This window comes from Periophthalmus magnuspinnatus, chromosome 16, assembly GCF_009829125.3.
Source record: "Periophthalmus magnuspinnatus isolate fPerMag1 chromosome 16, fPerMag1.2.pri, whole genome shotgun sequence".
NCBI lineage: Eukaryota > Metazoa > Chordata > Actinopteri > Gobiiformes > Gobiidae > Periophthalmus > Periophthalmus magnuspinnatus.
In genome coordinates this window covers 32664193-32786741 of record NC_047141.1, presented here as the reverse complement: position 1 = coordinate 32786741, position 122549 = coordinate 32664193, and the positions used below count along the sequence as shown (strand labels likewise).

The 122549-nt window shown below is 41.7% G+C and overlaps 3 protein-coding genes across 5 annotated transcripts; 1 reads left to right on the top strand and 2 right to left on the bottom strand.

Moving 5' to 3' along the window:
- Positions 1–53462: 53462 nt before the first annotated feature.
- dedd1 (death effector domain-containing 1) lies at positions 53463–67185 on the bottom strand. 2 transcript variants are annotated; one of them, XM_033980476.2, is made up of 6 exons: positions 67089–67185; positions 66625–66791; positions 64874–65382; positions 63939–64067; positions 62709–62846; positions 53463–55038 (listed from the first exon to the last, which is right to left on the bottom strand). In XM_033980476.2, exons 3-6 carry the CDS (start codon positions 65346–65348, stop codon positions 54626–54628), a joined length of 1155 nt encoding a protein of 384 aa, XP_033836367.1. In that variant the 5' UTR covers positions 65349–65382; positions 66625–66791; positions 67089–67185; the 3' UTR covers positions 53463–54625. The 2 variants fall into 2 exon arrangements, with proteins under 2 accessions (XP_033836367.1, XP_055083677.1); XM_055227702.1 differs by having other exon boundaries at positions 66625–66785; positions 67089–67114.
- A 1274-nt stretch (positions 67186–68459) lies between these two features.
- Positions 68460–78115, top strand: rabac1 (Rab acceptor 1 (prenylated)). The gene is made up of 6 exons (XM_033980477.2): positions 68460–68514; positions 69971–70103; positions 72102–72314; positions 73476–73573; positions 74628–74729; positions 75908–78115. Exons 2-6 carry the CDS (start codon positions 69982–69984, stop codon positions 75994–75996), a joined length of 624 nt encoding a protein of 207 aa, XP_033836368.1. The 5' UTR covers positions 68460–68514; positions 69971–69981; the 3' UTR covers positions 75997–78115.
- Positions 78116–80831: 2716 nt separating this feature from the next.
- atp1a3b (ATPase Na+/K+ transporting subunit alpha 3b) lies at positions 80832–121827 on the bottom strand. 2 transcript variants are annotated; one of them, XM_033980348.2, is made up of 23 exons: positions 121595–121827; positions 121426–121509; positions 105000–105074; positions 103908–103967; positions 102987–103190; positions 102059–102172; positions 100946–101080; positions 100009–100126; positions 98643–98911; positions 97350–97548; positions 96494–96738; positions 95383–95575; positions 94101–94276; positions 93717–93853; positions 93331–93481; positions 92184–92352; positions 90708–90862; positions 88883–89006; positions 87295–87440; positions 85926–86056; positions 85520–85621; positions 83193–83284; positions 80832–83101 (listed from the first exon to the last, which is right to left on the bottom strand). In XM_033980348.2, exons 2-23 carry the CDS (start codon positions 121429–121431, stop codon positions 83073–83075), a joined length of 3030 nt encoding a protein of 1009 aa, XP_033836239.1. In that variant the 5' UTR covers positions 121432–121509; positions 121595–121827; the 3' UTR covers positions 80832–83072. The 2 variants fall into 2 exon arrangements, with proteins under 2 accessions (XP_033836239.1, XP_033836238.1); XM_033980347.2 differs by having other exon boundaries at positions 105000–105113; positions 121595–121824.
- Between the last annotated feature and the right edge of the window lie 722 nt (positions 121828–122549).

Sequence of the window (122549 nt, the reverse complement as noted above, 5' to 3'; positions counted from 1 at the left end):
AGTCCAGGGTCTATCGCCTCAACACCAGCCCGATATGGAGGCCCACGAGGCGGGTGAGGGCGAGGCCACGAGGGGGTCAAGTGTGGAGCCTCAGAATGTGAAGAGGGAAAGAAGAGGGAAAGAAGAGGGGAAGAAGAGAGAAAGAAGAGAGAAAGAAGAGGGGAAGAAGAGGGAAAGAAGAGGGGAAGAAGAGGGAGAGAACAGGGAAAGAAGAGGGGAAGAAGAGTGAAAGAAGAGAGAAAGAAGAGAGAAAGAAGAGGGGAAGAAGAGTGAAAGAAGAGGGAAAGAACAGGGAAAGAAGAGAGAAAGAAGAGGGGAAGAAGAGAGAAAGAAGAGAGGAAGAAGAGGGGAAGAAGAGGGAAAGAAGAGAGAAAGAAGAGGGAAAGAAGAGTGAAAGAAGAGGGGAAGAAGAGAGGAAGAAGAGGGAAAGAAGAGGGGAAGAAGAGGGAAAGAAGAGCGAAAGAAGAGGGAAAGAAGAGTGAAAGAAGAGGGAAAGAAGAGAGAAAGAAGAGGGGAAGAAGAGGGAAAGAAGAGGGAAAGAAGAGGGAGAGAACAGGGAAAGAAGAGGGAGAGAACAGGGAAAGAAGAGGGAAAGAAGAGAGGAAGAAGAGGGGAAGAAGAGGGAAAGAAGAGGGGAAGAAGAGGGAAAGAAGAGGGAAAGAAGAGAGAAAGAAGAGAGAAAGAAGAGTGAAAGAAGAGGGGAAGAAGAGTGAAAGAAGAGAGAAAGAAGAGAGAAAGAAGAGAGAAAGAAGAGGGGAAGAAGAGTGCAATGGAAAGGTGCAACAAACAACAACAAACAACAAACATGTGAGCAGGAGAGGAGAGGAGGAGGAGGAGGAGTGGAGGGAGGGAAAAGAAGCAGGGTGAGTGCAGTTTGGTGGCAGTGAAAGAGAGAGAGGGAGAGAGAGGAAGAGAGAGAGAGGAAGAGAGAAAGAGGGAGAGAGAGTGAGGAGAAGAGAGAGAGGAAAAGAGGGAGCGAGAGGAAGAGAGACAGAGGAAGAGAGACAGAGAGAGGAAGAGAGAGAGGAAGAGAGAAGAGGGAGAGAGAGTGAGGAGAAGTGAGAGAGGAAAAGAGGGAGCGAGAGGAAGAGAGAGAGAAAGAGAGAGAGAAAGAGGGAGAGAGAGTGAGGAGAAGAGAGAGGAAAAGAGGGAGCGAGAGGAAGAGAGAGAGAGACAGGAAGAGAGAGGAAGGAACAGGAAAAGAGAGAGACAGAGAGAGAAACAGAGAGAGGAGAAAAGAAATAGGAAGAGAAAGAGAGAGGAGAGGCAGAGAGAGAGGAAGAGAGAGAGGAAGAGAGAGAGTCAGACGAAGAGAGAGAGGAAGAGAGAGAGAAAAGAAAAAATGGGAAAGAGATGGAAAACTAGGAGATGGTAAAGTTGAGAGATCCGAGAACGACATGAGCCTTTATGAGAGAGAGGAAGAGAGAGAGAAAAATGTAAAGAGAGGACGAGGAGACGCAGTGAAGCTGAGAGAAGTGAGAACGACATGAACCTGTGAGTGTGATCTGTGTGTCTGAGAGAGAGAGGAAGAGAGAGAGAAACAGAGAGGGGAAGAGAGAGAGGGGAAGAGAAAGACAGCTGACATTTAGGGCCCGGGGCAGTAAGCCTCACATGCGCCCCCTGTGGATGATTCAGCTCATTTTGAATAATTCTAAACGACGACGTTAAACCACGAGTCCCTGACCCGAGACTGACCCGACGTTTGGAGACAAGATGGACGCCACAATAAAAAACCTCTGCACAAGTTTAGAGTTTTATATTTGTTTTTACTCAAATCAAAAGTAAAAACGTTAAATTATGATCAGAAAATTAATATTAAAACCACTGAGAGGAAGAGAAAGAGGGAAAGAGAGAGGGAGGGGGAGAGAGAAGGAGAGGGAGAGACAGAGGGGGGGACCAGAGGGAGAAGGAGAGAAAGAGAGGGAGGGAAAGAAAGGGAGAGATAGAGGGATGGAAAGAGAGAGGGAGGGAGAGAGAGAGAGGGAGGGAGAGAGAGAGAGGGAGGGAGAGAGAGGACCACAGGGAGAGAGAGATGACCAGAGGTAGAGAGAGGGAGGGAGAGGACCAAAAGGTGAGAAGGATAGAGAGAGTGAAGGAGAAGACCAGAGGGAGAGTGGAGAGGGGACTGGACAATCAGCCCCCCCCCCTCCTCACACACATTGAGCCTAACCCCCCAGGCCTCATCTACGCCCCCCCTCTTCCCTCCTCCCCCTCTCCCTCTCTCTCTCCCCCCCCCTCTCTCCCCCTCTCTCTCTCTCTCTCTCTCTCTCTCTCTGGGCCCCAGACGGTAATCCAGCCGAGCGCTCCTCATCCTTTCATGTATCGATTTCCTCTCCTGCTCCGCGGTTACATGTCGCACCCACGTCATTGGCTACTACTGCCCCCCCCCCCCCCACACCACCACCACCACCACCACCACCGCCCCCACACCACCCCCGACCCCACACCTCCCCCCACACCTCCCCCGTCTCATATGAACCCACACCAACACCAGCGAGTCCTGCACTGCAAAACAAAGAGAAGGAGGAGATGTGTTCAACTGAGCATGTGCTCATTGTGGCTCATTTTGGCTCATTTTGGCTCATTTTGGCTCATTTTGGCTCATTTTGGCTCATTTTGGCTCGTTACTTAAAAAAATTGCTTAGAAAAATGTTTCAGGTACATAATTTTTTTTTAATTTTATATAAAAATGTTTTGGATGTATTCAACAATTGCAAAAAAAAAAAAAAGGAAAAAAAAAATGTATATATATATATGTATATATGTTTGAATACATATGTTAAAAAAATATGTATTAAAAAGTGCAAAAAAAAAATTCAAATGTATACAAAAATTGCAAAAAAAATAAAAAATTATTATTATTATTAATTCAATTTGGGTAAAGCAGCTGAAATGGGCTTCCTCCGCAGAGTGGCCGGGCGCACCCTTAGGGATAGGGTGAGGAGCTCGGTCACACGGGAGGAGCTCGGAGTAGAGCCGCTGCTCCTACACGTTGAGAGGAACCAGCTGAGGTGGCTCAGGCATCTGCTCAGGATGCCTCCTGGACGCCTCCCTAGGGAGGTGTTCTGGGCATGTCCCACCGGGAGGAGGCCCCTGGGAAGACCCAGGACACACTGGAGGGACTATGTCTCTCTGGCCTGGGAACGCCTTGGGGTCCCACCGGAGGAGCTGGAGGACGTGTCCGGGGTGAGGGAAGTCTGGGAGTCCCTGCTTAGTCTGCTGCCCCCGCGACCCGGCCCCGGATAAGAGGAAGAAAATGGATGGATGGATGAAATTCAATTTGTAAAATATGCATATTTATAAAGTCAATGTATTTGTAAAAAACTACATATATATATTAATTACACAAAATAAAATAGTAATAAAAACTTTGTAACCCAGTGTAAGATATTTGCTTGAATTAAAACTGAATTACACAAGTAAAAATACAAAAACATGTTTGAATCTAACTCTGTGAAACTGATCCAAATGAGACTGAACTGGGACGACTGGAGTGGGACGACTGCAGAGGGACGACTGCAGAGGGACGACTGCAGAGGGACGACTGCAGGGGGACGACTGCAGAGGGACGACTGCAGAGGGACGACTGCAGGGGGACGACTGCAGGGGGACGACTGCAGGGGGACGACTGGAGCGGGACGACTGCAGAGGGACGACTGCAGGGGGACGACTGCAGGGGGACGACTGCAGGGGGACGACTGGAGCGGGACGACTGCAGAGGGACGACTGCAGAGGGACGACTGCAGCGGGACGACTGGAGTGTTGTTTTTTTTACAGTGTGTGGACGGAGTGGGAGGGGCCAAGGCCGAGTCGCCCCAGAGACAGAAAAAACGTATAGATAAAGCAATGCAGTATTTCAGCAAAGCAACCAGCATTTTACAGGCTCTGAAACAAACAGAGAGGACGGAGAGGAGGAGGGAGGGGACGGGGGACAGGGGGGGACAGGGGGGAGGAGGGGACAGGGGGGAGGGGGGGTCCTGAGTCTCCCTGGGGGGTTGCAAAGGATATTGTTGAAATTATCCGAGTGCGACACGCTCAAGTCCGCACCAAAGATTTATTTGAGATTTGTCTTTGACAGAGAAATGTACGAGCGCTGGACGATATCGACTCTAATGTAACAGAGGCATTAGAGCGCCCTCGCCAAGGCCCGCCTCTAACGGCCGCGTCCACATACACGCCGCTGTATTTTCATTATAGAATATCCCTAAAATGTGAAGGACGTGTGGAAAGACGCAGCCGTAAATTAAACGTTTTGTGACAGCGGCGTCGAAATTATGATTCACTTTTGGCAAATAGTAAATGGACATATTTTTATAAAGTACTTTTCCACCTTCAAGACTCAGAGCTTTTTACAACGAGGAAACACTCACACATTCACACACACACACACACCAGTGCACACAGACACTGAGGGGGGTTTAGTGTCTTGCCCAAGGACACAACAACAGCCTTTTAGAAGCTGGAGTCATACCGTCAACTTGTGTCAGTGAATGTGAACGCTCTCAGGCCCAGTGATTCTATGGGACTTAAAAAAAAATTCAGATGTAATAAGAAATTGCTAAAATAAATGAATAAAAAATAATGTTTTGGTTTTTGTTTTGGTTTTTTTGTTTTGGTTTTTTTGTTTTGTTTTTTTTTTATTTTTTTTTTTATTTAAAGTGATGTATTTAAAAATTGCAACAACAAAAAAAGTTTCAGATATCTTAAAAAAAATTGATTAAAAATGTTTCAAATGTAATAAAAAAGTGCTTAAAAAAAAAAAAAAAAAAAAAGGTTTCATGTGTATTTAAAAAATTGCTACAAAAAAAAAGTTTCAGATATCTTAAAAATTGATTAAAAATGTTTCAAATGTAATAAGAAATTGCTAAAAAAAAAAATAAAAATAAAAAAAGGTTTCATGTGTATTCAATAAATCGCTTTAAAACATTTCAGATGTAATTTAAAAAAAAAATGCTAAAAAATGTTTAATCAGATGTATTCAAAATTAAAAATCATTTCAGATGTCTTCGAAAATGGCTAAAAATGTGTAAAATATGCATATTTTACAAAACTAACAAGATCATATTTAAAGAAATGTTTAACTCAGAATGTTACAGATTAAAAAAACACCTAGACATCGAACTGAGCATAAGGCCTGGGACTCAAACCAACAACCTTTTCACAGTAAGGCGAGCGTGCCAACCTCTGAGCCACCGAGGGGAAGCGTGACTTTTGACTCAGTGATCCTGTGGTTTTGTGGCGTTTGCTTAACATATTCATCTGTAGTAAAGTGTCTGTGCTGAACGTTTAAAATATAAGAACCAGGAAATTAAAACAGCAAAATTCAGGAAAAGTTCATTTCTGTCCTGAGAATGTGACTTTTTGAGTCTGGACAGCTGCACAAAATGAGTTTTTAGTTTCGATATTAGTTTTGGTTTCGATTAGTGTTTGATTTTCGATACTTTTGACGAGTTTAATGCTCCAAATATTCATAAATAAATAAAATAGAAGTGATGTAACGTCCTTTATGTCAGACTGACTCACACGGACCAGCGTCAGTGTGAAGAATGAACCAGCCAATGGAAGGAGTGCAGGGGTCAAGGGGAGGACAGGAGCGTGTGTGTGTGTGTGTGTGTGTGCGTGTGTGGGGGGGTGTGTGTGTGGGGGGTGTGTGCGTGTGTGTGTGTGATCATTGCAGGACGGGGCCAAGGGCGATGTGTGAGGATCATAAGTGAACACATGAGCTCACACAGGGACATGTCCACACTCCAGGAGCTGAGTCTGCAGATCAGAGACAAAACAACCAACACCGACCTGAGCTGTGAGGGACCTGAGCTGTGAGGGACCTGAGCTGTGAGGGACCTGAGCTGTGAGGGACAGACCTGGAGCTGTGAGGGACGGACCTGAGCTGTGAGGGACCTGAGCTGTGAGGGACCTGAGCTGTGAGGGACCTGAGCTGTGAGGGACCTGAGCTGTGAGGGACCTGAGCTGTGAGGGACATGAGCTGTGAGGGACCTGAGCTGTGAGGGACCTGAGCTGTGAGGGACCTGAGCTGTGAGGGACCTGAGCTGTGAGGGACCTGAGCTGTGAGGGACGGACCTGGTATCTTTGGGTCTCATTGCACAAAAATAATAACAAAAACGCTGCATTTCTACACATGCTGCTATGGAAATGCTAATGCTAAAGCTAATGCTAAAGCTAATGCTAATAATAATAATACATCAGATTTATACAGCACTTTTTGGAAGCTCAAAGTTGCTTCACAGTCCATTCTTCATTCCACACTTGTGATAATAAGTTTCTGTTGTAGCCACAGCTGCCCTGGGACAGACAGACAGAAGTGAGGCTGCCAATCTGCACCATTGACCTCTGACCCCACAACACACACACACACACACACACACATTCATATGAGGCAATGTGGGTCTTGCCTAAGGACACAACAACAGTTTTTGTGACTGGCGCCCCCCTGTGGCTCCTGGTATGACAGCGTTCTCCACTGACCACGCCCCTGACCGCGCCCCTGACCACGCCCCTGACCACGTGACGAGCTCAGGCTTTGACAAACGGAGCAGCTGATCGGGTTTTGGGGAAATAATTCAACATAATCCATAATAATAATAAAATATATAACATTATTTAAATATTTTCTTCATAAACGACACGTCCAATGTTCTGAAGTTTAGATTTGGCCTCTGAAAAAACAATGTGCCTGCCACCCGCTCGTCTCCATGGAGATGCTATTTCTTTGCATAGAAAATTCCACAGTATGGCATTAAACATTAACATAACCTTTTGCAATTTACTCAACACGAGCTTCGTTACAACACTGAAAAAGAGGTGTTCTTACAACAAGCGGGCTCTCCTCTCCACAGATCTGACTTATAACTTGGCCTAGTGGAGATACAGGCGCAGACGCAGTTCTGTTTAATGCCGTAGTGTGGAACATTCTTAGCAAAGCGGTGATATCTCCATGGAGACGAGCAGGTAGCAGGTTTCACGCGGTGTTAAACATGTCTGTCCACAAAAAGGTGAGGTTTCCGGGACGAGTTACAGGTCTGATCTGTGGAGAGGCGAGTCCACGCGCCGTAAGAATGCGTGAGTTTAAAGGTGCGCCGTGTAACTTTTCGGGTGGAGACTGCGTGCGACCTGCTTGTCTCCGTGGAGATGTTATCGGTGTGCCCGTACATTTCAGAGTACGGCGTTAAACGGAACTATCGACAAGAAGGTGACGTTTGTGAGGCAAGTTACAGGTCTGGTCTGTGGAGAGGCGAATCTTCTTTTTTTTTTATATAGCAGATTTAAATACAACTTAAGCTGCTCAAAAAGCTTCACACAAACGTAAAAAAAAACAAAAAAAAGATTGGAATTTTGTGCAGAAAAACGGAGTTGCTGCTTTGGAATCCTTAAGCATCCCCTGAGCCGCAGAGACAGCGCCCTCTGTCTGAATAACTCGACATATACAAAGATAAAATGGCAGATCTATTGCAGTATTACAGGCCTGACACAAGTGTGATTCAATAAACAGCATTGGTCGACACGAAGCCTCCGCCACCGCCGCCGCCGCACAGATCAGACTGATGAGACGCCGCTCCAGAGACCGCCACCATTTCAACCGCCCGCTCCCAACATTTATTTCACTTTACCTTTTGTTTTATGAGATCTCTCCTCCCCGATGCCAACCCCACGGGCAAAAGAGGAGGCGCCGCCGCACGCGCTCAAACACACGCTCAAACACACGCTCACACACACTCACACACACTGAAACACACTCACACTGAACGCAGGCCGAGGGGGAGCCATTTCCAGACACATTCATACGTTTAAATAGAGTTAAAGTGCACTGCGGAACTTTTTTGTGGAGAGTTTGTCACCTCCTCGTCTCTTAAATGTGTTAAATGTGTCGAGCTCTGAGTGGGTGTCGTTTCCAGGCCTAGATACAAGTCAGATCTGTGGAGAGGGGAGTGTTTGGTTTAAGGAGGAAAAATCACAAAGTTTTATTTTTTCTTTTGACTCAGTTTTCCGTTTTCTAATGTTACAAAAAAACTGACCACAGAAGCATTTATATTTATTTATTTACAAAAAGAGATGATGTGTGTCAAGCTTCAGTCCATGGCACATGTTTGTTTATTTATTTATTTATTTTTATTTATGGTTTTATTTATGTTTTTATGGTAAGGTGTTTATATATTTATTAGTTTATTTATTCATTTATTTCCTTGTTTTTTTATGTATTTAACTTTAATTTTATAATTTAATTTAATGTATTTATTCATATACTTATTTTTGTGTGTATTTTTAATTTTTTATTGTTTTTATGTATTTTATTTTATTTAACACTTTTTATGTAATTTATTTATTTTAGTTTATTTATTTATTTGCTTGTTTATTTTTTATTACATCATCTGCTCGTCTCTTTGGTGTTAAATCAGTCCGTCTCCGAGTGGGTGTTGCTACCAGGCCTAGTTACGAGTCAGATCTGTGGAGAGGGCAGTCCGCTCTCAAAGAATGTGAGCTTTTAAAGACGCGCTGTGGGACTTTTCTGGTTCTGCTCGTCTCCATGGAGATGTTATTGCTTTTCTTATGTTTCACAGTTGATGTATCTTCACTACCAGGGATAGTTACAGGTCAGATCTGTGGAGAGGCGAGTCCACGCACTGTCAGAACACATGATTTTAAAGTTGCACTGTGTAATTTTTCTGGTGGAGTGTGTGTAACCTGCTTGTTTCCATGGAGATGTTATTGCTTTGCCTATATGTTTCACAGTATGGCGTTAAGTACATCTATCTCTACACAAGTGTCGCTTCTGGGTCAAGTTACACGTCTGATCTGTGGAGAGGCGAATCCACACACTGTAAGAATGATTTTAAAAGTGCACTGTGGGACTTTTCGGCGACCGGCTTGTCTCCACGGCGACGGTATTTCTTTGTACGGCATCAAACGTAATCTTTTAGCATTTATTCAACTACACGAGCTTCATTACCGCGCAGAAAAACCCGCATTTTTGCAATAAGCGGGCTCTCCTCTCCACAGATCTGACCCATAACTCGGCTGAACGGCGCCACCTGCTCGTCTCAGATGTTTAACGCCGCCGTACGTCTCCACGGAGAAGCACAGGCGGCAGATCGAAGCGTATCTCTGAGCAGTAAACGCAGAGTCTTGACGCCGTGCCACATCTCCATGGAGACGAGCGGCCTCCAGAAAGGTTCCGCAGTGGCCCTTTAAGCGCGTCTACATGTGCGTATGCATTATCTGACGGCGAACCGCGGGCCCGGCGTATCAGCAGAACAAACACAGAGCCATCAGCCGCAGGCAAACAGCCGCGGCCCAGGACATGCATTTTAAAGAGAGCGGCTCATTGGATAAACAGCTCGCACCGTAGATTATGTTTTATCTCAGATTCTGCGACAAAAGCCCGAAGAGTAAACAGCAGCGATATGTTAAAGGCAAAAGAGCCCGTGGTTTTACACAAATAACACCAGCTCATATCACGGATCGGCTCTGTGCACACGACACACTCAAGTTTTTTAGGGACGTGGGACAAATATTGAGGAAAATAAAGATCTGGCTGGAATTCTGGGATCACGGAAGTGGAAGGAGAATAAATCACAAACTTTTTCTTTTTTAATGGGTCTTACTCAGTCCATCATATTCTAAATTTACATAAAAACTGACCATAGAGACATTAATGTATTTATTTATTTACAAAAGACATGATCAAGCTCTCAGTCCCCGTACATGTTTGTTTATTTATTTGTTTATGCATTTTTTAAATTGTTTTTATGTATTTTTATTTTTTATCTTTTTATTTATTAGTTTACTTATTTAATTTGCTTGTTTATTGATGTATTTTATTTTAATGCTGTAATGTAATTTAATATATTTATTTATTTAGGTGTTTATTTACGTATGCATGTATTTATTTTTATTGTTTTATGTCATTTATTTATTTGCTTGCTTATTCATTTATTTTATTTAAATTTTATGCCATTTATTTATTTAGTTGATTTATTTTTTTTATTGAAATGTTTATGTAATTTAATGTGTTTATTTATATACGTATAAACTTATGTATGTGTCTATTTATGCATGCATGTATTTATTTTTTATTGTTGTTGTATTGTTTTATTGTTTTGATGTTATTTATTTATTTTTTTGCTGTAGTTTCTGTGACGGTGAAAACTCCAGCTCCAGTTTTGTGACGAAACAGAAGCAACCAGCAGTTTATCAGAGCTTATTTTTATTATAGTGAGTCTTAATTAAGCGATGATTTTCAAAACGATGATGACAAACCACAGACATTTTTAGTTATTTATTTATTATTTATATTATATTTATTATATTATTATTATATTTATTATTTATTTCTTTTATTTATTATTTATATTATATTCATTATTTATTTCTTTTATTTATTATTTATTTATTTTTATTTATTATTTATTTATTTTATTTATTATTTATATTATATGTATTATTTATTTATTTATTTTATTTATTATTTATATTATATTTATTATTTATTTATTTATTTATTTATTTTATTTATTATTTATTTATATTTATTTATTTATTTTTATTATTATTATTATTTTTTGTACGTTTTTGGATCACGGTGATCAGTTTAAATCGGGTTAAAGAGGAGGTACGATGATAAATCAAGAGTTTGTGCTTCTTCTCATGTTATAACTCTGCTCCCTCATCAAACTCACGCCTCAAGAGGTTTTTCTGAGTCAAGTTTGTTTATTTTCAAACTAAGAAAATGAAACACACACAGATCCAAACGTGCGACGGGTAAAACTCCCACTTTAAATGTCCCATAATGCACTGCTCTCTGATCTGCTCTGATGTTTCCTCGTCACACACAGACCTGGAGTTGTGTTTTGTTTCATTCTCACATGTTTAACACACAAACCTGCAGATTTATAACTGAAAACACTCCGTTCCACCTTGTGATGTCATCATGTGGTGATACAGGAAGTGCTCCACTGTGTTTTTAAACTCCACACACCTTCATTTATAGAATCATTTGGATCATTTCCGTCCTGGAGTTGTCTCTTATCTCGACTGAACTAAAGGTAAAAGGAGGAGTTCGCTTGAAAAAACTACCACTTGATGACATCACGAGGTGGAACAGAGCGTTTTGAGGTTTGGAGATGCAGATAATCAAATGTCTGAATGAAAAACACAACTCCAGGTCTGTTTTTGAGGCGGAAACAGCGTAAGAACACGACTTAACGCTCACGAGAGTCAGTTTTGTGTGACCCAGGAGCTTTAAATCATCATATTTGTCTTGCGTTGTCGAGTAAAACTGTATTTTTCTTCAAACATTTCATTACAATACAATTTTAAAGTCAAAACATGCTGCTCTTCGCACTGTCATTACCAGAACATTCCGTGGGACATAATGAAGCTCCGTCTCCACCTGCACCGTCACATCAGGGCGGCGCAGGAACACGGGACTTTTTACCTAACGCAGACAATAGTGCCTCTTTCGTGCTCGCCATTTGAAAGCACTTATCTTAAGTGGATCTACAGTGAGAGAAAATTGTAATTGCAACGCGGCGACGCTACATACGGTCCATATTGTGCGGCGCGTCGATCGCACGCCGAGACAGAAAAGTAACAAATGACTTTAGCCAAAGGTTAGTGCAATTTGGTCAAGTGCGGGAGCTATAAAAAGACAACGCGATCCGCCGAGCGTCTGAACGTGAGCCGCGACACTTAAGCTCGGGAAAGGTCAAGTATACGGCGACCCGCAGACGCACGGACGACACGGCGGCGCTAAAAGGCCTCGTTTAGCCGCGTGTGTGTGCGGGGACGTCGCGACATTTTAAAGTAATTAGTTCAAAGTTGAGAGTTGTGCGTTAGAACATCCACTGTTTATATAAATAGATGTAGCTAACGTGCTAGCCGCCGCGTACTGAAGTCTGGCTCCAATTCACTTTACATTGAAAAATTCACCTTTCTCTGAAGCCGCTGCAGTGAAACTCATCGTTCTGGTTCTTAAAATGTTCGTATTCGTACTGTTTTTATATAAATACAGAAGACAAATGGAAATATCATCGGGAAAAACATTAAATAACTCGATGAAATATATTTTTTTTTACATTTTATATTCAAATCCTCCAAGCAGCCAGTCTTTATATTGTCAAAAAACATGAATTATTGTCTTTACTCCATGATTCCGTATGTCTTACTTCATATATCTGATGATTTGATGTTTTCTGTTTGGATATAAAATGTAGAAAGTGGTAAAATAAAATAAAAATCATTAAAAAACTGTGTGAGCGGGTGTATCCAGATTGACTGAGTGTGTGTGAGTTTTAGCCACAGTTTTAGCACAAGTGTTTAGTCTGGTCAATCTGTTTACACCCCAAAACTTGATATTGCATAAAAAATAAATAAATAAATAAATAAAACTACTTTTGAGAGGTGTAATTTAGTCTCAAACTGCTTCTACAATGTGCTCAGAGAAGAAAAAAAACATTAAATTAGCAAAACTGAGGAGCTGTATGTGAAGAAAACATGGCACAAATTCAGCAGCGTCTTTGTCTGTCTTTTATTTATTGTGGTTGCAGGTTGGCGGTTCGATTCCGTGTGGAGTTTTGCTTGTTTTTACCCTTGGGCAAGACACTTAACCCAGTGTATGAATGCGACTGTGATAGGGACCCCACAATAAACAATAATATCGTTTATCCTGATAAAAAAAGAGTTGACAATAATCTCTTCGTATCAGTTTGTATCGGGGGGGCCCCATGTGCAACTTCTTGACCCGGGGCCCCTAAATTTGAGTTGACGGCCCTGCTCATCTAGAATATTCTCCGTTAGATCGTAGCTGTTTTCACTGATGACAAAGAACGAGACTCTAATACTTCTTTAAAAGTCAAAATTATAAGATTAAAATGATAATTATTAATATTCAGAACATTTTAAACTGTCAGCAACTTTAATAATTACCGTGATATAAACTTTCATCGCAAAAGTAAGTGTGTAAAGAGCTTTGAGTGTCTCCAAGATCTGCGTCTGTGTCTGCGTCTGCGTCACGTCCGGTCGAGAGTTTCACTTAAAATGAGAGTAACACAGATATTTATCCAAACCAGCGGGTGATATTTGAAAAGTTAAGTCATTGAAATTAAAGGGACAATACGCAGTTTCACCTGTGCCGATCTGCGCCGGAGGAAACACTTGGGTCGGCCGTTTACAGGTTCGAGAATGTGCTGATGTCATACGCTCAGATGGGCGGGGCAAGAGCTAGTTTTTCTGTATTACTGTATTTTCCGGGGTATACGTCGCTCTGGAGTATAAGTCGCACCAGCCAAAAAATGCAAAATAATGAAGAAAAAAACATTTATAAGTCGCATTTATGGAGAAATTTATTTGGCAAAATCCGAGACTAAGAACAGACATTTTATCTTTAAAGTCAAGTTCTAATAATAATAATAAAATAGAGACCAACAGGCTGAATATCAGTACATCACGCTAATGCTAATGCTAACGCTAACGTAACACATTTATATTTATTCAGCTCCATGAAGCACAGACAGAACTGAACACGTGTCTGGTTTGTTCACGTAAGATATTAACAGTTAATCAGATAAATAAAGAATAAAAACAAGTGAAGATTTGAATAATTTCACATATAAGTCGCGTCTGAGTATAAGTCGCACCCCCGGACAAACTATGAAAAAAGTGACACTTATCGTCCGGAAAATACGCTCAAATATTCTCTGGAGGTTTTGAAACGTCTCTGTTGTCCGTATAGAACTTATTTACCGTCAAAATCCAAATGATGACGGCGACGCCCACGGCAACGTCTGGAATAAAGTGAATCGTCTCAGTTTGGGGAAATAGTTCTGCAGCACTCGACAAATAAAAACAAACAGTAAAACAATCAAAGACGTAAAGAAACATCAGATACAGAGCAAATATCGAGTCAAACGTGTTTATAAAGCTCATTTAAAATCAAACACCGCTGCCCAAAGTGATGTACAAGATAAAACAGAACAGCAAAACATTAAAAATACAATAAAACACAACAAATACAACACAGTGCGAGGGCGATCGGAGGTTTAACATGATCAGATTAAACGTTTTATTCTCTCAAAATGTGTTTTATTTTGCCTGAATTTATATATATTTATTCAGCTACACGTGTCAGATCTGAGTATAAGTCGCACCCTCGGACAAACTATGAAAAAAGTGACACTTATCGTCCAGAAAATACAGTAATTAAACTGCACTTTGCCACGAAATAAACAAAATTCACTAATGTTGAACGTGATCATTTGTTTTCTGACCAAAAAACCCAACGTGTTTTTTTTTAATCTGCCCCATTTGTATTAAACATTATTGACGTCTTCTGAAACCCAACGAGCCGTTTTCCCGCACGTTAACTCCACGACGCCGCCATTTCCGTTGTTCGAGACTCTTTTCCCTCTTTCGAGCAAAACCAACTTGTCAAAACTCACTTCATTCCAACTCATTAAAATCAAACATCGCTCTCGTTTGCGGCGAGGAGACGATTGAAACGTTTATCCGGCGTATGGACATTTTAGCTCAGACCTGAACCAAACTTCCCTCGCGGACACGAGCGGCGGACACGGAGCGAAGAGCCGAGCAGGATTCAGCCAATTAGACCTGGCACCTTCACAGAAACACCAGTGGGCATGTACGCTCCTCGAGAAAGACCTAACACGGCCGAATAACACGCCGGCTCTGCTCCGTAGGCTCCGCACAAGACAAAACACTCCATTCTATCTCTGACATTTCCAATATCTGTCTATCCCTCATAAAGCGCGCTACGGTCATAAAGGAAGCCATTCTTCACAGATGAACACGTAACGGCGGACAAGCTCCACATCAGGGCGCACACGGGGCCTATCTCTCACTGTTTAAGGCAGAAGAAGAACGCGACAGGGGCCAACGCCGCAAATATTATCTGCAATATGTTCGGCTAAGAAGTGCGTTTTCTGTAATAGAGGTAAAACAATAATAATGGGAGATAAGATGGAGATGCCGGCGAGCGATAAGGAGACGGCGGAGGCGACGGAGGCGACGGGGCAAAGCGCACGGGAAAAAACATCTGCGTTCTGCATCAGCGAATATGGCGGCTTGATTTTTGAGCAGCTCTGGGTGAATTTGAAGTTTGTATTTTGGTGGTTTCTTTGTTATTTCTCGCAGATTATGTCAAAAATGGGTTAAAAAAATGACCGTTTGTGAGTCGACTTAAAAGGGCAATACGTAACTTTTCTGGTAAAGCGTGTCGTCAAGGAAAAAGCAGAACGGTGGCTCAGTCGGTAGAGGTTTTGCGCACTGATTTGAAGGTTTGATCGTATCGTAGTGAATCTATTTTTAATCTATTCTTAACAATTAATGCCACAGTTCTAATTATTTTGCATGAGATTGAAGAAAATTTACAAAAAAATAAATAATAAAATGATGAAATGAAGGAAAAAGTGACTCGAAAGACACACTGATCCACCTTTTTCTGTTCTGATACTGATTTCGATACCACGGCTGAGTGAAAACAACGTTTATTTACTTAAAACAAAAATAAAATAAGACAAAACTGATCCAAATGTGTCACGTTAATGTTAATTATCTCAAGTAACGACAGAACTACTTTGTATAAATAAAAACGCAAACATTCTGAGACTTTCTGGGGCAAACACGACCTGGAAATCGTCTTAAAAGTAATAAAATCAGTTTATGTCCAACCGATATTTGATCCAGCAGATTTTTTTTCAGTTTCATCCCTGATTTATTTACAGAAAACGAACTTTAACGGCTGGAAAAGCAATAAAAAAGACAAATGTTTAAAACTGTGAAACATCTGAGGCAAAATGGTTTGAGAGGAGGAGTTAAAGAAGCAAACCCAAAGCAAACAAACAGAACAAAGAGAACAGTAGAGCTTGACAGGACGCTAATCGGTGTGAAATCACTCATTAGGGGCTTGAAAGACTCGGCTAAGTAGTAAGTTAAACATCTTCACTCTCCAACGTTTTGTCCAGATACGGATTTTACTTTTAGTTTTTTATCACGGATCAGACCTGGACGACTGAGGGACAGATGTCTGAGGCAAAACAATAGATATAGACCAACAGAAATGTTACACAGTGTCTCTTTAGTGAGTCAAAAGCTCCTACCCAGTGACTCATCGTTTGGTTTGAAATGGGAGGTTTACACACGAAGGAAATACAACTAAAAACATATAAAAAACATGTCTAAACTCGTCAAAACCACATGTATTGATATAAATATACTGTGATACTGTCCTGTCCATGTCCACAGTCCATGTCCACGTCCACGTTTGTATGTCCTGACCCTCCGTCCCGTGTCCCTCCTCTTGAAACGTGGTTATTTTTGGAGTCTCACACGTTGTTTTGTTTTGTGTGTGTCTGGAGATGGATCTTTCATCACCTGCGCGGCTCCCAGCTCCTCCACAGCCCCCGAGTGTCTCCGCTGCGACGTTTTTATGGCTCCGACGGACGCCATTTTGGAAGAGTTTGTACTGTCCGAAAAGCCGAGGCGCCGCTGAGAACGCGACATCGGTCACTCGCTTCTCGCCGCAAAAGATCATTGATAATCTGGATTATTTTGGTCCCGGTGTCTTTTAGGTAAAGGTAAAGAGTCGATCCAGTTGAGTTTTAGCAAGAAAAGTGAAAATAAACCATGAAGTGCTTTAAATTTTCCTGTTTATGTAAATTACGTTATCAATATAAAACCAATCAATATTTCATCATGTTGGACGATTGGGGAAATATACAAAATCTACTTTTTTTTTTGCTTTCTCCCACGTTATAAAGCTTTAAGACGTCATCCGTGCATGTTTGAGTAATTTAGCGATCTCTCCCGTGCGCTATCCGAACCCTCTTTGCGTTTAGCTGTAAGATTCTGTACGAGGCTCCGCCCACAAGCCGCAGTAGTTTCATAAGTGCGACGCAGGTGATTGTGTTGTGATGGTGCTCTGAAGGGGGAGGGGCTTAGCACAGAGAGCAAAGAGAGGATATAGCATTTTCAAAACAATAAAAGGAAATATAGTGATTTAAAGATGTTATGTGTGACAGTTAAAGCCCCATTGCGGTAAAATTCCCGCTCTGTCGCTGTTGTTTGGTTTTGGCGCCAAAAATTGTGAATAATCGTAAAATTGTCGAAATGTTTTCAGTCTTAAAGGTTCTACGTTACGCAAAAACTGACTCCTGAAGCTTTAATCCATGTTAGAACGTTGTTAGCGCATCAAAAACAGACCTGGAGTTGTGTTTTCTTTCATTTCATTCTACATCTCCAAAGCTCAAAATGCGACGTTCCACCTTGTGATGTCATCAAGTGGTAGTTTTACAAGTGAACAGCTCCTTTTACCTTTAGTTCAGTCGAGATAAGAGACAACTCCAGAGCGGAAATGATCCAAATGATTCTATAAATGAAGGTGTGTGGAGTTTAAAAACGAAACACAGCGGGGCACTTCCTGTATCACCACATGATGACATCACAAGGTGGAACAGTGTGTTTTTTTTCAGTTTGAGAGAAGAACTCAGCCTAAATCTGCAGAGTTTGTGTGTTAAACATGTGAGAAAGAAACAAAACACAACTCCAGGTCTGTGTGTGACGAGGAAACAACATTAGAACAGATCAAAAATTAGCGTAAAATGGGCCGTTTAAACAGTGTAATATGGGCCATTTAAACAGTGTAATATGGGCCATTTAAACAGTGTAATATGGGCCATTTAAACAGTGTAAATGGGCCGTTTAAACAGAGTAATATGGGCCCTTTAAACAGTGTAATATGGGCCATTTAAACAGTATAATATGGGCCTTTAAACAGTGTAATATGGGCCCTTTAAACAGTGTAATATGGGCCTTTAAACAGTGTAATATGGGCCGTTTAAACAGTGTAATATGGGCCTTTAAACAGTATAATATGGGCCTTTAAACAGTGTAATATGGGCCCTTTAAACAGTGTAATATGGGCCGTTTAAATAGAGTAAAATGGGCCTTTAAACAGTGTAATATGGGCCGTTTAAATAGAGTAAAATGGGCCTTTAAACAGTGTAATATGGGCCATTTAAACAGTATAATATGGGCCTTTAAACAGTGTAAAATGGGCCATTTAAACAGTGTAATATGGGCCATTTAAACAGTATAATATGGGCCTTTAAACAGTGTAATATGGGCCCTTTAAACAGTGTAATATGGGCCTTTAAACAGTGTAATATGGGCCATTTAAACAGTGTAAATGGGCCGTTTAAACAGAGTAATATGGGCCCTTTAAACAGTGTAATATGGGCCTTTAAACAGTGTAATATGGGCCTTTAAACAGTGTAATATGGGCCTTTAAACAGTGTAATATGGGCCTTTAAACAGTGTAATATGGGCCCTTTAAACAGTGTAATATGGGCCCTTTAAACAGTGTAATATGGGCCTTTAAACAGTGTAATATGGGCCTTTAAACAGTGTAATATGGGCCCTTTAAACAGTGTAATATGGGCCTTTAAACAGTGTAATATGGGCCTTTAAACAGTGTAATATGGGCCTTTAAACAGTGTAATATGGGCCCTTTAAACAGTGTAATATGGGCCCTTTAAACAGTGTAATATGGGCCTTTAAACAGTGTAATATGGGCCTTTAAACAGTGTAATATGGGCCTTTAAACAGTGTAATATGGGCCCTTTAAACAGTGTAATATGGGCCTTTAAACAGTGTAATATGGGCCCTTTAAACAGTGTAATATGGGCCCTTTAAACAGTGTAATATGGGCCTTTAAACAGTGTAATATGGGCCCTTTAAACAGTGTAATATGGGCCCTTTAAACAGTGTAATATGGGCCTTTAAACAGTGTAAAATGGGCCATTTAAATAGTGTAATATGGGCCTTTAAACAGTGTAATATGGGCCTTTAAACAGTGTAATATGGGCCGTTTAAATAGTGTAAATGGGCCCTTTAAGTAGTCTAATATGAGCCATTTAAAAACTCTTAAAAAAGTCATTATCCCGTGTGATCCCTGCACATCAATATCAGATCTTCATGTTAATCTTGACCTTTGACCCCCGTTAATTCACTCCCGGGCGAGACCTCGGTGTATTTACCAGTTGCTCTGGATCTCTCTCCTGCCTCGGCCCGCGCTGCAAGTCTGAGCTGGCGACCGCGCTGGAGATTTAGAGCCGGGATCAATACGAAATTTAAAAATCAATGCACTTAGCGCCGGGAAATCGATGCGCCTAATCGAGATGCCAATCGGCCCAGTCAAAACAATTAAGAGGGAAGAAAAATGTTTAACAACCTCCCGCGTGTTGCTTACATACACGCGGGGGGGAAAGGAGACAGAGGAGGGGTATCGGAATGGGATGGAGTGATAGATGGAGGAGCCGGGGCTGATGGGAGGAGGGGAGAGAGGGAGAGGAGAGGTGCGAGCGACAGAAATGAAGATGGAGAGATGGTGAGAAAGGCTAAACGATGACAAACATGGAGGACATCTGAGTGAGGAAGTGGCCCGCTTTTGTGTGAATAATCCAGATGTAGCGGGGCCGGTGGGAGCGCGGCGGCGTGCGTTTCTATCTGACGAACGGCGCCGCGTTAATGGCAACGTGTCGTGAAGGTTTTTAGGAGTTATTGATAAAGGGAGACGGCGTTTTCGCGACGTTACGAGCGCGATAGTGTGAGCGAGGAGGTTTTTAACGGAGGATTTGAGGTTCGGGAAGTACCTGCTGCACGGCGCGTTTTGTCAGTGCGACTGTTATTTAGAAGAATGGGTTTTCAAGTGTGCGCGTGCTGAATGTCGCTCCCCGCTCTTCGCCCTCGTTGTTTGGCTCGTTGCCGCAGACGGCGGCTCAGTTGGTAGAGCGTTTGTCCACTGATCTGAAGGTCGACGGTTCAAATACGTCTCGAAATCTCTCGACGTAAACGTGATCATTTGAGCGGTTCAGATCCACGGACGCGCAGGTTGTCGGTGCGATTCCAGCTGCCACACGTGAACGCTGTTGTTGTTTCCTTGGGCAAGACACTTCTTCATCTATTCTTAACAATTAACACAACAGTTAAAATTGTTTTGCAGGATGTTAAATAAAAAAAACTAAACAAAATATGAAACTTAAACGTTCTGATTAACAGGAGATTACAGCGTTCACCATGTAAAGTACAAAGCAGTACGTGAATGTTCCACAGTAGGGCATTAAACTTATACATCTCCACGGAGACAAGAGTAGGAGTAAGAGCGTCATTAGGCCAGGTTAGAGGTCAGATCTGTGCAGAGGCGAGCTTGATTTTAAGTAAATTTACGTTCATTTAAAGGAATACAAAACACCCGTAACAGAATAAATGCAAGATAGTTTAACAGTTTAATGCCAGACTGTGGAATATTTCAGGTAAAATGATGATATATCTGTTGGCTGATGTAAAACATGTCGATATTTGGAGTTTTTAGCGTGTCAGGTATCGACGTTAAATCTCCAGCACGGAACGATTATTTTGTTTTGGTCGATTTGCAGCGTAAAAATACACAGCAAGTTTTATTTCAACACTTTAATACAAATAAATAACGGCACAAAACGCGACTGCACGGCTCTGTTTTGGGTTTTAGGTGAAGAAAAAGACTTGGGTGAGTTTGTAGTAAATTTAAAACACAGAATATGGAGGAAATAATCAAAAATCGTTGTTGTAATCAGCCCAAAAACATCAGGAAAACACTGTATTAGCATTGAATAAACTAAAAAAATAATAAATAAATATATAAATTAGACGTGAATAAACCTATATCGTTGATTTCTACAAACAATACCGTCTTTTTACTCCAAGCAGTTGGTCGAAAAGTTACACAGTGCCTCTTTAATGACAGCAAAGGAATTCAGCGGTCCAATTTAGTTTAGCAAATCCCCCAAACTCTGCCTCCGAGCAAAGAACAAACGACTTTTGGTGGTCTATTTTGTGCTGGGAAGTTCTAAATGAGGCTACGCTGGGTGGACGCAAACCGGGACAGAAACGGCGTCTTTGTCAACAGTCTACAGCTGTTTACTTCATCAAAGCGAACCCCCAATCCGCCGCTCCCCGCTCAGAGACCGATACAGTAACCAATCCATCCAACCACAGTGAGCCGACATCAAAACAGGACGCCGACCGCCTCCCAAATCAAGCGCATCAAACGGGACAAGAACCGTCATGGCCGACATCCAACAAGAACAAAAAGGCGCCGTTGTTGCCGCGTGTGTGTGCTACGGTAACGGGGCGGGGGGCTAATTTAGGGTCAATCAATAGATCTCCCCTCTCTCTATCTTCTGCCCGCTCACTACGCTAAAATCAATGGGAAAGCCAATAGTTCCCCGCCCCACAGTGGATTAGTGAACACGCAGCTAATCAGCCAGCGACTGAAACTGACATGGCGGCTATTAACCTATTGATACGGCAGACACATGTTGAACACACACGCGGAGAGAGCGGCATTGCAATACAGCGAGCGGGACGGAGCGGCGGGACGGAGGAGAGGGGGCAGGACCCGGGGGCAAAGGGCAGGAGCGAGGGGCAAATACAGGGAAACGATGTCCAGTCGAGGTACAAGTCTGTCAGGATAATTACTACATCGAGTAATTATCAAAATGTGACGGATGGAGCGACGTGTTTGGGGGTCGGTATTTATCGTTCGGAATTTTTCTGAGAATTTTTGGGAATTTTTTGGGAATATGATGAGATAAGGTTGAGTTAATACAGGGAATATTGGTTTAACTCCGAGAAAAAATATTTAAATGGATGATATTTCTCTATTTTCTGATGTTTCCTCGTGACAAACAGACCTGGAGTTGTGTTTTTGTTTCATTCTCACATGTTTAACGCACAAACAAACCTGCACATTGAGGCTGAGTTCTTCTCTCAGACTGAAAAACACTCTGTTCCACCTCGTGATGTCATCGTGTGGCGATACAGGAAGTGCTCCGCTGTGTTTTTAAACTCCACACACCTTCATTTCTAGAATCATTTGGATCATTTCAGCCCCGGAATTTCCACTAATCTTGACTAAACTAAAGGTAAAAGGAGGAGTTAACTTGAAAAAAACTGCCACTTGATGACATCACAAGGTGGAACGTCGCATTTTGAGCTTTGGAGATGAAACAGACGAATAATAAATGAAACAAAACACAAGTCCAGGTCTGTTTTTTGAGGAGGAAACAACTTTGTAATACGACTTAAAGCTTGTAAGAGTCAGTGTTGTGTGATATAGGAGCTTTAAGTTACAGGTCAGATCTGTGGAGAGGCAAGCCAGTTCATTCCAAGTAATAAAAACATCTGTGTTGTGAAGTTTTAAAATGAGGAAACAGCGTCTTTGTAAACCGTTGAGTTATTTACTTCATCAAAGCCGAGCCCCAAACCTCAGCTCAGATCTGTTTTATCACAAATATTACAGCTTCAAATGGAGTAAAGTGTAAAAAAGTCTGTTCTAAAGCTGCATTATGGGACAAAAATAAAATAAATAAAAAACATGTGAATAAGCAGCGACGTGCTAAAGGGTTTGTTGAATCTTCAGGTCGGACTTTCAATCTCCAGATTTTATTAGAAGATTTTAAATAATTTTCATTCACAAAAGTAGAAACAAAATGAAAACTGTGTCTTTCAAAATAAAATCCTGACACTGATGTATTATAACATTTCCTTGGTGATTTTTTAAATACACTTTGCAAATGCTAAAGCTAATGCTAATTTTGAGGCATAAAAATGTAAAAATAAACCCACAAACTGAAAAAAGTCTACATAAAAAACTATCAAATAGTTTGTACATTCATCGATTTTAATTTTAGTAGATTATTTAATTTATATTTCACGCTTTTCACAAAAGTTAGCATTAGCTTTGAGACACAACAAGCTAGCATGAAGAGAGCACGCTTCAATCTGATTGGATAAATCTACCAGGACTAAACCGGGACTAAACCGGGTCTAAACCAGGTCTAAACCGGGTCTAAACCGGGACTAAACCGGGAATAACCAGGACTAAACCAGGACTAAACCAGTTTGAATCGTCTTCATTTTAAGTGTACATATTCAAACTCATTTCTTCGTTTTTGTATAAATCCTCGTTTCACTTTAACCTTTTACATCCAGCGCCGCTTTAATTACACCAAACACAACATTTCCACAATTAGTCCTTTATCCGTCGTCCGTCTCTCTTTTCTCCGCTCGCCATCACATCCCACGCCGCTCTCTCCGCCTGATTCCTGGCTGTCGGGGTCAAAGGTCACACTCCAAATGAGTCTGTGTGGACACCAAATTCACTCTAATTCGGCCCCCTTCGGTCCGCGCCGGCCGGCCTCTTCCATTAGAGCGCGGCGGCGTGAGGACCCCCCTCGCGCTCGCCGCTCCCCGGATCTCTCCTCCCCTCGGCTAAAAGCGCCCACTTGTCACCGTAATTAATAAGTAGCCGCTTTTACGAACTGCCTTTAAATATAATGTCCGCTGCCGATCAGATCTTCCGTAAATGATTGAAAACGCGACTGTCAGAAAGCACATTACCGACGACAAATGGCGCGACTTAAAAGAAAACCATTTCGGAGTTTTTTGGCGTTGCCGTGCCGACACACCTCAGCCCGCAGTCTCCTCAGGAAGATAAAATAATATGTACCTGGCTCTTAAGAGGAGCACTACACAAGGATCATTTTTCACAAATAACAGGCTGACTAGCTTTCATCCCTTACTTTTGAAAGGGCCCCTGTTTTTTCCAGATTGCTTCTCCTTCCTCTGCTCGCTCCCTCCTCGTCTTCACCTCCTCCCCCCGCGCCTCCTCTGTCATGTTTTACTTTTCATATGTTGGTTTTGTTCTTCCTCATTTTCCCCAAGTGTAAAACTATGAAGAGGATGAGTGAGGGTTCTAAGGACGCCTGGTGTTTTCACATTTTTTTGCGGAGAGAAGAGATTTTTTTTCCTGACTTTAGCGTCTATAAACATTCAGTGTTTCCCATTAACAGGAAACTGAAGCAGAGTCTGGGAACAAACTGAACAATTATCTGTGGAATCACTCAGGAAAATAGAATCTGTCAAGTGGACAAAACGTAACAGGTGTGAAATCACTCATTAGGGGCTTGAATGACTCAAACTATTTTATTTTGGTGCTTACATAAAAAAAAAAAAAAGTCTTCTTTATTATTTACATTAAAATAAATAATAATAATAATAATAAAAATAATAATAATAATACATAAATACATAAATAAATAAATAATATAATAATAAAAATAAATAAATAAAAATAAATAATATTAAAAAATAATTAATTACAACCAAAATAGGATTGGACTGAAGCAGCATTTTTATTTTATCCTGATAACAAAATACTTTTAAAATACATTTACTTTATTCAATATCACTCATATAAACCTACATCAATGTAAATGTATGAAGTAATTCGTGTTTTAAAGTTTTTTTTTTTAAATTTAGACAGTTTTAATTAATTTAAATTCATCACTGATCAATCCAAAGTCTTTTTCCTCAAACAGACACATCTTTGTCACATTAGTTCTTATTTTACTAGATTCAAATCAAACCAGAACTCTTAAATCATAACGATTATTTCTTAATTTAAAGGACTGTCCTCGTTCACAACATAAAACAGAATCATCAAAATGTTTAAAGTAACTACACTGTCTTTAAATTTTAATATATCAGATTTTATAAACAGTTTCATTCGTCGGATCACGGAATCCTGCTTTATTAATTATTTTTATCGCCCTTTTCTGTCGTTTAATTATAGGACATACGTTTGTTTTACAGCGTTTCCCCAAATTTCCGAGCGGTCAGATAAACACGGACGCACGAGTGACTAAGTTTGACGCTTACAGTCGCAAAAAAGACCCGCAGAACTGTAAATAAAGGATGTTTTTGTGCGTCGGTGTCGTTAGCGCCTCCTTCAGACGGATATAAGTTAGTGTCCGGGAGTAATCCGAGCAGAACCGAAGAATAACCAGCGTGTAGGAGCGAAGACGTTTGGCTGCTCGTCCAAGCCGCGGCTTGGACGAGCAGCTAAACGTCTTCGCTCCTACAACGATTTATCGATTTGACGGATTTTATTTTCCCGTACACTGAACAATTGGTTACACAGATGATGTTTACGCCTCGGTAGTGCCTTCGTAAATTCGTAGAAGTAACTACAGACACACCGACGTATCATTTGTCCGATATTCGTGCTGTTTAACGTATGAGCAGGGGCGTCGCCAGGTATTTCCGCTTAGGGGCGCTACGGCGGGGGCTAACTTCTCCGATGTGCGCGCAAACGAACTTTACATGTTCATTTAGCGCCTATTATGAAGGTTTTTGCTCCGGTACATTTACGTTTTGCATCGTAAAAGCGGTATCTGTGTCAGGAAGTGCGCTGATAGCATGCTAGTTGTTTACCGTGATGGCAAAAACTCTGCTCCGGTCGATTAGGAAGTTGTGCAAAGCGCTTATAAACTCATCACGGTGAATAATTAGGAGACTCAACTGCAAACTGTTTAAAATAGTTGTGTTTTTTTATGTTTTTAGACAGTAAAAATTCCGTAGAGCGTCTTTAATTTGTAATGTTTGTTTTTTTAATCAGAAGAAATAATATTTATACTCCCTACACTTTATAAAATGGCCTATATTACGCTGTTTTCTATGCTCTAATGTTGTTTTTTTCATCACAAACAGACCTGGAGTTGTGTTTTGTTTCGCTCACACATGTTAAAACACCCCGTTCCACCTCGTGATGTCATCATGTGGCGATACAGGAAGTGCTCCGCTGTGTTTTTAAACTCCACGCACCTTCATTTCTAGAATTATTTGGATCATTTCAGCGCTGGAATTGCCAATTTCGACTGAACTAAAGGTAAAAAACTACCACTCGATGACATCACAAGGTGGAACGTCGCATTTTGAGCTTTGGAGACGTTACGGACTGATAATAAAGTGACTCAAACATGTGTGAACGAAACAAAACACAACTCCAGTGTGTGTTTTTGACGTGATAACAGCTTCATAACAGGGTTTAAACTTCTGGAGAGCTGCGTTTGTGTAAGACAGAACCTTTAAACCTTAAATTATTCAAACACGTTTCACTTTGGCTCCATATTTTCAGTAAAAAACCCTCAGTCGGCAGCAGACGATGCAAAACAGACTCCGTTTCTCACCATTACTGTACGGCAGAGTGACAGTGTGACAGCAGCACAGCATAACAAACAGCCTGAAAATCGTATTCGGAGTTTTACAAGTCGTTTGGACGCATAACTTAACCCCGTGCATGTTTTTTCTGAATGACTTATCGTCCGTGGATACTGTAGTGTGACAGGCAGACGCGGCCGGCGAGCGCCCGTGCCTCGCCCTATCTACTCGGACTTGCTTCCTGACACCCTTTCACCAATCCTTTTTTCACACATTTAACACAAAGAGAATGGAAGTGAGAGCCGTACCCAAGAGCATTTTTTTTTTTTCGTATTTCCCCCCTGAGTTTTCGTCCAAAAGGCCTATCTTTACGGCGGGCGCAGCGTGAGCCGAGACAAGATTCTACATTTAGCCGTATTCCACACTGGTCCCCCCGGTTATAATGGAGACGGAGGGACGGTATTGAAAGGTGGAGAGACGGCGAGGAGGCGGGGAGAGAGGGAGGAGGGGTGTATGAGGTATTGTGGAGACGTCCGCGGCGAGTCCGGATGCATTGGTTCCGTATAACGTTCCTATTTCGCTCGGACAAACGGAGAGCGGCTATTCGCAATCCCGATTTCTTGCCTCGGACCCAATATCTGCACCATACAAATGGGAGGATACGGTGGGAATCTGGAATATACGGCTCTTTCTTCTTATCCCGTTCAGACATATTGATGTTTTTGAGCCTCTGCCGAAATGAAGTCTTTCAGGGCCACGACGGCTGACAGATTAAGAAAACATATCCTATTTGGAAGGCGACATAAGGGAAACTCTTGTTATCTGAATAATATGAGCGGGAGCCGAGGTGGCGACACATAAAGATACCGCCACGACCGCGACTGCGAGCGCGGCGGCTGGTCCTGGTGGTGGCGCGATGGAATTACAAGCCGAAAGAAAGTGACACAAAAGTCCACAAAGGAAGTGTGAGAGTTTTGTCAACAAGCACATAATGGTATTTGGTTTAGCGTTAGCGAGTCTCACGCGGGAAGGAGCTGGAGCGCGGAGACGGATTTTAGCGGAAAAAAAAAGTTGGTCAGAAATGAAAAACTACGGCGGTATCTGTGAACGCAGCGGTAAACGGGAAGTATGGCGCTGTTTTATGATCACAAACAGACCTGGAGTTGTGTTTTGTTTCGTTCTCACATGTTTAACGCACAAACCCTGCGCAGGAAACACACACACATACACACTGTTCCACCTTGTGATGTCATCGTGTGGTGATACAGGAAGTGCTCCACTGTGTTTTTAAACTCCACACGCCTTCATTTATAGAATCATTTGGATCATTTCCGCTCTGGAGTTGCCTCTTATCTTGACTGAACTAAAGGTAAAAGGAGGAGGAGTTAACGTGAAAAAACTACCACTTGATGACATCACAAGGTGGAACAGAGCGTTTTGAGGGTTGGAGATGTCGACAGAATGAAACAAAACACAACTCCAGGTCTGTTTTTGATGCGCTAAACGACTTTACAACATGAATTAAAGCTCATAAAAGTAAATTTCACGTAAAAAAATGACCTTTAAAATGCTTCTCGTTTTGTGAAAAGAGATCAGTCACATGGTCCAATCAGAGTACTTTTTATGAATACTTTGCGTACTTTTACATGTAGATGATTTAAATTAAAATATAAAACAAAAAAAGCACAACCCAGGATTAAAAACGGCTTTAGGAGGAGTAAAAATCTCACCATAAGAGCAACGTTTTTTTGATTTTTCTCACTGTTTGTGTTCAGTTTAAAGCCTAAAACTCTGATCAAATACCACCATGTACTTTGATTTGAGTAAAGTAACTGTATTTTGAAAAAGTAACAGTACCAGATTACACTTAAATGAGTATTCCGAGTGTGTATTTAAAGTACATGTGTTCAGTTACTTCCCAAACCTGCTGATGTTTTTGAAATACTTTGATTAAACTCAGATATTCGAGTAAACTTTTTAAATCGTTTTTCAGAGTTGTATTTGTGACGGTGGGTTTTTGGCGTGAAGGTTTTCGTTGAGTTTATGCGGATAAATTTCATCGTTTCGTCGTCGTTATTTGACGTTTGCGACCACGATTGCGATCTGGACTCTGCGGGAAAAACAGACTTGAAATTGAAAGCGATGAAATTATTTTAAAATTAAATTCAAATCAGTGAAGTTTATGTTTTAAATCAGATTTTTATTCCAGATGTTTGACAGAAAATCCACGTTTTTCTGTCGCGTTGGCGTCGGTCGGCGTGCATTCTACTGGTTTGACCTTTTGACCTCTGCAGGGGACGCCATTTTGGTTTGGGAATTTAAGAATATTCGCTTTAAGTTACTGTTAAAGTTGAAGTACTGTCATGTAAATGTACGAGGCTGAGGCTGGAGTTATGGCGAGTTATTGGCTCATTTTCCGTCTTTCTGAAATCCGATATATCGCTGACATAAATACAGACGATAAACGATAATATTTAAACTGACACACACACCAAAAAAAGCAGATTTAAACCACGAGAATCATTTACGTCGCGGCGATTTCGGGCTCTACACTGGATGCTCCGTCTGTTTTTCATTTCCAGTCGTCCCTCGTTTTATCTGTGGTCTCGCCGTTCCGCGGATTTTTCCAGAGCAATTCTACACACTTTTTTTCACAACGTACGAACGCGCGTCGTGTTCTGCGTCCCGACCGGCCAAGGCACTGCAGAGCGACGCAATCGACCTCGTCCGTGTCGCGTCTCACGGAACAGAATGTGACACGAGTTTAATTCATATAAAATAATAAAAACGTTGCAGATTTACAGAGTGTTGATTTTTTTATGTTTATCTGAATCATTTTATACGGAAAGATTTAATAATTTTAGCGTAATGTCGACGTCAGGACGAAGAGGCGCGACCGACGGAACTGAGAAACACACCGGAGTCTCTATTAATTAATTAATCAAACCTTAAAGCGTCGGATGTTGTCGCCGCGGTTACCGACTTTCGATTACCGTAACTCCGCGAACCGATTGTGCTTCGTGTAAATTCAAACTGCGTCTCAAAGCAGAAACACGAGGCTTTTTATTATTATTTTACCAAAGATACAAACTCACACGCTGCAGAACTTCAGATATTCTTTAGTCGACGTTCCAAAAAATATGACCTATGGCAAAATTAATGACATTTTTGTATATGAAGGGCTGAAAAAACCTAACCCTGAGTACAATCTGCATAATCTCGTGTATTAATGTTTATTATTGTTCATTTATGTAATTTAAAGTGTTTCTGAGCTCAACACATAGTTTTTTCATTGTCTATTTGCATAAAAGTGACTCAAAAGTACATTTGTTTTTATATTTTTCTTCTACATAAACTGGTATTACACATTTATTTGATGCATTAATGTAAAAAATAAGGATGGATTTGTAAAATAGAGGTAGTTATTGTGAAAAAGGGCAAAAGTACAGGCTGATACTTCATTTAACGTGATTTTTATGGCTAAAAAAAGAAAAAAAGTGTGAGAGAAATGTGAGAAAATGTTAACGTCTGTGTGAGAAAAGTGTGTAAAGTGTGTGGTGAGGGGTTTTACACACAAAAACAGAGAGAATAATGTAAAAAATAAAGGATTTCGACGGTTGCGGGTTATTTTTAGACCATAACCTCCACGATAAACGAGGAAACACTGTAATACGGTAAGATCTGAGGCATAAAACATCGAAAAATAACAGTTTCCTCGTGATATTTTACGTATTAAAGAAGAATCCTGTTTTACTGTCATGTGTCAGTGGCGGAAGGCGGTTTTAAAATGATCGTTTATCTCGATATTTATGTGTAAAACGTGGTATCGTGTCACATTATTACATAACGAATCCATTTAAATCCAAACTCAGTATTTTTAGCCGTGAGGAGCAGCGTCCCACGGCAAAAAAACAAAAAAAAGACTCGTTTTTGCGGATATTTGACGAAGAAGAAGAAGCGAAAATCAAGGCCCAAACTCACCTCTTTAACTAAAATTATTTCTATTTTTACGATTTCACATTTTAGGAAACCGTGAGCCATCGCCCGCACGCCGCCGGCTCCTCGCGCTCCTCCCGAACTGACAGTCTGAAAAATCACAGAGGCCAAATCACACAAAATTGATCACATCCAACAAAATGGCCGCTGTGACTCAAATTGGAGCGCGGCGGCTGAGGACACAGACATGATTGGCAGCGCATTGTGACAACCTGTATCCCCCCCTCCGAAAAAAGAAAAAAAAGGCCCCACCATTTTGTCCTCTACCTCCACCTCCGTCTCATCAAACTATTCAGATGTGAAGCTCATGTTTCTCCACCTTAAACACTTCAGGGCGGTTTGAACGACACCCACAAAGGCGCCGCGATGGAGGAGAACGACGGAAAATACGGCGCTGGATGAGGTGTGGGGCTGTGATTTTTTCGGAGTGAGTAAAAGAGGCGCTGTGCTTAGAAATCGTGGCGTTCGGATGCGATGGACGGGGGGGATCGAGGGGGCGGAGGTGGAGGAAGAAGAGGAGGAGGCGGCTGAACAATTGAAAGGAAAAAAAATGTCGTTTTGGAGGAGAAGAAGAAGAAGAAGAAGAAGAGATTTGGGATTAAGGAGCAAGTGTGGGGTAAAAGTAGGAGGATTAGGGTCTGGTTTAGAGAGGTAGGAGTGATGGAGGAAACAGCAGAGGCGATAGACGCACTGCCCGAGGAAAAAAAAAAAAAAAAGTGGCTTTTGAGAGGATAAAAAGATGTATTTTCGGAGCTTCCTGTGTTGTCCGGAGCAACTTCCCGCTGGCTTCCTCCTCTGCCTGACTCAGTTGGAAGATGGTAGGACTAAGGACGAGGTCTAATACTGCATACACACACACTCACACACACACACGTAAAAAAAAAAACACAACACTGCTCTCTGCTGACACCCGCAGGACGCACAGGGGAACTGCAGTCCGGGGCCTCAGATATCGGCCGCTGCAGCCATCAGGTTGGAACAATAGCCCCGGGGGGAGATGGATAAGAGGGATGGGTGGATGGGTGGTGGTCCTTCACTGGTCAGAGGACAGATAGACGCCGCACAAAAGAATGGCCGATACGGTGTAACACGCCGTGGGATGAGGAGGCGCACAGACACGAGGATGAAGAAGTCTACAGTCTATGAACCACGGCAGGAAACGCGCTTTTTTTAAACGTAGCACTTTAAAAAAAAACTGTGAATTTACAAAAACCCACGTCGTGTTAGTCGAGTCAACGCTTTTTCTCTGCTTCCTAAAACAGAGCCATTTTGGATTTAGTCATAAAAACAGAAAATTTAACCTTTTTGCCCCAACGTGCGACATTTTACAAACAGAAAACCACCTCATGCACAAATATTTTCTTTAATTAATTCATGAATATTGTTGAATTCAGCGCAGTGTCATAAAAATACAACAGCACGTCTATATATTTTGTGTTTTTTTTAATTTGGCGTCGATCTGGAGACTGATTTTATCTCACAAAATATAAAAAACTACCAAAAATCTATGACGTGACAAACCCACAGACAAAGCAAACGACGACACGACAAGACGACGAAAGAAGGAAAGATGAACGAGGAGGAATGAAACTGAAAATACGCACAGAAACACCGGAAAATACAAAGTGTAAATGTGGTTTAAGAGGAACTCGAGGCAAATAGATGAGATTTGTAGAAAACGCACAGCTCCTCATGGGTTTGCTTTTCTTAAACATTTGTAAAAAATAGTGTCATCCTGTCGATTAAGTCCAGTCAAAACCACCAAACGAGATAAAGAGCAATTTTATTAAACAAAACATGCAAAAAAAACACAACAGAACAAAACAACACAGGAGTCCCGCTCAACTCGTGTTCAAATCAAAGCCGATAAAAGAGTTTAAACAAAGATTCAAACATTTTTAAAGACGTTTAAATCGAACACACGGAGAAAAAACTGACCCGGAGTCTGAAAAGCCACAGAGCAACAGTGAAAAAATGCAACGAAATAAGAAAAAAAGGCCACAATATTAATGTTTCAAACACTATTTATTTTAATTTCAACTGTTTAAAAACTAAAATAAATATGAGCTTATTTAATGTTACGCCGCAGGTTAATATTAGATTTGACGGATGAGGATAAATTTAATAATATTTAATTTAATTTAATTTAAATATTACTCAAAATATTCCCAGATTTGTCCAGTTTGTGTCATGTTTTTTTGTATTATTTTGTGTATCTGCTTCTATCTGGATTTGTGTGTGTGTGTGTGTGTGTGTGTGTGGGGGGGTGTGTGTGGGGGTGTGTGTGGGGGTGTGTGTGTGTGTGTTCCACGTTCACACATCACATCATTTTAAACGTCTTCTTTTTTTTCTTTTTTTACTCTTTTTTTATTACAATCTCTTTCTCTGACGAACCACAGACGACGCAAACATTTTTATGACCCTTCTCGGTCGGAGCGGCTCCGAGGGGCCCGGGCCTGAGCGCCGTCCCGGGTCAGAGCGAGCGGAGGAGGAGGAGGAGGAGGAGGAGGAGGAGGACGGGGGTCGCTCCTGTGTCCTGCAGGTAAAATGGATGAGGGTCGTGTGTGTGTGTGTGTGTGAGAAAGGGGAGGGGCTGGGGGTCATCGGGGGCGGAGGCAGGGGGGACAGGGGGGGACGGGGGGGACGGGGGGGGTGCTGGTCATTGGGTGGGGGGAGGTGGTCATTACATACTGACCGTTAGGGTGACAAACGCAGACGCAGAGACGAGCCACTCAGGGGAATAGAGCCGGACACTCGCCACAAAACGACCACGAGAAGAAACGAGCGCGAGAAAAAAACGACCACGAGAAAAAACGACCACGAGAAACGACCACGAGAAACGAGCGCATATGTCAGGATTATAATTCTAAATGTATCGGTTTGAAGGAGAATCGGTCATTTTAGACGTAATAAAGTAAACGCAGTGATAGAAGTACAATTTTTACTTTTACTCGAGTACATTTGAGAGCAGTATCTGTACTTTCTACTCCACTACATTCATGAACTGGAAAAGTAAAAGTATTTTTCTGATTGTGTGAGAGAGAGAGGGTTTATTTTTAACATGTTCAGAATTTGAAAAAAAAAACTAAAAAAACAAATAAAAACAGAGAAAAAATAAATGGATTCAGTCGTTTCTGTTTCTTTATCAAAATCTCCACATCTGAAGCTTTAAAAGACTCAAAATCTGCACCAAATACTATTACTTTTTACTCTTTAAGTACATGTTTAAACAGGTACTTTAATACTTTTACTTGAGTATTGTTGTTGTATACTCTGTGCTCCAGTAGTAGTAGTAGTTCTAGTTGTATCACAGTAGTAGTAGATTGACTCGCTCCAGTTGCTTCTTGACTAAAATTTTGCCACATAAAAAAATAAAAAAAATATATAAAAAATAAATAAATAAAATATTGAAGTTGCCCTGATGTGCCTTAAAAAAAAAATAAAAAATAAAGTTGTATTTGTAGTTTGCACTTATAAACACACTCATCAAAACTGAGACTAAACCAGGACTAAACCAGGACCAAACCAGGACCAAACCAGGACCAAACCAGGACTAAACCAGGACTAAACCAGGACTAAACCAGGACTAAACCAGGACTAAACCAGGGATAAAACAGGACTAAACCAGGACTAAACCAGGACTAAACCAGGACTAAATCAGGACTAAACCAGGACCAAACCAGAACTAAACCAGGACTGAACCAGGACTAAACCAGGACTGAACCAGGACTAAACCAGGACCGAACCAGGACTGAACCAGGTCTAAACCAGGTCTAAACCAGGACCAAACCAGGACTAAACCAGGACTAAACCAGGACTAAACCAGGACTGAACCAGGACTAAACCAGGACCAAACCAGGACTAAACCAGGACTAAACCAGGACTGAACCAGGTCTAAACCAGGACCAAACCAGGACTAAACCAGGACCAAACCAGGACTGAACCAGGTCTAAACCAGGACTAAACCAGGACCAAACCAGGACTAAACCAGGACTAAACCAGGACTGAACCAGGTCTAAACCAGGACTAAACCAGGACTAAACCAGGTCTCCCTCGAGCCAAACACAGATCAAACATGAACTCGTTTCTGATTTGACGTATTTTGAAGAACTTTTCCTTATTTAAAAGCCAAAATGTGTAAATTTAAATTGCCTAATTGCCGCGGCGACAGAGACTCGTTACCAGAGCAGAACAAACACAAACAGAATCAGGACAAAACGACTCCAAACCAGATCCACTTTATGAACTCAACACTTTTTTAACTATGTCTTTATCGTCCTAAAGATTTTTTTTTTTTTTGCCATTTTATTTTGGCCCATAAACTTCACCTGCCCCTGTGGAATAAACCAGAGCTCTGTGAGAGTCTGTCTCTGTGTCTGTCTCTGTGTCTGTCTGTCTGTCTCCGTCTCTGTCTCTCTGTGTCTGTCTGTCTCTGTCTGTGTCTCTCTGTCTCTGTGTCTGTCTCTGTGTCTGTCTCTGTGTCTGTCTCTGTGTCTGCATCTTTGTGTTTCTGCATCTCTGTACCTTTGTGTCTCTGTGTTTCTCTGCCCTTGTGTCCCCGTGTCTCTGTACCTTTGTGTCCCTGTGTCTCTGTACCTTTGTGTCCCTGTGTCTCTGTCTCTTTGTGTCCCCGTGTCTCTGTCTCTTTGTGTCTCTGTACCTTTGTGTCCCTGTGTCTCTGTCTCTTTGTGTCCCCATGTCTCTGTATCTTTGTGTCCCAGCGTCTCTGTCTCTTCGTGTCCCCGTGTCTCTGTCTCTTCGTGGCTCAGTTGTAGATTGCACACATTTGTTAATCTGGATGGAGCCCGGGGGGGGACAGAGGAGGACGGGTCAGGAGGACGGGTCAGACGCAGAGGTCAGGTCTTAATTCTGTGTTTGGTCGCGTCTCGTCCAAACCCGGAGCTTCTCATCAAAACAAAAACCACACGGATGTTTTTCCAGGTCCAGTGAGTTTCCGTCTCCTGCTGCGTCCTACTCCCAAAATCCAACCCTCTTTAATTCCATGTTTCCCTGGTCCTGGTTTTCCCGGCGTGCGCGCTCCCTCCCCCCGCGTGCGGAGGTCAGTCCGGGAGGGTCATCTGTCTGGGATGGGCGTGACCTTTGACCCCGCGTATAGCCTTGATGTATTCTGACCGCAGACGCGCAGACACGTCCCATAATGGACACGAGGGGCCTGTTTGGCTCCGGTGATTTGGGATCGATTTATCACTTGTGTCGTGTCACGTATTGAGGTTCTGTCTGAGGGTCTGGACGCCGCTGACCGCAGAGGAGCGGCCATTGACCGCAGGATATTTTCAAATAACTGTTCCGAGCGCCATTTATCAGCTGATCGATACGGCGATGATCAGGGGCCGGACATTGATTCTGTTCAATTGATACATGAGCGTGGGAAAAACAGGCTGCGGCTGAAACGAGCGAGACAGAGACTACGGGCTAACAGAGTGACCAGAGTGACCAGAGTGACTAGAGTGACCAGAGTGACTAGAGTGACTAGAGTGACTAGAGTGACCAGAGTGACCAGAGTGACCAGAGTGACTAGAGTGACTAGAGTGACCAGAGTGACTAGAGTGACTAGAGTGACCAGAGTGACCAGAGTGACCAGAGCGACCAGGACAGAGGTTTACTGTGTCAGTTTGAGTCTGACTCCAGCGTCAAAACACAAGTTTTACCTCAGCCTCAGTCTGAGTTTATTTGTTGTTGTTTGTTCCAGGCCCCACACTCCACATGAATCACATGAATCACATGAATCACATGAATCACATGAATCACATGAATCACATGAATCACATGAATCACATGAATCACGTGACTCACTGTGTTTTCTGGACAAATATAATCGTGGATAATATTAAAATCAGATGATATAAGTGTTGACCCCTGAGCTCCTGGTGTTTGTTTTGTTTTCACTGATGATTTGCTCTGGATGAGTTTAGTGCAGGTCACTACTGGTCACTACTGGTCACTCTGGTCATATCTTTTCACAAAATGAGTCTCGTGCATCTGCATCTGTCCGGTTTAATTGAGCTCGTGGACAGATGCCCTTTGACCCCGGGTCATTACCGCAGTGTGTGCAGGACGTGCGGCTGTTTGAGTCTGACACAGAGGACGGAGACAAATGGACCAGACTGCGCTGTGTGGGACACAGTGTGAGGGACACAGAGTGAGGGACACAGTGTGAGGGACACAGTGTGAGGGACACAGAGTGAGGGACACAGTGTGAGGGACACAGTGTGAGGGACACAGAGTGAGGGACACAGAGTGAGGGACACAGAGTGAGGGACACAGTGTGAGGGACACAGTGTGAGGGACACAGAGTGAGGGACACAGTGTGAGGGACACAGTGTGAGGGACACAGTGTGAGGGACACAGTGTGAGGGACACAGTGTGAGGGACACAGTGTGAGGGACACAGAGTGAGGGACACAGGACACAGTGTGGACACTGGCGCGTGTCTCACTGCGTCATATCAGAAAAAGTGACGCATTTCTGAGGCGCAGATTTGAGCCTCTGCGCACATTAGACAAACAGATGCGTCATGACGCAGCGCACGTGCGTCTCAGAGGATCCACTGTGCACGAGGCGCGTGAGTGTTTAATACAAACAATAAAAAAGATTTAAGAAGATTAAAAAACACACAACACACAACACACAACACACGACACACGACACACAACACACTTCAGTTTAATCACATCTGCCCCAGAGAGAAGGAAACACAGAAGAAAAAACAGAAGAAAACACAAAATAAAACACAAAATAAAACACAAAATAAAACATTAAACACTTTAAATGAGGATGACAGCGCGCGTGCGCATTCACTCTGCGCAAAGAAACAGCGCACACACACACTGCGCACACACACAGCGCACACACACACTGCGCACACACTGCGCACACACACTGCGCACACTGAGGCCTGGTGGAGCTTCTTCTCTTTGACTCTGAGGCTCGTGACAAAAAACAGAATAAAATGAAAAAATGCAACATTTAAAAGCGCAAAATATAAGTCACATAAACGACACAAACAACTGTCCGCAAAACAGCGCACACACAGGCCTGAGGTCTGCGCAAAACTCACCAGACTGTGCACGCGCACAGACTGAACACGTGACACAACCGCAAAAAACTTCAAATAAACCTAAAAAAAACCCGCAAATAAACCTCCACATGCGCCTCCAGATAAACCTCCATCTGCGCAGAAACAGAACCTCTGAAACATCTTTACATCCACGTGACCAGGACGCGCTAAATGCTGCGCAGATTCACTAAGTGGCGCTAATCTCTGTTCAAACACAAATCTGTGCGTCAAATTATTTTATTTAATTGCACACAAAAAACAGATGTGAAGAGTGTAAAGAGCAGATGAGAAAAAGAGGAAACATCCAAATCCACTCGGGCCTGCGCCAAATCTGCATCTGCGCCAAAGAGAAGAGCGAGACTGAAACTGAAACTGAAACAGGCCTGAAGAGAAAGAACAGAACAGAGAGAAGAGGAAAGAGAGAGAAGAGGAAAGAGAGAGAAGAGGAAAGAGAGGAGCCCACAGGAAATATGCCAACATTAAATACACACAGGACTTAAGGAGGAACTTATTACATAATAATTAAAAATTAAAATTTAAAATAAATTTAAATAATTATTATATTATGATTTAATTATTTAAATAATAATTTAACATTTTAATTTAAAAGTAATTTAAATAATTCAAGATACATTTAAATCCATTTATAAATGAGACACAGGCCTCAAAGACAGAACCAGGAACACAACAGAGTGTGTGTGTGTGTGTCGGGGTGTGTGTGTGTGTGTGTGTGTGTCGGGGTGGGTGTGTGTGTGTGTGTGTGTGTGTCGGGGGGGTGTGTGTGTGTGTGTGTGTGAGGACTGTTTGGGCTTCTGATCGTGTGTGTGTGCGTCTGTTCTCGTGGGTCTTATGGGGTCATGTGGGGTCTTGTGGGGTCTTGTGGGGGTCGTGGGGTCAGGGGTCATGTTCTGGCTCTGACGCTGCACTTCACTTTGGACTTGAACTCACAGAAACACGAGAACATTTAGAGTCTGAGATTAACACAAACATCAGACAAACTCCGGCCCAGGGGCCACACACGGCCCTTTGGGTTTATTAATCCGGCCCATCCAACATGAACAGATTATATTTAAACAATAAAAATAAACCTTGTTCAAAGTTTCTCTACTGAGTTTATTTAACTAAAACTTCATTATTAATTAAATTAATGCATTTGGAAAACTCTGTGTACAGAGTGTTTCATGTTCAGACTGTGCTGCAATTAATGTTAAATAAACAAATAAACACATAAACAAATAAACACATAAACACACACATACATCCTGGCCCCGCCCCTCTGTCTCAGACCCGCTGGACCAGAGTCTGATCAAACACAAACACTGCAGAGATTTAAATAATAACATCAATATTCACGCACAAAAACAAGACAAAAACACAACACACAACAATAAAGTTCATCTGTGAAGAGCCACAGTGAAGTCAGGCCCGTGGAGCGGCGAGTCTGAGGCTGATCCTGGAGGAGCCTCATGAGGAGGACGCGGCGTTTAGGAGCAGAGTCATACACACGGAACAAAACACGATACACACACGTTACACACACGGTACACACACGTTACACACATTACACACACTAAACAGACGTTACACACACTAAACACGCAATAAACACACGTCACACACACTAAACACACGTCACACACACTAAACACACGTCACACACACTAAACACACGTTACACACACTAAACACACGCTAAACACACTAAACACACACTAAACACACACTAAAAAACACACTAACACTAAACACACACTAAACACACACTAAACACACGTTATACACACTAAACACACGTTACACACACTAAACACACGTTACACACACTAAACACACACTAAACACACTAAAAAACACACTAACACTAAACACACGTGCGGCTCCTCGCGCTGTTTCGTCTCTGTCACAAACGGCACGAGACAAGACCGAGGACCGGGACCGAGAGGAACGAGAGAGACACAACAGCCCAGAAGAGCCGCTCTGCTCGGCTCTTCTCCTCTGCTCCTCTGCTCCTCTGCTCGGCTCTCGGCTCCTCTGCTCGGCTCTCGGCTCTCGGCTCTCGGCTCCTCTCCCGCGCGCTCCTCGGGCTCATAAAGGCGCGCGCGGTTCGTCCTTTAATTGATTTTCTCATAATTAACTGAGTCGTTTCATTGATTTTCTTTCTGCGGATCTGCGGAGGTGAGACTCACCGGTAAAACCGTCCAGACCGTATCGATCCCGGGACAAGCGCGGGAAAGAGCCGAGGAATCGAGTCATTATGCGCAAATTAAGAGACTCGATTCTATTAAGACAGAGCATGTGCGCTGTGTGCCGTGCACCACAGACACGAGAGCAAGTGACCCCCACTCAGGTGAAACACACCTGGACAACCCACGTGACACACACACACAAACACCCCCCCCCCCACACACACACACACACACACACACACACTCTGCTGTAATGATCCTCTCGTTCTTCATATTCACTCGTTCGTTCTGCGCAGCTGCAGTTTCACTTCCGCCTCTGCAGCTCAGAGCGAATCAAACACCCGCGCGACAATACGACACGCAAAGAGCCAGAGGAAACACACACCACCTCAGGACCACCTCAGGACCACATCAGGACCACATCAGGACCACCTCAGGACCACCCGAGGACCACATCAGGACCACCTCAAGACCACACCAGGACCACCTCAGGACCACACCAGGACCACACAAGACCACCTCAAGACCACACCAGGACCACACAAGACCACCTCAAGACCACACCAGGACCACCTCAGGACCACCTCAGGACCACACCAGGACCACCTCAGGACCACATCAGGACCACACCAGGACCACCTCAGGACCACACCAGGACCACACCAGGACCACTTCAGGACCACATCAGGACCACACCAGGACCACCTCAGGACCACATCAGGACCACATCAGGACCACCTCAGGACCACCTCAGGACCACACAGGGCTCCATCACAAAGTCAAACCCTCGGCTTTATATAAACACAAGAGACACAATCACATGGGAGACTGGTGTGTGAGTGTGTGTGTGAGTGTGTGGGGGTGTGTGTGTGAGTGTGTGTGGGGGTGTGAGTGTGTGTGTGAGGGTACCGGGTCAGAGAAGAGACAGGAGGAAGAAGAAGAAGAAGAAGAAGTTGCAGCTCTTGTGTCTCGTGAATTTACCAGTGCGTCCAGCGGCGAAAGTCTCCATCCCCGCCACGCGCTGTGTCTGGACAACAGTGGGGAGGAGAGACTGCGGCCGGGGGAATGAAGCAGAGGTGAGCGCGTGGAGGGGGGTGGGCTGTGTGCGTGTGTGTGTGTGTGTGTGTGTGTGTGTGTGGGGTCAGCCTCTCCCGCTCTGTGTGTGTGTGTGTGTGTGTGTGTGTGCGTGAGGTGAGGAGGGTCGCGGGGGCTTTTCAGGGGGTGGGATAGGGGCATATGGTTCCACCCTAACCTTTCATGTTGCCCCCTTTCTCTCTCTCTCTGTGTGTCTCTCTCTCTCTTTCTCCTCCACGCCGTTCCCTCGCTCCCTAAACAGCGGTTGCCATGACGACCCGGTGCTGATGCTGCGCGCGTGAGACGAGGAGAGAGGCGCGGGGACGGAGCGGGAGGAGGTGTGGGCTCGTTAGTGATCAAAGCGACCTAAAATGGCTGCAAGACCGAGTCCGCGGCGCCGGCCCGGAGAGGAGGAGGCGTGAGCGGGGTAAACGCGGAGTGTGGCCTACAGGGGGCGCAAGTCACGGGAAACAGGATGTGCACGTGCAGCTGTTTAGGCCGAAGCGTCACAGGAACGAACCATGTGGAAATAGAAGTGGGATAGTTTAAAAGGTGGGATTGTGTCGTGCGTCCTGATTGGCTGTTGGACTGTAGACCATTGTGTCGTGTGTCCTGATTGGCTGTTGGACTGTAGACCATTGTCCATCAGTCTCCTCCGTGCCGTGTCTCCTGTCCAGTACAGAATGTGTTCAGACAAATTTACATAAACTGGACCTCAGTGCAGCGTTTGACACCATTGATCACAACATTCTACTGCAGAGGTTAGAATGTGACATTGGAATCAGAGGGACCGCCCTCAAATGGTTTAAATCCTATCTATCAGATAGGTACCAGTTTGTTAGTATAAACCAGAGCACCTCTCCCTGTTCTAAAGTAGCCTGTGGTGTTCCACAAGGATCTGTGCTTGGTCCAATCCTATTTACTCTGTATATGTTGCCATTGGGTAACATTATCAGAAAACATGGCATTAATTTTCACTGCTACGCTGATGACACTCAGCTGTACTTATCAATGAAACCAAATCAGACTGATCAAATAGATAAACTCAGTGCCTGTGTGAAGGACATCAAAACCTGGATGACCTTGAATTACCTGCTCTTAAATCCTGAAAAAACAGAGGTCATTGTCGTTGGTCCCAAAGGTCAAAGAGATTCTCTGTCAGACCAGATATTCTCACTCGACAATGTGAATATAGCTTCTAGCCCTACTGTAAAAAATCTTGGAGTCCTATTTGATCATAATCTCTCATTCACAGCCCATATAAACCTAGCTTGTAAAACCGCATACTTTCACCTGCGAAATATAACTAAAATTAGAAATATTTTACCTAAAAACGATGCTGAAAAACTCATCCATGCATTTGTTACTTCCAGACTTGATTACTGTAATTCCCTGCTTGCCGCCTGCCCCAAAAGTACTATAAGGAGCCTCCAGTTGGTCCAAAATGCAGCGGCCAGAGTCCTAACAGGAACTAAAAGAAGAGACCACATCAGTCCTGTACTAAAATATCTGCACTGGCTTCCTGTCGAGCTTAGAATCAAATTCAAAGTCCTCCTCCTGACATACAAAGCCCTAAACGGTATGGCCCCATCCTATCTGCAAGATGCTATTGTCCCGTACCAGCCAAACAGAGCACTCCGCTCTCAGAATGCAGGACTATTAGTGGTTCCTAGAGTGTCCAAAAGTACAGTGGGAGGGAGAGCATTCAGTTACCAAGCTCCTGTGCTATGGAATCAACTCCCTGCTGATGTTAAACAGGCCCCCACAGTCTCTGTATTTAAGACCAGGCTTAAAACCTTCCTCTTCGGTATAGCGTATGACCAGGTTACTTAGTGAGGGAGTTAGGGTTATTAAAACCCGGGATAAGATAAGCTGCAGTAGGAGTAACTAGCTGGGGGAAGTATGGCAACCTGAGCACTATCCTCTACTTTGCCCTATTTTCTCATCAGCAATGCTATTCACATGTTGTCCCCTGTCCCACTCCCCCTGTGGAGTGCATCTCTTTCAGATGCCCCGATGACAGTTGGACCTCCTCCTTGCCTGGCTCTCCTCCTCCTCACCCGGCTCTCCTCCTCCTCGTCTGGTCTTCCTCCCCCTCGCCTGGCCGATTTTTTATGTTGTCTGATTTTTCCTGTTGTGTCTGATTTTTCCTGTTGTGTCTGATTTTTCCTGTTGTGTCTGATTTTTCTTGTTGTGTCTGATTCTTCCTGTTGTTTTGTTTTTTGTGTCTTGGCGGCACGGTGACTGAGTGCCATCACTCATGTCTCACAGCAAGAAGGTTGGTTCGATCCCCGGGTCACCAGGCCTTTCTGTGTGGAGTTTTTCATGTTTCTCCCCGTGTCTGGATGGGTTTCCTCCGGGTACTCCGGTTTCCCCCATCAACCAAAACATGAACGCCCTTCGAGACAACTGTTGTTGTGATTTTGGGCGTTACAAAAATAAATGAATTGAATTGAATTGAATTGAATTGAATTGAATTGAATAAACGTTGGATCTCAGTGTGACTCTGAAGTGCTGTACGTTTGCGATTTGTTTTCTCCCCGACAAAACCCACAATGTCGATGAAACGTTCTGCACCGACAAAGACGCCTACGAAGGTTTGAACTTTGAGAGAGTTTAAACGAGAGAGAAATGTGAGAAAATGTTAACGCCTGTGTGAGAAAAGTGTATAAAGTGTGTGGTGAGGGGAAAGAAAAGAAAGAAAGACAAAGAAAAAGAAAGAAAGAGAAAAAGAAAGAAAAAGAAAGAGAAAAACGAAAAAGAAAGAAAAAAAGAAAAAAGAAAGAGAAAGTAAAAGAAAGAGAAAAGAGAAAAAAGAAAGAAAAAGAAAGAAGGAAAGAAAGAGAAAAAAGAAAGAAAAAGAAATAAAAAAGAAAGACAGAAAAAGAAAGAGAAAATGAAAGAAAGAAAAAGAAACAGAAAGAAAGAAAGAGAAAAAGGAAGAAGAAAGAAGAAGAAGGAAGATGAAGGAAGAGTGTGAGAAAAGTGTATAAAGTGTGTGGTGAGGGAAAAGAAAAAAAGAAAGAAAGAAAGAGAAAAAAGAAAGAAAGAGAAAAATGAAAAAGAAAGAAAAAGAAAGAGAAAAATGAAAAAGAAAGAAAGAAAGAAAAAGAAAAAAGAAAGAAAAAGAAAGAGAAAAAAGAAAGACAGAAAAAGAAAGAAAAAGAAAGAAAATGAAAGAAAGAGAAAAAAGAAAAATAAAATGAAAAAGAAAAGAAACAGAAAGAAAAAGAAAGAAAAAAAGAAAGAAAGAAAGAGAAAAAGGAAGAAGGAAGAGTGTGTGAGAAAAGTGTATAAAGTGTGTGGTGAGGGGTTTTACAGACTAAAACAGACAGAATAATGTAAAAAATAAAGATGATACTTCACAGTTTTCTCCTTTAGAGACAGAATGTGATGTTTTTCTTTCAGTTACTTAATTCCAGCCTCTGGTTTGACTCTGTGTCGACTCAACTGTGTCGACTCAGTGATTCTGATTTGATCGCAGTGAAAAGAGGAAGAAAAAGTGAAAACACAGTAAAAGATACAACAGCAAAAAATACTGGTGTCATATGAAAAACTCGAAGTAGAAGTACAGATACCAGGGTTAAAAATACTGCAGTAAAAGCAAAAGTATCACATGAAAAAAATCAACTTAAGTAAAAGTATTAAAGTCGCTGTTAAAAATGTACGTAAAGAGTAAAAAGTAGAAGTATTTTGAAGATTTGAGCGGAATTTTGTTCATCAGAAACAACAAAATCGATTGTTTTTTTCTGTTTTTATTTGTGTATTTTTGTTTTGTTTAAATTCTGAACGTGCAAAAAATAAACCCTATAGTGGAGTAAAAGTACAGATACTGCTCTCAAATGTACTCAAGTAAAAGTAAAAAGTATCCACGATAAAATGTACTTAAGTAAAGTACAAATACCTCAAATGTTTACTTAAGTTTAGTGTTTTACTTTTACTTCATTTCGCACATTTTTCATATTTAACCAAACGATGAGGCACAAATGGCTCGAGTCAAAAACGTGTCAAAGCTGCGTTTACCCAGAATGCAGTGCAAACATCAGATAAACGCGCCGCTGCGTCTCACACGACCCGCGACATGAGCTCAAGCTCCGCCCCCTGTGACCAGCCACATGACGGAGAGAACGTGATGATGGTGTTACAGATACAGGCAGATACTAAAACTTCACACTAGATACTAAGGAATATACTCGATACTCGATACTGATACTGATACTGATACTCGATACTGATACCACCATGATCAAAATAAAACACTTTATATCCCCATGAGTCTCATATCTGTGTAATCCCTCAGTCTGCAGTGAGTTCAGAGACGACCACGGACCTGTTTAGTCCTGGTTTAGACCTGGTTCAGTCCTGGTTTAGTCCTGGTTCAGTCCTGGTTTAGTCCTAGTTTAGTCCTAGTTTAGTCCTGGTTTAGACCTGGTTTAATCCTGGTTTAGTCCTGGTTCAGTCCTGGTTTAGTCCTGGTTCAGTCCTGGTTTAGTCCTGGTTCAGTCCTAGTTTAGTCCTAGTTTAGTCCTGGTTTAGACCTGGTTTAATCCTGGTTTAGTCCTGGTTCAGTCCTGGTTTAGTCCTGGTTCAGTCCTGGTTCAGTCCTGGTTTAGTCCTGGTTTAGACCTGGTTTAGTCCTGGTTTAGACCTGGTTTAATCCTGGTTTAGACCTGGTTTAGTCCTAGTTTAGTCCTGGTTTAGACATGGTTTAATCCTGGTTTAGTCCTGGTTCAGTCCTGGTTTAGTCCTGGTTCAGTCCTGGTTCAGTCCTGGTTTAGTCCTGGTTTAGTCCTAGTTTAGTCCTGGTTTAGACCTGGTTTAGTCCTGGTTTAGACCTGGTTTAATCCTGGTTTAGACCTGGTTTAGTCCTAGTTTAGTCCTAGTTTAGTCCTGGTTTAGACCTGGTTTAGTCCTGGTTCAGTCCTGGTTTAGTCCTGGTTCAGTCCTGGTTTAGTCCTGGTTCAGTCCTGGTTTAGTCCTGGTTCAGTCCTGGTTTAGTCCTGGTTTAGTCCTGGTTCAGTCCTGGTTCAGTCCTGGTTCAGTCCTGGTTTAGTCCTGGTTTAGTTCAGTTCAGTTGAGTCTTTTTGTTTCTCCTCGTTTCATTCAAACTTCGCTCTGACGTCTGTTCCTTTAAAGATGAGATTTGGATAAACTTATTCAGTTACATCGTCCAGTCTCACCTGAGTCTCCACACGGTCCAGACACAGAGGGGGCGGGGCTTATGTGGTCGTGGTCGTGGGTCGGACCGTGTGGAGGGAGGAGCTGGATTTTTTGTTTCAGTGTCTTGATGCATTTTGTTTGATTGTTTCAGTGTTTCTAGTTTTATTTTACAGACTTTTAGGTTAAATGGACTTAGATTCTCTAAACTCCTCAGATTGTGAGATTGTGCTGAAGTCAAACAGAACGTGTGGAGTCCGTGGTGTTTACTTCAGGGAGGTGTTTCCTGTTTGACTTTTAAACGCTGTGAGTCTTTCGGGGGAACCTCAGTGTGTGTCTGGGTCATGTGGGTTTTTCTTCACTTTTGTTTGTTCCTGTTGTTTTTGCTTAAGTTGAGCACAGTTCATTTTTGTAAATATGTTTTGGTTTTTTTGTTTTGTTTTTTTTCTCCACGGTTCACCATGAGAAAACACAATACATTTTATTAACTGGCCATTTTTTCTGAGTTTGCCTCCAGCTTTTTTAGTGCTGATACTTGTTTCGATCCTGTTTTTAGTATCAATACTTTTGGCGACGTCACACACACTCAGTGTTGTGTTACTTTTCCATTTACCTTCAGTTTAAACCGACATAAACGTCACTGGTCGAGCGCTCGGATCCACTGTCCCACAGGTCGATGGTGCGATTCCAGCTCCTACAGACGAAAGCTGCTGTTGTTGTTTCCTTGGGCAAAACACTTAACCTACCTCACCCCCAGTGTCTGTGTGTGTGTGTTTGTGTGTGTGTGTGTGCACTGATGTGTGAATCCAGTCACCTTAATAAGTGTTGTTGTATATATCTACCTCCAAGTATAGTATAGTATAGTATAGTATAGTATTGTATTGTATAGTATAGTATAGTATAGTATAGTATAGTATAGTATAGTATAGTATAGTATAGTATAGTATAGTATAGTATAGTATAGTATAGTATAGTATAGTATAGTATAGTATAGTATAGTATAGTATAGTATAGTATAGTATAGTATTGTATTGTATTGTATTGTATTGTATTGTATTGTATTGTATTGTATTGTATTGTATTGTATTGTATTGTATTGTATTGTATTGTATTGTATTTATTATTTATTTTTATTTCAATTTATTTTATTTCAATTTATTTTACTTTATTTTATTTTATTTTTATTTTATTTTTAATTATTTATTTTATTTTTATTTATTTTATCTTATTACTTTTAATTATTTTTATTTTTTATTTTTATTTATTTTATTTTTAATTTTTTTATTTTATTTTTATTTATTTTATTTTTATTATTTTTTATTTTATTTTTAAGCATATCTTTTTTTTTAACTTTATTCTTGCCCTTATTTGTATTTATTCATTGTTTTTTTTGCTGAACTGCAGGAGAGTTTATAGTTTGTTGCGTTCACTGACGATGGGAATAAAAATGTAAAAGTGCTTTATAAAAACATGACCATTTACCAAAATTACAACAGTATTTCTCACTCACTGATGAATTTAAGTGAAAAAAAATCCTGTCTAAATTTAGAAAAACTTTAAAACATGAATGAGGTTTTTATGAGTCAGGACGTGTGCGTTTAAGAGACGGATTTAAGTGAATAAATTGTGTTTTGTTGCCGTTTTGTGTAGTTTTGTGTCTAATCCTTTTTTGGTTATAATTAATGAAGAAAATGTTTAGTTTTGTCTTTTTTGGGTTACATTTGGACACTCTGGACGCTCTTCTCTCTGCTTCTCGTGTCCTTGATAAACATATTTCGCTCCGTCTTTATTACAAACCCGTATTAAATGAATCGTGGATCGTTTTCCCGCCGTCGAATCACCCGGAGGAGAAGTGAAGGTGCCTCGCGTCGACAGAACACATCACCTAACGCCATTTTCTCGTCTATAAAGCGGTCAGACGTGGCCCATATGCCGCGGCGTGCGTACAGTCCGCGGCCCTGTAGTGTCCATCAGCTTTAGATCACACGTTTTGATGGCGCTCTGATTTGGCGCCCGGCTCCGGAGGACGGGCTGAGACTCCATCCAATCAGGCAGGTGAGAGGGAACACCTGCGGACACCGGAATAAAACCGAGTCCGCGCGATGATGACAGGAGCGCAGCCGCACATCCCAACACGACATTAGCCCGGCCCCGCGATGCAATCTGCGGGAGGGAATAAGGACGTCCCATCGCACAAATGTCCACTTTGTCCGGTCCGCGGGGAAATGAAATGCTTTTTATGTCGTACATCGGTGCGTCGTCTGGGAGATGATGGTTTGTTTGGAATAAGGGAGAGTTTTTTTAAGAGGCTGGAACTTCCCCAGGAGCCGGTGGAGTTTATCAGAAGTGTTTGATCATTGGTGCACACGGGGCCGATCTGAGCTGTAAGGGGGCCCCGAGCGGAGTGTGTGTGTGTCTGGGGACCTGAGGAGCAGAGTGTGTGTCTGGGGCCCTGAGCAGAGTGTGAGTGTGTGTCTGGGGACCTGAGCGGAGTGTGAGAGTGTGTCTGGGGCCCCGAGCGGAATGAGTGTGCGTCTGGGGACCTGAGCGGAGTGTGTGTGTCTGGGGCCCTGAGGAGCAGAGTGTGTGTCTGGGGCCCTGAGCGGAGTGTGTGTGTCTGGGGCCCCGAGCGGAGTGTGTGTGTCTGGGGCCCTGAGGAGCAGAGTGTGCGTCTGGGGCCCTGAGCGGAGTGTGTGTGTCTGGGGCCCTGAGCGGAGTGTGAGTGTGTGTCTGGGGACCTGAGCGGAGTGTGAGTGTCTGGGGACCTGAGCGGAGTGTGTGTCTGTGTGTCTGGGGCCCTGAGCAGAGTGTGAGTGTGTGTCTGGGGCCCTGAGCGGAGTGTGTGTCTGTGTGTCTGGGGCCCTGAGCGGAGTGTGTGTGTGTCTGGGGCCCTGAGCGGAGTGTGTGTGTCTGGGGCCCTGAGCAGAGTGTGAGTGTGCGTCCGGGGCCCTGAGCAGAGTGTGTGTCCGGGGCCCTGAGGAGCGGAGTGTGTGTCCGGGGCCCTAAACTGTGGATGTCTCTGAACTCATCTGTCAGTGATTCACATTTGACGATGGTCTGACTCTCGTCACTTTGTCCAGTTGTTTCTATTTACCGTAAATTTCAGACAATAAGCCGCTACTTCCCCCCCCCCCCCCCCCACGCTCTGAACCCTGCGGCTTTTACAACAGTGCGGCTAATTTATAGATTTTTTTACTGCCTGACGGCCACTGGGGGGCGCTCTAACAGTAAATGCAAAAGTGAGACATGGGGAAAGATGAACTGATGCTTTTTAGACACAGTTTAAAAAAGAAAAAGAAAAAAGTCCTAAATTAAAAAAGTTCCTAAATAAAAAAATAAAAAAAGCCCTTCAGTGCATCGTCTTTCTGTGTAAATGTCACATGTTTCAACACAAAAACCTGCGGCTTATATTTGTACAAAACAAATATAATCTTAGAGAGAGGGACATTTATTCTGCTGTAAACACCAGAGATCTCTTTATAGTACAACTTTACATATTATGTTATTTTCAGTACAACTGTATGGGTTCTTGGGGGCCCCCTAGTGGCCTTGGGGCCCTAAGCAGCTGATTATTCTGCTTGTAGTCAGAGCTGGCCCTGGGTGCAGATTTTTGTCGAGTTTACAGTAAAACGTTTTTGTTTTTGTGCAGCGCTTTTCAAACTTCAAGTCTCTCAAACGAGCTTTACATGAAGGAAACACACACACACACACACCCACACACACACACACACTGGGGCGAGGGGGGTTAAGTGTCTTGCACAAGGACACGATGACAATATTAATCTGTGGGAGTACGATTATCACGGCCGAAATAATCACGATAAACGATTATATCAGGATATATAGACAGGTTTCACATTTAAACAGATTTTATAATAATAATAATACACTTTTTTGCAGTGGGTGGTGCAGTTGTCGGTGTAGTTGGTGGTGCAGTGGTCGGTGCAGTGGGTGGTGCTCTTACCTCACATGAGCAGGTCCTGGGTTTGATTCTGGGTGTTTCTTCGTGTTTTGCTTGTTCTCGGGTCTGGACTCTCCTGAAAAAGAGTTTTAATATCAGTTTAACTCTCCGGGTTATTTTTGTTTTACATTTTTATTATTTATGTGTGATTTATTATTATTTACTTTTTTTTTAATCTACAGTCGTATTGCACAGTTTTAACATATTTTAATAATGATGACAAAAGAGTTTTCATCTTCACATAAAAAAGTAAATCCAGTGTTTCTCTGTGCGGCTTCTTCAGGTGGAACTTGGACAGTTTTTCGTTGGATTTTTAAAGTTTATTTTATTTACTCATCATTTTGGTCCAGGTTTAGTCCAGGTTTAGTCCAGGTTTAGTCCAGGTTTAGTCCTGGTTTAGTCCTGGTTTAGTCCAGGTTTAGTCCTGGTTTAGTCCTGGTTTAGTCCTGGTTTAGTCCTGGTTTAGTCCTGGTTTAGTCCATTTTTAGTCCTGGTTTAGTCCTGGTTTAGTCCTGGTTTAGTCCTGGTTTAGTCCATTTTTAGTCCTGGTTTAGTCCTGGTTTAGTCCTGGTTTAGTCCTGGTTTAGTCCCGTTTGTCGCTGGTGTACCTCTCTGAAAGTGTTCTTTGGTTTGCGACTATAGACCCACTGTAAACACAAACAAACACAAACACAAATAAACACAAACACACACACACAAATAAACACACACACACACACACACACTCGTGGCTCACACGTGGCAGCAGCTCTGCGTTTGTCCCGTTGGCGTCGCACACTTGGCTCTGCTCTGGGGCGGGTGAGGTGTGAACAAGCTCCTCACAAACCTCCCGTGTCCCTGAGGCCGGCCCGGGGCACTGCCCATCAAACACACTCTGGACAGGCTGGACTCTGCCCCGTCAGGCTGGACTCTGCCCCGTCAGGCTCTACCCCCGGGTCAGATCTGCTCCTCTGCGGCGCCGGGGGACGGATAAAAGATAAAGAGAAGAGTGTTTAGAAGAACACACAGTCAAAGGGGCGGGGTCAGTGGAAACTTTAAAGTTTTAAAGTTTAAATTTGCATAAAAAGCTGTTTGATAATTTGCATAATGAATTAAAAATAACTACATTTTAAGGAAGGGCATCTGGCTTTAAACCTGCTTAACACAATCAATAAATCACATTTTATTTGGAATTAAAATCAAGGCTGAAATCTTTAAAATGAATGAATATGAATCAGTTCTTGCTTAAAAATACATAGAGAAACATGCATTCTTACACTCAGCAGCCTCGCCTCTCCGCAGATCTGCCCTTCTTCTTGGCCTGGTGATAGCAAATTTAAAACATACTGCGGAACATTCCAGGCAAAACAATGGACGTCACTCTGAAGTGTTATAAAAGTGCCTCTTATTTCAGTTGTCCATATTTGGGCGTTTCTTTTGGTGACTTCCTGTTACGGGCGACATTTTGAGGACTGTCCACAGACAAAACATAAAATATTTAGTTTTAGATGGTCATAAAGTCGTCAAAAGTGTCGAAAGTCTGATACTGATCACTACGCAAAAAATCTAAACTAGATTCTCATTTGAGCAAGTATCGATACTGCAAAAAAACAACAAAAAAAAAACACATTAACAGGACAAAATTTGAGCTGTTTTTGTGTTGTTTTTTTTTACTTTATTAGAGCTAGTACAAGCCTCATGCAAACATCCAGGAAGTACTACTATTTATTTACAATTTATTACTTTTTTATCTTCATCGTGGTATCGTAATCAGTATCGAATATTAAGTGAATTCCCTGGTATCGACATGTATCTGCGGCGGTTTATTTACTTATTTTCTGCTGATTCATTTTATGTTTCTTCTGCTGTGATTTAGCGCTTTACAAAAATAAATCGAGCCGAGCACATTTCTGCATTTCAAAGTCCGTTTGCATCGTCGGCTTTGGACCTGGAAGTTCAACGAGATGACGCTTCAAAGAGCTCGTTATTTATTTATGTGTTTAAGGACTGGGGTCGTTTACATCAGAAGCTTCATAATGTCCAGAGAGGCCCAGTTAAAACCGACGCCTTCAAAGATCAGAGGCTCCACGCTCGTGCATAATTAAACACAGTCCAGCGATTCATCTGGAAACAGAGATGGAGAGGGTGTAATCTGAGGGTGTAATCTGAGGGTATAATATGAGGGTATAAAGTGAGGATGTAATCTGAGGGTATAAAGTGAGGGTGTAATCTGAGGATGTAATCTGAGGGTAAAAAGTGAGGGTGTAATATGAGGGTGTAAAGTGAGGATATAATCTGAGGGTGTAATCTGAGGGGGTAATTTGAGGGTATAATCTGAGGGTGTAATCTGAGGGTATAATCTGAGGGTGTAAAGTGAGGGTGTAATCTGAGGGTGTAAAGTGAGGATATAATCTGAGGGTGTAATATGAGGGTGTAATCTGAGGGGGTAATTTGAGGGTATAAAGTGAGGGTGTAATCTGAGGGTATAAAGTGAGGGTGTAATATGAGGGTGTAAAGTGAGGATATAATCTGAGGGTGTAATCTGAGGGTGTAATATGAGGGTGTAATCTGAGGGGGTAATTTGAGGGTATAATCTGAGGGTGTAATCTGAGGGTATAATCTGAGGGTGTAAAGTGAGGGTGTAATCTGAGGGTGTAAAGTGAGGCTATAATCTGAGGGTGTAATATGAGGGGGTAATCTGGCCCAGATCTAGTTCCGGGTCTATTTTCTGAGGATGTAATCTGTGGGTGTAATCTGACCCAGGTCTAGTTTCTAAGGGTGTAATCTGAGGGCGTAATCTGGCCCAGGTCTAGTTCCGGGTCTATTTTCTGAGGGCGTAATCTGGCCCAGGTCTAGTTCTGGGTCTACTTTCTGAGGGTGTAAACTGAAGGTGTAATCTGACCCAGGTCTAGTTCTGGGTCTACTTTCTGAGGGTGTAAACTGAAGGTGTAATCTGACCCAGGTCTAGTTCCGGGTATATTTTCTGAGGGTGTAATCTGAGGGTGTAATCTGGCCCAGGTCTAGTTCTGGATCTACTTTCTGAGGGTGTAATCTCCGTATAAATGCCCAGGTCGTGATGTGGCTGTGAGTTTGGAAAAAGCACAGCAGGAACATAATTCTTTGGTTTGATCACGCCGCCATCTTGCAGCTCCTCGAGCCCATTAGGGGGGTGCTCCACAGTGACCTGTGCTCAGTGGAGCTCTACGGAGCGTTTAGGAGCGCCGTGTGTCGGCCCCTGGAGGGAGCGAGGGAGGGTCTGACGTCCCGGTGCAACACGAAACATTTATTCAACCGAGTTCAGAAATGGATTTGTTCAGTTCAGTGTTTTAGGTAGAACTGAACCATTTGGGAAAAATATTTATTTGGATTTTTCTGAGCAGCTCTGCAATTAGATTTGGAATTTATGTTTCAGGATTCTGTTCAAAGTTCAAAAATAAAACTGCAAACTACACAAGAATTTAAGATTTACAGTGAGTAGATTTACACAGAAGACAGGATGTTGTGGTTGTCGTTGCCAATTGGATTCATTCAAATTGCAATTTTGATTTGATTGATCCGTCTTAAAGCTCCAATATTTTGTTCTAACTATGATTTTAAAATGAAAAGTGAATTCTCAGTCCAGTGACATGGAATAAAGTCTGTGTAAAATAATAAAATAAACAGCTAAATGTGCATTATGTCGACTGTTCAACTTGGTTCAAGACAAATGTGAACACAAAGTTAAGTCCTAATATAAACTTGGTCTAGTCCAGGTAGTTCCAGCTGTAGTTCAGGGTCTGGCCCAGGTCTAGTTCTTGGTCTAGTTCTAGTCCAGGTCTAGTCCAGGGTCTAGTCCCAAACATTGTAATATGTGTAAAGATGAGCACAGCCGTAGTGACTTCAGTTTCATTCTCAGACCTAAACCTGTTTGAAACAATAAAAACATAAAAAGTAGAACATAAACAAAAACATGATTTATCACCGAGTTTTCAACAGCAATATTTAATATTTACACAAAAGAAATACAAATTTCTTTAACAAAAATGTCGCCCTGAAGTCTTTTTTCCATTGTTAAGGTACAAATATACAACTGATACAAAAGCGTATGAAATAAAGAGTCCGTTTGGGGCGTTGGGGTGGAGCAGAGTCGCGGGCGGCGGCAGAGCTGCTTAAGTCGAGTCCGTATGAGGGGACTTACACTGGGCCTTATTGATCCTCCTCGATGAGTCAAGTCCAGGCATTAGTTCCAGCAGGGTGAGTCGGCCGCTGTCTGTGAGCCTTTCTGCTGGGCGACATCGCAGGGCTGAGTGGAGCTGGGATGTGCACTTTTGATTTTGATCTCCCCAACATCACTTCTATTGACCGCCGCAGCGTCCTGTGCTTTACTCGCTGAGAGCAGTACTCGCAGAGGCCTCGCCGGGAGCTCGGACACAGCCGTGGTTGCGTTATCCGCGGAGCTGTTGACAAGGCTGCGATGATGAATCTGCCATGGTCTAGTGACGCCTGGTCCTAATCACGGCTGTCATCTGCTGTATCCACTGCACACCGCAATCACCAAGCAGGTTATCACGGGACAGAGCTCAGACCCCTAATGTTTGTGATCCAGAGTTTCACTTTAAAGTTGGACACGAATCTTCTCCGGGAAAACCCCATTTGCGACTGGTCAAAAAAAAATAAAAAAAATCAAGATTTCTAAAACGTCAACTTTTCTTTGGCAGATTTTTTTTTTTTTTTTTGAGTTGCAGTTCAGATTTAAAACTGGCACTTTTAGTAAGTTTGTTATTTATTACAAACCAAAAAGAAAGAAGTCAGTCTTGATATTCAAAAACACTAAACTAAAAAGAATATATTAATAACATATTTCGTCACGATAAAACATTGACCCAAAGTGATTTTGTACAAAAAAAAGCACCAGTGCATTTTATTTACTAATCTAGATATTTTAATTATTAGCAAATTATTATTTATGGCTGTTAAAGAGCATTTGAAATAGTCTAAATGAAAGGCCCCGTTTAACAAAATGAGATGGTAAGTGCTGCCATCTAGTGGTTACGTGACAGACTGAAAATAGTGTCTAAACAGGCCTGACACAAAGTCCTCAGCACTTTTTCTGATTCTTGGCCTCGTTCCCCGTTAGAATGTCCCGTCTTTACACAGTCCAGCACATCTGTGACCTTTGACCCTGCCCCGGCTCTGCGTGCGGCCCTTTACCGGCCATGAGCAGACGACAGCCCTCCTCGTAGTCGTCCTGGTCCACGCTGATGAGTAGCCGCACGCCCTCGCTGCCCGCCGCGCTCCTCAGAGAGTCTGTGATGAACACGCCTTTGAGCGCCTCCAGCAAAGCGCCGCTCTGGTAGTCGGCCCAGAACGCGTGCAGGTTACCCAGCTCCGTGAACTTGATGTCGCACACGATGGAGCCGAGGTTTCTGGACCTCAGGACCGAGTTGGCCTGACTGAACAGCTCGAACTGACGCTCCAGGGGCTGCCGCTTGTCTGACGCCACGCCGTTACGTAGAGCCGACTCGTGCTCCAGGTACTCGGCACGCACACGCAGTCGCACGTCTGGGAAAGGAGAGGCAGGAGGAGGAGAGAGGTAGGAGAGAGAGAACAAAAGGGAGGGACAGAGGAGGAGGAGACAAAGGAGAGAAGAGCCAAGAAACAAAAACAAACATTAGAACCACTGGAGAAACTTAAAGCAGCCGTCAAGTCAAAACAGTCACAGTATTTCAGTACAGAAATACAAAGAGCTTAAGAGCAAGAGGGATTTTTAAAAAGGTCCTCTTTCTCAATGAGGTGACTGATTACGTACTTTGCATTAGGGCCAGGCATAAACGCAAATATTCAGCAGGGGAGAAGTGGAAGTTTCAATTGAGTTGGTGCAACAATGAGCTTTTTTTTTTTTTTTTTCAGAACATTTTGGAGCACAAAGCAATCTCCTCAGTTAGGGACTTTCAGATTGAAAAAAACTCTTCACGTGAAAACTTAAGGTTCACCCTGTAGTATGGACACTGATGGAAAGTTAGGCTCTGAAGTGCGTCCTTATATGTGGGATTAGTTAGACTGGGCAAAGGCAGGGGGCGCTGGAGTCCCACAGTATCGGGTTTGGTGGTCATGCAACAGCACAGCGAGAAAGAGCAGAGGATACATACTGTCCTGAGCCAAAGCACGGCTGATCCTCCTCAATATTCAGGAGCTCCGAGAGGAACCAGCGACTGTAGACTGCTGCAACAAAGATCTGCCCCTCGGCCCTCCAGGTGAAATAGTTACCATTACAATCAGGTACAGCATGTTCTTACGCTACAATCTCTTTTAAAAGACGTCCTCATGGGGACAAGTTTATGCAAATCACAAGGAAACAGCTACTTTTTCTATAGAGTTAGCTGGAAAATGTGAAATATTCAGTCTGGGCAACAGTGGCACATCCAGTGAATATAAACACTCTGAGGAAAAGGCCTTCATTAGAGCGTCAAAAAACCGTGTCAAAGTGTCTTAAATAGAAATGTACTTAAATAGATTATGTTTAAGTCCAATTTTCAATATGATCTACAGTTGAAAAACATAAATTAGGTTACAAACTGGAGTTCAAAAGCATAAAAAACCCTTAAGGCCTTTGGCAGTGTTGCTGTGTCATATCTGCTGCTGTGACAGGGCGTCATCGTAACAGCCCAAAGCTAATTCCCTATTTAGCAGTAGCAGGTCACTGGTATTGTATAAATAATGGGAGTTCTAACAGTATAACCTTGCGGCTCATTACATCAAGGCCTAGAGCTACAATAAATACCTGGCCTTTATGTAATTGCTGTATTTATGGATCCATCCCATTTGGTAGTGCACACGATGGCGCTCGAGATAGTGGCACAGAGGAGAGGGCCATTTAAAACCACTGGAACACAGCGATAGTCATTTTGTTAGGGTTACAGAGCACTTCACGCTTCATCAGACACAGAGACATCCACTTAGACAGGACATTAGGAAGCACAGCTTTCATTTTCTCTTTAAAACGCCCGGTCCGTTTGGCTTCCTCCAACTCACAGAATAGCAAAAAAAAACTTAAGTACCCATTTACGAGGAGTCACTTGGCATGGAGAGCTTCAACTCTTTATCGATCCATTTTTCTGCTCAACCACTGAGTGAGTGAGGAGTTGGGGAGTGCAAAGAGGAGCAGCCAGAGCCCTCTCTCTGTCCCCTACAACATTCACTCAGGAGTTTGAACCCTTTTGTGAGCGTTTAGAGTTCTCTTGGTGTGAGCGCATACAGTTTCCTGACACACCGTTGGATCTTTTACTGCGAATAGAGAAGGGAGACAAGAGAAAAGCACAGGTGGGTTGGACATGGGACGACTTTAGACTTTATACGATCGCACTTTTCAGAGTTGAGAGTAATATTTTTTGGGGGGACGTCACGGTTCAATGCGTTTAACGGATCCTCGTCGGACAAACAAAGCACACGACACACTCGAGGGGAGCTGGGGAAGCCATTTTGTTCTCCAAATATTCATCCTGGACATTTCAAAGTCGACCTCTTACAACCCTCGATCACTACGCACAACAAAATACAACAAAGACGCTGGCTGTTGTCCTGCGTCTAAGAAGTAGGCGTGTCATGATAATCACGATATCGAGTTAGACGTTACATGGAACAGTGGTTTTTGAGGGTCGGTGTTTATCAGGGGGATGTTTTTCTTGGACTAGTGGAGAACATTTAGTTATTTTTGTGTTTTACGATAAGATTTGAGCTTCACGAGGTTGAATAACTAATAATAACTTTCTACTACGCGTTTCTTCCTGATATTTTGAACACTTCTAAAGCTTTTTTGTACTCATACTTTCAGGTTTTTGTGGCATAAACCAGTTTCCGTATTATCGTTTATCGTCTATATTTTCTTCAGCGATATGTCGAACTTCGTGACTGGCCTGCTAAGAAGTTTGATACAGACCACGAACAAGAAACTCGATAAAAAAAGAACCTACAAGCTTCAACGTGGAGGTATGACGCATCAGTATAAGGCTCATCTTCACAGAGCCACTTTTGTGCACTCATTATTTCAGAAGATGTGTGGTGAAGACGTTTGAACCAAAGAAACACAGCTCCTCACAGACGCGTTATAAAAGCGAATGGGCCAAAGTGGTTTGTTTGTCCGAGCTCAGAGCGCGCGGCTAAATCGTGACGTCAACTCTGAAAAGCACCATTAGGCACAGCACAAAACGCTCCTCAGGTTAAATCAACTCTGAGTTTACAATTTCCATTTGCTCCGTTTCACACAGTCGATTAGCTCTGTTTTCTTTTCCAATATGGAGATGGACTTTTTACACTTCAAAATCAGCTCCACGGGGTGTCCGCAAAGTCTCTTTACCATTTTAAAATGTGATTACAAAGGCTGTTGATAAGATAGATTAATCAGATGTGTTCTATTGTACTCAGGAGTAAAAGCCAAAGTTAAATCTGGACAAAAAGTTGTAGGAGTGAAGACGTTTAGCTGCTCGTCCAAGCCGCGGCTTGGACGAGCAGCTAAACGTCTTCACTCCTACAAGCCGCTTCTTCAGTTCTGGTCAGATTCCTGCTGGACACTGCCTTTTATCTGTCTGAAGGAGGCGCTAACGACACTGAAACTGGAAACGGCTTTTGTTTAGTTTCAGCCTTAATGGGCCTACTGGCTAGATGTATTGTTCTCTTTGTTTCCTTTGTTTGCTTTGGGTTTGAGGGTGGATTTATAGATGGGGGACAGGTGATGTCTAAGGCTTTATCTGAGTAACGTCTATTGTACTCAGTGGTTACATTACATTTTTGTATTTCAGGAATCTTGTTGTTTAAAGAAGCATCCGTTAATAAACAAGGAGTACTCATTTTTTTAGGGGCTAATTCAATTCTTTGGGGCTGTGTTAAAAATGTCATGTATCGAACAAAGATATGAGACATTACTGGCAAGAAATCCAGTCCGGTCTTGATGTGCTTCACGAGGTCAAAACTTTGGAAACCACTGAGTCCGACAGAACAAATTTGATTAACAAATCTCATCAATTGCTTTTGTTTTACATACACACACACAAGAGACTTTATAGACACCCTGTATATAAATAAACAGCTTTGTCCAACAGTGAATCATGATTCTTTCTCTGTGGTTGTTACACACATGAGGTAGCAGAGGTCTAGCAACATAAGCAGGAATTCCTCTTGCATTTTGTGGCATTTATCATGAAGAAATGTCTACTTTGACTCAAGCTCATTTATGCTCTATGTTCGAAACGCACACGGATACATGAGGGGCTTCAGTCCGTCAGTTAGTCCTTTGCCCCCGGACCTCGTGAAATGTGCCAACCGCTGGAGACGGTAGTGAACACGGCTCGACCGTGGAGGCAGAACTTTTAAAAAGTCACTAGATCTATTGTTTTTCTTCTTCTGTTTTGGTTACCTTCAGAACTGACTTTGATCGCCCACTGGTGGTCGTTTTTACAGAACACAGACTTGACGGTTGGGAATAAAATAAAAAAATGCAGCTTGGAACAGATGGATCAGTTAACGTACGAAATGGGAGCATAAATGAGCCTTCAGACATTAGCAAACATTACAGTGAATGGCCTGTTTCATGGGAGACTCGCTCAAGGACTGGTTTAACTGGAGTGACTGCACGTTTGGGTTTGACCACTTTGACAGACACAGACCTGGAGACTGGACAATAGAGACCGAATCACATGTGACGACATTAATCTAAAACGGACGCTCCAGGTTTCTCAAACAGTGAAGCTACATCGCATGAGTTTAAAGCTGCACAATGGAAATTTTCTCACCAACGGTCATGGAGATGATGCCGCTTTGCCTGGAAATGGTCCACAGTATGACATTAAACATCTACAAAAACATGCGACGCCATCAGAGCGAGTTACAAGCCAGATCTGTGGAGAGGCAGGCGCGCTCACAATAAGCACGCCTGGTATTTTGAGCAATAAAACCACCCATAATTTAATAAACACACGCTTGGCAGGTTTAGTGCAATACTGGAGCATTTCAGGCAAACTAACATCTCCACGGAGGCAAGAACGTGGTGTAAAGAAACAGAAAAGTTACATAGTGCACCTTTATTAGCATCCAAACATCAAATTTGAGTCGAGGGTGGCGCATATATGGAGCAGTTACGTCATGCTTTTGTGGTTCTAGATTATTCTCGGAAAGACTTTAGAGGGAACAGGGCGCTAAAAAGGTACAAGTGATAATCAATGTAAAAGGTGAGCACAGTGGCAGCCCCTCCCTGCTGAACAAGGAGGAGCCGGTTTACCTTCGGCACGGCCCAAAGCAGTGAGCGAGCATGTGAAACCCAGAGAGTACGCACAGAGAGACTGTTTTGAACTGTTCCTCAAGTCTCCCTCTGTCTCCGAATATTCGATCACTGAGAGTCACTGTGGAGTCAACCTGAAGGGATCAGATGTGGGGTCAAGACAGCAACACGTGGACAGGCACATTTCAACTCAAGAGCTAAGAGCGGCCAGTCTCCTTTTGTTAGGTCATTTACGGAGCCGGGATTCAAGCTTTACGTCATAATATGGCAGAAAAGCACAAGTCACACAATGAGCGGCTGATGTTAGGACTTTACAAACTGGACCAAGCACTTTTTTTTTTTTTTTTAGCTCGTAGTTTCAATAAAAGTATAGAAACAGGAGGCAGTAGTGTACAGAGCGACTCCTTGTATCTTTGTATCCAGTTTTATGGAGCTTAAAAGTTGGCTTAACGACAGCAGGGTTTTAAGTTACTGTGTCTAGCAGTTAGGGATGTAACAGGAAAAAAAAAAAAGACATTATAATAAATATATATGGACTTCTGCATTTTACTGTGACACTACGACAAAACGATGAGTTGGAGGAGGAACAGAGAACAGCTTTTACTTCTACAGTCTTAATATTTTAATATGAAATAAGAACAAGCAGCTCTAAAGGTTTGTCGAGGCTTTAGGAGAGAAAAATCTAGGGATGCACCAATCCAGCCTTTTCTGTTCCGATACTTGTAGCTTTAAGGATCTGCCGATATCAACCGATACCAGGGCAGAAAACAACATTTATTTCCTTTAAACAAAAATAAAATGTGTGATGTAGCCGTTAATTAGCTCTGGAGTAACAACTTCTTTCTATGAATAAAAGTTCAAACATTGATTATGACCAAAAAAAAGCATTACTACATCAGTTTATGCCCAATCAGGATATCGTCTGAATCGATATTTGGAAGCCGATATCTGAGCCAGCACATTTTTCAGTATCGGCGTCGATATCTGGCACCAGAATCGTATCGGATCGGTGCATCCCTAGAAATATCAGATGAATAATGTGATACTTTACCATGCACAGGCCTGTCACGATAACACATTTTGAAGCACGTTGTATCGCTACAAAGAAAAATACTACTAAAACTATTAAAATTTATACTAAAACTACTGGTGCAAGCAATAATAATCCAGAGAAGAGACTTATTCAACTCTCTACTGCTCAAATCTTTCTGTAATGCAACAAAATGTAGATAAATGTACGCACGATAACAACTGAACTCAAAAATATCTGGTTTCGGCTTCATACACTGAAGATTAAGTCTGTACAGAAATCATCATCGTGACAGGCCTAACTATGCGATTTGGATCTTGTTACATCCCTAGCAGCTAAAAGTAGTGGCTGTAAGAGGTGAAGATGAGAAGGATGATAAAACAGATATGACGACAGAATCTCCTGGAAAAAGTTACATGTGAAGTCCACGTCGGGTAGAGAGGAGTCACTGAACATCTGAAGAGCTGCGAGTGTGAGATTTCAGACTTTTGTATTGATTTTGCTCGGGTTTTTGTCATGGTGAGAAAGGGAGGCTGTTTGTGTGGCTTTTTGACATGTACGGATAAGAGTCGAAGAGTAAAGAGCTGGAGTTTAGTGGCAGTGTTTTCAAACATGAGATCTCACAAACCCTTTAAGGACAGACTCCCATTTTGAAATGCACCTGGGTAGAGCTGGGTACGGTTCAAATATACAAAATATAAGTGGTACAATTTTAAAAAAAATTAAAAGGGACAGTATACAAGTATTTTGAAGTAAAATATATTTTGACTGTATATATAAATGGGTTTTTATTTCACTAACTCAAGATATGCACACGAATAACAGACAAATGATTTAAAAGACATGAGAAAGACTGAACATCCCCTAAAAGAAAATGGTATTCTGTTGAGTTTGATGACAGCCACGCAGAAGAGGAAGTGGCGCTCCATCTTCCTCTGGAGTTGGTGGATTTGTTCAGAAGTGACACCGAGGATGAAGAATTCAGTGGATTTATTGATTTGGAGTGAGATCCAGAGTAAACCTGTTGCTTGTTTTTCTTCTTTATTTATCTGATTAACTGTTAATATCTTACGTTAACAAACCAGACACGTGTTCAGTTCTGTCTGTGCTTCATGGAGCTGAATAAATATAAATGTGTTACGTTAGCGTGATGTACTGATATTCAGCCTGTTGTTCTCTATTTGATTCTTATTATTATAACTTGTCTTTAAAGATAAAATGTCTGTTCTTGGTCTCAGATTTTGTAAAATAAATTTCCCCAAAAATAAGACTTATAGTCCAGTGCGACTTCATCTGAATCTGCACCACCTGAAACCCAGTCATTTCAAAATCAGCTCTTAGGGTCCAAAGAAAACCACTGCGTTTGTCTCTACACTTACAAAGAGTTAGTAATAATTAAGATGCTTGGTGATTGGAAAGTAACAGTAATAGTTTTGGACACCTGCAAACTGTTTAAAATGTTCTGTTACCCCTGTTTTTAGTGAAACTCTTTTTTTGTAAATTTCAACATTATGACTCCATTTTGTCCTTGGATTTTTGATGCAACAAAAAGTACAGTCGTTTTTTTTTTTTTGTTTTTTTTTAAAAAGGTACCCAGCCCTACACTTGAATTTACAGCCAGAATGATGACATGTTTTTGACGTTTTTACATGTCGCCCGAGACATGTTTGAGGTAGAAGACTGTGTTTTACATATCTGTGTAATGACATGATGGCGTTAAAGAATGCAGTAAACATGCACATGACGAGTGTGTGCTCTGTCAGAACACGACGGCACAACCACAGCCATTTTAAATACTTGAGTTTTGATAAACGTGATGGAAAAATGAGAAAAAATAAAACAGGAGTGCAGTAATCGGGTGTAAAATGACTGCATGCAGTAAAAAGTTAAGGCCAAAACAAAGTGAAATATAACTGAAGGTTTGGTTCTTACCACAGGAGACGCTCTGGGGGACCGGGGGAGGTGGAGGCTGGCTCGGTTTGGCCAGTTTCTTGGGTTTTCGGGACCAGCCGTTCCCCCTCTTCCGTCGTCGTTTCTGGGCAGATGCGCCAGGGACAGGAGAGTACAAACCTGGAGGAGAACATGGATACAATGAGAGACAAAGCATCAGACGCCCTACACTGGATTTTAAAAGTGATGAAGTAGAACAGAACAGGGTATAGACATGACTGGAACATGGTTATGGTTTCCAGCACTGACTATTTTGAACCATGAGTGAAGATCTGTTTTATTTTGAGCCTTTAAAGAAGCAACTACGTGGGTGGGGTTAACGCTGATGTTGAACCATGAACCAGATAAAGAACTGCCAGATACTACTGATTGGAAGTTATTTCTATGTGGTTTTCATCAAACTCCGCCCACTCAACCTTTTCTTTCACTCTGATGTTCAACCATGACAGAAAAACAACTGTCTGGAATAGTTGTAGATAGTAGTTTCAACATAGTTCTTATTCAATCTTATGCCAGATTGGACACACATATTGTCCTTAACAGTTGTAAAAAGGTCTATTACTACACAAAATGGATTCTTGAGATCTTTAAGTCATGTTCTAACACATTTCCCTCCTCAAAAACATTCATGAAGTTGTGTTTTGTTTCATTCACGTCATGTTTGAGTAAGACTTTATTATTAGTCTGGAACAGAGCATTTTGAGGTTTGGAGGTGTAGACACCTTGTGATGTCATGAAGTGGTAGTTTTTACATTGATAGATACTTTTTATCTTGGAAATTCCAGCTGTGAAATGATCCAAATGATTCTAGTGAAGGTGTTTGGAGTTTAAAAACACAGTGGAACAGAGTGTTTTCAGTTTGAGAGAAGAACGCAGCCTAAATTTGCAGGTTTATGCGTTAAACATGTGAGAATGAAACAAAACACAACTCCAGGTCTGTATGTGATGAGGAAACAACATGAGAACAGACCAGAAAATAATATATAATAATAATAATAATAATATGGGCCCTTTAAAAGCAGGTGCCATCGTTTACTGTAATTTATATTTGTCAAATAGCTTTGCATTTCACTGTATGAAGGGAATTTTCCTGAAGCAGAAGAAACAGAAGTCATGAACAGGACCTTTCACAGACGTACTTGGCTTACTGCTTAAAAACATACATTTGAGTCCGGTTACTAAACCAGACAGCCTACAGTTTAATCCGGTTACCTGATCTCCCCTGTGGAGTGAAAGTGGACAGAGGCATTTCAGTGGCTCTGCAGGTTTGGGGCATTCCCGAGGAGAACATCACCTCTCTGTGCTCTGCTCCACGCCAGTGCTGGATTCTCTCTGGAGAAACTTAACACATAAAAACATAATCTCAACATCCTCCTTAAAAAAGGCCTTTGTTCTTTGTTAGGATGCCTTAGCCTTCTACTGGAGCTGTTCAAATGAGAATAAAAACACTGGATCGCTGCAGACTTTAGTGTCGGCAAATTAAGTGATAGATTAATCTGAAGTAGTCGGTGAAATTGTACGGACTTTGGAAACAAACAAGGAGGGGCCCTTCATAGATGAGGGACTAATAGGGGAGTCCAAAAGAATGTAAAAAATTAAAAGCCAACTGATATTAAAACTAGTACTGATAAAAATACCATATATTGCACATAGTTGGACCTATCCTGGAAGGTTTTTGAATTGTCTTAGTGTTGAATATGAAACTATATTTTATTGTTTAAAGAAAAAATGTTTTATTATAATTAGGGTATCAAAGTCTGTATCAGTATCCAAGTATTGGGCTTTTTTTCTTATTATATAAATTTCAGTATTGTGACAGCACTTCCATCTATTGATCCATAAGTTGAAACTAAGTATTATGCCTGTAATTTTGTTTTGAGCAAACCGGTGTATTTGGCTCCCCTCTCTTGCATGTTTTTTGTGAACACAGCTACATTGAAAAAAAAATAATAATAATAAAAATTGATTTCTGACAACTGAACAAAAAGTTTCAGAGTGAAGACGTTTGGCTGCTTCTTCAGTTCTGGTCAGATTACTGCTGAACACTGCCTTTTATCTGATCAGAATCTGACCAGAATCTGACCAGAATCGAACCTGGACGACTGAGGGATTACACAGACACACTACATTATATCCACACGTCTCACCTGTCCTCCTTCTCTTATGGGACACAAAGGGGAGCAGGTCGTGACGGGTCAGGACTCGGAGCAGCTGTAGTAAAGGCTCCAAGTTGCCCTCACTGATGTACCCTCTTTTCTCCAGCTCCAACAACAACTCAAGGCCACTTTTTGGCTTATGAGAGGCAAATATCGGCTGTGGGGACGTGCTAACGTTAAATCGTCGCCACAAGTTTAAAAGCTGAGGACTCGGGCGCACTCCCACATCATCCGGATCGTCCTCGCTCGGCTCCACTGTCCAGCCTGTAGGATCAAGCGGGTGTTGCACTGTACAAGTTTCATTTAAAAGGAAAGAAAGCACCTCGATGTCAGTTTCAGTCAACTGAGAACCAACTATTTCAAAAACCTCATGAAGAGACAGCAGGCCGTAGTAGTTGAGGCACTCGTTTTCCTCCCAGCAGTGGAGATTCCTGAACGGATAGCTCAAGCGATGTGCTATGGCCATGATCAGGGTTAAATTTCTTCCCAACCTCCTTAATCTGCAAAAGAGACAAGCAAATGTAATGCAAATACTAAGATCACCCTAGATCACCCTGTATTATATGGTTTTCCGCTTGTCCACACCTGTTAAAAACATCGAAAGAAAACTACTAGGTGAGTTGTTTTTCTCTAATTTTAACAATAGGCCTACAATAGAGGAATTTCAAGATTATTCAGTTAATCATCAATTGTGAAACAGCAAACAGAGCCTTTTTGGGGAAGCGTCCAGACTATGGAGCAGCCTCCCTCTGCTTGTCAAATCCTCGCAGGCTTTAATACAGTTTAGTCACTTCTTCCCCCTGGCTTTTAATACTAGATCTTGCCATTTCATTGTTCTTTTCCTGTGTATATATGTATCGTGCTATCTGTGTATTTGATTTTTTGTGGACTTATGGTCAGCTGGAGTTGTTTTAAATGTGCTGTATAAATAAACTTAAACTGAATTCAATTATTCATGTGAGAATGTAATTGTATGAAGAAAAAAATAAAAAATATAAATGAATAAAAAATAATAATAATACTTGTGAGGAAAATAAACAAAAATAAATAAAAACCAAATAAGCCTTAATGTGAAGTGCTATTTCCTCAGTTTTTAATGTCACAAAGATATAATTCAGATCATTAAATTTCATAAAACTGAATTTAAAATAATAATAATAATAACACTTTCACTGTTTGATTATTTGGTCAATGACTGTAACTCTAAAATCTGATATAGTGCCATCTCTGAAACACAAGATACAAATAAATTTCAATCTTTCTGAAACAGTGTCTTCCCCACCCCATAAAAATGTCTATGTGTCTAAAAACAAGCAGAAAAGACAAATCTACTTACTTGTTTCTTATATTATGATAAACATATACAGGTAAGTGCGGTGCTGTTCGGAAATCCAATAGTTAAAACGCTGTGGCATCAATTAAAAACCCGAAATTGTCCGAAAAATAGCCTCAAAACATAAAAATAGCCTGTGTATTTGAGAAAACAGCTGACTGTGTTAGCTGTTACCCTGTGTTAGCTTACAAACAGGACAAGAAACTCAAACAAATCGCTCGTTTTTATGGAATTTACTAGAAAGAGCTGTTGCTAAGGCCGTGATCAGCTGTTGTTTACGTTTAGCTGAAGTGGCTCTGTGCAGTTAGCAGCAGAAGGCTAACACTGAGCTAACACTAAGCTAACACTGAGCTAACACTAAGCTAACACTGAGCTAACACTGAGCTAAGCTAACACATATTTAACTCACCTGCGTGTCTTTGCTCTTCGTCTTGAGGCGTAAATGTGCTCAGTTCTCTTCCTCTCTGTATCTTTAAAGGCAGCTGTTTGTTTTAATGATAAGGTTTGATCTTTGCAGACACGGGATCAAATTACCCAGAGGCCCGCGCGGTTACGTAACCAGTCACGTTTCTGTCCCTGAGAACAAAAAAAACACAACACAAGAAACGTGCGGTTATGACAGAGTTTACACGACAGAACAAGGCTAAAAAGACATGAAAACACGCGGAAATACACGGAATGACGCTTTGTTTAGCTTTACCAAGAGATACATGATGTTTAATAAAGTGTTTTTACGGTTTAGACATAATAAACCATAAAGGTCAAACTCGCTGCAGAAATGGAAGCGTTTAAGCTAATGACAGCTAACAGTGCTAGCTAAAACACACACGTTAAACGCTACGTAAAAGATTTAAAGTGGATTTGTGTACAGACCGTTATTTCCTGAGTAGATCTTCTGGCAAATGCGAGAAATAAAGACTGAAGTGACAGTGGATTTGAGCACCAATCAGAGGGAGGTTCTAATGCGCATGCGCCAGCCCCTGCAGCCTGCACAGACCAACCCAAGACCAGCCCCAGACCAGCCCCCTGCAGCCTGCACATTGCACATTACACATTACAGTCCTCTGCAGCCTGCACCCTACAGCCCCAGACCAGCCCCCTGCAGCCTGGCAAGACAAGGCAAGTTTATTTGTATTGCACAATTGGTCCACAAAGTAATTCAAAGTGCTTTACAGAACAAGAAAGACATTAAAATCACAATACAACAAATCAAAACATAAATAATCATCCCAAAATTAACATTTGAGCAGAAAAGTGCAGAATATGCACAGCTAAACAGAACCGTTTGAGCCTGGTTTTAAATATTGTCAAAGTAGAGGCCTGTCTCACATCTTCAGGGAGAATGTTCCAGGTTTTAACTGCATAAAACTCAAATACTAATTCCTAATTTTAATTCAGTCCCGGGCTAGTCCTGGTTTAGTCCTGGTTTAGTCCTGGTTTAGTCCTCCTCATGTGAGATGGTTCATGTGGCTCATGTGGGAGATGTTCTTTGGTGCTGGTCCATGGAGAGACTTGTTCACACTGAGCTGCTTTAAAGTCTCTGAGCCACAGGAGCCACAGACCTGAGCCACAGGACACATGTGTGAAGTACTTCCTGGTTCTAGTCCTGACCCAAGCAGCAGTGTTCTGGATGTTCTGTTCTGTCCTGTCCTGTTCTATCTTAAGGCTCGTTTGCAGAGGCCAGTGAGCAGGACGTTACAGTCGTCTAACCTACTGGACCCTGCACACTACAGCCCCAGAGACAATCAGAATCCATGACACAATAATCCAAAACAAATGATCAAAAAAAGTGGAAGAAATTAACAACCAATTTTTACTTAAGTAGAAGTAGTGTACTTAAGTAAAATTTTAGGCATCTGTATTTTACTAAACTAGATTTTTAAGTCAATACCTTTTACTTCACTACATTTGAGAGCAGTATCTGTATTTTCTACTCCACTGCATTTTGAACTGGAAAAGTAAAAGTATTTTTATTATTGTGTGAGACCTGCTGAAAAGGCTGAGGGTTTATTTTTAACACGTTCAGAATTTGAGAGGAAAAAAACAAATAAAAACAGATAAAACAAAATATTGATTCAGTTGTTTCTGCTGAACAAAACTCAGCTCAAATCTTTATCAAAATCACCACATCTGAAGCTTTATTAGATCTCAAAATCTGCACTATATCTGCTCTATGGTTTGTTTGGGGAAATGGCAGAAGGGCGGCGCTGTTTACCTAAAATAACCGGAAGTACGTCACACTTTGCCACAACACTTCCGGTCCAGCTGAGAACAACACGGAAGCGAACGTCACCAGCAAGTAAGTTTAAAATAATGATTTAAACTCTCATATTACTTATTTAAACAAACATTTTATAACTCTTTAAGTTACAAACAAACGTGTATCTGTCGTAGCGTTTCTAAATCTAAAGTTACGACTTAGATACCAGCAGATTATACGCGGTTTGGCCATTTCAATGTGTGTTTTTATTGTATTTTTATGTTTTTCTTACATTAATATGCTCCTTAACTCACTGAAATCTTTAAACTGTTAAATATGTCGGTGTAAATGAGTAGTTTATGCAGTTTAAGTGTGTAGTTTGGGTTTGTTGTCGACGTGTACAGACCAAACCCGCCTCTGGTGATGAAAAGTTTCCATGGCTCAAATATTCCATCCATTCCAAGTTTATGTCCTAAAACCTTCTCTGTATGCAACAGTTTGGGTTTATTTCATTAAACATCGATGGAAAACAGCTATAAATGCTACAGAAGAAACTGAAACTCAAAGATTTAAACTGTAGATGTGTTGGTTTATGGTTTATGGACTTATGTATCCATTTCCGGTATCTGTGCTTTAGTTTGTAGATTTTAATGTGTGTACTTTTTACTTTTACTTCTGTACATTTGAGAGCAGTATCTGTACTTTCTAATTCACTACATTTTTGAACTGGAAAAGTAAAAGTATTTTTATCATTGTGTGAGACCTGCTTTATCCAAATCATTACATTTGAAGCTTTATTAGATCTCAATCTGTGCAAAATACTTTACTTCAGTAGATTTTTTCATGTGATACTTTTACTTTTTTTTTTTTTTTGCTCCAGTATCTACTTTTACTTAAGTAACAAAATCAGTACTTCTTCGGTCAACTTTTGTCCAATTGCCACAAAGATCTTAGTGAGCACAAAATAGTATTAATAAAAATATCATGGTTTCTATGGTTACTAGGTCAATTTTTACTTTATTTATTTATTTTTTTCGCACATTTAAAACCATCACACTAGAACAACATTTGAAAGGATTCTGAACCACGGTCTCGCGATAAACAATTTCTGTAAAGTTCTTTTACACTTATCTTTTCTATTTCTTGGAATATTTTTTCATTAAGGCCACAATCTTATTACTTCTGGTTTGGTTCTGGTTTAGTTTTGGTTTGATCTCGGTGTTGGGAGCTTTATGTAGACACTTGCCCATAGATCACATAAAAATTGTTAGTAAGAATAGACCAGGACTAAACCAGAACTAGAATTGGATCAAACCAGGTCTACTATCAGGACCAAACAATGTGTGAACGCACCCTGAGTCCTGACTTGGTTCCTGTTATAGTCCTAATTTAGTCATATTCCAAGTTTAGTTCCGGCTCAGTCCCAATCTTAATGTTTAATGTTTGTGTTTGCTTTAGTGAACACAGCTTATCAAAGTCCTGAAGAACACGACAGCCTGTTTTATCATGTGTAATTGTACGTTTGTTTATGATTTTGTCTCGTGATTTGTTTCAGAGCGAGCATAAATGTCCTCTGGAGCTCCTAAAGGGGAGAACTGTGAGGTGGACATGGATAGTAAAGGAGGAGACCTGTTCAGTGCTGAGGACGCCTTCCCCACAGGCACAGGTGGAAATGGGATCATGTCCAAGTAAGTTAAACAGTCCACTTAGCACACACTGTAAGGGCAGGTTATGTAACTGGACACAACAAAAGTAGATCTTAACAGGGAGTGAACTTCGTCACTCATTATTATTATTATTAGTAGTAGTAGTACTGTTAGTATTAGTATTATCTTTATAGTATTCTTTTATAGTAACAGTACAATTTTGAATTTACATAAGCCTTATACACCACCAGTCAAAAGTCTGGAGTCTCATTCAGTGCTTTATTAGGCCTGAGCCCGGAAAATGGCAAAAATCAAGTAATAAACAGGCCTCAACATGCCAGTGAGTGGGATCAAAAATTAGAACTCAACGAGAGAAAAAATAATGAAAAGATGACTCGGTAGCGCCCCCTTCAAACTTTAATTTTCATTGGGCGAATGGGAACCCGGAAAAAAGTCAACGTAAAAATCTGAAACTCACAAACAAAAACAAAAACAGAACATGTCAGGACATGACAAAAATGATATTATGGCCCCGCCCTAAAATGTACAGTAAGTCGGCCATATTGGATCAAACCCGGGAGCCATAAAAGTGCACACCCTCACGTTTATCTCCTCGCACAGTTTTCATCACAAACACTACAAATTTGGCCAATTCCCACTAAACTCATGTGTGATTAAAGATGATCCATTCATCCATTTTCTTCCTTTTATCGGGGGTCGGGGGGGCAGCAGTCTAAGCAGGGACTCCCAGACTTCCCTCACCCCAGACACGTCCTCCAGCTCCTCCACTGGGACCCCACGGCGTTCCCAGCCCAGATAAAGATTATCAATTACATTTTGACTTTGGGTGTGGTCAGGGTGAATTTTCAACAAAAGTGCAATTTTTGGAATATTTCAAAAAAAATATTTCTCTTTCACACATTTTTTGTTGGGAAAAAGCTAATACAGCGTTTATGCAGATTTGCAAGCTGAACACAATGATATGCAAATCAAGGCGCCATCCAGCAAAATGACTCTCTAGCGCCCTCTTCAAATTTCATTTTCAAAAACTCATCGAAAACAATCAATTTGTCGTCGACTTCTGAAAAAATTCACAGGGGCCTGATTTGTGATGAGGAACAATGTGAGAAAGTCACATGACTGTAGCTGTTATGGTTTAGGAGAAAAATAATGGATGGAAAAAAATCCATTATTATTATTAGACTTCCCGCTTTGAAGTCCTGAACATTCACGAAAAGTTAAATTTATTGGATCTAAATTTCAAGGTTAACGAAAATTGTATTATTTTCATGTTCAAAAAAGCAGCACCTTTTTCCCAGGGCAAAAGCAAAAGTCCTGGAATTAAAGGTCCTGGAAAGTTTTGCAAAAGTCCTGGAAAAGAAGGTCCTGGAAAGTTTTGCAAAAGTCCTGGAAAAGAAGGTCCTGGAAAGTTTTGCAAAAGTCCTGGAAAAGAAGGTCCTGGAAAGTTTTGCAAAAGTCCTGGAAAAGAAGGTCCTGGAAAGTTTTGCAAAAGTCCTGGAAAAGAAGGTCCTGGAAAGTTTTGCAAAAGTCCTGGAATTAAAGGTCCTGGAAAGTTTTGCAAAGGTCCTGGAAAGTTTTGCAAAGGTCCTGGAAAGTTTTGCAAAGGTCCTGGAAAGTTTTGCAAAAGTCCTGGATTTAAAGGTCCTGGAATGTTTTGCAAAAGTCCTGGAATAAAGGTCCTGGAAAGTTTTGCAAAAGTCCTGGAAAGTTTTGAAAGTCTTTCCAGGACTTTTTTCCCAAAACTTTTTCCAGGACATCAAAACTTTCCAGGACCTTTTTCCCTGGGCAAAAGCCTTTTATTAGATCTCAAACTCTCTTTACTCTTTCAGTACATTTTTAAACGTGTACTTAAATACTTTTACTTAAGTGGATCTTTTTTTTGCTGTGTTGTCTGTACTTTTACTTAGTACTTCTTCCACCACTGCCTGATAAGTACATTTATGTGTGAACCTTCATAATTCCGTGTTGTTCAGGTCGTGTACATTCCCGTCTGTATAAACTCTTCCTTCTGTGTCCCAGGCTGTGGATGCCCAAAGGCTTCTCCGCTGGGATGGCTAAAGAGTGGCTGGACAAGCGGCGCGTCTCCATTCGACCCTGGGCCAGTTTCGTCGACCAGCGGAAATTTTCCAAACCTCGAAACTTCGGAGAGCTGTGTCAGAGAGTGGTGAAGAACGTGGAAGTCTACAACAGCAACTACACCTTCATATTCCTGGGACTTATCCTGTACTGCATGTAAGGAAGTACACACTTTATATGTTACTGACACAAGCACGAGGGACATAAACTGTAAAGTCGAGGCTAGAGCAGTTAGAGCGGCCATTTTGGAGCTGAGTTTCATGTTTAGAATTCCAACCACGAGTATCATAGCAACCAAAGAGCCAATCAGGAGCAAGCTTAAGTACGGCCATGTTCTTTTCTTGTTTGGAACGTGGCGGCTAGCAGGTTAGCTATGTCCACTTATATATTCAGTCTACGTCGAGGATATACAGTATTTATTGACGTCATAGTGGAGAAATTCAGATGCCGAGGCCCTAAATACTAAAGTAAGTGCAGATAGTAGATGGTGAACAATATCAAATCATATTTAAATGTAAAAGGAACACAAAACTTACAAAACAGCCCATAAACTGATTCTAATCAATGAGATGTTTAGAGAAATGCTTTTGTGTCTCCCTCTAGAACAGATGTGTCCAAACTTTTCTCATTAAGACTTTTAACATATAAAAACACAGACAAAGCTGAGGCCGACTGAGGACCATAGTCTGGTCACAAATACAGTGAATACTTCAAATCTGTGAGTTTATTACAAATTCGACTGAACCACTAGACCTTTATTCACGCTCACATCCTCAGACACATTAAATATTTGATATGGGTTTGTTAAAGTAGATTTTCAGAAATGTACAGTTTTTTGTTTTTTCTTCATTTATTTTAATTAGGACAGTGCATATTAATCAAAATGTCAACAAACAGCATCAATGTAAATATGTCTGAATTAGCACAAGGCAGGTCAGAAACAGAACATTTAGAGAAACTCACAGACGAGACAAAGGTGCACAAAGACACGACAACAAGTGAACCACGACAGACCGTTCTCTGAGTTTAAGACGCCCCAAGAAGAAAATAATCCACCTGTGTGAACATGTTTGATTATTTTCCAACCAATGTTTCAGAGTGTTCTTGACGGTTGAAAAGTTTGGTCATGCAGAAGTACAGCTGTTTGTCCAGTTACAGATTTGAACTTTTCTTACTATTTTCTTAATAAAAGTAAAAAAAAAACCTAGTCTTTATGCCAAATGTTCAACAGCAAACCTCAGAGCAATTATGTCCCTCTGTTTCCTATAATATTTATGTATAATGACGTCTTGTAATATCATTTCCTTCCGTCGACAGTATTAGCTCTCCCATGCTGCTCATCGCCCTGGCTGTGTTCGCTGGAGCCTTTTACATCATTCACCTGAGGTCTCTGGAGAAGAAGCTCGTCATTATGGGTCAGTACTGCTTATTCTGTGCACCAGCATCATCCAGCCTGTCCTACTGCACTGTTCACCGTGTTTTCTGATCACGCTCACAGTTAAAAACCGTAATTCTTTCACAAAAATAACCCGCCTAGCAACAAAAATCGTTGGTCTCCCTCACCGATACTTTACTCTACTGCCCTTCGGTCGACGATACAGGACTCTCAGACGTAATAAAGCACGTTTCAGAAATAGTTTCATACCCACAGCTGTTATTAACCTGAACAATCTATAGACCACGAAACTCTGATTATTATGATGCACTTTTATAATGTCATTTACCTGCCCTGTGTCTGTCCAGTGTATGTGATGTGTTTGTGTGGTCTTGTGTGTAAATGGTGTTTTTCCCTGTGTGAACATGACTGTGAAGACAAATTTCCCCTCTGGGACGATAAAGTAACTAACTAATGAATCATCTTACATCAGATTATCAGATTCTGCTTGATAGGTTCACCCTTTTAACCTATATTACAGTTCAAAAGAGAAGAGAAGACAAGAGAGATTATTTTGTCTCAGTATTGAGGAGAAAAAGCGGGGAGGAATAAAAACCTTCAGTTACAACATCACAGTTACACCTCGCACCCTTTTTCTGAAGCTCCACCGTTTTTCTCCTCCCTTTATTAACTTAGGGACCCTAGTTACAAATGCACTGCTCACTCTCAAGGGATGGGGGACATACACTTTGCAAGCAGAGTAAAAACATATGACGAAATTCACAGAGAAATATATTCTGTTTTTACATTTCCAGGTCACTCTTCCCCTTCGCACAAACATCCTCCCATGATGTTTCTGTTTCAGTTTCACAGTGACCTTCTTCCCGTGGGATCCTGCAACTTTCATTTCAACATTAGTGCAGATTACATAGTTTACATAGTTGAATATAATGATTATAATAAAGAGTGAACATTACAGAACCTTTAAAATGAACAGTGAGATAACATCATATAACTTGAATATATATTTTGAATCCATCACTGCTGTTGTGTCTTTCTAAGTAGAATAAATAAATGTAAACATGTATTTTTAGGCAAAGAGCTGGCCCTGCCTCATCAGATGAGTCTGGCAGGCGCCGTCTCGCTCCCTGTTTTCTGGTTGGCCGGTGCTGGAGCTGCAGTTTTCTGGGTCCTCGGTGAGTCTGTGTACATGATTTTTTAATGTTTATATTAAGAAACGTTAAGAAATGTATCATCGACAAGGTAATAATGCAGTTATTTAAGATGTACAAAGTTAAAATATTGAGTCACTTAATCTGGAATATAGTGAGTTTATTAGTTTGTTCATGTCATTCATTCAAAAGGCTTTACAGAATAAGAAAGATATTAAAATTATAAAACAAACAAATATAATATAACAAAACAAACATCATTTATTTATTTTCTGTTCACAAACGCAAACGTGTAGCTTTCAGTTTTAACTATAACTTCAGGATCTGCCGTTTAACACAACAAAAAGTTACATTTCTTCCCCCAAATTCGGTTCCACATCCTTTTATGGAAATGACTGACTGAAGACTTGTCATTTAAATCGACTTTTCAGATCTTTTAATCATGTTATAATTGTTTTCTTCTCACTGACCTTGTGAGGTTGTGTTTGGACTGATTCATGTTTGAGTTAAATCTTTAATCCACTATTTTGAAGACACCATTTTGTCGATCTGCCCCTGTTTTCTCCGCCCACTGGGACACGCCCACTGTGACACGCCCACTGTGACGTCCGCACTTCCTTCTCCAGTTTTATTTTCTTAATCGTTGATACTCGTAGATTCTGCAGCGTTGCGTCGTCATTTTAGTACAAATTCTAAAAACGTGCTGCTCTAGTGCGACGTGCATCTGTCCATAGGGGGCGCCACAGCTACACAACTCTTTATCGTCATGACGTTTACGGCGACGTCAGCTCCTATTGGACGCCACAGTTTTCCAACACAGAACTCAGCGGATTTGTTTGTTTTATTAAGCCGTTTTAGATGAATATTGTGATTTAAACAAGTTCAACAAGTCTGATTAAAAAGATCCAAGTTGAGAATGACGCTTTCAAACTTTTTTTTGGCTCTCGATTTCTCTGCCCTGACGCCTCTTCTTGTCGTTATTGCAATTCCCAGACATCCCACGGCACAAGTTGAGCTACTTACAGTGTTAAACGATACAGTAAAACTCGGCACGGAGCAAAACGCCTTTAATATAATTGTAAATGAACCATCTTTTTGGAGAAACCATCTTCTTCTAAATGCTCTCCCCTCCTCCCCGTCTCTCCCTCTCGCTCTTTCCTCCTCTCCTCCTCTCCCGTGTCTTGTGTGGCGTATCTTCTCAGGGGCGACGCTGTTTGTGATTGGCTCCCACGCTGCGTTCCGAGAGTTGGAGGGCTCGGACCTGGAAGAACTCCTCATGGAGCCGGTGTGAAGAGCAGACCCGGCCTCAGTGGGAGACGGTCAGTGATCAGGCTTCAAATACACACCGCAATCAAAAAGACCGTAGGGGACGGACGCGGGGGAGGCGGCTACAGCAACATATTTCTTCTTTTCTTGTGTGTAACCTGCATCTTCTGATCTGTCCTCACATAACGTCAACTTCAGAGCCGCAACGTTAATAGCAACTCGACCAAAAACAGCTCATTTAAATGGGCTAAATCGGAAAATCGCAAATATTACAGTTCCATAAGTGCCCAAACGTCCTCTGCAAAACCAGCTAAATATATTTTCTTAATTTAAACCCTGAAGTTCAAACCTCTACAAACATTAGCAGTTCATATTTAAGTCTAATTCCAAACGATAACGCAGCAGGATGTTTAAAACTGCACTTTTTGAATAGAATTTGACTGTTAAAACGTGAATTTCAAATGTAAAAAAAGCAACAAAAAAATTAATCTGTTATTTTTTCCAAATTCGTTGAGCCCTTCTGACATTCTTCACATTATTTTTCCTGTTACTGATTTTATTTTGAATTTATTTGAGTACCAAAATGATGTTTTTTTTTGTCATATTCTGGCCAAAATGTTTTCTTTTATTAACTATAACATGTTTAACTCTGCTCTGCTCTTGTGTAAATGCTTCTGCAAAATATATTTAACTTGATCAGTGCTGTTAATTAATACACGGTCAGTGATTTTTAAGTACACACCGCAAACAAAAACACCAGAGTGAAGGAGCCACAGACTGAAGACGTGGACTAAGTGTGTGAGTGTGAGACAGGAAGTGCACTCACGATCACTTCCTGTTTGGAACGCGTCGGTTAGCACGTTAGCCATGTCCATTTATACAAACAGTCTGTGGGAGGGAACAAAACCTTTTATTATTTTATTTTTTCTGTGTTTCCTTTTTCTTGTATTAATTCTCACCTCATGCCAAGAACCTTTGCAGCCTCCAGCCTTTCCTCTCAAACTGTTTACATTTTAATTTTAATTCAATTGAAAATAATTATCGTCAGTCCAACGTTTAAAATTGAAATGATCTGCTTTTAATTAATATATTAATATGATCAAACAGACCTGGAGTTGTGTGTTTTTGTTTCATTCTCACATGTTTAACGCACAAACACACCTGCAGATTTAGGCTTTAGTTCTTCTCTCAAACTGAAAAAAACTCTGTCCCACCTTGTGATGTCATCATGTGGTGATACAGGAAGTGCCGCGCTGTGTTTTTAAACTCATTTCTAGAATCATTTGGATAATTTCAGCTCTGGATTTGCAACTTTCTACTGAACTAAAGGTAAAAGGAGCTGTTAAACGTGAAAACTGACGCACACATCCCAAAAAAAGGACTATTATTTAATTAAAATATTATTGGCGGCATAAAAAAAAAGCCATTACACGCAAATGGCACAAGGAAATCTCCCTACGCTCGGCAACTGGGAGGACACTGTGGAAGAAATTCATGTTATAGATTTACACATATTTTAAGTTTACAAAAAGAAAAATATGAAGAGCACTGGGAAAAATGGAAATTGTATTTAAATGACAGCTGATCGATTTTTCATTGTTTTATTGTTATGTCTTTGGAAAACAATATAATCCAAATTTTAAAACAAACTGAAACTATCACTTGATGACATCACAAGGTGGAACGTCGCATTTTGAGCTTTGGAAATGTAACGGACTAATAATAAAGTGTGAATGAAACAAAACACAACTCCAGGTCTGTTTTTGATGCGATAACAATGTTTTAACATGACTTAAAGCTACAATTCTAGTTATAAAAACGTATTTTAAGCAGATCAACAGGATTAATTCATTCGTTTTTGTAGATCATAAGATTCCCCAAAAATGAGTGCCAAAACTGTCATGATGTCGTCTCATTACTGACGTGAGAATGAAGCTTTGAGCGTCTAAAAGTGTGATATAAAAATGTACCTAAAGGGTTTTATTTATCAAACATCCGGCCGATTCTTCACAGTAGGTCAAAGGTTAAGCACCAAGAAGGTCAGTTTATAAAACTTGAAAATCCACGTTCTCGTTTTGTTTTTTGACGGGTTGTAAATTTGTGGAAATGCAATTTGATGTGCAATAAACTCATCACAAAAACTCTGCTCATGGTGTTATTGTAGACCTGGTTTAGTCCTGGTTTAGTCCTGGTTTAGACCTGCTTTAGACCTGGTTTAGTCCCGCTTTAGTCCCGCTTTAGTCCTGGTTTAGTCCTGGTTTAGTCCTGGTTTAGTCCTGTTTTAGTCCTGTTTTAGTCCTGTTTTAGTCCTGCTTTAGTCCTGCTTTAGTCCTGCTTTAGTCCTGCTTTAGTCTTGGTTTAGTCCTGCTTTAGTCCTGTTTTAGTCCTGCTTTAGTCCTGCTTTAGTCCTGCTTTAGTCCTGCTTTAGTCTTGGTTTAGTCCTGCTTTAGTCCCGCTTTAGTCCTGCTTTAGTCCTGCTTTAGTCTTGGTTTAGTCCTGCTTTAGTCCTGCTTTAGTCCTGGTTTAGTCCCGCTTTAGTCCTGGTTTAGTCCCGTTTTAGTCCTGGTTTAGTCCTGTTTAAATACTCTGTCTCAGTCCAGGTCAGCTCCTCGTGGCTCCTCCCTCTCCCTCCGCAGAGCCCACCTCCCTCCTCCTCCTTCTCCTCCGCCGTCCCCCCTCTCGGCTCTCTTCCTGTCACCCCCCCTTCTTTGCGTGACCCCCGCGACCCCTGCTCTGTGACAGCGCAGCCGGAGGACCCCGTGCTCCCGTTGCCATGGCGATGACCTTGGATGGGCCCTGGCCGGTCCACAGACACACTGCGGCAGAGGCACCGATCGATATTCTATTATACGCAGGGTGGCGAAGGGGGGAGAGCGGAGGAGGAGGGGGGGGGTCGCACTGCAGAGAGCACACTGCAGAGACACAAGGGAAATTAGAACCGTGAGCGAGGAGTGTGTGTGTGTGTGTGGGTGTGTGTGTGTGTGTGTGTGTGTGTCGACCTGTGTGTGCACCAAACACACACACACCGACGAGGGACGAGCCGCTCTGCAAAACTTAAACATGTTCTAATGTTGTTTCCTCCTCACAAACAGACCTGGAGTTGTGTTTCGTTTCATTCACACATGTTTGAGTCACACTTTATTATCAGTCTGTTACATCTCCAAAGCTCAAAACGCGACGTTCCACCTTGTGATGTCATCAAGTGGTAGTTTTTTTTCACATTAACAGCTCCTTTTACCTTTAGTTCAGTCGAGATAAGTGGCAACTCCAGAAGCAGAAATGATCCAAATGATTCTATAAATGAAGGTGTGTGGAGTTTAAAAACACAGTGGAGCACTTCCTGTATCACCACATGATGACATCACAAGGTGGAACGGAGTGTTTTCACTTTGACAGAAGGACTCGGCCTAAATCTGCAGAAACAAAACACAACTCCACGTCTGTTTGTAGCGTTTTTGTCGTTTAAATCAGAAGAGGAAGAAGTACTCCAGTTTGTTACTTAAGTAAAAGTACAGATACCAGGGCAAAAAAATATATATAGTAAAAGTAAAAGTATCACATGAAAAATCTGAGTAAGTAAAAGTATTAAAGTACCTGTTCAAAAACGTACTTAAAGAATAAAAAGTAAAAGTATTTTGTGCTGATTCTGAGATATAATGCAGCTGATGATTGATTTTGATAAAGATTTTAGTTGATTTTTATTTATTTTTTTCCAACAGAAACAATTGAATCAATATTTTTTTCTGTTTTTATTTCTATTTTTTTCCCCTTAAATTATGAACATGTTAAAAATAAACTCAGCCTTTTCAGCAGGTCTCAAACTATAATAAAAAATACTTTTCCAGTTCAAAAATGTAGTGGAAAAACTATACACTTTAAAATCTACTTGAGTATATATTTTAGGTATCTGTACTTTCTCTTTTAAACACTGGATTTTTCACGTTTGCTCTGGTTTAAATTGTCTAAAAAGCCCAACAGTGTGGAACATTTCTCCTGCCACAGTCTGACGTCTCTCTCCTCGGGCTCGTGTTGGTGTGTTCATGTATTTTGTTGTGAATATTACTTACTACTTATTTAATCACAAGTGTTTACTGCCCTGGGAATGCCTCAGAGTCCCACTGGGGAGCTGGAGGAAGCGTCTGGGGTGTGAGAAGTCTGGACTGTTGCCTCCACGACCCGGCCCCAGATAAGAGGAAGAACGTGTATGGATATTTTCATAATAATGGGAATGACTGGACGACTTCAAATGTTATGTAACTATAGTAACTACGTATTATTGTGTTGTGTTAAATCTGATTAATTAAAAAAATATAATAAAATAATTAAAATGTACTTAGATAGTCAGGAAAAAAATAAAATAAATAAATAATAATAATAATAATAATAATAATAATGTGTTTATTCAGATATTTGAGTCATAATAAATGAGATAGTTTTCAAACAAATCTGCAGATATATGAAGTCAAAAATATAAAATTACTCATGAATATTGTCTTTGTCTTTGTAGTTTTAGCAGTAAAAGTTTGTACTATATTCATGGATTTCAGTTTCCTGTTACTTGCCGCCATTTTGAGGACCGTGAAATAAATCCAGAGGTGTGAGATCTGGAGAACGCTTCAATCCAACGATCTGGAAATGTTTGACTGAGGAGCTCACGAAAAATGTGATTAAAAACTTTTATACCCACTGAGAACAACAACAACAAAAATAATGTATTTATCCGATCATTTGTTTTTATAATTACATTTTAAAAGTGTGCTGAGACTTTATGGACGTGTTTAATATTGTTAATCGCTATGACAACCTCCCCCCCGTCGTGAAACCCCCGGGATAAGTGAAAATAAAGACACAGAGAGAGCGTTTGTATTAAATGTTCTAGATGTTTTATTGAGTTGTTTTCATAAGTTTGACACACTTGCTCTACTTGATGTGTGGTCTCGTCGTATCTCGTTTTTATTCTCGTTTTTATACTCGTTTCCCGTCGGCAGCCATCTTGAATCCGCCTGAGGTTACTGGCCGTTCGCCGGTCTCCCACACGCACACGCACACACAACACGCGCAGCCCCACACGGCATCACCATGACGATCACACGGGACCTGAAAAGCTTCAACGCGGCTTTTTTTTTTTCTTTTTTTTTTCCGGGAATGCGAAAGTGACTGGAAACCCTCCGGATACAGAACCGGCCTCTGCGTTTGGTGGAGGTGACGGCAGTCGCAAAGTTCATGAGACGGATTTATATATTTTTCTAGAGCACACACAAAGAATGGTTTTGTATAAGTATCGTCAAGGTGGTTCACACGGCACACAAACGAGGAAGAGGAGGCGAGGAAGAGGAGGAAGAGGAGGAGGAGGAGGAGGCCGCACTGCACAAAATATCATCTAGATTCAGTTAAAACAGCTCCAAATCAGAATATTAACTCTGAGGATGTTTTATTTCATTGGTAAAGCAAGAATAATGTGTTATTTTAAACGTTTTGAACTTGTCTCGACACATTTTTACAATTTCAAGTCCATTATTTGCCAGTTGTGTTAAAAAAAATAAGAAAATCAGTTTGAATATTTATATAGTTTTGGATTTTATTTAGATGATCAGATGTTGGATCTGTTTAAAGGTTCAAGTAGAGCAAAAAAAAAAAAGAAAAAGATACTGGGTGGAAATATGTCCCGATATGGAAGATTACATTGCAAGTTTATGTCTTTTTAATGTCTTTTCTTGCAGTGTTTATTCAAAATTGTGCCGAATATTCAAATTTTTTATCTCCAAAGCAAAAATTGTATTATAAATTTTCCACTACTTATTTCCAATTTTTTTCCTTTTTTTCCCCGATTTTTTTCTAATTTTGTTTCAATTTTTTTCCCAATTTTGTTCCAATTTAGTTTCAGTTTTATTCCATTTTTTTCCAAATTTTTTACCCACTTTTTTCCAATTTTGTTCCAATTTTTTTTTCCAATTTAGTTTTAATTTTTTTCAATTTTTTTCCAATTTAGTTCCAATTTCGTTTCAGTTTTATTCCAATTTTTTGGAGTTGAAGTTTGACTCGAGTCTAGTTCATTTTGACCTGTGGGGGTGGGACGCCATGTCAGTTGCGCTTCGTTGGCCTTCGCACACACTCACGCCGCTCAAAATATTAAACCCCGCCCCCAAAACAAACACCAACAAATGACGCTACGGTGTCTGTTATTGGACAAACTGCAAAAATAAAAGTTTAAATGGGTTTGGAATTCAGAATAGTAATTTAGTTAGAAGTTTTTTTGCGTTCAGTTTAAATTATTAGATCAATCTGTAAATATTTGCGGTTGTTTCGATGCGTTTTTGACGTTAAAATCCCAATTTTTGTGAGCAATTTTTCATTTAAATACTCGTTTTTTTCATTTAAATACTCGATTTTTCATTTAAACCGGTTACGTCATAAAAATATCACTTCATCAACAGGTAATTTTGGTTAAAACAAGAAAAAAAACGATACCGAAACAAGTTTGCAATGTATTTACGCAAATCTAAAAACGCAAAACCACGAACGAAATAAATCCTGTTGAAAATTCTCAAATCAAAAATGAGATTCTGGATTCAGTTGATTTAAAACTAAAGTCGATGGTTTGGTTTTGCGGAAAAAAAAACAAAATCAGGCAGTGCTTTGTGTGTGTGTGTGTGTGTGTGCGGTCAGTGATGAGTCAGACGATAAAAGACGGCAATGGGAGACGCGTGATTGGTCGATCGGGTGAAAGGGGGTGGGGCTTCGGGGGAGGTCAGGGGTCGTAGGAGCAGGACAAGAGCATATACACTCTCTCTTTGAATCGTCAGCTCGATCAGATTCACACTTTACGCAGCTGCCTTTTCGTAAATATATAGATTTATGTACACATGCAAGTATTATAGGAGATGAGAGGAGAGACGGAGGGAGCGACGGAGGGGAAGGAGAGGAAAGGAAAGGGGCGGGGCCATGTAGAAAGTTGTAAAGGAGTTTTTGCAGTTTGCATCTTTGGGCAGTTGTGATGAAAATTGCGTAAAAGCGCCGTAGTCCTTATGACGGGGTCCGAACGTGAGATGAAATGGTTTAAGGATCGAGGAGCAGGGGTTCGAGCGTGAAGGGGGTTTTTCATTAATAATATGTCTCCCGCTCCACCCAACCTGCGGAGAAACAAACCAAAACACCAACCGTTAGACCCAAAAAAAACACACACACCAGCGCCGTGGAGTTTTGAGACGCCGAGACACTCACCTCCAGGGTTACGGCGGATCAGGAGTTTTCGGATTTCATCGTACACAAAGATGAGGAAGCTGTACGGGAACGCGCAGAACCACCACGTCGGTCTGAGGAGGAAAAAACAACGAAATCAGAACGTCTGTGTCGCATGTGTCAACCGCAGGCCCGGGGGCGGAATCTGGCCCACGGTGTAGTTATATTCGGCCCGTGAGATCATATAAAATGTGCTTTAGAGCTGGTCCGCTGGTGTACGGCACATGCACCACTAATACTACACATCCCAGAATGCTTTGCTGGTCCGCAGTCAAGACCAATGGCGGCATAAATCTGATTGAGCTTGAATATAATGTTTCTCTCTGCATTTTTTTCTACGCCAAGACCTGGACTGTTAATAGTTTAAAAGTTGAATTTTTAGTGAATGATTTCTTTTTTTTTTTATTCTTTTTTTTTTATTTGTTGTTGGTTTTGTTAAAAAATAAAAATGCTAGTAAAAAGAAACTTGAAAGGCTACAGACAGTAATAATACATTTTATTGATTTAAATATGAAATAAATAATACTGATGTGTCTTTTATTTCTCATGTTTGTAATATTAAGCTCGAGTGTTTCAGCAAAACTAAACTTTGTATATAAAGTTTAAACATTACACGTCAGGTGCAGTGCATTTTTCAGTAAATATTGAGTTTGGCTGTGAATTTGTCTCTGTTTTTAATTTTTCCCCAGTTTCAGTTTGACTCTAATCTATGTCACGTCTACGGCTCATTCATCAAAACAAAGGACAGATTTTAAAATGAGATCAGACATTTTTCCCCAATTTTTGTCCAATTTTGTTAGTTTTTTTTTTCAATTTTTTTCCAATTTTTTTTTTCCAATTTTTTTTCCAATTTGTTCAAATTTTTTTTAATTTTATTTTTTTCAATTTTTTTCTAATTTTGTTTCAGTTTTATTCAATTTTTTTCCAATTTTTCCCCCATTTTTTTTTCCAATTTCTCCTATATTTTTCCAATTTTTCTGAAACCTATTTCCACTAAATCCTCATATTCTGAGTTGAAGTCGTTTGCCTTGGGTCTAGATTTCCTTCAGACATAGAGATCGATCAGTGTGGGGTTTTTCATGAACGATACCGATTATTTAGAATCTTGAAAACCTGCGGCCGATTAGCTCTGTCGATATTTCTGGGCCGATTTTCATAATTTTCCACAAAAATACATGATTTGAAACGACATCTGACATAAATCCTGTCTGTACTTTTTACTGCGCCGCGTAATTTAACAATAATGTGCAAAAATCTGCTGAATAGAAGTGATTTTCAGACGTCCACATCCCTGTTTTTACCCATGATGCATCTGTGTAAACGCATGTTGTGAATATCGACATCGAACTAAACGAGTAAAATAAAGATTTATGCAGCGACTGGTGAGTCCAAACCAAATATCAGCCTCAGGAGGAGAGTTAAAGCCGATAACTCATACACGATAAAGTGCAAATATCGGCCGATTTTAGTGTCAAAGTGCAGATTTTTGACGTGTTTTATGGTGAATGTTTCTGTGTCGTTACGAGTCTCCACACGGAACAAAAACTGACACTTAGAAATGTCTTTGTCACATTTTTGTCAAGGTTCCTTTAACTTAAATCCATAAAAAAGAAGCGTTTGGAGCTGGATTTAAGATAAATTTGTGACTTTTTTCTTCCTAATCGTCTAATATTTCCAAAACAAACGCTCGATTTTCAGGATTATCAGGACAGTTCAACGTTTTGTGGATTTTATGTTTGGATATTTACTCCAAAAATAATAAAATGTGCAAAACAAACATTTAAAGCTCCTCTGTGTAACATCTCTGGCGAAGGATCTGCCATCTGCTCGTCTCCATGGAAACGTTATCACTTTGACGTGGATTTTTCACATTATGGCTTTAAAAGTGTCAATTATTCTTCTGCAGCTGTTTTTAGATCACATGTGGTCGGGTTCACCGCTCCACAGATCTGACCTGAACATCTCCATGCAGACGAATATGTAGCACATCCTCCACGCGAAAAAGTTACACAGTGCGGCTTTAACTTTCGCAGCACAAAAGTTGAATATTTCCAACATAAACGCTCGATTATTGTCACGTTTGGTCAAGATTTGTGGATTTTATGTTTGGACATTTTATTTCATTTTAGTTTTGATGAAAAATCTAGAGTTTTATTTGTTACGCCGTCGATCTGAAGTTATTTGTACTAATAATTATGTTTTACGTCTGATTATATTTGACGTTCTCTCAGTCCTGGAGCAGACGACACAAGTCAGAACGATTCATTTTTATGAATTCTAAACATTAAAAACAGTTAAACTCCACCCACTTGAGCGGGTACATCCTGAGCGCCACGTCCATCCCGGGACAGTAGGACAAGAAGGCGGCCAGAGCCGTCTCCTCGAACAGACCGAAGATCAGGATCTTGTTCCTGGAAAACAAAAGTGAGTTTGAGTCAAAGGTAAGACCAGGGAAATTTATTTATTTATTTAGGTTTAGTCCTGGTTTAGTCCTGGTTTAGTCCTGGTTTAGTCCTGGTTTAGTCCTGGTTTAGTTTTGGTTTAGTTCTGGTTTAGTCCTGGTTTTGTCTTGGTTTAGACCTTGTTTAGTCCATGTTTAGTCCAGGTTTAGTCCTGGTTTAGTCCTGGTTTAGTCCTGGTTTAGTCCTGGTTTAGTTTTGTAAGTTGAGTAAAAGTACTATAGTACTATAGTACTACAGTACTATTCGTACTCACTTCATTCCCTGCTGAAACACTGAGTTGCGTCTGGTTTTACAGATGATGACGTCGGCCCACTGCACGACCACGATACTGACGAAAAACGCCGTGTGACACGTGAACTCCACGATCTTCCTCTGTTCATACGTCTGGAAGGAAAAGAGGGGATTTTATTTATTCATCTTTTTATCAAAATGGAGTAAAAGTACTAAAGTACTGGACTAAACAGTGAGGTATCTGGACTTTACTTCAGTACATTTTACAGTGTGTACTTTTTACTTTTACTTGAGTACCTTTGAGAGCAGTATGTGTACTTTTACTCCACTACATTTATGAATTCAGAATTTGAGCAAAACAAAAATATACAAATAAAAACAGAAAAAAAAAAAAAAACATCGATTCTTTATCAAAATCATCACATTTGAAAACTCAGTAGATCTGCACAAAATACTAGAAGTACTCAACTCTGTTACTCACAGATAAGTAAAATTACAGAAACTGGAGCAAAAAATACTCACATAAAAGTAAAAGTATCATATGAAAAAATCTACTCAAGTAAAAGTATTAAAGTACCTGTTTAAAAACTTCTTAAAGAGTAAAAAGTAATAGTATTTCTTGCAGATTTTGAGTCTTATAAAACTTCAGACGTGGTGATTTTGATAAATATTTGAGCTTTTTTTCAGTTTTTATTTTTATATTTTTGTTTTGTTCAAATTTGTGTTAAAATTAAACCTCAGACTTTTCAGCAGCTCTCACACAATAAGAAAAATACTTTTACTTTTCACTCCTGAAAAGTGTAGTGGAGTAAAAGTACAGATACTGCTCTCAGATGTAGTGAAAATAAAGTAAAAAGTACACACTGTAAAATGTACTTAAATAAAGTACAGATACCTCAACTTTACTTAAGTCCAGTACTTTACTACTTTTACTTCACTACGTTCCACCACGGGAAATATCCAGTAAAAGTACACTTACTCGAGTACTATTGTAACTGTACTCTGTCTCCATTCATCACATGTCCACAGTCTAATGTCCTCACCCACTGCTGTCCGTCTCTGTCCTCTAGCGTCTCTAAATGCCCTCACCCACTGCTGTCCTCTAGTGTCTCTAAATGTCCTCACCCACTGCTGTCCGTCTCTGTCCTCTAGCGTCTCTAAATGTCCTCACCCACTGCTGTCCTCTAGTGTCTCTAAATGTCCTCACCCACTGCTGTCCATAGCTGTCCTCTAGTGTCTCTAAATGTCCTCACCCACTGCTGTCCATAGCTGTCCTCTAGTGTCTCTAAATGTCCTCACCCACTGCTGTCCATAGCTGTCCTCTAGTGTCTCTAAATGTCCTCACCCACTGCTGTCCATAGCTGTCCTCTAGTGTCTCTAAATGTCCTCACCCACTGCTGTCCATAGCTGTCCTCCAGGTCGTTGACGGAGCGGTCGTCCCAGTTGAGTCTGATTCCCACGAGTCTCGAGGGCAGGAAGCCGTTTTCAGCCAAAATGACAAAATATGTGAAAAAACCTCCCAGAGCCTGGATCATCCCTGCACAAAAACAACCATTTAAAGCTCCACTGTGGAACTTTTGAACTAGTGAAGCAGCTGCCACCTACTCGTCTCCGTGGAAATGTTAATACTTTGGGATTTTCCACATTACGGCATTAAACTTTGAGCTTATTCTACTGTGTCAAACGGCAAGCATTTATTCTGTGGTCGGGCTCGCCTCTCAACAGATCTGACCTGTACCACGACTTGATGCCGTTGTCTCCTCGTCTCCATGGAGATAGATGCGCAAATGCCACACTGTGAAACATCCCTTGCAAACATCTCCATGGAGACACACGTCTTCCATCCGAAAAGCTTTAACTTCTGCCACACGAAGATGTTGGCGAGGAAAGTTTCACCGTATGGCATTTGTGTGTCTATCTCCATGGAGACGAGGAGATGGCAGCGTCAGGTCATGGTACAGGTCAGATCTGGTGAGAGGCGAGAGACCGGATCGCAGAGTAAATGCAGTAGGATAAGTGATAAGTATAATGCCGTAATGTGGAAAATCTCAAAGCAATAACATCTCCATGGAGACACACAAGTAGCACGTCTTCCATTCAAAAAGCTACACAGTGCGGCTTTAACTTTTGCCACACGAAGAGGTTTGCAAGGAAAGTTTCACCGTATGACATTTGTGTATTTATCTCCATGGAGACGAGGAGATGTCAGCGCCAGGTCACGGTACAGGTCAGATCTGGTGAGAGGCGAGCAAGATCACAAAATAAATGCAGTAGAATAAGTGATAAGCTTAAAGCCGTAGTGATTTGTCTCCATGGAGACAAATCCGTAGCACATCCTCCACCGGGAAAGTTACATGGTCTGGCTTTAACTTTTGCCTCATGAAAGAAGCAAAAACCTTGATATGAAGCTTGTTTTATTCAAAGTTTAAAGTGTATTTCAGAGTGTACTTCAGAGTGTACTTCAGAGTGTACTTCAGAGTGTACTTCAGAGTGTACTTCAGAGTGTACTTCAGAGTGTATTTCATAGTGTAAAGTGTATTTCAGAGTGTATTTCAGAGTGTACTTCAGAGTGTACTTCAGAGTGTATTTCAGAGTGTACTTCACAGTGTACTTCAGAGTGTATTTCAGAGTGTACTTCAGAGTGTACTTCAGAGTGTACTTCAGAGTGTACTTCAGAGTGTACTTCAGAGTGTACTTCAGAGTGTAAAGTGTACTTCAGAATGTACTTCAGAATGTACTTCAGAGTGTACTTCAGAGTGTACTTCAGAGTGTACTTCAGAGTGTACTTCAGAGTGTACTTCAGAGTGTACTTCAGAGTGTAAAGTGTACTCCAGAGTGTACTCCAGAGTGTACTCCAGAGTGTACTCCAGAGTGTACTTCAGAGTGTACTCCAGAGTGTACTCCAGAGTGTACTCCAGAGTGTACTTCAGAGTGTACTTCAGAGTGTACTTCAGAGTGTACTTCAGAGTGTAAACGCACCGATCTGTCCGTAGGCGATGCTGATGAGTCTCTCGTTCACGAGCTTGTCTCTGAAGGGGTTCCTGGGCTGACGCTTCATGATGTCGCTCTCTGCAGCTTCATAGGCCAAAGAGATGGCGGGGACCTGAGGGGGGCGCAAACGTTCACTGTTACATACTGACATGTTTGTTTTTCTACTCGCGTTTGTATCAGTGATTTAAATGTTTATGTCGGGGGAGACGACATGGGGACCACAGGGTTCTAGGGGCCCAGAATCGTTCCTTCATTCTATCGTTTTGTGTTAAGGAAATGTTGTTGTTTTTTTCTTTTTTTCCTTTTATTAAAAAAAAAATCAAACCTGCAATTTGTTTTTGGGAACTCAAAATATATTTATAGGACTAACTGTTTTGGTTCAGATTCAAGACGCGAGAAAATAGAAAAAAAATACAAAATTCTTAGGCTTCCTTCCTTTTACGTGCAACATTTTGATTCAAAAGACATAATATTTTGTTTTCATTTCTCAATCAACACGGTAACGGTCTTATTTTTGTTTTCTTTTTTCAGTTCACTTGACGTCTTTATAGATCCGTCGTTCATTATGTCTCTGATTCTCACTGCAGCTCGACTGAAAAGTTAAATGAACCGCGTCTCTATGGACCAGAAGGGGGCGCTAAAGCTAAAGGACTTTGCTTGACATGGTTTGAAAATTCGAATATAATTTAAAGTAGAATACAGTAATAAAAGAGAAAATAGATAAGATATGTAAGGACTTGTGTTGTAAAGAGCAGCAGAGACATTTAAAGTTTTTCTTTACGACATAATTCCATAAATATGACTTCATATATTTGATGTGTGTTTATAAAAGGAGATGTGTCCAAACCATAGTCTGTTTATATAAATGGATGTAGCTAACCTGCTAGACGCCGCGTTACAAACAGGAAGTGATCATGTGCGCACTTCCTGCTCCATCGACTCCAATTCACTTTACATTGAAAAACTGTGGCTCTCCTTTTTATTATTATTATGATTATTATTTTGAAACACCTCGCAATGAAGTTAACTAACTGATTTTACCTGCATATTTATTTATTTATTTATGTTTTGTATTACTATTATTGATATTATTATTGTTTGTCTTATTTATTTTTTATTTTTAAATTTGTTTATTTATTTTTTATTTATTTATTTATGTATTCTTACTATTATTGATATTATTATTGTTTGTCTTATTTATTTTTTATTTATTTTTTTTTTTTAATTTGTTTATTTTTTATTTATTTATTTATTTATGTATTCTTACTATTATTGATATTATTATTGTTTGTCTTATTTATTTATTTATTTATTTTTTATTTTTTAAATTTGTTTATTTTTTATTTTTTTATTTATTTATGTTTTGTACTCTTACTATTTTTGGTATTATTATTGTTTGTCTAATTAATTTACGCATTTATCTTTTCGTACTGTATATTTTATCTCTTCTTTGCTTCCTTTTTTCTGTTTATTTATAATACTGCACCTTCATTGCTCTAATCCAAAAGTGACACAGTTTGTTAAAATTGTTGAGTCTTGAAAATGACGCTGGACTCAACGTCTGATGTCAGGGGACGTCTCGCTGGTCAGACACGGTGAACTTGAACATTGTTGTATATTTTTTGCAAATAAGGAAAAAAAGAAAAGAAAAACCGTGTCCCCTGGAGCTGAATGCTGAGGATGACGTCACTTCTTCACTTAATCTACGCTCCAAACGTTCGACTCAAAGTGTAAACACAAACAAACGGCTAAACTAAAGGCTGCGTGTGTGATAATGGTCTGTAGGTGGCGCCGTGTGGGCCAGATCTCGTACCATGTCTGTGCCCAGGTCGATGCAGAGGATGGTGATGGTTCCCAGAGGCAGAGGGATGTTGACGATGATGAAGAATAAAAACGGAGTGATCTCTGGGATGTTACTGGTCAGAGTGTAGGCGATGGACTTCTTCAGGTTATCGAAGATCAGACGTCCTGGAGAGAAAAAAAAAACACAGAAATACACGTTTAACAAGTGTCTCTGCGCAAACTTCTACTGATAATGATTATTTTAAATCAAAGAAAGTGGAATTTTCATAGTTTTAGTCATTTCTTCTCATTTTCCTCTGTTGTTTTTGGACTGATTCATGAATTTAATCTTTAATTTGTCGTTTTTAGATGAATATTGTGATTTAAAATGTGTAAATTATAACAGGATGATCCACAGAGATGAGAACCATAGAGACACAAGCTCAATGGGGCAGATTTAATTGTGTGAAATTGTTTCGTTAATTTTTTTTGGACGACGTTTGAATCAAAAGATGGAGCCGTTTTATCGTTTTCATTGCTATAGTGATCATTTTTATTAATTTTATACTGATAATACTATTTGAAATGCAAGTTTATAGCTGTAGTAGTAGTAGTAGTAGTAGTAGTAGTATTGGTAGTAGTAATCTTCCACCTAATGCAGTACTTGTTCTGAGTGGGGTTGTTGTTTGCATTATCTGACAAAACTTGAATTCTGAAACGCAAAGGTATGAAAGTTCACAGAGGAAATACATTTATTTTATTTATTTATTTTACTTATTTCATTATTTATATTTTATACATTTATTTATATATTTATTAATTAATTTATTTTACTTATTTATTTATTTATACATTTAATTATTTATTTATTTCTTTACATATTTATTTATTTTACTTATTTCATTATTTATATTTTATACATTTATTTATATTTTTATTAATTTATTTATATTTTATACATTTATTTATATATTTATTTATTTTATTTATTTATTTAAATTTTATACATTTATTTATATATTTATTAATTTGTTTATTTTACTTAATTATTTATATTTTATACATTGAATTATTTATTTATAAACTATTTCATTATTTATATTTTATACATTTATTTATATAATTATTAATGTATTTATTTTGCGTATTTATTTATTTATACATTTAATTATTTATTTATTTCTTTACATATTTATTTATTTAAAAATGTCTACACAATGTTTATTGTTTTTGCAGAACCACAGGTAACTGCACAGCTCCAGACAGAGACAGGGGGTGGGTGAAAATGCATTTTTTTGCCTCAAATACAACGTGAGGCAGGATTTGTCTAAACTAACAATAAATAAAACCCACTGTAACATTTTAAATCCTCATAAATGTCCCTCGTGTCGTATTATGGCCCGTTTATTCCAAACTCTTCTGTCGTCTTTTGCCTCTTGTCCCTTCTGTCTTTTGTCTCTTGTCCCTTCTGTCTTTTGTCTCTTGTCCCTTCTGTCTTTTGTCTCACCTTCTTCGACTCCCGTCACAATAGAAGCGAAGTTGTCGTCCAGTAAGATCATGTCCGCCGCCTGTTTAGACACGTCCGAGCCCGAGATCCCCATGGCAACGCCAATGTCTGCCTTTTTCAGAGCGGGAGAGTCGTTCACGCCATCGCCCGTCACAGCCACGATGGCGCCCTGAGACAGAAAGACGAGAAGAGAAAATGATGTTCAACTAAAAAGTAAAAGTCTCAGAATGTCTCGTACGAGGCTCATCGTTCATGTTTTTTTGAGAAATCTGGATTCATTTGAAACATTTAACTGCCCAGATCTGATCTGACTTGTTTCTAAATCCATTTTACGTCTTTAAAGTGCACTGTGTAACTTTTCTGTCTCCATGGAAACAAGCAAACGATGTCACCGGGTCAAGTTACAGCCAGATCTGTGGAAACAATAAAGTGAACGTGTTTCTGAGCAGCACCTCAATTTGAACAATGCCCCACTGTGGGACATTCAAAGCAAAGCAATAACATTTCCATGGAGACACAGGTGGTAGACGCCCCAGTAGGAAAGTTACATAGTATAGAATAAAATATTATTAGAAAATGGCTGTAGTAGCTAAAGCTGATAAAATTACTAGAATTACAAGAATTAAACTTTACAATTACAACAGATTATGAATATTGTAAAAAAAAAAAAAAATAAAAAATAAAAAAAAATATATATATATATATATATATATATATATATATATATATATATATATATATATATATATATATAAAATAATCAAATTAAAAATAATTTAAAAATAAAATACATTAACAAAAATAAATACATAAAAATAATACAATGAAATAATACAAATAATAATAACAACAACAATAATAATAATCATAATAATCTTCTTTATTTCTAAACTCATGTGTTTGGGTTCATGTCTGTGCCTAAACTTAATAGACACTGCCCTCTGCTGGTGTGAGTGTGTAACAGCAGGTCCACAGTTGTCACTGTGTCTGTGTGTGTCATTGTGTATCAGTGTGTGTCAGTGTGTACCTGTGTGTGTCTGTGTGTACCTGTGTGTGTCATTGTGTGTCTGTGTGTATCAGTGTGCGTCTGTGTGTGTCTGTGTGTATCAGTGTGCGTCTGTGTGTGTCTGTGTGTGTCAGTGTGTACCTGTCTCTGACATCCCTCCACGATGATGAGTTTCTGTTGTGGTGATGTTCTGGCAAAGACGATCTCCGTGTGGTTCCTCAGGATGTCGTCCATTTGCTCCTGTGAAAGCTCCTTCAGGTCCGTCCCATGGATCACACAGGCCTTAGCATCTCTGTAACCACACACACATTATTATTATTATTACTATTATTATATTTATTTATTTATTACAACTTCGGGTGTAAACCAAACTGTATGAAAAATAAACATGTAAAGTTAATGTGAACGACTAAATACACCTTTGACTAAAGTTCCATTACATTATTTCATTTTTTATTCTCATTTGTCTCAGTTTTGACGCATCGCTCTTACATTTGTGACCTGGAGTCGTGACCTGGAGTCGTTACCTGGGGTTGACTTGGCTCACGGGGATGTTGAGCCGCGCGGCGATGTCCTCCACCGTCTCGTTTCCTTCAGAGATGATGCCCACACCTTTGGCGATGGCCTTGGCTGTGATTGGATGATCTCCTGTCACCATGATGACCTACGGGACGGGGGAGAAATGCATCATGGGACACGCCAAGACTCTCGACGTCGCGTTATTCAATGACTCTGATGATCTATATTTACATTTACACTTTACAACCAGCAAAAAAACAAATATTTGCTCCTCCATGTTGCTGAAATCGGGTCAAATAAAACTTTAAAAATACAACGTAATAAAAAGTAGTAAAAGTAAAAGTTTATCTATGACCTGATTTTGATGTTATTACTGATTCAATGAAAAGTACCTTGATACCAGCCGATCTGCACTTGCCCACGGCGTCGGGCACGGCGGCTCTGGGCGGGTCGATCATGGATATCAGCCCCACGAAGCACAGATTGTCCGTCTGGAAGTTCACGTCCTCTGTGTCGAAGGCGAAGCCTTTTGGATACTGGTCCTCAGGCAGCATCAGGTGACAGAAACCTGGAAATGTATCAAAAGATAAACATCAGAAACATCACACACGGCTGATATTTATATAATAACTCACCGTAAGCCCTAAACCCTAAACCCTAAATCCTAAACCCCAAACCCTAAGCCCTAAACCCTAAGTCCTAAACCCTAAGCCCTAAACCCTAAACCCCAAACCCTAAGCCCTAAACCCTAAGTCCTAAACCATAAGCCCTAAACCCTAAACCCCAAACCCTAAGCCCTAAACCCTAAGTCCTAAACCATAAGCCCTAAACCCTAAGTCCTAAACCCTAAGCCCTAAACCCTAAGTCCTAAACCATAAGCCCTAAACCCTAAGCCCTAAACCCTAAACCTTAAGCCCTAAACCCTAAGCCCTAAACCCTAAACCCTAAGCCCTAAACCCTAAGCACTAAACCCCAAGCCCTAAACCCTAAACCCTAAGCCCTAAACCCCAAACCCTAAGCCCTAAACCCTAAACCCTAAGCCCTAAACCCTAAGTCCTAAACCCTAAGCCCTAAACCCTAAACCTTAAGCGCTAAACCCTAAACCCTAAACCCTAAGCCCTAAACCCTAAACCCTAAACCCTAAGCCCTAAACCCTAAACCTTAACCTGGGAAATATATCAGGATGTAATAGAAACATCACACACGTCTAATTTTTATATGAATTTATAACTAAATAACTCACCCCAAACCCTAAACCTAAACCTTAACCTTAAACCCTAACCTTTAACTCTAAACTTTAACCCTAACGCCAACCCCTAACCCTAACTCTAAACCCTGACGGTAACCCCAGTCCACAATGCTAACCCAAACTCTAACCTTAAACCCTAGACACTTAACCCTAACCCTAAACCTTAAACCCTAACTCTAACCCTATTTATGCAAACTTTTTACACAGTATTTATTAGTGAAATATTTTCAATTCAAGGCTCTGAACCCGATGAAACGTCTGAACTTATTTCCTCATTATAACATTTTTAATTTCATGAACTTTTCTTCTGTTACGATGAAACTGACGCCTCACAGACTGAAGCTTCTGTCGTCCGTCGTGAGTCACAGACGTTTGGATTCACTCGACTCTTTAAACCTTCATTTAAACGTTTGAGCGTCTCTTACCCAGGACCCTCTCCCCCAGCCCGCCCAGCTCCATGTAGGCGTTCTGAAAAGCCTCCTTCATCTCCTCGTCCATGGGCTGCTCTTTGCCCTGGATCATGATGGTGGAGCAGCGGTCCAGGATCCTCTCTGGCGCCCCCTTCATCACCAGCAGGTAGCGGTTATCGTTGGGGTCTTCTGTCTCGTGGACGGAGAGCTGAAGGACGGAGAGAATACGTCACAAAGGGTTTATTTACTGTCCCCGTCCAACGCCACTGGGATTAAACGTGTGAGGAGCAGCGGGTACTCTGAGTCTGGAGTGAGGAGTACCCCAATGGAGGATGGTTCTAATATATTGTGTTTTTTTAATAACAAAAAAAAAGAGTGGAAAATGTGAGGTGTATGTGTGTTATTTTTGTTATTTTTGTTATTTTTGTTGTTTTGTTTTTATTTAGTTTTTTTGTTTTTTTACATAATAATCACATTAATTGTCGACATTTTCAACATGTGACAGTTTAAACACTTGAGTAAAAACACGTCACTGTCGAAAGTAAAAGTAAAAGTAGTAAAGTACTAAGTGTAGGTATCTGTACTGTGCATTTTAAAGAAGATACTTTTTACTTCACTGCTGTACTTTCTACTCCACTACCCAAGACCGAAAAGTAAAAGTATTTTTTTATTATTGTTTATTTTTAACACGTTCAGAATTTGAGCAAAACAAAAATAAAAATGATCAAAATCACCACATCTGGAGCTTTATTAGACTCAAAACCTGCGTGGAATACTTTTACTTTACTCTTTAAGTACACTTTTATACAGGTACTTTAATACTTTAACTTAAGTAGATGTTTTCAGGTGATACTTTTAGCTTTACTTGAGTATTTCTTTGCTCTGGGGTCTGTATTTAAGCTTTGATTCGTGTATATTTTCATCTGGAGTTTTGTAAATTTACCAAAAACATAAAGATCTGACCGTGGTGGAGTCTGAGGATCTGTGTTTGGTTCTGGTTTAGTCCAGACCTGACACAGTCCAGTTCTAGACCTGGTTTAGTTCCTGGAGAGTCAAAGTTTCCTGTTGGTCCTGGTGGATTTGAGACCCTCAGACCCTCAGACCCGTGAGTCTCTCGGGTCTTTACCTGGTATTTGTTGGTGGAGTTGAACGGGATCTCCGCCACCTTCTTGTTCCGGTCCCTCATCTGTCGGACCGACCCGCAGGACAACTCGATACATTTGAGCAGAGCCGACTCCGACGCGTCTCCGGCCACGTCCCGTTTCAGGATGGCGATGGAGTCCTGTCCCGCCTTAAACTGAGCGCGATTACACAGACCGGCCACACGGGCCAAAGACTGCCACGTCACAGAGGATTTATCGAACGACGCGCCTGGAACGAGAGGGAAAGGGTTTAGAGAGGAGGAGGAGGAGGAGCAGGAGGAGGAAGAGGAGGAGGAGCAGGAGGAGGAGCGCGATTACACAGACCGGCCACACGGGCCAAAGACTGCCACGTCACAGAGGATTTATCGATGTGCCTGGAACGACAAGGAAAAGAGGAGGAGGAGAAAGAGGAGGAGCAGGAGGAGGAAGAGGAGCAGGAGGAGGAAGAGGACAAGGAGGAGCAGGAGGAAGAGGACAAGGAGGAGCAGGAGGAAAGGAGGAGGAGGAAGAAGAGGAGAAGGAGCAGCAGGAGGACGAGGAAGATCAGGAGGAGTAAGAGCAGGATGAGGAAGAAGAGCAGGAGGAAGAGTGGAAATACAAGCAGTAGGAGTTGTAGTAGTAGTAGTAGTAGTAGTAGTAGTAGTAGTCATAGCAGCAGTTAGCAGTAATTGTAACCATAGTATTAGCAGGAGTAGTAGTATTAGTAGTACTGACAGTCATTGTATTAGTATTGATAATAGTAGTAGCAGTAGCAGTATTAGTTGTAGTAATAGTAGTAGCAATAGCAGTAGCAGCAGCAGTAGTAGTAGCAGTAGTAGTAGTACTCGTAGTACTCCTCACCAGACTGGTCCTCGGTGGTGTCGGCCTCGTGGATCTGGTTGTCGAACCACATGTGGGCCACGGTCATCCTGTTCTGGGTCAGGGTTCCCGTCTTGTCGGAGCAGATGGTGGAGGTGGAGCCCAGAGTCTCCACGGCCTCCAGGTTCTTCACCAGACAGTTCTTCTTGGCCATGCGCTTCGCCGTCAGGGTCAGACACACCTGGACACAAGGTTCACCTCAGAGACGACGTCTGGACTAAGACCACGTTTATCTGACCAGAAGAGAACCACGAGAATCAGAACGAATGAAGCTCATCGAGGCGACGGCGGCGGCGAATCTGAGCAGAGATTTGACCACGAGTATCATAGCAACCAAAGAGCCAATCAGGAGCGAGGATGTTGAAGGTAACACTCTTTCCCTGCCAGTGTTCAGTGTATGAATGTGTATTATGTTCTACGTCCTGATTGGCTGTTGGACTGTAGACCATTGTGTCGTGCGTCCTGATTGGCTGTTGGACTGTAGACCATTGTGTCGTGCGTCCTGATTGGCTGTTGGACTGTAGACCATTGTGTCGTGCGTCCTGATTGGCTGTTGGACTGTAGACCATTGTGTCGTGCGTCCTGATTGGCTGTTGGACTGTAGACCATTGTGTCGTGCGTCCTGATTGGCTGTTGGACTGTAGACCATTGTCCATCAGTCTCCTCCGTGCCGTGTCTCCTGTCCAGTACAGAATGTGTTCAGACAAATTTACATAAACGTTGGATCTCAGTGTGACTCTGAAGTGCTGTACGTTTGCAATTTGTTTTCTCCCCGACAAAACCCACAATGTCGATGAAACGTTCTGCACCGACAAAGACGCCTACGAAGGTTTGAACTTTGAGAGAGTTTAAACGAGAGAGAAATGTGAGAAAATGTTAACGCCTGTGTGAGAAAAGTGTATAAAGTGTGTGGTGAGGAAAAAGAAAAAAAGAAAGAAAGAAAGAGAAAAAAGAAAGAAAATGAAAGAAAGAGAAATAGAAAGAAAAAAGAAAGAAAGAAAGAAAAAGGAAGATGAAGAAACAGTGTGTGAGAAAAGTGTATAAAGTGTGTGGTGAGGGGTTTTACAGACAAAAACAGAGAGAATAATGTAACAAATAAAGCAGATACTTCGTGGATTTCGCCGATCGTGGGTTATTTTTAGAACGTGACCCCCGAGATAAACGCTGACCCTCTGTACCTCGCCGTCGCTCTGTACCTCGCCGTCGCTCTGCACCTCGCCGTCGCTCTGTACCTCGCCGTCGCTCTGTACCTCGCCGTCGCTCTGAGGTACTCACAGTGACCGTCGCCAGCAGACCCTCGGGGACGTTGGCCACGATGATTCCGATGAGGAAGATGACGGCCTCCAGCCAGGTGTACCCCAGGATAATGGCCAGGATGAAGAAGGTGACTCCGAGGAACACCGCCACGCCCGTGATGATGTGGATGAAGTGCTCGATCTCTTTGGCGATGGGGGTTTTTCCCGTCTCCAGTCCGGACGTCAGCGTAGCGATGCGCCCCATAACCGTGCGGTCACCGGTGCAGATCACGATTCCACGAGCAGTGCCTAAGAGCAAGAGGAATTTGGTTTAAAGGCGACATTTTACGTTTAACGCACAAACAAACCTGCAGATTTAGGCTGAGCTCTTCTGTCAAACTGAAAACACTCCGTTCCACCTTGTGATGTCATCAGGTGGTGATACAGGAAGTGCTCCACTGTGTTTTTAAACTCCACACACCTTCATTTATAGAATCATTTGGATCATTTCAGTCCTGGAGTTACTTGGAATCTCGACTGAACTAAAGGTAAAAGGAGCTGGTCACTTTGGAAACTACCACTTGATGACATCACAAGGTGGAACAGTGTTTTCACTAATATGTCGCCTTTAAACCAACTTCATTTAGAGCATTTAGAGCTTTGTAAAACACAACTCCAGGTCTGTTTTTGATGGATTAAAGCTCAACACGAGTCCATTTTGTCTCATACAGGAGTTTTGTTTTATGGTTTTGAAGTTGTCATAGCGATTAGCAATTTAAAACAAAATATTATCACTTTTGAATGAGCAAAAGTTTTCAAAATGTCGCAAATACCAGGAAGTTGAGACAGTGCACGGGCTGAGTTCAGGTTTGTCATAATAATAAACATTTATACTTTTATACACATGTTTCAGATCAGATTTCTATGGTTCAATTTGATTTTTAACGGTCAAAATGTTTATATTTTGTTCTGTTTTTTTTGGTTAATATCTTTGTAAATACTGGATTTTTCCACGTGAAACAAAACGTGGCTTAAAGTTCAAGGTGTTTCTCTGTGAGCACAAAAATGAACTCAAAATTAACTCAAATTTAACTCAAAATTAACTCAAAATCAACTCAAAATCAACTCAGAAAACACAGAAAAAGTTGGTGCTATTCAAATAAAAATGTATAAATTATTATCAGCTGAAATTACGTCCGGCCAAAAGACAAACACGGCAGAAGCTGATGGAGGCGAAAGTTTAGGGGCCGATAATATTTAAAATTCCGACCACGAAAATGCAAATAAAGAAAAGGTAAAGTGAAAAAAACGTGTTTCATTCCAAACCCTGAGCTTCCAGAGTGTTCTACATCTCTCTGCTTTCCTCTAAATCATCTAAAATCATTCCATTAAACACAAAACTGTACCTTCCACACAGTTTGTTGAAAAGAAAGCGACATTGCGGGTTTCCAGAGGGTTGTCATGGGTACAGTCAGGTGACCTGTTCTGAGGCTCGGACTCTCCGGTCAGAGACGAGTTATCCACCTGGAAAATAAGAATAAGAGCTGGATATGTGGACAAAAACACTAAATACATGATATAATCCGTCTGTCCATGGTGTAAACAGGGACGCTCAGACTTCCCTCACCCCAGACACTTCCTGACGAGCCGCTGTTAAAGCCTCAGCTCAGACTAACTCTTAAAAAAACCCCAACAACCTCAGTTTTCAGTCCTGCTTCTCTCAAACCCGTGACATGACAACAACTAACTCTGTCCTTTTTAACACAGAACAGACTCATAAAACCCCCACAGCGCCCCCTCCTGACACAACAGGGATAGAACAAGAACACGAGCCAATAGAACCACAGAGGTTTTACAACATTATAATAAACTTTTAAACCCCTAAGTGCTAAAATCATTCTGAATGTTTAGTTTTTTCTTTCTTTTTCTCTTTAAGCAGCTTCTTCTCTCCATTTTTCAAACTGAGGTCAAAACAAAAATGAGTCCGGGGAGAGATTTTCAGGATCTGAATCTTGAACCTGCAGAGCTTTAAAATTCAAAGATACTATTACATAAAGTGTGATGTTCAGTGTTAAACTCTAACTTAAAAAATGGGATCTCACTAAATTATGTATTTTTTCTTTTCTTTTTAAATATTCTGCCCTTTCCTTCTTATTTTTTTCTGTTTTTTTTCTGTTTTTTTTTTTTTTTTTACTTACCTACTCACACACAAACTAATATCACAAATTAAAAAACAAAAAAAACAAAAAAAACCCCAACTCTAACCCTTCCAACTCTGTAGTACATTTAAATAAAACCTGTCTGACTGTAGTACTCTCATATAAACCTCTTCTTCCTCCGTACCTTGCAGCCGTGGGCGGACACCACCCTGATGTCGGCGGGGATCCTGTCTCCTCCTTTCACTTCGATCAGGTCTCCAGCCACCACCTCCTCGGCGTTAATCTGCACCTTCTCCCCCTCACGGATCACTAAGGCTTGCTGCTCACACGAGAGAAAACATCAGGAAAATCACGTGAATCCAGCAGCACACAGTCCAGGGAAAATGCTCTGTTTTTATGTAACACTTTAAAACACAGGATGGGAACTGATACGACTCCAGGGATTAATGAAAGAAATCTTCAACCAGAGAAAATACACACACCAAAGCTCATTGAGGCAGTTATAGTGGCAATAAAAAAAAATAAAAAAACAATTCAAAATAACAAAAAAAACCCAAAAAACTTCAAGATAACAAAAAAAATAAACAAAATAAACAAAAAAATAACAACCTCAAAATAACAAAAAAATATATAAATAAATAAATAATAATAATAAACTAAAAATAACAAAAAAACAAACAAACACACTCAAAATGAAAAAAACACAACTCAATTAAAAAAAAACAACTCAATATAACTAAAAAAAAAAACAAACAAAAAAAAAAACTTCAAAGATAAGAAAAAAATTAATAAAATAAAACAACAACCTCAAAATAACAAAAAAATATATAAATAAATAAATAATAATAATAAACTAAAAATAACAAAAAAACAAACACAATCAAAATAAAAAAATAAACCCCAGGATCATGTCGAGGGTTAATCTGAACATTTAAGACCAAAATGATTCTGAAGCAGCAGAGACAGAGAGAGGAGAGACAGGAAGTGCGCCCATGATCACTTCCTGTTTGTAACGCGGCGGCTAGCAGGTTAGCTACGTCAATTTATATAAACAATCTGTGGTTTAGGTCTAACAATGTGCAGTATTTATCTTATGGCTTAAAATTGTCGTATTTTGATATAAGTCCCTGTTTGTTCCTTTATGTCGACAGTAAAATCCTTAACTTACATGGGATATTTAGTTTGTTTATTTAAACTTGTTAATCGTCATGGCACCGGGCCTAACCTGTCGTCGTTCTAAGAGTCACGGACGGGCCGCTGACGGCGCAGTGACGTCATGTGACCGGGCGGTTCTCACCTGAGGCACCATGTTCTTGAACGACTCCATGATCTTGGAGCTTTTTGCTTCTTGGAAATAAGAGAAACATCCGGTGATGACGACGACGGCGGTCAGCACGATTCCCAGGTACAACTGGACACACGGAAACACGTCGGATTACACTTACACGTAATAGTACAGCGGTGGGTGTAGTAGTAGTAGTAGTAGTAGTAGTAGTAACACGTATTGGCAGTACTGGTAGTAACAGTAAAAACGTGTAAATGCAGTAGGTCAGATTAGTTGCAGTAGTAGCAAGAGTGGTGGTAGTAGAAGTAGAAGTAGTACTCATGTAGCAGCAGCAGTAACATCTAAGTTTGATGTATTTATATCAGTAGTAGTAGTAGTAGTAGTAGTAGTAGTTCTAGTAGTAGTAGTAGTAGTAGTAGGCCTAGAAGTAGTAATATTCCTTTAGTAGCAGCAGAAGCAGTAATAATCTTATGAAGCTATATATATATGAGTATGGTGTATTAATAGTAGTACTACAGAGAGTAGTAGTAGTAGTAGTAGTAGTAGTAGTAGTAGTAGTAGTAGTAGTAGTAGTAGTAGTAGTGATAGCAGCAGCAGGTAGTAGTAAAAGTTGTCAAAATTAGCAGTAGAAGGAGAAGGAGTGTTAGTAAAAATAAGAGTGGAAATAGTAGTAGCAGTAGTAATAGTAGTAATGGTAGTAGTGGTAGTAGTAGTACAAGTAATAGTAGCAGTAGTAGAAGCTTAATAAGATAGTAGTAAAAGTAGTAATATCAGTAGCAGGAGGAGGAGTGATAGTAAAAGTACAGAGTAGAAATAGCAGTAGCTGTTGCAGTAGGTGTAGTATATTTATTGTAGTTATCATAGTAGCAGTCGTAATAGCTGTAGTAGTAGTAAAAGTAGAAGTAGCTGCAGTAGTAGTATCTATAAAAGCGTCTCGTACGTTGTCTCCCGCCGGGTCGTCCTCCGTCGCCGCCTGGATGGCGTAGGCCAGAAAACAGAGGATGGCTCCGGTCCAGAGGAGGATGGAGAAACCTCCAAACAGCTGACGACAGAACTTGACCCACTCGGGCGTGGTGGGGGGCGGAGTCAGCGCGTTGGGACCGTCCCGTTTCAGGAACTCAGCGGCCCGAGAGTTGGTTAAACCCTGAAACCACAAGAGAGAAACTTTAAAGTGTGAAATGAAGAAAAGACAAACACAGAGATTCTAAATGTTCATCATGTCCTGAGACGATGTGATGGATCAAAATAAGATGTTCATGTTTTATTAAGTTTGTTTTATCCTCCGTTTAAAACTTATTATTCTGTTACTTAAGTAAAAGTACAAGTACAAGTAAAAACTCAAGTAAAAGTAAAAGTAGCACATGAAAAAACTACTTAAGTAAAAGTACGTAAGCACCTGTTTAAAAATGTACTTAAAGAGTAAAAAGTAAAAGTATTTCACACGTTTGTTGAGTAAATGTAGATATTGATTAAAATGACACATATTTTATATAAGACGAGTCCATTTCTTAACTTTTCTTATGATTTTTGTGTTTTTATTTTTGTTTTGCACAAAATCGAAGCTTAAACTCTTAAACTTTACCCAGGATGTTTCCACGGACATGGTAAAAATAACCCCTCAGATTGTATGAAAAGTACTTTTTACTTTTCAATCCTGTTTATAAATGTAGTGAAGTAGAAATTACAGATACTTCTCTTAAATGTACTGCAGTAAAAGTAATATTTAACAGCTCTTTTCCGGTTCAGATTTTCAGTTTGACATTTGAATCCTACAAAACCACAGCTTAAACCTCAGAGCGCGGCCCAATGTGACTCCGGCGCCATCGTGTGGCCGTGCGGCGTCACAGCAGCGTCCGCTCACCTGGACGATGTCAGTCTGGTATTTCCTGCAAACTTCCTCCACGGACATTTTATGCTCCGTCTGCAAAACAAAACACAACAATACAATCAGTACTTTATATTTGAGTGTGTTTATTTTATAATTTAATGAAGTTTTAAATGTTTCATATATTTGTGATTCAGTTCGGTCTAAACATGCAGTTCACCTGAGTCGTCTTTGAGCTGATCCAGGGTCAACAGGAAGAGCTGAAAACTCTTAGACCCTCCCCACAAAACTACTGCAGATACACGTTTACTCAAGTACTTTAAGAGCAGATAAATGTGCAGTACTACAACTTTGTCCAGTTAAAGTGAATGCAAAAATGAACTGATTATAAACACTAGAGAAAAACAGAAATCACTGCTATTATAAATATAAGAATGGAGTGTGAAAAAGTGCAGTTTTTGGTGGTATTTTAATGTAATGGTGATTTCTTTTTTTGTTTTGTTTTTTGTTCCATGTTATGTAAATCCCAACCACAGACACAGGAGTTAAAAATAAATAAATAAATAAATAATAATAATAATAATAATAATAATAATAATAATAATAATAATAATAATAATAATAATAATAATAAAGCCATTTTTTAATTCAATTAAAAAACAAACAAAAAAACAGTTATATATATATGTATTTATTTGGGGATAGATTAATACACTTGAATTACTGCTGTTTAAATTAATATTTATATATATATATGTTAAATTATTATTAACTTGTTTAGTTTAATGAATTAAGTCACACAGAAAAAACAAAAAAACAGTCACAAAAAAAATAGTAATAAAAAGTGATTTCTTACTTCTATTTTTCTGCTATTTAAATTACTACACAACTGTTATTATTATTAACTTGTTTAGTTTTGTGAATAAAGTTACAGAAAAAAAAAAGACCAAAAAAAAGCACATTTTTTAATAGTAATAAAAAGTTACTTCTTACTGCTTTTTCCCTGATATTTAAATGACACAATGGCACAGTTGTTCTGTAATTATGATGTTAATGTCCCTGTTTTGTTTTATGAATGGCATTAAAATAAAACACACACATTTATTTAGTATAATAAAGTTTACTCACGATGGGGACCTCCTTCTTGAGCTCGTCCATGTCCTTGGCCCCCTTCTTCTTGGTGGGGGGTCGGCCATCTTTGTCCTGTGTGGTGGCAACGCGGTAACTGTCTGACCGCCCATACTACAGACACACACATATGTTTTATACATGCACGAGCCTGATGAGGGCGCTAGAGCCCTCCTGACCTGGGACTGTTAGCTTTAGCTCTCAGCACTTACAGACTATGGTACATGTTAGCTTAGCATAGACGCAGTATGGAAAACCTGATTTAACCTGAGCTGAAGTGACCCCTGAGGTGACCCCTGAGGTGACCCCTGAGGTGACCCCTGAGGTGACCCCTGAGGTGACCCCTGTGGTGACCCCTGTGGTGACCCCTGGAGTGACCATAAGACGCAGCCTGTGTGTTTGACCTCAGCATTACACAAGTTATTACAAAAATACACAAGAAGCAGCAGGATTTAAGTGGAGATGCACAGATCCAGCGTTTTTTTTTTGTTCTGATACTGATGTCGATACTGTGACTTTATCTAACGATTCCCGATATCGACCGATACCACAGACTGAAAATATAACTCATTTTCTTTAAACACACACGTCGTACTGTTTAGTGTTACCCAGGTGTGTTTTGTGACTCTTCATATAAAGTAAAAACAGAAAAGATTTGGAAAAAAATACAAGTTTAATATTTGAGCTGAACTGACGCTCATTTGTCCCATAAACTATTCAGAAATTCAGATATAAAGAGTTTAAAGGCATCGCACAGGCTAACCAGCTACATGCTAACCAGCTAAATGCTAACTGGCTACATGCTAACCAGCTCCGTGCTAACTAATCTCCACACCGCGGTTGTTTTCAGTTCAAAAAAGCCGTTTAAAATGTAAGATTCTGTGAAATATTTTAATGACTTGGCAGTTTAAAAAGTTTTAGAAACAAATTTTAAATAAAACGACAGGTCTGGTGGTCGTTAGCGCCACAGAGCTGATTATCCCGAGGACCTTTATAGCTTTTAATAAACGTTCTTTTTTTTTTTTTTTCCAGAAAGTCTGTGAGAAAAATGACTGAGAAACACGATGAACCAGGAAATCATTAAAAAAAACAATTTCTACCAATGGGGAAACTCCAGATTATTAGTATCATTTTAGCAATAGCATCTCCATGGATACGAGCAGGTGGCGGACCCATCATCAGAAAAGTTACATAGTGCCTCTTTAGCTTGAAAATATACGGGAAAATACACTGGAAACAAAACGAGCCACAAATCTAGACCCAAACAAGACTATTCTGAATCATTAATCCTATTTTTCCAGTGGGCTACGGTCGCCTGCTCTTGTGGCTGCTCGACAAAGACGTGAGACCAGTGCCCTTCCACAATTGAATTAAAAGTCGTCTGTTCAGCCACATTTATTTGATCCTGATCAGATGCTGCTCTGTTCACGCACGATAATGAGCAAATGGTTTATCTGGACCTCGAGCTAATTACTTCCTGCTGTCGCTAGCATAGCCCGGGCGCTGCCTCATCAAAGCTGGAGGCAGGCGGTAAATTATTTTGTAATCGAGTAAAGCATCACTGAAGCTTTGATGTTTTATATCACTGAAGTCTGTCGCTGAGAGGTGAGCAGAGAGGCTCGACAAAAACAAGTACGACATCAGCTCAGCGTTAGGAAAAGTAGTCCCTCGATGCGCTTTACGTCAAAATCCTGGTATTTCCCGACTATAAAACGTGTACAAAATGTTAAGATACAAGAAATAAAGAACATTTTGGTCACGTTTGGACTCGCTGATACAGAAAAACAAACATACACATATTTCAGCTGCATTTTCCGTGTGGTTTACGTTGCGCTTTATCAAACACGCTTCACATTTCGTTCATTCCAGTCGAGCCACAGCTGCCCCGGGGTCGACTGACGGAGGTAAGGCTGGGAATTTGCACCATCGCCCCCTCCAAACGCCGCCGATGACACCAGCACCGGTCCAAGCAATCGATGAAACAACCATCAGATTCAAAATGATGTAATTCACTATTGACCCTGCAGCGTGTTACGGGTCGTCAGGAGAGGTCAAAGGTGACAGGAAGTGACTAGGACCCTTCATCCAAAGTGTCCCAGAGGAAAAGCCCCTCGATTGACCCCACCCGAGTCGATCAATACAGACTGATATATGGAGCAAACACCAGGGGGAGTGAGAGAGCAGAGGCCCAGGTCACATGACACAGATAAGACTCAACAAACAGACGGACTACAGCCGGAAAAGTGCAATATGTAACTTTTATGATGGTGTAGTGCTGGTGTAGTGACGGTGTAGTCAGGGTGTAGTGACGGTGTAGTCAGGGTGTAGTGGTGGTGCAGTGATGGTGTAGTCAGGGTGTAGTGACAGTGTAGTCAGGGTGTAGTGACGGTGTAGTCAGGGTGTAGTGCTGGTGTAGTGACGGTGTAGTCAGAGTGTAGTGACGGTGTAGTCAGGGTGTAGTGGTGGTGCAGTGACGGTGTAGTCAGAGTGTAGTGACGGTGTAGTCAGGGTGTAGTGGTGGTGTAGTCAGGGTGTAGTGGTGGTGCAGTGATGGTGTAGTCAGGGTGTAGTCAGGGTGTAGTGGTGGTGCAGTGATGGTGTAGTCAGGGTGTAGTCAGGGTGTAGTGACAGTGTAGTCAGGGTGTAGTGGTGGTGCAGTGATGGTGTAGTCAGGGTGTAGTGACAGTGTAGTCAGGGTGTAGTGACGGTGTAGTCAGGGTGTAGTGACGGTGTAGTCAGGGTGTAGTGGTGGTGCAGTGATGGTGTAGTCAGGGTGTAGTGACGGTGTAGTCAGAGTGTAGTGACGGTGTAGTCAGGGTGTAGTGGTGGTGTAGTCAGGGTGTAGTGGTGGTGCAGTGACGGTGTAGTCAGAGTGTAGTGACGGTGTAGTCAGAGTGTAGTGGTGGTGTAGTCAGGGTGTAGTGGTGGTGCAGTGATGGTGTAGTCAGGGTGTAGTCAGGGTGTAGTGGTGGTGCAGTGATGGTGTAGTCAGGGTGTAGTGACGGTGTAGTCAGAGTGTAGTGACGGTGTAGTCAGGGTGTAGTGGTGGTGTAGTCAGGGTGTAGTGGTGGTGCAGTGACGGTGTAGTCAGGGTGTAGTCAGGGTGTAGTGGTGGTGCAGTGATGGTGTAGTCAGGGTGTAGTCAGGGTGTAGTGACAGTGTAGTCAGGGTGTAGTGGTGGTGTAGTCACGGTGTAGTGGTGGTGTAGTGATGGTGTAGTCACGTGTCTTTACTCGGTAGGTGGAGCTTACGCCCTCTACTGTCTGGTGTATTCCATGTGTGTGATCAGGTGTATGCTCCTTCGTCCCGGTTCATGCCTCCTGGACCTCGTTTGTGGCCCCCTGGTGGCTGCTCTGATCCGCTGGTGTCTGGTTCGGTGTGGAGGACCCTGGTGTTGTTTCGTGTTGTGTTTTGTCTCTTGCTGTGGTTCATATTTTCTTGCTCTGCTTGTTCTTTTATTTTCCTTGTTTGTTTTTTGACTGACAACTGACGCACAGACATAAAAACAACAGAACACAACATAATTTATGAGATGTCTGTCACGAGTTGAAACAAGTAAAGCAGGAAACAAAACGCTGACCTGTCCTACAAAAAGTATGACTGAACAAGGAAGTACTCCAATTAGATTTTAAAAGAAATGAATTATGAATGAGACCAAACGTCACATAATGAAAAATAAACTACAACAGACTTTTAAAAAATACTGTACAAGTCACGGTTTAAGATTTCAAATCAATGGAATTAACCGTTGGATTTATATCGCACCTTTCCAGACACTTAAAGCTCATTACAGAGAACTGCTCAGTCACTCTGCTCTTCGTCGCCACAGCCGCCCCAGGACCAGAGACTGTATAAAGAAGAGGCTAGCAGTTATAGCGGCTAATCTGGAGCCGAGTTCTATGTTTGGAATTCCGACTGCGAGTATCATAGCAACCAAAGAGCCAATCCAGAGTGAGGCCGTTGGAGGTAATGAGTCTTACTGCACAAATCGCTGGTTGCCGGGGACCGCTGTCAATCAAACCTGTTGCTAACGCTAACAGGAGCGACCTCGGGGGAAGAAGGACCTGATTTGTCTGTTATTAATGTTCAGATCTTGATTTACAGACACAATAGTGAAATAAAATGACTAAAATGAGTCTGAAGCAGCAGAGACGGAGAGAGGACACAGTTAAAAAAAAATAAATAATTAAAATCAAAATGAACCCCCCCCCCCCCCAAAAAAAAATTAAAAAAATAAAAAATAAAAATAACAACAAACAATTCAAAATAACTTTAAAAAAAAAAATTCAAGATAACAAAAAATAAAGAAAATAAACAAAAAAATAACAACCTCAAAATAACAAAAAAAAAAAATATTAAAAAAAACATACTCAAAATGAAAAACTCAATATAACTAAAAAAAACCAAACAAACAAAAAACTTCAAAGATAAGAAAAAAATTAAGAAAATAAACTAAAAAAACAACAACCTCAAAATAACTAAAAAAATTAATTAATAAATAAATAAAAATAATAAACTAAAAATATAAAAAAAAAAACTCCAAACACAATCAAAAAACAAAACAAAACAAAAAACAGGATCATGTAGAGGATTAATCTGAACATTTAAGACCAAAATGAGTCTGAAGCAGCAGAGACAGAGAGGGGACGTTTTTTCAGTAGAATTGCGCCCATGATCACAACTAGCAGGTTAACTATGTCCGTTTGTATAACTACTGTGCAAAAATTGTTCAGAATAATGTCAGTAATTTATAATTTCACAAAAGTTCATAAAATTAACCACAAAATCCACAAATATGAGTGATATTTAGCAGCTTTTTGAAACAGTTTATTATGGACGATACTCCAGTTTTTCATCCAAAACAGCAAATGCAGTTTTAATCTTTCGACAGCAGCAGTTACAGAGAGGAGGTTTTTTTCAATAGAAAGTGAATCGGAGCCAGAGACGAGTTGGAGCCACGCCCATGATCACTATGTCCATTTATATAAACAGTCTACACACACACACACACACACACACACACACGAGATCACAGCAGAGGATAAACGCAGACATGCACAGAGCGTTCCAGCGTTTCATCGCACTAAACTCAGGACATTCACAGCAGACGCCATGTGTTCCTGATAAACAGGTTTAGACCAGTCCACAAACACTTTTACTACACACTCCAACTCCAACTGTCACACAACACTTCAACTATTGTGCGAATGATAACACAAGTGTGAGGCCATGAGGCGGCAACGACAAATCACAACAGAACGAGGAACGACGTGGGAGAGACACGGATCTGGGAATTTTACTGTAATGATAATGTTTGAGGTTTATGTTTGAGTAAAGGATTCGGTTAAAAGTTCATGTTTTAGAAGAATTGACCAAAAGAATGAAGTAAGAGCCGACAAATGAACACGAGAATCACATTTTAGAACATGTTTGTGCAGAGATAAACTACAGGGTCGGACGTTTTTATGCAGAATAACACGAAAATGGAGACGCAGGGAGGGCATCTGACACACAGGGACGCTTCAGAACATGTTAAACCACAGGGTAAGCAGACGGCGCTTCAGCTTGCAGCGCTAACTTTTATATACGTGTAAGTTCTGGTCGTTGCATCACGGCGTTCTACAAAAAATATATAAAAACTGACAGAATTACGAAGATAAAATTGCACTTTTGTGAACAGTTTCGGCCTCTGTCTGAACTCGGTTACGTTGGTGTTAAAACCGTCAGAGTTTTGTAACATCGGGGCAAAGAAAAGCAGCTCTTTGTCTGAACAAAAGAGACGCCCGGAGCAGAGGGCGGGGCTTATGTGCTCACAAACACAACATACAACGACAGGTGAACACGCGTGATCAGACAGGCCCGGACATGAGGAGGAGGAGGGGAGGAGGAGGAGAGAGAGGAGGGAGGACAGGCCCGGACACGAGGAGGAGGAGGGGAGGAGGAGGAGAGAGAGGAGGGAGGACAGGTCCGGACACGAGGAGGAGGAGGAGGAAGAGAGGAGAGGAAAGAGGGGAGGACAGGCCCAGGTAAACATGAGGAGGTAAGAGGAGAGGACAGAGGAAGAGAGAGGGAGGGGAGGAGGAAAGAGGAGAGGACAGAGGAAGGGATGGAGAGAAGAAGGAGCATAAGAGAGAGGAGGGGAGTAGAGAGAGAAGGGAGGAGAAAAGCAGAGACAGCCCAAAAACATCTGCAGAGCCATCGGACGATTTCTCTGGATTCACCACAAATGGAAGCGTCAGACATGAAAAAATAACAAAAAAACAAATAGGTCGATCTCTGGAGGAAAGAGGAGAAGAGAGGGAGGGATAGAGAAGGAGAAGGGAGGATGAGAGAGGGAGAGAGGATGAGAGGGGAGGAGAGAAGGAGAGTCTGTGTGGAGCACTAACAGATGCAGTGGAAAAGTACTGAAGCTTCTGTCCTCTGAGACGCTTCTGTGAGAGAAAGAGAGAAAGAGAGAAAGAGAGATGGAGAAACAGAGCGTGTGTGTGTGTGTGTGTGTGCGTGTGTGTGCGTGTGTGTGCGTGTGTGTGTGAACCAAAAGAGCTTTTACTGTTCACAGTGACTAATGCCGCACTACAACTTCACAAATCCAGCAATGAGTAAAACTGACAGCTCCACATCAACACTTCAGACGCACTGAGCAAACACTGAGCCCAACCCTGGATTATACCCTGTTAAACCCTGTGTTAAACTCTGGATTAAACCCTGTGTTAATCCCTGAATTAAACCCTGTGTTAATCCCGGTCCATTGTCCAGATCCTCCATCTTTAGTCCTGGGTCCATCTTCAGATCTGAAGAGGCTGAATCTTGAGTCTGTGAACTGTAGAGTGTTTGTGGTTTTATTTGAGGTAAAGGTGAATAAAACTAATACTACACTGAACTATTTTATATTTTATATTGTGACTGTTTATTTTAGCAGATTATTGTTTTATTGTGCGATTTGACATAATCTCATTTTAAAATCATGAAATCAACTCATGATCCTCAACTGTCAAGGGATGATGTCATGATTTAAAAATGTTTATTATTTATTTATTTATAGATTTATTTATCTATTATTTTAATGTATTTATTTATTTGTATTTTTATTTTGTCTAAAAAGTTTCACACTGTGGCTTTCCTTGTCTTGTAAAGTTGTATTGTTGCCACATATAAAGTCCATTTTTTTGTATTAAATGATGTTACGTTGATTTAAAGTTTAAAAAAAAGAAAGAAAAGTTTTAAGATGATGTATTTACACTTATTTTAATATGACATAACATTTCCTCTGGATTCTCTTTTCATTCCCGCAGGTACGAGCCGAGTATCAATGTTCCCAACAATCCCAACCGCTCCCAGTCCACTCCCAGTCCTCCACCTGCCCTCCGCCCACGCTCACTCTCTCCTTCACTCCCTTGCTCCCTTGTTCCCTTGCTCTCTCGCTCGCTCCCTCTCTCCCTCTCCTCTTTCTCCCCCTCCCTCCCTCCCTCCCTCTCCTCCCTCCCTCGTTCTCGTGGTCGCTGCCGTTTGCTTAACAAAGCAGCTCGTACAGAGACAAACGTCCCGGAGCAGAGACGGATGAGAGGGTGTGAATGACACGACTGTACCCGGGGAACAGGAGTCGTCAGAGGGAGGGGGGGCAGGTGCAGATGGGGCAGATGGGGCAGATGGGGCAGATGGGACAGACTGAGTAGTTATTTTTCTAATTAGATTCTTCAGTGGGACAGTCTGCTGTTTTGGGAGGACGACCTGCAGTGACCTGGGACGTTGCACAACTCGGTTTAGAGTCCGGAGCTGTTAATAGATTCAAGGAATTTTAAGTGAGTGTGCGAAAGATACGAGTGAAACGGCGCCGCGAGCTTTGGTACTGGTCACAGTCGGGAATATTCAAACCGCCAACATGAATCTGACATATTTTTAACGTCTAATTAAAGATTTCTGCTTCTTCTGACACGTCACGCTTCAAATCTGCTCCGGTCATGACAAAACTGGACCAATATGTCTGAGTTTGTGCATAGAGCTGGATTAAAGGTTCACTGTGTAACTTTTCTGCTGGGGAAAGGAGGAGTGGACCGCCTGCCAGCTCGTCTCCATGGAGATGTGGCGCGTTTGCTCACAGTGCGGCATTAAACCGATCGATCCGTGCTCCATTTAGTCAATTAGAAGTGTTTTATTGCTCAAAAACAGGTCGATACACACGCGTTTTAACGAAGAGCGGGGTCGTTTTTCCACAGATCTGACTTGTAACCGGGCGCGGTGGTGTGACGTGCGTGTTTCCATGGCGATAGAGTTTTATTCTCACGCTGTGGATCCATAGACACGAGCGAGATGATGTGTCAAAGTGGCAGATGGTGAGTTTGAGTGCGTGTTATTTTCTTTCTTCTTGTGGTAGAACAGGAGCATTATGGGTAATACAGCGGCGCCGTCGACAAATGTGAAACGACTAAAGCCGCGAGTTTCCATAACACTCCCCGATCACTCCGCTCCCTGATAACACACACAAAAGAAACTAACGACAACACAACAATCAGCACACGGGGTTTTGTGTCGTTAGTTACGTTATCAAAGGTGTGAATGTGAGAACTGAACCAGGACTGAACCAGGACTAAACCAGGACTAAACCAGGACTAAACCAGGACTAAAGCAGGACTAAACCAGGACTAAACCAGGACTAAACCAGGACTGAACCAGGACTAAACCAGGACTAAACCAGGACTAAACCAGGACTAAACCAGGACTAAACCAGGACTGAACCAGGACTAAACCAGGACTAAAGCAGGACTAAACCAGGACTAAACCAGGACTAAACCAGGACTGAACCAGGACTGAACCAGGACTAAACCAGGACTAAACCAGGACTAAAGCAGGACTAAACCAGGACTGAACCAGGACTAAACCAGGACTGAACCAGGACTAAAGCAGGACTAAACCAGGACTAAACCAGGACTGAACCAGGACTGAACATGCCCCACAGCACATGTTTAGTCCTGGTTTAGTCCTGGTTTAGTCCTGGTTTAGTGTAACACAATGATCCGTGTTGTTCAGGAGGAAACACAAACTGGAGTCTGGAATTACAGTCGTCGTGGTCACGTCCACGAGACACTTCAGCCTCAGCCGTGTTCACCTGGACGTGAGGCTCGGGTCACGTGTCACACACGTGTCACACACGTGTCACACACATGATCCATTCATGTTTGGAGCGTGATCTCAGAGTGACTCATCGGGTGATTCACTGTAAAACAAACTCCAGAAATGATGAGTTTGATCATTCTCTTGTCTGTGCTGATCCTCTGCTTTTTCAGTTTGGACTAAATGATTCCTCTTTTGTTCAGTCGTGCCCCAGTACAACAAAAATCTGCACTTTAACTCTGTCTCTGTCAAATGTGACTGGCCAATAGGATCGTGTGATGTCATCAGGAGCCCACCAATCAGATGTTTAGAATAATATGACATCACAGGCACATTATGTTTGAAGAGATCAGTACTTGAAAGTAAAACCAGGACTAAACCAGGACTAAACCAGGACTAAACCAGGACTAAACCAGGACTAAACCAGGACTAAACCAGGACTAAACCAGGACTAAACCAGCGATAAACCATGTCTAAAACAGGACTAAACCAGGACTAAACCAGGTCTAAACCAGGACTAAACCAGGACTAAACCAGGACTAAACCAGGACTAAACCAGGTCTAAACCAGGACTAAACCAGGACTAAACCAGGACTAAACCAGGACTAAACCAGGTCTAAACCAGGACTAAAACAGGAATAAACCAGGACTAAACCAGGTCTAAAACAGGACTAAACCAGGACTGAACCAGGTCTAAACCAGGACTAAACCAGGACAAACCAGGACTAAACCAAACCGGACAGATGTCAACACGCCGTTATAACCGGAGCCTCGTGCTGACACACGTCACCTGAGCGCGAGGCTCCGGTTCCCACACTCCGGTCTGTGTCTCTCACATGAATAATTCGGCGGACACTCCCTCGCTAACGCTAACAACCTGCTCTTTGCATTGTGCTCCTGGAGCCGGTCGGGGGAGCGTGTTTGGAGGGGGTTGCCATAGCGACCGCCACAGCGATCGGCATGGCGACGGCGCTCCTAGGATCCCCTGATGTGAGCCGACCAATAATTGATGCGTCCGTAACTGGACACTGTAGTCACGTCTGCGGAGAGGAGACACGGAAAACTGCAAACGCTTTGGAGGATTTGGTGAATTTGATGTAATTTTCATGAGAGGATTAAAATCATCGCTGTCGAGGTGAAGATAAATGCTGCAGTCAGTCCTGAAATATGTTCATTAAAGGTGCAGTTTTTGGTTAGGGCTGCTCGGCTCCATGGCAACGCTGTTAATTTGCCTGGAATGTTCCACAATACGACATTAAACGTATCCATAAACTACCTTCTATTCATGCAGTTATTGCGTTTTTATTGCAAAATCATTACCCTGAAAAACATTCTTACAAAGCGCGCAGGTCGCCTTTCCATAAACCTGACCTGTAACTGATGTAATATCTGCGTTGCCATGGAGATAGATACGTTTAAAGCCATAGTTTGAACCATTTCAGACAAAGGGATAACATCTGAACGGAGAAAAGCAGGTGGTGGACAGTTTGGTTCAGTTTCAGGCTCAGCGGCTCGTCTCCATGGAGATTGATGAGTTTAATGCCACACTGTGAAACATTTCGGGTAAAGGAATGAGTTCTGTACGGAGAAAAGCAGGTGGTGGACAGTTTGGTTCAGTTTTAGACTCACAAATTTAAAGTACGGAGCCTTGTCAGACATGAATTACACAAAATTACGCTGATAAATCTGAATCTCGTTTTCTTTCGTCGCAGATTTAACATTTCAAAGTGTAATTTTTATTTTCTCTTCGTCCGTGTGAGGTGTAGGTTCATTACGACATGGGAGGAACTGTTTTATCGCATTAACATTTCTCTCAAATTGCAGAGTGCTTTACATTCTGATAAATCGCACACAGGGAGTGCCCGGTCAGATTCGCCCGGGCAGGTCGACTGTATCAGATCATGTGACCTGAACCCACAAAAAGAGGAAGTGTTTGTTTTGTTTAACTCCATGACTCATGAAACAGACCTGGAAAAACGCGGCGTGTCACATGATATCGATCGTTCTGCCCACACAACGACGCCACATCATCTCTGTGACCGTTTGTTTAAGGCTGAGTCACTCACGGACAATTCTGAGGAGTTAAAACTGTTTAAAATTGTAAAATCGATGCAACGTCCTCCATGAAAAACTAAATATTGTGTGTTCACGGGGCTCGCATCTCCATAAACCTGACTCTGACTTGGCCTGTTTCCTCCTGCTTGTTTCCATGGAGATGTTGTTCTTTTGGCTATATTTTTCCACAGTCACTTAAAACGTGGTTATCTCTGTGAAGAATGTTCCAACGTATGGTTTTAGCTTCCTGTTTCCATGGTGATGTTGATCCTTTGACTATATTTTTTGACCGTGTCACTTAAAACTTGTCTATCTCCATGGAAAATGTTCCAAAATATGACTTTAACTTTCTTTTTCCATAGAAATGTCATTCCTTTGATTATATTTTTTGACAGTATCGCTTAAATCTATGCGAAGAATGTTCCAAAGTGCGGTTTTAGCTTTCTGTTTCCATGGAGATATTGTTTGTTTTGCTATGCTTTTTCACAGTGTCGCTTAAAACGTGTCTATTTTTGTAGAGAACGTTCCAAAATATGGTTTTAACCTTCTGTTGCCATGGAGATATTGTTCCTTTGTCTATACTTTTTCATAGTATCACTTCAAAACTTGTCTGTCGCCGTGGAGAATGTTCCAGAGTATGGTTTTAGCTTTCTGTTTCCATGGAGATGTTGTTTGTTTGGCTATGATTTTTTTTTACAATATCGCTTAAAACGTGTCCCTATGTCGTATGTCCGTGGAAAATGTTCCGAAGTATGACTTTAACTTTGGGATTATGCAGGTATCTTTCATTATTATTAGCTAACTGCAACTATGGATTAACTCTTTATATTCAGATGTACTGAGCTGGAGACGAGGGACAAGGAGACAAGGACACAAGGACACAAGGACACAAGGGGACTAGGGGACAAGGAGACAAGGACACAAGGACACAAGGACACAAGGGGACTAGGAGACAAAAGGGCAAGGAGACAAGAGGAGGATTAGCCTGAGTCTGGATTAGCACAATGCTTCTTCTTTCTGTTGGCTCAGTGTGGCTCTGTACTTCCTCTACACTTTTGTTTTGTTCCTTATTTACATATTTCCTTTGTTTATTTCCGTTTGTCACTTTACAGGTTTTATAATCAGATTTTAGTTTAAAGTTACGCGGGACTGGGGCGGCCAAAAGAATCAAAAATCTGAAAATAATCCATCAAATCTATTCCTTAGTATTAAAATGGAGTTTGAAATGTTAGCATCGTGACGACACTGATCCGAACAATTAGCCAAAAAGTGGGGAGTATGTTTTTAAATAAACCTCACACAGTTGTACGTCTCCCGTGTCCTCCTCGCGTCCCGTCCCATCTGTCCCTGTCTCCTCTTAATCTGTCCCAGACCTGTAGTTTGATTCCTCGCACGGCTCTGCTGGAGTCTGTAATCTGGCTCGGATTTAGGCCCAGTTTAAATTAGATCTGTAAATCTTATTGTGCCAAAGCGATCCACTCTGACACTGTACGACGTCTCCCATCTCCATAATCACGCCACGTCGCCAGGACAACCCCATAACTCTCCGTAATGAGTCTTTACGACGCAGCAGCTCGAATCACTCCTGCCAAAGAGACCATCAGCACTCCTCTGCACTAACGCTCTGGAAGCCCCGTGCAGTGAAATGTGACCTTTAGCGTTTATTAGCCGGAGCTAGCCAACGGTAGCATAAAGGCTAAGTGTGTGCGCGGAGACGTTAGCCAAACCCTGCTCTTCTGTGGGACAGTGAGCTCGTTACAGTGAATATCAATCATCAGACCCAGAAGACAAAGGAACAACAGAGCGACTGAACGAGTGACCTCTGTGACCTCTGTGACCTCTGTGACCTCTCGCCCACACCTCAGCCGCTCCTCAGCACCAGAGCTCAGAGTGAAGTTTAAATGAGTTTGTTGTTACGCTGTCACACTCTCACACTTTCACAGAGCGTTCCTGAGCAGCTCCAGGTGCAGGAGGACGCTGACTCTACAGAGGACACCATGTTCTACAGAGGACACCATGTTCTACAGAGGACACCATGTTCTACAGAGGACACCATGTTCTACAGAGGACACCATGTTCTACAGAGGACACCATGTTCTACAGAGGACACCATGTTCTACACAGGTGTGTGTTCTTATGTATTTACTCTGTAGTGTCCATCACTGTGGTGTCTCCTGTTTGAAAGCCTCAAAACACTTTAACCACAACCAAACTAATGTGACTAATATGACCTTCTAGCACCTTCACACTTTAATCCCCCCGTCTCTGGGGCACTGGCACACCTGCACCCCCCCCCCCCCACCCGACCCCCACCCGACCCCCACCCGACACCCACCCTCAATGTCCTCTGAAGACCATCACTCTGCTCCACCTCCTCACTCTGCTCCACCTCCTCACTCTGCTCCACCTCCTCACTCTGCTCCACCTCCTCACTCTGCTCCACCTCCTCACTCTGCTCCATCTCCTCACTCTGCTCCACCTCCTCACTCTGCTCCACCTCCTCACTCTGCTCCACCTCCTCACTCTGCTCCATCTTCTGCCCTGACAGCCCCACAAAGCAGGAAACAGGAGCTGGTAATGTGAGCCGCTGGTCATTATCCAGTAACAGGATCCTCCCTCCTCACTGCAGCAGAACCAGAGTGGGCCACAGTGGGCCACAGTGGGCCACAGTGGGCCACAGTGGGCCACAGTGAGCCACAGTGAGCCACAGTGGGCCACAGTGAGCCACAGTGAGCCACAGTGGGCCACAGTGAGCCACAGTGGGCCACAGTGGGCCACAGTGAGCCACAGTGGGCCACAGTGGGCCACAGTGAGCCACAGTGAGCCACAGTGGGCCACAGTGGGCCACAGTGAGCCACAGTGAGCCACAGTGGGCCACAGTGGGCCACATGTGAAGATGAGCACAGACTCTGAAGAGCACATTCCCACAGACAGCTCCTCGCTCTGCTCCTCGCTCTGCTCCTTGCTCTGCTCCTCGCTCTGCTCCTCGCTCTGCTCCTCGCTCTGCTCCTCGCTCTGCTCCTCGCTCTGCCCCTCGCTCTGCTCCTCGCTCTGCTCCTCGCACTGCTCCTCTCTCTCTCCTCGCTCTGCTCCTCGCTCTGCTCCTCGCTCTGCCCCTCGCTCTGCCCCTCGCTCTGCTCCTCGCTCTGCTCCTCGCACTGCTCCTCTCTCTCTCCTCGCTCTGCTCCTCGCTCTGCTCCTCGCTCTGCTCCTCGCTCTGCTCCTCGCTCTGCCCCTCGCTCTGCTCCTCGCTCTGCTCCTCGCACTGCTCCTCTCTCTCTCCTCGCTCTGCTCCTCGCTCTGCTCCTCGCTCTGCCCCTCGCTCTGCTCCTCGCACTGCTCCTCTCTCTCTCCTCGCTCTGCTCCTCGCTCTGCTCCTCACTCTGCTCCTCACTCTCTCCTCTCTCTCTCCTCTCTCTGCTCCTCGCTCTGCTCCTCACTCTGCTCCTCACTCTCTCCTCTCTCTCTCCTCTCTCTGCTCCTCTCTCTGCTCCTCGCACTGCTCCTCGCTCTGCTCCTCACTCTGCTCCTCACTCTCTCCTCTCTCTCTCCTCTCTCTGCTCCTCACTCTGCTCCTCACTCTCTCCTCCCTCTGCTCCTCACTCTGCTCCTCACTCTGCTCCTCTCTCTCTCCTCGCTCTGCTCCTCGCTCTGCTCCTCACTCTGCTCCTCTCTCTCTCCTCGCTCTGCTCCTCGCTCTGCTCCTCGCACTGCTCCTCTCTCTCTCCTCTCTCTGCTCCTCACTCTCTCCTCCCTCTGCTCCTCACTCTGCTCCTCGCTCTGTTCCTCACTCTCTCCTCCCTCTGCTCCTCTCTCTGCTCCTCTGCAGAGCGGCTCACTCACAGACTGGAGCAGATTCTCAGAGGTTCTTTTCCTCCTGTAGACTCTGCCTCTTCCTCCTCATCCTCACTTAACCCTTTTCTTTTTACGTGGCTCTGAGTCTCAGCCAATCACAGCTCTTTATTGGGAATTTCCACCTCAGAAGCCCCGCCCCGCGTTTGACGCAGAAAACCATCGCAGAGCGCGTCCCCTGCGCATCCACAGAGGACAGAGGACAGAGGACAGCTCTGACAGAGGACAGCTCTGACAGAGGACAGCTCTGACGCAGGGTGAAATGTACAGATCTGTGGGATGGCGAGCATCATGGCGCCTCGGGCTGAAGCTGAAGCAGCTCTCTCTCCTCTCTCCCTCTCTCCCTCTCTTTCTCCCTCCCTCCCTCCCTCTCTGCCTCCCTCCCTCTGCCTCCCTCCCTCCCTCCCTCCCTCTCTCTTTCTCTTTCTCTCATGTGATGCTTCGCTTTGACAAACTTTCCTGCGGCAGCCTCGTGCGTAAGCATTTTCTCTGCCTCTGTCCCGTTTGACGCAGTAAAGAACGCGCTCTGTCCTCAGTCACAGTGTGACAGGGACAGCTCCGGTGTCCTCCTCACACTGTCCTCCTCACACTGTCCCCGCAGAGACAGTGTTCGGGACGCGCGCGCCTCGGTCCACTGCCCCACGCGCAGAGGATGTGACGTTTACGCACAGATGATGATTCTATGAGACAAACTAGAGCCTTGACGCGCACATCGTGGATCACTGTTTCCTCCTGTGAGCTGGAAACATCTGTTATGTCACAAATTCAAGAATAAGCTCGCGGCTCTAATTCGGGTAACCGCATTATGACGCACGGGCCTGAGACGGTCCCACGGACACAAGGACGAGCTCAACTTCACACTCATTTACGGCAGAAGAGGAAAAGCAGAGCGCGTACGACACCAGAGGATGGCACAGGAGGACAGAGGAGATGGGGCGGCGGTTCCTGGAGGTCACGGCGCAGTGTGCGCGTCCACACATGCGCGTGTGTTTCATATGTTCAGGATAACGCGGGTCTAATTAAACATAAGTCTGATTGGCAGGTGCAGCACGTGCTGCAGCTTCCACCCGCAGAGAAGCTCAGTGCAGGATTAAACAGATTAGGTCTGTAACGGCAAGGTTACAGTCAGAGTAAGGCCTAATGTACATCCGGACACCTCCAGAGGACCTCCCCTCACATCTGCACCAACTTTGTGCTGTTTGACATAACGCAGTAGATTTCCACAGCGCAGACTCTGGGTTAAATGTGGAACTCAGCGGTAAAAGTAGAAGCTTCATCAGTGTGTCGCAGTTTGAGCCAATGTCATTCATCTGAAATGACATTTCCTCAGAGGGACAGACACACACACAGGCTGCGTCTGTCTCGGACACTTCAGGGCTACGTCGTAGTGTAAAAGTTGCGCTGAGCTTACCCCCATGTTGGCGCAGTCTCTCCTCTCAGGTGATGCGCGGCTTGAGAGGTGTCAGCCTCTCACGGTCCAAATACAGTGAGGTGCCTTTGGGAATAAAAGTGACAAGCTTAATGTTACGCGTCTGACTTTAAAATAAACGACAGGATGTAGTTTTCAGAGCGTCCCAGACCTCTGAAACTGAAGGCGACACTTTCCCAGTGACACGTCAAATCAAATGTAGCTGTCTCAAGCGGAGCATCACGCGGGGCTGGTCCTGAGCTCTGAGCCTCTGATGCGCTCTGAACCTCTGACTCTGTGGAAAGAGCGAAAGGAGAGACGCAGCACAGACCTGCCTCTTCAGGATCTATCTCCCTCCGCGGCGCCGGCTGCCGCAGTACTCCGCTCCTCGTGCTGCACCACTCCGCCTTCAGCGCAAATGGCTGATCCAGAGGCGCCCCGGAGCCCGCCCCCCCTTCAAAACACGACCAATCAAGAGTCTGAGCGTCTCCTCAGCGACAGAAACACCGACCAATCGTGTGTATCTGCTTTTCCTTCCAGACCAATGGGTCACAGTCCTGCCCCTCCTGTTTTACTGCAGAGTCCGAGGCGTCTGTCCACAGCTGCGGCGAGTCTCGAGACTGAAACTGTGTAAATGGACGAACAAGGTTAGACCTGGGTGTCGTGCCTCGTGCTGTGTTTGTTCCTCTTGTGTCACTGTGCGTCACATGAGTCTGTGTAACAGAGTTTGTGTAACGCTGCATGTCCCCGCGCGCGCCCTGGACGTGTCGCGCTCGTGCGGGTTTGTCACGAGCATGTGCGTCTGTCCCAGCGGCTCTGGGCCCGCAGCACTGCGCCTGTACCACTGCGCCTGGACCACTGCGCCTGGACCACTGCGCCTCTACCGCATTTACGTTAATACCGCAAGAACAGACACATGTCCTGCTCTCCACAGTGATTCGACCTTTAACTGTGGACTGAGAGTCTGAGACAAACAAGATCATTTAACTGTACACAGGGTGTAGTATAATGTACACAGGGTGTAGTATAATGTACACAGGGTGTAGTATAATGTACACAGGCTGTAGTATAATGTACACAGGCTGTAGTATAATGTACACAGGCTGTAGTATAATGTACACAGGGTG

What these genes read in the sequence shown, in the direction of transcription:
- rabac1 (XM_033980477.2), top strand. Translation starts at nt 69,982, where the DNA reads ATGTCCTCTGGAGCTCCTAAAGGGGAGAACTGTGAGGTGGACATGGAT. An exon ending in GAAGAAGCTCGTCATTATGG is followed by an intron (nt 73,574 to 74,627) that starts GTCAGTACTGCT and finishes ATGTATTTTTAG; the next exon opens with GCAAAGAGCTGGCCCTGCCT. An exon ending in TGCAGTTTTCTGGGTCCTCG is followed by an intron (nt 74,730 to 75,907) that starts GTGAGTCTGTGT and finishes GTATCTTCTCAG; the next exon opens with GGGCGACGCTGTTTGTGATT.
- atp1a3b (XM_033980347.2), bottom strand. An exon ending in GTCTGCTGGCGACGGTCACT is followed by an intron (nt 97,549 to 98,642) that starts GTGAGTACCTCA and finishes CCTTGTGTCCAG; the next exon opens with GTGTGTCTGACCCTGACGGC. An exon ending in TCGACCTGGGCACAGACATG is followed by an intron (nt 89,007 to 90,707) that starts GTACGAGATCTG and finishes CGCCCCCCTCAG; the next exon opens with GTCCCCGCCATCTCTTTGGC.
- dedd1 (XM_033980476.2), bottom strand. Translation starts at nt 65,348, where the DNA reads ATGGCCATAGCACATCGCTTGAGCTATCCGTTCAGGAATCTCCACTGC. An exon ending in CCATAAGAGAAGGAGGACAG is followed by an intron (nt 64,068 to 64,873) that starts GTGAGACGTGTG and finishes TTATGTGTTAAG; the next exon opens with TTTCTCCAGAGAGAATCCAG. An exon ending in CACTCCACAGGGGAGATCAG is followed by an intron (nt 62,847 to 63,938) that starts GTAACCGGATTA and finishes GTTCTCCTCCAG; the next exon opens with GTTTGTACTCTCCTGTCCCT.